Source organism: Thamnophis sirtalis, unplaced genomic scaffold, assembly GCF_051295495.1.
Source record: "Thamnophis sirtalis isolate CommonGarterSnake01/CBP01778 unplaced genomic scaffold, rThaSir2_p1.2 scaffold_5, whole genome shotgun sequence".
Classification (NCBI taxonomy): Eukaryota; Metazoa; Chordata; class Lepidosauria; order Squamata; family Natricidae; genus Thamnophis; species Thamnophis sirtalis.
The window spans coordinates 105,971,580-106,093,988 of NW_028261385.1; the positions used below are offsets into that span (position 1 = coordinate 105,971,580).

The window sequence follows — 122,409 nt, forward strand, 5'->3', positions numbered from 1 at the left end:
GTATTGATTGCTGTCTTGGAGGTGTTTTTGTCTTTTTGTTTCCTTTTTAGCTTTTTTATTGTCTCTTTGGTATGGTGTATTAATCTTGTTTTTCTCTGTGTGCCTGTTGATAGCTGATTTGTCTTGAGTGCCAAGCTTCCGACAATTCTCTAAAATGTTTGGATTTAGCTTGGTCTAGGACAGTGATGGCTAACCTTTTTTGGCTCCCATGCCAAAAGCAGGGGGAGCACAGGGGGGCCAAGTGCAGGCATGCCACACCCATAATTCTATGTGTGCAACACACACACCCCGCACACACATGCACGCACCAGCAACACCACCACCCGCTTTTGGCACTTTTTTTTCACCCTCCCCAGGTTCCTTCCTAGGGCAAAAACAGCCCCCTCTGCCCTCCCAAGAGGCCCTCCAGAGGCTTTAGGAGTTTCCCTGAAGCCTCCAGAGGGTGAAACATGGACCTATGAGGAACCCGGAAATTCAGGAATGGTAACTTCCAGTTTGACCGTAGGGGCGATTTTCAACCTCCTGAGCCTTCAGGAGGCTTCTCTGAAGGCTCTGGAGGGCGAAAAACGGCCCTACAGCCAAATCAGAAGTCCATTCCTGAACTTCCGGTTTGCCTGTAGGGCCAGGTTTTTTGTGCTCCACAGGCTTCAAGGAAGGCTCCAGAGGGTGAAAAAAGGCCTCAAACGAAGGCCGAAGTCAGCTGGCCAGCGCGCACATATGTGCTGGAGCTGACAAGGCAACGCCTCACGTGCCCTAACAAATGGTTCTACGTGCCCCCTGTGGCATGCGTGCTGTAGGTTCGCCATCACGGGTCTAAGATGTTCACAGTTTCCCAGTCAAAAGTATAAACATATTTTTGGTTATGTGTTATGACATTAAAGATCTTTCATCATGTCTTCTGATTATATTCCAACAGTCTCATTGGGTGCTTCCTGACAAATGCATAGAAGGATAATGAACAAGCAAGCCAGGAAAATTGTGGACATCGCTCTTTAGTGGCAATTTAATCCCACATAGAATCAGTTCTATATCTCCAGATCACAGTACTTCTCAGAATACTTCATTTTATTTTCCAAGCAGTGGAAATAATAAAACAATGGACATGGCTGTATGTATGCACAAATGAATAACATAATGCACATATCAATATTAAAAAGAATGTTCACATAAGATAGGCTTTGGTTCATTTTCTATGGACCAGAATATAATTTGGTCATTATTACTTTCAAAATGTGACTAAAATTACATTACAACTTGGAGAATGTTTTATTAACGATACCAAATATTCGGAGATCCAGAAACATGAATGGGGGAGGGGTGTTCCCCATTAATTTCACTTTAACTTCACTTTAATTTATTCACTAAAACAACTAGTTAAAATTGAATTATTTAAAAAATCCCTCTCACAAACTGGATTGGAATGGTTCTTAAAAAGTAATTCACTGGTTTCAACAAATTCCCATTATTCCAGGTTCTTGTTTAAATTGGTATATTGGTGACTGGATTATGATTTTTTCAAAAACATAGAATTTCTATCTGGCTTTTTCAGAAGTACTTTCAATTTGTATGCATATTGGGACAACTCAAATGAGCAGTCCACCATTTCTGGTAATAGTACTCTTAGCTAAATCCAGGAACATTACAACATTACACAAAACTTTATGGATAACAAATAGGCCTCCAGACAATCTGCTGACATTCTCGGATTGGAAAACACAGCCGATAACAAGACCAGAAACTGCAGTAGCTCAATACATCTCTGGTTCTGATAAAACTCTGGCATCTATAAGTAGATACTGGTAATTTGTATTGTAGAATGCAGCACAAATCATCCACAAGGTGGGTGGCCTCCTCTGGGATGGACTGTAAGTGAGAAGTGTGGTTCACGTTTCCAGATGATATGAAAGGAGTGGCAGTAGTTTATCAGGATATCTTTACCTAGCAGCTCTGAAATTTATAATACAGGAAGGCACCTGATTTCCATCCTAATCGTAGTATTTATTTGCTGTCTCTTTATATCATTTTTCAGTTAAATGCAATACTTTGCACAGTATTGAACAAATTAAGAAATTTACTCACAGGCAATCAACTAGTCTTAGAGGGACTGCTCTAAAGTATTGCAGCAAAATTAACAAGTCTTAGGACACATTCATTACAGCATAACTTGTAGAGCAAGAGAACCTACCTCATCTGAGGCAATGAAGTCTGAATGAACAAATCAGCACCAGCGAGACCAAGCCTCAGTAGTTTTCACTATATGGGGAGGGGATCTTTCCACTCTCATAGGCCAGCAAAAAAATTTTTTATTTATTTATGCCTGCCTGCCTGCCTTCTTTTTGGGTAACTCTGAAAGGAAATGTTGCAACTGTCCAATTAAATAGTTTACAGAGGAATGCAATGACAACATACAGTGGGAAAGAGCTCTCCCAGGTCAGCAAATACAATGAGTCTAAACCACAGTCAATGTAAACAATGAGCTGCAATGTTAAAGTGATTGGGATATTGGGATATTGAGTAAAAGCAGGGGCAACTTTAGATCAGGGGTGAAATCCTCCCGGTTTGGCCCGGTTCGGCCGAACCAGTAGGGACAATTGTCGTTGGTTCTATGAACCGGTAATAAAAAAAACCTTCCGAGGATCGCATGGTTCAGCTGTGAACTGCGCGATTGTCAATAGCTTTTTTCCCACTTTTTAAAGAATTTTTTTACTACCTATTCACCCAAACTGATAGTAAAAAAATGATTTAAAAATTGGGGAAAAAAAGGTTCCCACAATCGCACGGCACAGCTGAACCTTTTTTTCACTTCTTAAAGCATTTTTTACTATCGGTTCGAGTGAATAGGTAGTAATAAATGCTTCAAAAGTTTTTTAAAGTTGGCCACGCTCACCCAGTCACATGACCCCACCACCAAGCCACGCCCAGAGAAGCGGTGGCAAAAAAAAATTACATTTCACCACTGCTTTAGATCCTAGTTCAGCAGTGAGTTTCATATATGCACAGGTGCCAAAAAATGGGCTGAAGAAGGCATGCGACCATCCCCAATATTTCTGCAGCTGATCAGCACTGAACTCTGAATGGAGTTGGCAAGTGTAATCAAAGCCTCTTTTCACCTGGAGAGCATTATCTTACGAAGGTTAGCAGTCATGCAGATGAACTTAACTAAAATGTTGGACAGTTGCCAAGAATGAAAGCTGGAAGTCAAATGCGCCTCTACAGCAGGGGTTTCCCTGCTGTAATTGAATTCTGGGAGTTCAAGTCCAGGCATCTTAAAGTTGCCAAGATTGGGAAACCCTGAACAGAGACATTAGAATTGGGGCTTGGGTGCATGCTCTGACTTGTACATACTGTTAACCCTTATAAATCCAATCAATTGGGGCTAATGAAGCACAGCTATCACTCATAGATACATTAAACTTGTGCGTGTTCCTCTGAATTCCTTGAAGGAAGACTAGGTAGAAATTATCACAAGCAAATGGCATCATTGCGATTTATACTCCTTTCCTGGGTTTGCCACAGCACTGGGTTGACTCACCAATACACATTTTGGAGCATTCCCACATGACCTCATCACTTGGTGTCAATACAGTATTGTTGTGCCCCTGTTGTGTGAACCTTCAGAGAGACCTACACCATTCCAGGCTGTGGAATTTCTACAATCTTTATGTGTTAACAGAACTTATATATGTTTACTCCTTGTTCTTGGACCTGTTGTAGTATATTCTCTCCAATCACCTGCACATTGGTAGGGCTTGGCCAAGAGCTCCAGGTTCATTTTCTTAACATTTTGCATGTTTCAAAGTTCTTGGATACAGAAATGGATGAATGAATAGATATTTGGGAAAGGGGAGAAAATTCATGTCGTTCTCAAAGTCCTGTTTTCCCACAAACACTTGAAGACAGGAGGCCAATCAAACTGCATCAGCAAGGGGAAAAAATCATCCCTGTCATCTTTGTGCACAGAGTGATGCCTCTTTCCAACACATTAAAAGCTGCTGGTCAAAAAACTAGGAGCAGCTGCTCAGAGTCACTGCAGAGGAGGGGCATGGTTCACAAAGGGTTGAAGCAGTCAATATCACAATGTTGTGACAACATGGACAGTTTAGACTTCCTACTGTAGGAAGTTATCACCCAGCCCTCTCCCAGAAAAAATGAAATATTCTAGGAAATATTGAAAATGCAGAATATTTCTCTGGATGTGAAAAGGAGGAAACATGTTTTAAAAGACAGAATAGCTCCCTGTAGCTTCCTGCCCATCCCCACTTTGTCAATGGGCCATTAAGAAGGCCAAGCTAGTCCACTTTGCATAATAAATAGTTCTCCCCTTCAGCTCCAGGGGGATGAGATTAAGGCATAATAATATTGGCCCTTTACCCAACTCGCCACATGGCATCTGAGAACTCAACCAAACCTGGATTCAAAATGCAGCCTAGAGAGTTGCTCCTGCATGGCCCCATGGGAGTCTGACAACCAATCAGAATGCAAGCTCAAGATCGAAGGCCAGAGGGGGATAAAACCAGGGACTCAGCATCTCAGTCCTTCCTTCTCTTTTTTCCACCAACATTGAAGCATGTGATCACCTTTTCTGTTCAGGACTCAAGCCATGTGGTCCTGTCCACCAATAAACCATTTTTCCAAGCAGCCTCCATGTCTCCAGTGTCTTTTTCCCCACTTGGAGCCGAACCCAGAAGGACATTTCTTTCAACACTACCAAATCCAAAGTGCAAAAAAAGGAGGGTGGAACTGTCGTTGGGTTTGATTCCCGAGGATTGCATGGATACAGCCATGTATTTTTCTGGCTGCTTTGGACAATAATGGTTTGCCACTGCCTCATTCTGGGGTGGTTGTTTAACTTCCCAGTTTTCTCATCTCTCCAATCATGCCTGATCTTATTTAGCTTTCCAGCCCAGGCAAAGCCAGCCAGATCCTGTATATCTTCAGTGATTCCCCTCAAGGAGGAAGCATACTTTCAAAAAGAGGGCCAAAGAAAGATTGAATCTCTACATGATCTGCATATGCTAATGTGTTGCTGCCCTCCGTGAACATTGAGAAATGCAATATAAATAGAAACAGAATCAATCTCACTATAATGAGAAGTATATGGTTATCTGCAATATGTGCCTTCTCGTGTAGGTCTCCAATAGATAACTGTTTATGGGTGACATCAAATGATGAAGCCCTCTCCCTTGCTTCAAGAAAGGACTGTCCTCTGCATTGTAACTCTGAAGGGGAACACAGGCACTGCAAAGGGTATAACTCCTGAGCATGGACAGTAGACAAAAGAAAAATCATGCAATTGCCTAAAGTTTCCCCTTCTGTAAGGATTTGCCTCCAATGGTCTCCCTCCCTCTCTTCCTTCCCTCCTTCCTTCCCCCTCTCTCTCCCTTCCTTCAATCTTTCCTTCCTTCCCTCCTCCTCTCTCCCTTTCTCCTTCCTCTTTCCCTTCCTTCCTTCCCTCCCCCTTCCCTCCCTTCCTCCCTCCCTCCCTTCCTCACTTACTCTGAAGCAATAGCATTATTTACCTGCTACTCCCCCACCCCTGCCCCTGCCCTCACCCCCGCCCCCCTTTCTAGGAACATTGTGTTCTTTACTGCAGCTTGCAGTTATACCCTGGAGCAGAAAGTGTATTTCTTCCCATCCTCCCCTTTACAGGTGGCAGAAAAGGGCCAGGAGATTGCAATCACACCAGGCAAGACTGTCAAGCACGATATAGAACAAAACGGTCAACAGTTAAGATCACCATCGTTTGTTTACTAACCTAGCAGGGAATAAAATAGCCAGGGAAAATCTCACCTGTCTATCATAGAGCTGTTAGAGGTACAGAAAGTCTACCACTGCTATCAGTTGTGGTCAGAGGTCTGTTTGTCCTGCCAGGCTGATTGATGGGAATAAATTTGAACATTTCATTGTTCCGTAATTTCGCAAGGACTCAATAGGACTTGGGGGGAGAGCAGTTTATTCTGCCAAGGTGGTCTGAGTTTCTCTAGGCTACGTGGTTCATCCGGGTGATACATTTGCATTTAAAACCCAAGAAGTGGTTTTTAAAGAAAGTCCAGGACCAAAAAAATAATAATAATCCTGCAACCTCCAAGCACACTTTATTTATTGTTTCATTCTCCTCCAATGCCTTTGTAAAACAGCAAGTAGTACATCAATACTGTGAATAAAATAGATGATCAATAAAATTTATCACACAAATTCCTCAGTTTTAATGAAATAGGAAGAAAAACCCAGTAGAACTGGACCTGCAAGGAAAGTTAGAGCACAGCAATCTGAGTAACCAATTCCAATAAAAAAGTGAAATAAATAGGAATCCACCATGATCAATCCACAACTGTGAAGAACAATATGAACTAACAGTGGGTTTGTAATTAGTATTTGTTAATAGTATTTGTTTTAAAAAATAAGGAATTTGGTTAAATATAATTGGAATATAGTTCTCGTAGAAACATGGTCTTTGGTTTTTTTTTGTCACTGCTATGCAAGTTGTTCATGTCACCAGAGTTAAGAAATGTGATGCAATCATAACTTGTACTGAACAGCTATGGGAAAGCAGCTCTTTGACTTTTTACTTTGGTCTCTGCTGAATGAAAAGAGAAAAAAATTCAGCAGCAGTCAGGCTGCAACTTGGATTATTGAAATGAGAAGAAACATGAACAGTCAGAGACTCTTCTTTGAGGCAAGGCAGACATTTTTAAAATCAGTATATCCAAGGTTGTTTTTTCCCATCTCATTTTTTTGTTCTGTTATCATATGGAGGATATATATCCATAAATGAAGGTATTGTCTAAAACTATATGTATAATAATTTGTAGGTTTTTGTTGTCCAATTGTCCAGAAAAAAATTGAGGATCCATGAATGTTTATTTTTGAATGTTTATTTTATTTATATGCCGCTCTTTTCCCCCGAAGGGGACTCAGGGCGGCTCACAACTCTTCTCCCAGCCACCTGTTTCAACTTAATCCAAATATGAACAAATGGGAAACAGATATGCCCATCTTTGCTGTGCTTTGAGGTAAATCGTCTGAATCACACTATAGCATACAGTACTCAAAGCTGCTGCCCATTATAATTTTACTAGGGAAAAGTCAAGCCCCACCCTCTTTCCATATACAGATACTGCCTGGCTGGCCCATAGCCTTTATTTCAAGGTTCCCAGCTCTTTGATACCCATCACCTGAGGCAGCTGTTTCTTGCCCAGCAGTAGAGCAAATTCTCTGCCCAATTCCAGAAACATCCAGTTCACCGGATTGAAAGTTCTACCTCCTCAGTTTCATTATAGGTGTGAGGCCTGAAAACAGTCTGGGATTGGTTTTATATGTGCAAAGAACCCAGCTGGTCATAATCTAACAAAGGCAGAATATACTATAAAGACATAAAAATAGGACTCAAGTCCTTTCCAAGGAACTAATTTGAGAAAGCATCTCAGACAAGCCACTCCTCTAGATACACAAAGAGGGCACTTTTAGAGTTGCAAGATTCAGTTACAGAACAGTTAGCTGTTCCACTAGAAGTAGTTTTACACCTATATGGCAATGGTTTATTAGTCTGGTCTATCTTACACGCCTGATATTTATAGTATAGGGGCACATCAGGGGTAAAATCCAGCAGGTTCTGACAGGTTCTAGAGAACCAGTAGCGGAAATGTTGAGTAGTTCTGAGAACCAGCAAATATCACCTCTGGCTGGCCCCAGAGTGGGGTGGGAATGGAGATTTTGCAGTATCCTTCCCCTGCCATGCCCACCAAGCCACGCCCACCAAGCCACACACAGAGAACCGGTAGTAGAAATTTGAATTTCGCCACTGGGGCACATCTGATTACCTGGAGGTCAGAGACAGTCCCCCTGATCCCTTCAGATTATCTTCCTTTCCCTTCGACACACACACACACACTTGAGGCCACTTTTCTGGGCCTTGATTTGGCACCCCTATGCATAGAAGTCCGCAGTGTATGCGTGGGTATGTTTTTGCTCACATGCTTCTTTTCAAGTAATACTTGATTTATGACTGTTTAACAACAATTTGAAGTTCAGAACAAATTACTTAAGACTTATCCTCAAAGGTCTGACAATTGTACCACCCTATGGTCATGTGATCACAATCTGGGTGCTTGTCAAACAGCCTGCCTTTATGATGGTTGCAGTGTCTTGCATTCACATGATCATGGCTTGTGACCTTCCCAGTCAGCTTCCAAGCAAGGTCTATTGGGGAAATTGAATTTGCTTAAGGACTCTGGTATTTTGCTTAATGATCATGGTAAAATAGTGATAAAATCAGGTCCAGTTATGTGATGCTTTGCTTAATGATCCATTGCTTACCAATCGAATTTGATCTTATGGTTGTGGCTGCCATCTTGACATTTTTGACCTTAAAATTGACACCTCTGGCAGTCTGTATATTTGAGACTCAAGTATGTGCATATGCTCAAAATTAAACTGTCAACCAATAATTTTACGCAATCATATTTACAATTATTTAAAATAATTGTAAACAACGATTTGATTAAAATTGCCAATTCATGCACTAGTCATGTAGCCATGCTGCTTTTTGCGGTGCAACCTCCATAATTCCTTGAAAAGTTATTTTGACTTAATAAAAATTGTGCACCCCTGGCTAGAACCCAACCCATAATTATTCAATCCAGAGGGAGGGAGAGAGGCAGATTAGGATTAATTTGGTTAAGAAATCCAGAATTTCACTTAATTATCTATCAAATGGAGGGGAGGGACCTTGAGTGTGACTAAAAGTCAAGAGTTTGGAATGTTGTGCTTGGGAAGGATATATAATGTATGTCCTTGTGTACCTCATTCTGTCTGCTGTTTGTTCCTTTTTTGCGCTCTTATATTTGATATGGTTGTAATGAAGAAGTACATAACAAGCAACTTCCATGAGATTTTTTAAAAAGATAACTCCAGGCCAGGGTCAGGAAGCATCTTTAACTGCCAGAGTAATAAGATACTTTTTTATGAGTCAGTTCAGCATTGGGTGGCCCTGAAACTGAATCAAATAAATAAATAATGTGTGGGTTAAAGCAGGGGTGGGTTCCTGCCAGTTCTAACCTCTTCTATAGAAGAGGTTCCACAAATCTACAGTGCCATTTAGAACCAGTTCCAGATGCCTCCCCCCGCCCGTCTGCACATCATCAAGATGAAGAGCAAGAGGAGGAATTCTGGGAGTTGAAGTCCACAAGTCTTAAAGCTGTCAAGTTTGAACACCCTTGGGTTTTTCTTCCTAAAGGGTTAGGGGTGCAAGGGTCTTGTAACTTGACAGCTTTAAGACTTGCGTGCTTCAAATGCCAGAGTTTCTGAGCCAACATTTTGGTTGCTAAACAAGAGCATTGTTAAGTGAGTTTCATCACATTTTACAAGTTGGCCACGCCCACCCAGTCACATGGCCAGCAAGCCACTCCCACAAAGCAGGTCACACCTACAGAAGAAGTTCTAAAAAAATTTGAAACCCACCACTGGTTAAAGCCAAAACAGAACATGGCATTAGCCACATAAACACAATATCATTAAATTCTCTTTCCACCCATTCACAGACAGCAATGCACCCCATCAATGCTTGCCCATTCTCCTACATTTTATGCATTGTCTATCTTGCATCTCCCATTCATTTAGTCAGCACTCTCTATTTTCTTGTCCTCTTTTTCTCTCCTGATTAAGAAAGAAAGAAAGATCATTTCACAGATTTATTTCACAGCCAGTTGCTGCCCCAAAACTCATAGAAAAAAATGAGAAAACATCAGTGGCCATAAACTGGAGCTAAAGATGCACAGTTAGAACCCAAGTACTGTTTAAACTTAGGCACTGTAGTTTAGTAGCTTATAAATCCTCAGCTTTACCATAAGCAGAACATGTTGTTGAGCAATTGTCTCCTTGGTGTTTTCTCTTGGTTTTATCAATTGTTTCTATCCTCATCTACTAGCCAGTGAATTGAAACACTGCTGCTGCTTGCCACTGCAGCTCAAGAAACTTTTCTTTCATCCCAGCCCCTTGTATGGGCGGGGAGAGCCAGGGAGGGCGAGAGCAGGACAAGTTGCTAGATTGATCTGGAAAGGAACCAGTTTAATCCCAACGATCAGGAAAAGGCAGCTGCCAGCAAGCCAAGGCCAGTCTTCTCTGATCAGAGTGGAGAAGGAGGAGGAAGAAGAGTAGACCTCTCTCTTCTGGAGGAGACACATCACCCCTCCTTTCTCCCCCCACCAGATCACCTCCACTGGAGAAGCCACCAACACAAGAGCATCACCACAAGGAAAAGGCATGAGGTTGGTCTCTTTTTACTATAGCCCTGCAGGTACAGAGAGCGCAGCGGGAGAAAGAGGGAAGATCTTTGGGAGGTGATCAAGGACGTGAAGATGCACGCGAGAAGGAAGAGAGAAGGATGCCAATGATTTTCCAGTAGACTATTAAATTGTACCACTGTTTCAAATTCTATGTAGCTGAACAGGATTTTTAGGCAAAGAGTGGGGGGGAGAGGGGGGGAGAGAGAGTATCACGACAGGTAGATTGATCAGATAGGGGTTTTTGCCTTGGATCCAGACTTTAAGGGAACCTCAGAGCCAACTTTGTAAGCTCATCTCTGACGGAATGAGCCCATTGTTTCCTCTCATGAAGAGAAATATTTTCTCTTTAGGAACTGTGTGCCATGATGCTGAAGTAGTGAACTGCCGGTAGCCACCCGCTCTCATTTCCAGAGCAAACCTTTCCTCGCTTCCAGGCAATTATGGTATGTAGCACATTTAAGAACAGAATGTCTCTTTATTCCCCCCTGCCGCCACGATTCCTGTATCACATTGTTTGTCTAGCCGCTCCTTTTGTGGTTTACCTTGTGCCTTGTATCTCCTGAGATTTAATTACTGGGTTTTAAAAAATCAGTGCTTTTTCACATGCCACGATGATGAACTGTCAATGCTTTTTTTTAAAAAACATGGAAAAGTCATAGCAGGTTTGTTTTGATTTATTCTTAGAACAAGATATAGAGGACACTCAAAGTGGGTACATTAAAACTTCAATGACAGTAATAAGCATCTTTGGAGAGGCTGATCCACAAAGGAGAGTTGGGGGTGGGTAAACTTTCCTTTGCTTGCTGTCCCACTGCTCCTCATTTGTTTTGTCTTCTGCCGGGAATTCTCCCTTTTGGCTCGCGTGAAAATCAAAGATGCTGAGTTTGCGTATCTGGGGAAGAGGTTTTAAGTGCAGCATCAAGAGAGCTGAGGGCTAAGCGGTGATGAGCCCTCTCAACATTGTCTTCTTTTCTGGACTGGGGCCCAACTGGCAGAAAAAGGAGTTTTAAATGCCAAAATCCAGCCAATGGATGGGCAATGGAGAGAGAAACATGAGACAGGGAGCTAACAATACAGATTCATAATAAAAGTGGTGCACTGCAGAAGTACATTTTTGGCACTGCCCATTGACTAACTCTAGTGGATTAACTGTTTCTGGAAATAGGCAGTAGGATTTTCCCTTCTTTGCTAGCACTGGGCTTAAGTTAACTTTCAGCACAATGGCAAGTTATTTAACTTACGCTTTTAAAGTTTGGCAGGTGTTTTAGGGAAAACCCTCCTGTGATTTTCTTCCTGTTTAAAAAAATGGACTCAGAAGAAGAGGAATAAAATCCCCTTTTTCATTCATGGAAATTCTGCTGTAAGCTTCCACGGGTGTTAAAAGGTCATCATCAATACTATTTTACTATTGTGCTAGTATTCTACAATACTATAGCATTAATAGCTATCTAGTAAATAGTTAATACTATCAATCCTATAATACTATTCAATGCTATAAGAAGCTCTTGACTGAGATGGTTAACTTGAAGGGATATATATTTTAACTCAGAATTTGGGAACAGCTGTCTTTATCCTAGATATTAGTTGGGAAGAAGAGACAGACAGACAGACAGATAGAGAGATGGACAGACGGACAGAGTACTGATACTATATGGAATTTGCCTGCCGAGAGTGATATGTTTCAGTCAGTTTTAAAAGTCTTGCCCTAATTCTGTGTCTATCCTGGTTTCTGGTGGAAAGTGTCTTTTGCCATTTCAGTTCACTAGAAAGCTTGTCTATTTTCTCTCTACATCAGGAGAGAGCCATGCTGATAAATATTAATTAATATTAATTAATTAATTAATTGTTCTAAAATTTCCTGACAGTTAGAACAATTAATCAGTGGAACAGCTTACTGGAAATCTTTAAGAAGATGTTGGATAGCCATTTGTCTGAAACGGTATAGGGTTTCCTGTCTAGGCAGGGGGTTGGACTAGAAGACCTCCAAGGTCCCTTCCAACTATGCTATTGTATTTTATTAAATACTTTAAAGCTCCAGCTTCAATACCGCACCACTATTTTCATAGGGATGCACTTGAAGACAATCCAGAACTTTCAAGTCATGATGCAACTATTTGTTATCCACAATGTTCAAGCTGTGATCCTGCTGGGCCAAAGTGCTCACAAGTGTTTAATCAGCATGGACAATGATTGGAATGGAATGCCTGGCCTTTGCCAGAAGCCAATTTATATCTCTACGGGAATATGTAACTTCCTTAGGCAGAGTTTTATAACGGGCAGCGATTAGGAACAGAGTACATAGCCTTGCATGCAACCTAGGCTGTCATTGTGAAGATTAGTCACTGGCTTGAGGGTGACTATGTTGATTCCTCACCCCATTCCCTGCCATATATTGTGAAAAAAATGGCAGGGAAATATCAATTTGCATCTGATGCACAACTGCATCTTCAACCTGGGTATCAGAGGTGGCTTCCTACCAGTTCGGACAGGTTCAGCCAAACCAGTAGTAACTTGGCAGCCTGGATTGCTGGAACCAGCAGCGACCCAGGCTTGCCACGTCCCCAAACAGGTTCTCCTATGGCGGCACCATCTTGATTTTTGGTTCTGCGCATGGGCAGAACAATTTTCATTGCAGAAATTTCATTTTTTTTCATTTTTTTAATGTTTTGCACATGCACAGACTTATTTATGTGCGAATGTGTACACACACAATTTTTTGCGCATCCCACCCTTTTGGGTATGAACAGCCTGCCTCAATTTTCATTTCAGTTGTTCTACTGATATGACTTTAGTAGGAAAAGAAATCGAATGGTAGTGATATATTTGACCATTACATACCTGGAATGCTCAGTTAGCAAAAATCTTGTGACAATGCCCTATATTTCATGTTTATATCTGGCACTCCACTGATTTAGCATTTTATCAATGTCAGAGGAGAAAGAGAGAGATGTCAGTATATTTTTAGCTGGACGGTGCATCCCTAATGAACTAGTTTCAGACATTACACGTTTTTCAAAACAGCTTTTCAGATAAGGAACTTCACAAAACAGTTTATAGTAATAATAGAACACAAATTGCTACAGCCAGTCCAGAGATTAAATCAAAAGTTTAGACTAAAGAATGATAAGTACTTTTAAGTCTATGTAAAGAAATAACAAAGCTGGCAAGTTTTTATTTCTGATCCTTGTTTCTTTACGAGACAACCATAAAAAGATTTTCAGATTATATGAACCAACAATGCCTATTTTCTCATTTAATACCTATAATCCCAGATCTGCACTGATAATATGTTTAACAAATAACTGAGTGAAATTTTCTATAAACGGTAAGGAAGGACCATCATACAGCAAGGACAGCTGGTTTTTCACTTTTCTGAGTGAATGTATTGTTTCTTATGAGCAGATGCTATGTCTTTTCTCTGACGTCATTATTTTGGAATTTTTTTATTCATTGACAATGGAATTTCTTTCTTGGCCTGCTGCATTAGGTTTTTATTAATTATTTGTTTCATCACTTATTGATATACTTACTATAGGACTTTGCATAAAGAATGACCAAACATCCATGAGGCTCAAAGAGCTAAAGTTTAATAATAAAGGAGAGAAAAACAAACAGAGAAAACAGCATTAATGTTAAATGTCCACCAAAATCCATATTTTAAGTCCAGATATTTATGTTATAGTAGACAAGCTAATGTTTAAAATAATATTTCAATATTTTGCATAATTTTATACATTTTGAAAAATTACATGTGATGCCTGCCAACATCGTAATAATATATGGAAGATGTTTCTGGTTGCAATGTTACCTGGAAACCTAGTTGCATTGAATTCATTAGAATTTATCTTCAAGGAAGCAGGTATGGTGTGCATCTGTACTCCATTCAATTACAGATACCAAGACACAATGTCACATTCAGAATGCCAAGTCTTTTTTTCTGATATCGGGACTTTCATATATGAATGGTAAAATCAGGGGGAAAAAAATCACAGTACTATTGAATATTCCTTTTCAGCTTTCAACTATGAAGGTTGAAAATCAGTCAGAAGGCAAGAAGATGGAGCAGCCTAGACTGGAGGCAAAGCAACAAAATGTGAAGGTGGAAACTGAGATGGAAGAAGAGAATGAAGAAAGCGAAGGCCTCATTGAATTCTTCAGTTCCTACCAGGACCTTTTCCAATTTTTTTGCAACAATACAACCATCCATGGTGCCATCCGGCTGGTTTGTTCTAAGAAGAATAAGATGAAGACTGCCTTTTGGGCAGTTCTTTTTTTCCTGGCTTTTGGGCTCTTGTATTGGCAGTTTGGAATCATTTATAAAGACTATTTCAGCTTTCCAGTCAACTTGAATTTGAACCTGAACTCTGATAGGCTTACCTTTCCTGCTGTCACACTATGTACTCTCAATCCATATAGGTAAGACTGGTGGTCTTTCAGGTCTGTGTGTTGTGCTCTCTTGGCCTTGGTATTTGGGGAACTGTGATCCATCAGGGCATTTGATTTATAAAACAAAAGAAGCTATTGACTGTTAAAGTGCAGAGTTACCCTTCCCCTCAAAGCCTCAGTACAGGGCCCAGAACTCCCTTCAGTAAGGGGGGGTAATAGCAATCAACTGCACCTGAGCCATGCTCACACAAGCACACATTCTTTCTCTGGCCTCCTTCAATTTGTACCACACTGTGTGACACTCACCCCAATCTTGCCCATGAACTGCTCTAAGTCTCCACCACCTCCCTATGCCCTCCTTACCTAGCACTCCATCCTGCTTAAAAACTGTTTGTCTGGAATTACATCAACAACTGGATAGCTGCGATTGCCATCGCTAAGAGATGCGGTCATGTGATGTCACATTTTATGACTGCATCACTTAACAATATCGTAAATTGATGGGCTACCTGTGGCTGTAGAATTGGTAGATTTTAGCAATGTAGAATTAAAGGATTACTTATCAGGGTTCCTATAACAATTTTTACATTATTTTCCCAAGGCAGTGTTACTTGCTACAAATTTTTTCTGACAAATCATTAGCGCCCAAGCAAAAGTTCAGGATTTTCAGGAGAAATTTAAATCTTAAATGAAATTGCCCTTAATATTTGTGCTCATGCCCTTAATATTTCTGCTTATGTTCAGTTTATAGAGATTGAATTCCTGAATTCTTCTTCAAGGGTGCAACTTATATAAAGAGACATGTCTGCTATTATAGCAATAGCAGTAGACTTATATACCGCTTCATAGGCCTTTCAGGCCTCTCTAAGCGGTTTACAGAGAGTCAGCATATTGCCCCCAACAATCTGGGTCCTCATTTTACCCACCTCGGAAGGATGGAAGGCTGAGTCAACCCTGAGCCGGTGAGATTTGAACCGCTGACCTGCTGATCTAGCAGTAGCCTGCAGTGCTGCATTTAACCACTGCGCCACCTTGGCTATTGCAAAGTATCTTCCCAGTAGTATGGCATAACCACACCTTAATAATCTTGTTTATATTTATATTCCCTGATATTCCCTTCATTTCATCCCCAGTTTATGAATGAGACAGGCAGCAGCTTAAATTGTCTTTAGTTGCACTGGTGACAGTAATTTTCTCTGCATCCTTTCTCAAGGTGTGTAAAATCTGTTAGGCTTTGACACAAGTCATGTGATTTAGAGTGACTGGGACATAGATATCACTGAGACAGATAAGGGTCAGCAAAAAGGACAATAGATGTCATGATATCTTATTTTCTTCCAACACAAGAATGAATGAATGCCATTATTGTAGGGGAGACATGCTCTGAGAGTCAAGAATTCAGGAACTAATTTTAATTAAATGGTGCTTGGGCTAGAAAGCATAACAAAATGATGAAGTTATTAGGATTTAATTTAAAATTTAATTTAATTGAAAGAATGGTAAGAAAGAGAAAGATTAAGTCACTGGGTTGTTTTAAACACTATTCATAATGGTCACTGACTTTTAACAAAATACTATAATGGTTTATGAGAATGGATAAAAACAGAGAGTAATCTCAAAAATAGATGCACTTTCTTCAGTGTTCAGTACTGTAAAATAAATTATAATTGTTATAATAGGGATTAATTTAAGCATAAAATGATTTATTAAAAATGACTAAAGATAAATTGATAGGAATGCAACAACCAAGCCAAGGATTGGAAGAGTGGGGTGGGTGATCAAGTCTAAGATGAATGGACATACATTGCTATTGTATTGTTGTGTTTTGATGACCCCAATTGCTTTTCCACTGGCCCTGTCCATTTCTGGGAGTGTAACCCTTAACGTGATCCTCGACCTGAAATACTGTACTTAGATCTTCCCTGTTCTAGAAATGATACCTTCAGTCCAAGAATCTTGGTAAGGCTCCTAGCACAGCTGGATTCATCTTCTGTCTACTTCTGATATACTGTATTGTTAAAAGGAAGTTAACTTCAGTCTTCCTGAGCTTGTGCCTTGGGATATGTTGAATTTTGGCGATATTGACAGAGATTTCTGGAGTTTATAGTCTCACACATCTAAATGTCAGCAACTGATTAGCAATTGGACAGTGTATCCCTGAAGCCAATTCTTCCATCTTTTAGGTATAGTGCTTTTCGGAAAGAGATGGAAGAATTGGATCAAATGACCCGACAGACTCTTCTGGAGATGTACAAATGCAACATGTCTTTGGAGCATAAATCCTCTCAGAAACGCATCTCTAGGAGCCTATACAATCATATCCAACGCTACCCATTGCATCGACGCAAACGTGATATACGAGCCATGAAGGACAACAACGCTCACGTGGGCAAAAGTGATTCAAGCATTGGTTTCACCCTGGTAAGCATGATTTTAGATTCTTCTTGAACAACTGTGCCAAGACCCCTCAATCTCCTTCATGATCAAATACCTGGATCTGAAAAGTGTCCATAAATCTAAATCATGAATATGTTATCCTCCCAGTATCTATTATATTTGTGTGTGTGTGTGAGAGAGAGAGAGAGAGAGGAGTGGGGGAGAACAGAACAAAGGTATGTTTACCCTAACGAAGTTTTAAGGGGGACATGATATCAGTCATCCAATACTTGAGGGGCAGAGAAGAGGAGGTCAACTTAATCTTCAAAGCACTTGAGGACAAGGCAAGAAGTACGAGTGGAGGATTATTAGAGATCCAACCTAGAATTAAGGAGAAATTTCCAGACCTATGAGAACAATTAATCAATGGAATGGCTTGCCTCCCAATGTTGTTGGTGCTCCAACACTGAAGGTTTTCCATAAGAGATTGGGCAACCATTTGTCTGGAATGGTATAGCGTCTCTTGCTCAAGTAGAGAGATAGACCAGAAGATCTCCCAGGTCCCTTCCAACTTTTTTATTCTATGATTTCTATTACTTCTATGCAGTGCACTTAAAAGATTGTAAGTAGAGGAAGCCAGGCAAATTTCACAGAAATGAATGTCATGGTTTTGAAATACACATCTTTAAAATCAATTTATTCAAGTAACCTTGGTGTTTTCTCTTTTCTCCAAGGACATTAATCAGAAAGCTATATTGCTGTTTAAATGAATAACAGTGTGTTTCATAACAGTTATAGCATGAGGTTCCATAACAATTATAGCATAAGGTTTCAAATCAATTCCTTTAAATTCACCACAACAATGGGAAATTATCTGTAACAAATTTCACTAATGGACTAATAGCTTGATGGGTATTTGCACAATGGAAAGAGATGATAGCAAGGAATACGTCTGCCCCTTCTTAAATTCACTGTTAAATTCACTGTTAAGGGGACATGGAAAATACAACATCAACTCCTCATGATTTTTAAGACAAGATAGCTAATACAGCCACAAACATTTTGCTTTGGTGAAAGGGGAGGGAGGGGAAGAGATGGGAAGACCAGCACATAATTAACTAAACAATTATCACAGGATAGTTCATTTATTTACAAGTACTTTTATGCCACTCACAGAATTACAAAATATATATTAATAATGTTGCCTCAACTAAATCCAGATTAAAACATCATCTTCATTATACTGTAGTGTCATATACACCCCAGATATCTACTTATCACATCCTCATCCCATGAAAGAACATTTAAACTGACAGGTTTTCTAAATTCTAATAATGAGGATGCTTCTTTATTTCTAAGGAGTGACTGCTCAAGATATTTGTGTAGAGAATGTTGGGCTCCAAGCCCACTCCTGCCTCATCCTGCAAGGGGTAGAAACTCTTAGCGAATATGCTCTGTTGGAGAGGCAGTTTTTTCCCAGAGCATTAATATTAGGGATTAGTATTGTGAAATGAATCTGAAAACAAACTGGCAGCCAATGCAGTCTAGCAACCATGCAGAAGTGGTGTTCCTGGTGCTCCCGGAGCTTCATGGTTTGCTTGTAGATATTCCATGGCCCAACTAGGGAAAATCATCATATATGCAGCTGTATCAAGGCACAGCCTTCAAGATGAGAGCTGCTACATCCCTGTACCAGCTGTAGTTCTTAATGGTCTTTGGGGAAGTCCCATATAGAAAAAGTTATGGTATCTGTTCCATTCCCAGAGGACAGTCATTGAATTAAATAAAGCAGTCTTATTACACAAGTGATTAAGTTATTCAAGGGCAGTTCTATTGATTACTGACTTCAGTATATAGCATCATCACCATCATTCTTATATTGCTGAAATGTAAGCAAGTACAACACCAACAATACAGGATATAATTTTTAAAAGACTGTGTTGTTATTTAAAAAATTAGAAGGAAGAAAAATATGTATTTAAAAAAGATCCACATCATATTCTTTTACATCACTATGGGATTGATTCACTCCTAGACTAAATAGAAAAACATTCTTCATCTTCTGATTTTTGAGGACATAAAGAGTTTTCAGAAGATTTGCTGAATTCATTACATTAATATTGAGGGTTTTGCTGATTTGTGGATAAAAACATCATACAGAATCACTATACATCTGATTCTATAAATGGAGATGAGGTTTTCATAGGACCATATCAGTGGACCTTGTCCACTGATTCCTCTATAATTGGGAATGTTTTCTCTTCTTGCTGAGTTCATTCTTGTTCCAGAATGGATTTAATGTGATTGGTTTCTTTTTCAGTGTAATGAAAACAAGACAGATTGTTTCCAGCAAATGTTTTCTTCCGGTGTGGATGCTATACGGGAGTGGTACAGTTTTCATTACATCAACATTTTGGCAAAGTTCCCTGACACCAAGGCCCTGGAGGAATCCAACTTCACAAGCTTCATCTATGCCTGCCAATTCAACGAAGTGTCATGTAACAAAGCGTGAGTTCCAATATGATTGCTCCATAGATCAACTTAAGTCCCTACCACTCCAGTCTTAGTTCTCACCATTTCCTTTTACTGAAACTATCAACAACCCATGTTTTTTAATCAATAATTATAATTAAAATGATTGAATCAATAATTATGATTATAATGATTATTGATATTGACTGATTCACACTACCATTTTAATTCATTTCAAAAAAGCAAAGTGGTACCGTAGGTCTGGGCCATGAGCTTAATGAAAGGAAGTCCTGACATGACCCATGTAGCCAAGAGATAGTTGGATTATAGTCGGCAATATAGTCTACAGTAAAGTTAAGAGATCTGGTACTTCATCTATAAAACTAAGTTTCTAAAGGGAAACTCTAAATTTCCCAAGAAGGGACAGTTTTCATGATACCCAAAAACACATCTAATAGCTTTTCTTATGAGCAGGAATGGAAAACTGATCAGTAGATGTGAATACCTTCTTGGCTTCCTTCTTTGTCTGATCCTCAGAGGAATGTGATAAATCATGCCTTGAGCTATTTATGGTTAGATTATTACTACTATTGATGGGAGTAGCCAGCAGGTGTAGTCTATATCAACACATCACTCATTTATCACAAAGCCTGAATTTCATTGGCTTTAGTGGTGAGTACAGTGAATCTTTAAACAGGCTTAGACTCCTTAATAGCTTTCTAGTCTTATGGGGAAGATTGTATGTAGTGTTTCAAAATACATAGTTCATTTCAGGCCTTCCACTGAACACATAAACTGAGTTTGGGCTTGGAGGTGTAATTTTACTTCTAATTAATATCTCAAATCATCATACATATAGCAGGATCATATGGTAAAGCTAGATGATCCTCCGAATAACTTACTCTTCTGAATAAGAAAATGGAATTGAATATCACTCAGAGTTTGCTTTGGAATGGTTTATAAGCCTTGCAAAATAAATAAAAACTTTACTTATAATATGCTCCTTATTGAGCTAAGGATCCATCAGAAATGTTTTAAGAGTGTGTGTGTGTGTGTGTGTGTATTTGTTTTCATAGATTTTCACGGGTGTAGGTACATACATACATACATACATACATACATACATACATACAGTGTTTCCCTCAACTTGCTGCCATCTCTGCTCATACCTGAATAGTTTTCGACATGCCTGAAGATAGTTATGGGAGATTTTTCCTATGGTGCCAGAGCCTAAGCTAAGAAGACTTGCACTTATAGGTTGAAATGTGTCCACAATTTGTTAGCCCTTTTAACAAGTTAGGTTTCAATCACCAGTCCTGTTAAGCATCTTATGTATTTTGTACTAGTCTCATATCTACTTCCCTGACAGCACAGGGAGCTCCAATGGACTTACTTCACTGAACATAAAAAAATATAAAAATAGTTTCCAAGACATGCTGACATGTACCAATTGAAGTTGTGTAGTCAATAAATTATTGGAGCATAAATTTATTTAGGTCCTCATGCAATTACCCAATAGATCAGATTATGTAATAATATCATATACCCATAGCAGAGTAGAAGTGCTATATTTGTGACGTCCCTTTGAATAAAGTGAAAATTTTACTTAATTTCAAAGTTTATTTTTAAGAACTACAAGAAGAAGGGTGGGACTGATTTTGGGAGGGAAGGATAAGACATTTTCTCATAATATTTGCCCAATTTTCACTGTACTACCCATGTTTATGTTTTTTTTTTATGTTTAAGTTTATTTATAGGCCGCCCTTTTCCCTGAGGGGACTCAGGGCGGCTTACAACTTATACAGGAAGGGGAAACATACAATGACATATAGGACAATACATAATTAAAAGAATAGAGCAACATTCATCATTTGGGCGGGGATGGATTATAATCTTTAACCCCAGGCCTGACGGGATAGCCAGGTCTTGAGGGCTGTGCGGAAGGTCTGGAGGGTGGTGAGGGTACGAATCTCCACGGGGAGATCGTTCCAAAGGGTCGGAGCTGCTACTGAAAAGGCTCTCCTCCGCGTAGTTGCCAGTCGACACTGACTGGCAGATGGAACTTGGAGGAGGCCCAATCTATGCGATCTAATGGGTCGCGAGGAGGTAATTGGCAGGAGGCGGTCTCTCAAGTACCCAGATCCACTACCATGAAGGGCTTTGTAGGTGGTAAGTAGCACCTTGAAGCGCACCCGGAGATCAACAAGTAGCCAGCGCAGCTCGCGGAGGATAGGTGTTATGTGGGCGAACCGAGGTGCACCCACAATCACTCACGCGGCCGCATTCTGGACTAGCTGAAGTCGCCGGATGCTCTTCAAGGGCAGCCCCATGTAGAGCACATTGCAGTATTCCAGCCTAGAGATCACAAGGGCCTGAGTGACTGTTGTGAGAGCCTCCTGGTTCAGGTAGGGTCGCAACTGGCGCACCAGGCGAACCTGGGCAAATGCCCCCCTGGTCACAGCCGACAGGTGGTAGTCAAAGGTCAGCTGTGGATCCAGAAGGACTCCCAAGTTGCGAACCCTGTCTGAGGGGTGTAATATTTGACCCCCCAGCCTGAGTGATGGAACACTGGCCAAATTATTGGGAGGAAAACACAACAGCCACTCGGTCTTTTCCAGGTTGAGTGCAAGCTTGTTAGCCCTCATCCAGTCCCTAACGGCTTCAAGACCCCGGTTCATCACGTCCACCGCTTCATTGAGTTGGCATGGGGCGGACAGATACAACTGCATATCGTCCACGTATTGGTGATATCTTATCCCATGCCTCCGAATGATCTCACCCAGCGGTTTCATGTAGATGTTAAATAGTAGGGGGGACAGGACCGACCCCTGCGGCACCCCATATGTTAGGGGCCTAGGGGTCGATCTCTGCCCCCCGACCAACACCGACTGCGACCTGTCTGAGAGGTAGGAGGAGAACCACTGCAGAACAGTGCCTCCCACTCCCACCTCCCGCAGTCGTCGCAGAAGGATACCATGGTCAATGGTATCGAAAGCCACCGAGAGGTCAAGGAGAACTAAGATGGAGGCATGGCCTCCATCCCTGGCTCTCCAGAGATCATCGGTCAATGCGACCAAAGCGGTTTCTGTGCTGTAACCAGGCCTGAAGCCGGACTGGAATGGGTCTAGGTAACTGACCCCCCCTAAGCATTTCCTATTCCAGGAAAGTTTTTTTTTTTTTTTTTTTAAAGGAGTCCCTGCAGATTATACTTCGCTAGTCATTGCCAGCTATAGGGGACAGTGCTCATCTCCATTTCAAGGGCCACTGGTGTGTGTGGGGGACTGGGTGGACAAGTTGTGAAAGAAATTCAAGAGAAAGGAAACACAGCACTGTTTCCAGGGAAAAGAATGTTCTAAAATTAATAGCTTAGATGAGAACATGGAGATTAGCATTAACAAAAGTCATTTGGGTAAATGTTTTACAGATTTGTTTCCTCTCAATAACTGTCCAACAACTAGTTTCACTTTTTTTTATTTACCTTTCTTTTGAAAACGCTTCTGCTTACACACACACACACACACACACACACACACACATCTCCATGTATAGAGAGTGATGTGCGTAAGCATGCACACATTTCATAATCAAGACCTAAAGCAACTGAGCCATGGACAAAAGATAGGATACAGATGAAATAAGGGAAAAAAAATATTCCCAGTTAAGATAAGGTTTGTGAAGCCACTAACTCTGATGGGAGTCATCCCCACAAAGGGAAGACTGAAGTAGGCAAGATTGGAAGAAGAATGGCTTCAAAATACCATGAAGGAATTTTTTGGAGGGAACAGTGAAAGAGTCACAACTTGTGACTCATCAAACCCGACACAGTCCACTAGCCATGCTATTTGAGGCAAGAACTTATTTAACCACCCCCTCCTTTTCTCTGACTTTTCAGTGTCAAGAAAGCAGCAAAACCAGGAAGTTTATTAAATCCCTAGTGGATTCCATTTGTCACGGTGATGAAATAATGACTATGTGACCACACTTAAAACTGGAATTAGCCACTTTGGTTGGGTCTCTTATGGGGAACAATATGGCCTTTTTTTTCAGTGCAGTTGAACATTGGCTCTTTTGGATCCAGCTGGCACCTGGAAAGCTACCATTAGTTGCAGAAGTTGTTTGCAGACTTTGTTAGTTAACCTTTCTCTTGAATTTCTTTCACAACTTGTATACACTCCACCCACTCCCCCACACACACCTCAGCCAAGCTTACCTGCTGCTGGCACCAAGCTTCCTCCTACATATTTAAAACCATTGATAAATGCCAGCTGCACGGCTGATTGTATCTGATGCGGGGGTCATAAGCAGTGTGAAGAAGTTCACCCATCTCATTTGAGAAGCCAATCTTCTCTAGAGAAGCCAATTTATACATCTATCAGGATTTCCCACTAAAAACCACAAGTAGTTTGCACATCTTTCCATCAGTCAATTAAATAAGGTTTTAGTTCATTGAGTTTTTCCTTAAGAAAAAAATATGTTGCTGGGCTTGATTTTTTTTAAAAAGTATCTGCAATAGTCTTAACATGGAACAAAAGAGGTGTGATGTTATTAATTCTTTCTAGTTCAAAAAAGAATCTCAAGGTGCAGCATGGTAGAATTATTTGGTTGGGTTCACACAATACATTAAACCTAGACACAGATGAATAATGCATAACTACTGTGTGGAATAACGTATTATGCTCACAGCATGGTTTATGCACTGATCTGATTATCACAATAAGATGATACTGTGTTCTTACATGTTGAAACACAAACCACACTACCCCATTTCAACCTACCCTGGCACAATAGAGACAACCATCTTAACATAAAAGTTCTCTTAGTTGAAACTTTGCATGTTGTTTTTCCAGAACACAAAATTTCAAGTAAGAGAACTTTTATGCTAAGAGGATCCCAATAAAGATACTATTCTTTTTCCTCTAAGGGCAGCAAACTCAATTATTTGAATAAATTGTGCAGTTAGCAGTTAGCCTTAATCTTTATTTTTGTTCTTTCAGGAACTATACTCATTTTCATCACCCTATTTATGGGAACTGCTACACATTCAACGACAATAGCAGCACTTTGTGGATGTCCTCCATGCCTGGGATCAACAATGGTGAGCAAATGCCAAAAAATGGTAATGAATGTCTGGAAAGGTTCTTTGTTTGAATGTACAAATAATGCTATGGAGGCCAAAGAGAAAAAAAGATGTATGTATATTACTGTTCTAATTTCAGTATCCAGGCTTCTCTGGGCATAGGCTTAATTGCACTAAGGAGGTATTGTCCTTATTTCTTAAAACTATGGAGTAGGCAGAGGGCATACTTTGAGTGGTGAAGAATAGAGAAAAATTCTGCATGAAGAAAAATGGCCACACTAGAAATGAAGGCCAGAATTAAATTTTACATGGCCTGGCTTTCTCTACCTAATGACCATTACGGGCAAAAGAGAGTGAGAGTCAGTGGTGAAATTCAAATTTTTTTACTACCGGTTCTGTGGGCGTGGTTTGGTAGGCGTGGCAGGGGAAGGATACTACAAAATCCCCATTTCCTCCCCACTCCGGGGCCAGCCCCGCCCTCCCGATCAACTGGGACTCAGGAGGCAGAGAATAGATGGGGGAGGGGACAGTCAGAGGTGGTGTTTGCTGGTTCTCCGAACTACTCAAAATCTCCACTACCAGTTCTCCAGAACCTGTCAGAACCTACTGAATTTCACCTCTGGTGTGTGTTCACACTCACAGATGTTAAAAAAGGAGTCTGCACTGTTATCTTTCTTTTCTAAGTGATTTATCTTTTTTTGCATTACATCATAGGCATCATATTAGTTTGGTGATATTCTCAGAGTTGCCACCATGTAATTCCCTTCTCAATTCAGTTGTGTTTTTCTTCTAACTGGATTTTTGCATTTCAAGTTCTTACGACATTTCTCTTTTCCAAATGAAGGACAGCAAACTACAAGCTTTTAGTTCAGTGTTTCTCAACCTTGGCAACTTGAATATGTCTGGACTTCAAATCCCAGAATTCCCCAGCCAGCGAATGCCACGTTATGTTTTATATAAAGTTGATATTTGGATTATTTAACGCAAAGCAACAGCCTCAAGAATTTTTTTTTTTTTACAAAATATATACTCTTAACTTCAGTTTCAGATTGTGTACATAGTATTTCCATAGTACACAATGGCTAGGCTGCAACTCGTGTTAGATGGTTTTATTATCTATGCTGAGAACATTTTGTAAAAAGGTGTATCCAGCAATAGAACTTTCCCTGCCAGTTTGAAGTGATGTTTGCCTATTTATATAGCACAGACCTAGCCTCTATGACTCAATGACTAAAGGGACAAATTGTACCTTGACTTTACTCCAACCAGCATTTTTTCCCTCTTCAGGTTGTCTTACATCCTTTTTAAGATTAGCAAATTCTACTTAAGAAATCTTTTTTAAGGTCAGAACATTCAGGCGTAAGGCCACTGTATTACTACGTTAGAATTTCATCTCAGAAACATATTCAAAGCTTTGGAAGGCTACAATGGCTCAGCTCATGTGTTTCCAGCATTGTTTGGACTCCTTCAACATGGCAACACTTATTTTAAATTTTATATCTCCCTCCCTGAATCACTTGATCTCTTGAGATAATCACTCTTGGTTTCTATCTCCGCAGGCCTTTCTCTGGTCGTCCGCACAGAGCAAAACGACTTTATCCCACTATTGTCCACTGTGACAGGAGCTCGAGTAATGGTCCACAATCAGAATGAACCTGCCTTCATGGATGAAGGGGGTTTTAATGTGCGTCCTGGCATAGAAACATCCATCAGTATGAGAAAGGTGAGAAACGGGAGGAAGATAAGCCTTGCTTTGAGCATAGGGGTGGAATCGCTTCTCTTCCAAGGAAATGAAATATAAACACATGGCTAAAAAAAAACCAGGCTCAGTTCAGTTCAGTTTTATTCAGTTCAGACTTTATTAGAACTCATAGTTTTACCAAAAGAAAACATGAACATTATGGTGCTGTAAAACTAGAATCGGTCAACAAACCATCAATACAATGAATTGTTGTAAAGACAACCTACCATTTTCTTATCTAGAGGTGTGTATTTGTGTGTGTTAAAAGTTTAACAAGGCACAGAACAGAAAGAACTGGCTCTATTATTTAGTTTAACAGTATAGAACACTCTATGCCCACAATGTTAAGCTGTGAGAACATTCAATTCCCCAGAATTCTCCAACCAGCATTCTGGGAATTGAATCCACATAGGTTAACGTTACTGGGGTTAAAGTTACTGGAGAAAAACTGATCTAGTCTTAAAAGTGTTTACTTGCTTCTATCTCACAATGTAAGAAGCAACTATGAGCCTTTTCTTCATTACTTACAAAATATAGAAATCTATTCGGTGAAATTGCAAAATGTCAGAGTTCCCAATGAGCGTCCTCCCATAATGCTTGTTGATTTAAAAAATGAGCAAAGGTTTGTGTTTTAATCAAAAAATGTGACTGGCAATTGATGGTCAATTGTTTTATCAGAGATTAATATACAGCACTTCACCGAGTTCTTATCAGAATGAAATTGCGAAAATAATCCTTTACCTTTTGCATCTCTTGGTAAATACGAAAGATACAATCCCCCATCCTATGTTTGTGAAAAACAGTGCAATGCCTAGCTTCACACACTATATAATTCTCCTTTCCCCTTAGTGTGCCACTGCTATGTCAAGGAGATATTTAAATCTGGGATTTCACCATGGAATACATATCATCATTTTCACAGGCTCCCATCACTCAGCTATTAGGATTAGAAAAAGGACTGGCGCCAACCACAGGGACTTGAATGCTGTCAGAGGACACAGAGAAAGGCTCCTGGTTTAGCTTTTATGACTTAGTGTGTTATAATAACAAGAATATAGGTAGTCCTCAACTTATGACCACAACTGAGCTCAAAATGTCCATTGCTAAGCAAAATAGTTAAGTTTTGCACAATTTTACGACCTTTCTTGCCACAGTTGTTAAGTGAATCACTGCAATCGTTAAGTTAGTAGCACAGTTGTTAAGTGAATCTGGCTTCCTCATTGACTTTGCTCATCACAAAAGGTGATCACATGACCCCAGGACACTGAAACCATCATAAATACAGTACACGTTAGTTGCCAAGTGTCCAAATTTTGATCACATGACCATGGGGATGCTGCAACAGTCGTGTGAAAGCCAGTCATAAATCATCTTTTTCAGTGCCGTTGTAACTGAATTGAGGACTACCAGTATGGCAGTTATACTCACTGGCTGGGGAATTCTGGGAATTGAACTCCACACATCTCAAAATTGCCAAGGTTGAGAAACAATGACCTGGAATGGACCAGATGCTTTTGGAAAATCTTCAGATTAACAGCATTTCTAGTTTGAGTTCAAGTCAGGAAGTACCCTGTTCAGCCAGCAAAGAAAAGATCTGAAACCCAGATGCAAAATAGAAAAAACAAAAACTGTATTGATTTGACAAGTTGTAAATTGATTGACAGGAAACCACCGAGCGTCTTGGGGGAAGCTACAGTGACTGCACAGAAGATGGAAGTGATGTGCCAGTGAAGAATCTATTCCCATCCCATTACACTGAGCAGGTATCTTGCCTCGATAGAACCGCTCCCACACACAGTCTGGGCTCTGCCCAACCCTCTCCCTGTATTGGGATTATTCCCACCACCAAAAATTTCCCAGCATGAATGCACAACTTCATGTGAATTCAAAGAGCTCCTTTTGCGCTTCTAGGTCTGCATACGTTCCTGTTTCCAGGCCAGTATGGTAGAACGATGTGGCTGTGGCCATTACTTCTACCCTTTACCCAGTGGGGCAGAGTATTGTGACTCCACTAAGCATATAGCCTGGGGTAAGTACAGAGGGGGAGGAATCCATCCATATCACTTCTTTGTAACCCCCCACCCCTTCCTCAGCTCTTTCTGTTGATAAAAGATTGTTCAATTAATACATTTTTCTCTATTTTCTATTAGGTTACTGCTATTATAAACTCCAAGCTGAATTTAAAGCAAACCACCTGGGCTGCTTCACTAAATGCCGGAAACCTTGCAAGTGAGTAGACTTCAAAACTTGTGGAGTTGCATTCCTTGGTCTGGCCAAATTCCACAGAGCTTGCTTAGCAATAGAAGATATTCAGGGAAACTGAGAGAACAGATTTTATCCTTGATACATCCATACAGGCCAGCCAACCAATTCTAGCTGAAAGGAGCACTCAAGCAGGGGAATAAAAAGGAAAGAGATGGTGCGCCTAAATATTCTCATAGATTATTTGAGCTGCAGAGTAATAAACGCTTGTTGCTCAGATGCTGGCAGGAGGTTCATCTATGGGATTTCCCTCAATCATGCAAGTTCACTTTTAAATGAAGATGCTAATCAAGGAGCTTGTCTCAAGCGTGCTGGGTGACACATCTGATGGGTTTTTTTTAACTTTTCTATAGAGTGACAGGGTACCAGCTGTCAGCAGGATATTCACGATGGCCTTCATCTGTCTCTGAGGTAAGAAGCTGATTTTTGCTGTAGGGCAGTGTTTCTCAGAAGAGCCAGTTTTGTATAGTTGTTAAATCTCAAACTAGAAACCAGGAGACTGTGATTTCTAGTCCTGCCTTGGGCACGAAGCCAACTGGGTGACTTTGAGCCAGTCTTAGACCCAGGAAGGAGGCAACAGCAAACCACTTCCGAAAAACCTTGCCAAGAAAATTGTAAACTAGATCAGGCAGTCGGCAGGATTCAACCCTGACTCAAAGGCACCCAAAATAAGTATTTCTTAATTATAGCAACTGTAAGGTATGTGGACTACTTGATGCTGAGGAATTCTGGAGGTTGAAGTCCATACATCTTAAAAGTTGCAAGGATGAGAAATATCTGAAAGCTAGGAAGGACCAAATGAATGCTTCACATCAATGGATGCAATAGCATCTTCCCTTTAATGCCCATTTTATAAGTGAAATGCATGGGGTGGAGAGACAAATCTAAACCAGACCTAACTTATCACTTGGAGGAGAGAAATACTGAAAGCAAAAAGAACAAGAGCTCTTTTGCGCTCAAAATACCTTCCTTCCTTCCCCAAATTATTATTTTTTGAATAGCTATGTGTGTTTATGCATGAGCGGTTAATAGTCCTTGAACTGTTTGCGCTGATATTGCAAATCTATCATTTCAGTCCTGGGTGTTTCACATGCTGAACCAGCAGAATAAAAACAATGTCGTATCTAAGAGGTAAGAGCTCCCCCTATGGATGAAATAATATTAAGTTGGCGTTGGGGGGCGGGTGTTGGTTAAAATCAAACCAATGGAGTGAAACAGCAGTGCTGAGGTAAAATAATATAAGGGAAAAGGATTGAAAGTACAATATATTAACTGCTTCAAGATCAGCTGAAAGTATTGGAATGTAAAGTAACTATCTGCCTAGTCCACATTATGTCATTAGTAAATGGTTCAGGGTGCTATGAGCTAAGAAATTAGATTAAGTAAATCTTGAATAGTGCAGCTTTTCCTATGAACAGAACTTCAAGTGCAGAAAACTATTCATAAGTCCATTCTGCCACAAAATATTAGTTTATTTTAGACTGTCAACCACAAACTGCTAAGTGGTTCAGAGGAAGTTAAAGATCAGCAGCAATCCCAGCATCTGAACTGATGCTTGTTTTAATGACAAGTGCCTGAATCATTATATGATTTGCATATCACAACAGGAGTTTAAAGTAAAATTAGACATCTAATAAAGTAGCTATTAAAAACTGCACTAAAACTGATATAGATCTGAGGATTCTGCCTTGAATGTTTGGGTATTAGACTCTTATTGCAGATATAGTTGCCTAACAGCAAAGTTCACTAAAGGGCGTTTATTTATTTTAAGCAAATGCATCCTCAAAGATGACCTACTGAGATAAGATTTTTTCTAAATGAGGCTGGGTAGAATTGCCGTCTTAGCCAATGCACCTTTCTAACAAGACTGGACTCATTCCAACTCTCTTCTATTGCCAGGGATGGAATTGCCAAAGTGAATATTTTTTTCAACGAGTGGAATTATAAAAGGAACGGAGAATCTCCAGCTTTCACGGTATGTCCACACATTTGATTGCATGCTGCCAGCAGCCTAAAATATCACAGAGCTACCATCTTTAATGTCCTTCTAGTAGTTGGTCAAATTATTTTAGTTTCTTCTTCAGCATCTTCCTTTAAGCCATGTTTCCATTTTCAATAGTCTTATTTTCTGAATTTGGGTGTTATTTGGAACGTGATACGATAGAATGCAATGTTAGATGCTAATTAGAGCAATACTTATAGGCACATCCCAGCCTGGCAGAGCAACCTCTCTTCTACTAATCTCAGAATAATTGATGGATAAATTCTTAGTCTATGATTCAATCCTAGCAGGAAAATTTGAAATTATTTTCAATTAGTGTGAAATGTTACCCATACTAGGTTAACCAGGCAGAGGAAAACTTAACTATTTTCTTTTACCCTCAATCTACCCATTCATTTAAGCAAATGTTTATAATGCAAAATTCTCCTAATGTACTCTTGAATTGTATGCTCTGCAAACATTTCTCAGTAATTAACATTTGACTTCCAGTAATTTTACTGTAGGTATCAGTAATTGTACAGTTGATACACAGCAAAAGCCAAGAATCAGCAGTATATCACAGCTGATGTATAACAGTAAGCAATTAACATTTCATAGATAGTACAATGACAGTGAGTAACTTTACCTTGGTTTTATTCAATAAATCAAAACGATAGCCAAAGCTTGATGACCATTTATTTTTGCACTGTATCATTAAGCATTGGGTTAAATATCAATATGTAATTTCAACTTTGACAGGATTGATCCTGCTTTTGAGACAAAGGCAGCATGTTTATTCTTATGTATAAACAGAGTGATTTTCCAATTCCTAGAACCAACAACAAGCCCCTTAAAATCTAGGCAAGTCCAAAGCAAAATATGTTAGTTCTTCAACCTCTATGAATATATCAGCTAGACACAGAGACAGAGATCTTTTTAACCACTTTTAATTTTGTTTTGCGTTTTCCTTGTACAGGTGGTGACATTGCTTTCCCAGCTAGGGAACCAGTGGAGTCTTTGGTTTGGTTCATCAGTCCTTTCTGTGGTGGAACTGGCTGAGTTGGTTTTGGATTTTTTAATCCTCACAAGCATCCTGGTTTTCCGCCGGCTGTACTTATATCAATCTTCAGACCTTTATACACTAAGCAACTCAAATAACAATGTACCTTTGGCTCACAAAACTCCACAGGAAATACCTGCCGAGATTGGGATTGCTGCACTGCCATCTTATAACACCTTAGAAACATTAGACTTACACAGAGTTTCCTTCAGGAGAACAGAATAAAATCCAGACCAGGATGCTTTGGATATGACATCATTATGCACTTTAATTAATGTTGACGTATAGACTCAGCACTTGGAACTAACGTTAGCTGGATTCTCACATCCAGAGAAGACAGGCCTGAATTTCATCTAAAAGAATTCTGACGATACAGATCCAATGACATGAAAGCACCTTTCTTTCTCACTTTGTCCTTGGTGTGTGCAATTTCTCAAGTCTGTATTTGTCCACCACCAAACAAAATTAAAAAGATGGATGCTGGGTATTCTTTTCCCCGTATATTTTGAGAAATAACTTTCTACAAATTGATCTTGGTTGTTGCTTCCCGTTTCTTTTGGGGGGGGGGCATTTGCTGATCAAATTAAAGTCAAGTGGACAAAGACATCTAACCCTTTTCTTGTAGATTAAAAACAAACCCAAGCTTTTTGGTATTTATCCCATCCATTGAGATAGCTATAACTCTTTCCTGATTGCAGCCAAGTGTCAGTATGAAGACATGCACTGGAAACTGAAAAAAGCTCAACAGGATATGAAATCTTCATAGGATTAGAACAATCCTAATACATATACATGGATAAACTTCTATACTTTGAAAAATAAAAGATCTCTAATTCTGGGTCCATGAATTACCAAGGTACACTTCAATCAATGCTTCTTTAAGCAGGCTATAACAAGGATTTCCATCCACTTCTCTTCCTTTGAGCAGATCCAAGCTTTGAAGACTGTATACTTTATTATGCATTTAATATCGATGTTAAGTCTTGCTCCGCTACACAGAGACTTAATATTCAGCTTCTGTATTGTGTATCTCCCTGTGAATGACTTCAGTTAAACTAGGACCTAAGCTCTTTCTCACTTCCTTTGTTCTCCTGAGACCAAATGCTACAAAAACAGTATATTCTTAGTCTTGGGTTCATTCTGGATGTGGGTGGAAAGGCTTTATATTGTCACTTTCCCATTCAACAAATATAATACCCCTCCACAAGCAAAACATGGCTATGTGAACATCAGCATCCTTTTCTCCCTTTCAATAATATTGTATAAAAAAATCAAAGATGGGACTAGAAGGCCAGACTTTATAATTTATATCTTTAGAAAGTACTGTTGTTTTAATACAGGTAACTCGTCAGTATGCCAGAGGTTCTGCAGAAATCCACTTACCTACATAGGATGATAACTGTATGTTACACAAAGAAAAAATTAATTTATGAGGATTCCACTAGTGTTCCGTCAATCTAGGCTCACCTTCCATATTTCATCTCATCAACAAAAAAAGGAAACACATGGATCTTCAGCCCTTCTAATTTAAGAATTTTACCAAATTAGAACTTTAAAACTTCTCTCTACAAAGTATTTGCTATTTGCATATTGCAGCCTGTAAAAATGGAAAGTATTTTCAGCAGTGAAGATTTTCATATTGGTGATGAAGCAAGAATCTCATCAACATCAGTACTTTGCTCCCAGTGCTTCCCTCTGGATTCTCAAAGATGTCCTTGTTCCTCGACTGCATATGGATAGCCTAAACTACTTCTCCCTTCCCCAAAGTGGACATTCTCTGAATGTTTACTAATATATCAGATTAACCAGATAAAATGATTGTAGCTATCATATATAAGGGTCCTCTTTTGGCTTTTTTTTTTTTTACAAAAAAAAAACAGTTTTGGTTTTGTTCTGTATTTTTAGCATTAGGGAAATCAAATTTAAAATGTGTTTTCTGAAAATGAAAGAGGAAAAAAATCCTATGATTTTGATTGGGAAGTATAACTATGACCGAAACCCAGAGTACCAGTGCCATCGTACAATCATTCAGGTTTCATTTAAGATACCTTTGTTCTGTGGCCTTCTGGAGATGTCTTTTAAAAAGAGTATTATTTGTTCTTGCTTTTTGGAATCCTCTCCATATCTATAAGTTAAATCCGTGGTTCTCACTCGGTGGTCCATGGACCTCTGGGGGCTGTGATATTGTCACAGCTTGAAGAAATGTTATGATTTAAATCTTGAGTTAAGTCTTGGTGCTCCATGACCACAAAAAGGATTTAAAGGAGGTCCATGGTGAAGAAAAGGTTGAGAACCACCAAGTTAAACGTTTGAGCAATGATATGTCTCTTAGCACTTTTGCATATATTGTACACATGTACACATACATGGTCAGCGAGTTATAGCTTCCCATTCCATGCGCTACAGTTGGGAATGAAGATGAATTGTTTAATGTACAATAGGACTGTTAATTTTTTCCAATACATATGTATCAAATCCAATACTCTCTGCATTTAAATCAGCACATGATGGAGTGTAGAGAAAATGTATCTGGAATGCAGCAGATGAAGTAACATAATGGGACTTCAGGCAATGACTGAAGGTAGATACCCTATAAGTACACTAGAACCATCCTAATCCCGTGTGCCATATTAACAGTGCAAGACAGACAAGTATTGCTCTAATTTCAGTATGCTGTGTCTATATACTTGTCTTACTAGCAGCTGAGCAGGATCTTAATGCACCATTTCCATATCATCTACACAAAACAAAAGCAGTGCCATCTGAGAACTATGTTTCTTTTGGTTTTATACTCTGACTTGAACAGAAATAATAGAAAAGTAGACTGTGAATATGAGAGTACAAATTCTGCTACTTCTAATTTCTCTTGTATGCATAAACTGGGCACAAGTTGTTGTCAAACAGCACAAGACCTATCTTGACAACATTGTGCTGTGCCTTTCATCACTACTTTCTCATGCAGGGCCAGCAAGTTCATGAATCCCTTTTACAGATGCATGATGATCATCATACAACTCTTTTGCATAGCAGCTTTGTATTTAAACAGAAGGATCCAGATAAATTCTCATACGCTCTCGACCACTGTATCCAAGAGATTAGTTGTATACCGTTTATTTCCACACTAATTAGGAATATTACACTGTTAGCATTTTGTTCTCTTTGACATTTGTTTATTCTGCTTGTAACAGCTATTTTGCTAAATTGGTTTAGGCAAAAGAAATAGAAAATGCAATATGCCAGTATAATGGGGGATAAACGGGAGAGGCAGATTGGGGGGGGAAGGGGGGGTATTTTAAAGCCCTAGTCAAAGGCTGCCTTCGCGCAGGATTCTTCCAAAGATCTTGCCTTCCACTCCTGTTAATTGCAGCCAATTCTGTAAAAATTCTACAAGGCCATTTCAAGTCCAAGTTAAGAACGAATGCTGCTCATCTACTCGATGTTCAGTGCAACATCCTGTTGTGCAATTGTACATATGAACTACTGAGCCATAATGCAGCCTGTTTTATGCAGCAATGAACAAGAATCCACAGGGTTGAAGATCAAGTTTGCCAGATCTCCTGCATCTATCTATCAAGATGCTATGTTGGCCACTTGTGATCTATCTCACATCGGATTACACATATTCAGAAAATACTGATTTAGTACTCTTATTTCAGTCTACGTTCTTCTGCTTTACTACCTGCCAGTAGAATCCTGTTTCCTTCAGGACTCAGACAGATGAACCCTACTCATTTTAGTGGGTAAAGAAGTATTTGTTAGCGGAGGTTGTTAAAATGAGCTGGTAGTTACACATGCCAGGAGAACATTATGGCTGCATTCCTCACAAGAACAAACCACACGTGTGAGAAAGCGGCTGAAGTCCTGTGCATAGAGAAAGTAGTCCCTTGGTTTAGGCAAAGAGGGCCTAGGGAAATGGGGGTATTGTTTGCCCATGCATAAAGATGGAGAAATGGAGAGATAGAAAGGGAAGAGGCGTAACATACAACATCTATGAAAACAGACAAGAAAAGCAGAAGAAAGCAGCCTAAGTGGCCTTCTCTCAAAACAATACGGCAGCAGATTAAACCAAGATCTTGTCCAGAAGAAATCAAGAAGGGGCTGTACACCTTACTGTGTTTCCTCTCATACTGACAGCAGCATCACACCTTGTGCCCCGGCTCCTCTTCAGGTGTTGCACTTCCATCAATACAGTCCCACCGAAATAGGAAGAGAATTGTCCAAAGAAGATGGGAACTCCATTCCTGTTCTCCTCCATCATTCCTCCCCAAAGGGGAAAAAAGATGGGGATACGCAAACAGATGGATTCTGCAAATGAAATGCTGGTGCATGGCAGTGAACATGCAAAAAATCAGCACCTCTGCAGCATGCTATGGTGAGAGTAGGGTTACTCCTAGCACAGCCAGAACAAATGTTTAGGAGCCAGATAAAACTGGTCTGAGGTTAAAATAAATTAATCCCAGTGGCCACCAGTTGATAAGTCCTGTCAGAGCATTACAGCGTCTGAGACCCTGCAACAATGTCCTCTGGTCAACCACTGACACTACAACAAGGCCTCTTACCAAGCTAAGCCTCATCGTTTTATCACTCCTTAGACTGGAATCAGGAAAACTATTTTTCTTCTGCATGTTTAAACTCATATTCATCACTCTCTGAACTCCTTCCACCCTGGAGCCCAATACCTTATTCAACAGGGAAATAAATGAGCATGAGCACCCACACCTGTCACTGTATATTCTGACAACTATCACCAAGGGATGACCTGAAAGTAAATGTGGTGAGAAACAGCACATCAAAACAAATATTCATGCATTATTCCAGAATCCTTGGCATTCTTCATTGCTGTTTCCAAGTCACAAAACCGGAAAGGGTTTTGTAAATTTATAGCTCATTGCTTTTAGAAGGAAACACTTCTAAATATACTGCAGAGGTTTCCAGGGCATAACTCCTAAACATACTGTTCACTAAGGTACAAGCAGCATGGGACTTTCCAATTCAGTAGGACCCTCCCTTATCTGTTAATTCAGTCAGGTAAAACACCCAGCCTTTGAAAGCAAGGGGACAGAACTTCAGGCAGTACACTAGGATAATCCTAACCCCATGTGCAAAATAATTCATCTCACCCCTAATTCTGGCAGTATTGGGAATAAAGGCATACTTGTACTTGGAGCCAAGGTCAATGAATCAAACCAATAACTTTTCTACCAAATCCAAGATATGAAACAGTAAAGGATGGCTGGCAGTCATTATAAGATCAGAGTTTTGGTCACCAGAGCATTAACAGGAGTTTATATTAGAATCTAAGGGAAAACTCCATCAATTCTGGTTGCACAGCACAATACCAGTATCACTACTATAATGAGACCCAACTTTTCTTCTCTATATTCTGGTGAAGTTTTTAATAATACTGTTTGTAGCTAAAGAAAATGCTTTCCTATAGACTCACAGGAGAAAACATCTCAGAAGATTCAAGGATATCTTAGAGTGCAAGTGAAACCCCAGGTGTAATCAACACACTCCTTCAATCCTCCACAATTCCTCCCCTGAGGCCCACTACCACCCTCCAAAAACGAGCTGGTCCACTCAGAGGCTGCAGCAGCTGTGAAGGAGGTCAACTCAAATCTGGTAACACTGGAATGGAAGCAAACAAAACTAACAGAAAATTAATGACAAAGGAAAGAGAAAGAAGAATTGGATCTGGAAAGGGAAATGGGGTAAGGCGGCTATAGACTGGGTGGGGAAAAAAAGAAGGGACACATTCTCAGGTAAAAAAATAAACTAGGAACAGAAGCAACAGAAGGAAGAGAAAGGAGAAAACAAGAGGGCACGTTACACCGAGCATCCCACATTTACAAACACAGTTGAGCATCAGGAGAAGGAAAAAAACCCTCCCACCCACTCTGCCTGCCTCTCATGCAGCAACTGATAAATCTCATCATCTTGAAAGGCAGAACTGATCTGCTGGCCTTCAGCAGTGTTGAGAGACAAAAGCAGTACTATTTCCCACACCAGAGGGAAAGCAAACATTGCCGTTTAGCCAATGTTTGTGACTCACAAATTCAGCTACTGATTCCCCTTAGTACTTACGTGCAATTGCAATGACCACAATGGCACAGATCACTCCCAGCATGATCATCATCTAAAGAGAAGAATTACAATGAGCCCACAGAGAACCCTCATACAACATCTCCTTTGGCAAAATCAAAGTCTCCAACAAAGATGGACAATGGGCTACTTGAAACTGTTTATTCTAAGTCCATATTCATGATCATTGATCCAACTGTCCCAGTACTCATTATTCTGCCTGGCACTAATTTCCAGGTTTCCAACTATACTTTCCCAGACATGCCAGCATTTTTCTGGAAACATTCCAAATTGAACCTATAATTTTAAGCATGCAAAAGGTTGGCTTTATATCTGATCTATGGGTCTCTGTCCCCTGTTCAGGAAAAGCACTATGGTTTTATTTTAACAAAGAAGGATTGGCTCAGGAACAATTACTTATATAAAAAACTGAAATAGAATAGATTTTTGGCTGAAGTGGATAAAAATGAATTGGGGATTTATTTAAAAAGTTTGTTTATGGGAAGAAGGGAACCATGATATGTAACTTGGGGGAGATGGGTAGAAATGATAATTACTATGTAAGTGCTGAAAAGAAGATCAGACGTTGCTTCTTTCTTTTTTCTTTCTTTTGTTATCTTTCACTTTTCTTTTCTTCTTTTATATTTTTTTCTAAATGTCCTTATTTTCATATTTTTAATCTTATGTAACACTTTCTTACAATAAAAATATTTTTAAAAGTAAGATTGCCTCAGCAGCTATACATTCAGTAAGCTGCTCACTTCTTACTCACCTTACAATTCTTCCACCAATACTTCCTCTTGAGCGCTGCTGCGCTACTTTCAAATACTTGGGCACCAGCTTGGAGAGCATCCGCTCGTTCGTCTAATTCTGAGAGTTTCTGATCTCGCTCCAAAACTTTATCCACATTCACACGCATAATATCCACCACCTGAAGAGAAAGGGTAATTAGCTTCCTAGTAAGAGAGAAAGCAGATGTCAGGCATGAACAATCAGATCCACACGTGAATAATTCAATTAGCTATTTTGTAGTTCATGCCTATAACACAAGAATCTTCTCTGACTGCCAGTTTATACTTGGGCCAAACTAGATAAGGTTCAATGGCATTCAAGAGAAGTAGGCACAAGAGACCTAGCTCTCTTGTGCCTACAAAGAGATTCCAGACTAATTCCCCCTGGCTTGGCTAGTCTCTCACTGACAGCAGAGGACCACAAAGAATCATTTTAATCACTTACTTCAGGGGTTAAATTCAGCAGGTTCTGGAAAACCCGGTAGCGAAATTTGAGTAGTTTGGAGAACTGGCAAATACCACCTCTGGCTGGCCCCAGAGTGGAGAGGGAATGGGGATTTTGTAGTATCCTTCCCCGGTAATAAAAAAAAATGAATTTCATCAATGACTTACTTCTTCCACCTGTGCTTGAGTCTGCTGCAGGCGCCAATTACTGGTCATATTTGGAGGTGCACCAGGGCCCCCCGCATTTTCACCTCCTTCCTGTCCCGTTCCTGGGGCCCCTTGCTGAGCTGGATCAGACCTGTGGAGGCAGGTTAAGTACAAGAGATGATGCAAATGCCTATGTCCAATACTCAGCCAGAAACCAGCACATTAATATATACAACGGTAATTTAGCTGCAGGCTTATTATCAACACACAAGAAACACAAGCACTATAACATGGAAATGACAAGGAGAAATATATTCAAATTTTCCAAGGAAATAGGCCATTCAGATTCTTGAACTGTTCATCTTTAAAAGTAAAAGCACCTTAAGAGGAAGATGGAAGACTTAGGTCTAACATAAACAATGATGTTCTTTTATAATAATAGAATTCACACTATCTTACATTGTTGAACTGTTTATTAGTTGTTAATCCAGAGGATTTACATACAGTGGCTTTCTAGATCTAACAAATAAATGTCAAATGCCTGATAGTAATGCAAGAAGTAGTGAAAAATACTAGAGAATGTCAAATAGAATGGGTTCAGTACCTATTAAATCAAAAGAAGCAGCTATATTTCAGATGTAGTGTCTTTCTCTCTCCCAAAAGCAACTGTTTGTTTATTTAATTTATATGCCACCCATCTCACGACTAGAGCAGTTCAGGTATTACAATTCAGAAGTATTGTCAGGAGATATATTGGAGTGCTGCTCTGACTCATCTGAGCTCTTGAGGATATAAAGAATTGAAGCAGAGTCCACCACAAGCATCGTAGGCCAAATTTAATGGAAATCCAGTGCATGACAAGTGACGGTTCAATGGCACGGTTGTGATATCTCATTTTAGCTGCTAAATTCAGGTCATGACAATATCTCCTAACCGACAGAATGCAAGTAAGATGACACAGCCATGTTGAGGAAGTCACTCAACTCTCCTCTTACCTCAGTAGCAATTTTTAAAGAAAGATATGGGGCGGATTATTTAACCCTCTCATCTTCTTTTATAAAACATTATTATTTGACGCATTATCAGACACTGATTATGAAGTGTGCTGAATTCATAGAATGTACTACTTGAGTAATGTTAACAGATACAATTAGAACTTGAGCATATAAATGAAAAGCAATCTGCAAGCATAAAAGAACTGCTGTGTCATGTGGCAGAAACATTTACCAATAAGTAACATTGCTAGATATATTTGGTTTTACTGCAGCAGGAGGAATAGGTCAAAGAAACTATCAAATAAATCAGTTCAGAGATACAAGGATGCATTTTCCAACCCAGCAATGGAGACAGTGGCGAAAACTCATGAAGGTTACAGACTAATGACCAAGGCTGGCAAAAAATGCCATCAGAAGCTTCAGGCAATGTTTCCATAAGCAATTTTGCCATATAGAATAGAGGAAGGAGGAGACAGGAGAAATGCAATTATGGAAAAGCAAGGAGTCCCCAAGAAAGAGAACAAAACTTAAGACTTTCTGTTCTACTGGCCAAGCAAAGAAATATCTGCAGTCATTCGCACGCAAGCGCCCTGCGCATACAACAGCACTTGCTTCTCTTTAATCCTCCATCATCAAATTGCTCTTTCAGCAGTGTTATTATTAGAACTTTAATACCTCTGAAATGAACCAGCTATCTTATTACCCGGGTTCACACATGCACCTCCAACAGAAACCCATATCAAGTAGAGTTTGGTCACCCAAAACTCGTGCTGCGTTTTTATTTTTTCATATAGGGACAATCGCCTCCACTAATAGACCGGTACATAAACTTTTACGTCCCGGCTTGTACTCAAGGCAAAAAAAAAAGGCATTTTGGAAAGTGCCTTCTAGAGTTCTGTGGAAATGCCCCTCTCCTCCATTGCCAACTATATTACCACTCATGACACCGCTGGAGCCTCCGGCCCCGGGACAGCTCTCGCCTGAAACTATTCAGGGGCCAGGGGCAGGAATCGCAGCGAGGGGCCGGGGAGATGGCGAAGCACCCGCTGCAACAAGGAAAACTGTGGAGCCATCAGATGGGATGAGGCATCTGTCCCAGCTCCGTCTCCGGACAACCGAAAAAAGAGAACGGGAGAGGGGGGTGGCGGCGGTGCTGCAATGCGCAACTCGGCAAGCGCCGCAACCGTGCAGGGAAACCGGCCGCGCATCACAGGAAGGCAAAGCAACGACGAGAGCGTCCGTTCCGTTGCTACTCACATGGCCGGCCTCGGCTCTAGTAGCCCTTATGATCCTTTCGGGAGGAAATGCACGAAGCAGCGCAAGGGTCGACGGACGGCCGGTGGGAACGACCAGGCAAGCGGGGCTCCACCGGAGGCTATTGAAAATTACTGCAGCAGGAACCTCGCCCCCGCTCCCGGATTTTATACGGGGGGAGGGGCGGTCCTTTCGGCCCCGCCTCGTCACGCAGCGAGCCAATGAAGAGCCCGTTCCTATCCTCACACGCCCCCGATTGTTGCCGGCAAAACTCAGCCAGCCAATCGGCGTTGCCTGCCTTTAGCACGAAGTCCCCCGCGAACAAGGGGCTGCAGTTCGATAAGCAAATCGACGTTGGCCAAATTTGCATAGTCCTCTCTCTCTCTCTCTTCTCACTAACTCACTCACTCACTCTCTTCCAACCTTCTTTGAGATCCAGGGACTGCAAATGGGAACACGCGAGCGAGAATCCCGGTAACTTCAATCAGCAGTTTGCCGCTGTATAATACGCTCCTGCGCGGTTCCTAACTTTTAGATCAGCGTTTCTCAACCTTGGCGACTTTAGTCCTGTGGACTTTAACTCCCAGAATCCCCCAGCCGCCAAGGTTGAGAAACACTGTTTTAGATTCTTTAATTCTTCTCTGCCTGTGGAAGCAAGCACGGCCAACTGAACTGAAGCTGTGACTGGGACGACAGCAGTATATATTCTTTGAGGTGGGGTGTGGGGGAACATATAGAAATCCTGACCTTCCCTTTTGTTTACTGGTGAAGCCCCAGTCCTATTGGGGGAGGGGGGATTTTTAAACAGCAACGTGTTTGCCTAAGTCAGAGATGCGTTTGTGACAGTGAGAGAGATCGAGCGTGATTTTAAGGGACTGATATTTGCCGTAGAAGGATTGTGTGGGGAATTTCGGTTGGAAAATCCAAATCGGCTTCTATTCGTTTATATCGAAAATCGGAATGACAACGCTGCAGCCTGATTCTTCCAAGCAGAGCTGTACCAGCTTCCCTTCCTTCATTCTTTCTACATTTATATCGCCTTTTTCTCAGAGACCAGAGCGGAATCGTTGTTTCATACTGTACTTGTAAACCATCAGACCTAACCTAATACACTTTATCGGTAGAGCTGCATTTCCATTGGAGTTGCCACATCCAGAATTGGCTGGTGGAAGTTGGGAGTGGTTCATCCTTGATTTTAAAATAAGGTGTGTGCATACAGAAGCACCTTTGAATCAGTTAAAAAAAAAAAAACTCCAGGGCAAGTATGCAATTTTTTTGCCAAGTTCTTTGGAAATATATTGCCATTGCCTCTTTCCCAGGGTTAAGAGAGAGTGACTGGCCCAGAGTTACCCCAAGGGTTTTGTCTCAGGTCTCTTGATTGCCTGATGCCTTAACTGCTTCACCAAACTGGCTCTCTTAAAATATCAATTTTATTTACAGCCAAGAGTTACAAAGCAAGTAATGTACTCTAAACTTTGCATTAGATAAAGCAGGTTAACAAATGTAATATGTAATAAATACTACTTAAAACCCCAACTCATTTCTTTGTTACTAAGAACCTTGTTTTTATAGCTATAGTTAAAAATCTACACATTTTAGCTTGACTTCTTGAATTAATTCAATCACTGCACACTACTTATCAACTTTTTTCGTTTTTGATTTATTGGCTTAGTTAAATAGGTTTTCATTACTTCTTCCCAAATCTAGCTTGTTTTAGCTGTACTAAGACTATATTTTGTTTTAACACACGTTCAGCTGCAGTTTCTTTGAAATCATACAAGTATAAATCTAAGTAGTCTTCGACTTACTACTTGGTTTTTTTATTGTTTTTATTACACACGCAAAAAAGAAAAAAAGAATAATCTTTCGTTACATCTTGTAGAAAGCGTGTCCATTGGTTACAAATACATTTCGTGTGTTTCTTCCACAATCATTACATATACTTCATTCAAATTAAGTTGTACATTTTAGAATGTATTTTACTATCACTGTACCACAATTTTCATTTGATTACAGTTACTTAAACTAGTTTTTTTATCTAAAATCATTTATACTTGAAGACACAACCACCTACTGGCATACTTTCAGAATATCAATGAGTCTACCATAACTTTACATCTTTATAACATATTCTAAAAGAGAGTCAGTTAGTAGGATGTCTAACATTCCCTCCCCTTTCCCCCCAACTCACAAATTAACGCTTCTCTCCGATTTACTTTTACTAGTACAACACACCTGTATATATCATTAAATATTATCCATCAACATTTCCTTATTATTATTGTAGTTAACTAAAAATTATTTACTATTTATGTCACCTCTCCTCTGCTCAGGCCCAAAAGAGATTATACCTTTATAACCAGCTCTCAACAGAAATTTATTAATAAGATTTTTTTAGGTCTTTTCCCTAATCCTCAAATTACAATTTATATCCAGTTTATTTTACTAATCAAGGTTATCATTTCATTGTTATTATCATGATTGTGTTAACATTTAAAATCTAAGACTCTAAGAGATGTTAACATTTCTACTTAATAATCACCAAAAGTATCCATTAACATTTCCTTGTTATTATAGTTGAAAAAAAATGAATTGTTTACTATTTGTATCAAGTCTCCTCTCTTCTGACCCAGATTAATTATACCTTCATAACAAGATCTAGACAAGTTTGTTAATAAAATTTATAAGTCTTTTCGCCAGATCCCAATTTAGAATTTATAGCCCAATTATTTATCTTAATTAATTTAATTATTAATATCATACTAAATTATATGTTAATGAATAAACATTCAATGATAATCTAAAACAGTCTACAAAATACTAAAAATCCCTATTTATTAATCATCAAAAATTGGCTAATTTTTTATCATCAACTAGCATTATCAACCAGTATCTTTCCAGTAGCAGAATGGTCTTATCTCTCTCGCCAGCTGTTGTGTCAATTCTCTTTTCAGCTCCTTTCCAGAGTTTTGAAATTCTCTCCGCACTTTGTAGCTTAGAAGATCTCTCATGTGGTTTCGTTGCCCTAGAATTGTTATTAACATAAGCTTAACTTTGGTTATCAAACTTATTTCTGGATAGGTTTGTCTTCTTAACTCCATCCTTTTCGCTCTTTTTTTTTCTCCTGGGTCTTGAAGTTTGGGATAAAGCTCCAAATTGTCAAAATCACTTTTCCAGCTTCCCCTCTTTCCACTTTCACTCACATTTGCTCCATTAGTGAGTTCATCTATTATCCTATCTTTGTTTTCTGTAATTTCATTCTCTTAATTTTTGGGGCTCCAACCCCATCATCTTTACTGTGATACCCAATAGTCTATCCAATTTCTTGTCAAATCTCTCAAATCCTTCTAAAATATTTTGAAGTCCATCGAGGATGTTTTGAAGTTTTAAGTTTTCCTCATCTGAATATTGATCCATTTTTCCAAAAGAAAAGAGATGTAAAGAAAAAGAAAAAGAGGAATCTGATAATCTCTGCCACTCTAGCCTGTCAAAAAAGAAAAATTTCTTTTTTTTAATAATTTTTTTTATTAGTTTTATTACAGAAAAAACACAAAAAGAAAAGCATCATCTTTCATTACATCTTGTAGAAAGCGTATCCATTGGTCACAAGTACATTTCGTGCATTCTGTCCACAATCATATATATTCCATTCAGTTTAAATTGTATATGTTAAAAATTTATATATTTTACTATCACCATACCACAATTTTCATTTCAAAAACACAGCCACCTGCTGGCATTTTTTCCCCTTCCCCCAATTCCAGTCAATCTGCCATATCTTTATATCTTTATAATATATTCTAAGAAAAAAAAAGTCAATTAGTAGGACATCTAACATTTCCTCTCTCTAACATATCTTTATTATTATTATAGTTAACTAGGGGTTATTTACGTTTTTCTCTCCTCTTCTCTCCACAAACGCAAAAAGCAACAATCTCTAAACAACAATCTATTAATATGTGTTAACAAAATGACCATTTAAAATCTAAGACAATCTAAAGAGAAAAGGAAAAATGTTGACATTTCTAGTTAATAATCACCAAAGTATATGTTAACCTTCCCTTTTGTTTTTATAGTTGAAAGACAGAAAAAAAAGCAATTGTTTGCCATTTCTAATCCAAATTAAATTTTCTAGTTGATAATCTCCAAGATATGCATTAACATTCCCTTTTATTATTGTAATTAGAGAAAGACAGAAAAGAAAAGAAAACAATTGTTTGCTATTTACGTCACATCACCTCTTATTCTAATCCAAATTATTTATAACTTCATAATAAGGTCTGAAACATAAATGTATAGGCTTTATCATTCCACCAAATCTCAGTTGCAATTTGTGGCCTGGTTATTTATCCTAATTAAGGTTATCCTTTCCTTGTTAATATCATGATATATGTTAGCGACTAAACATTCAATGATAACCTATAAGAGTCTACAAAATACTAAAATCCCTACTTATTAACTATCAAAAATTAGCTAATTTTTATCATCAATTGGCATTATCAGCCAGTGTCTTTCCAGTAGCAAAATAATCCTTTCTCTCTCGCCAGCAGTTGTGTCATTTCTCTTATTAGAATCTTTTCAGAGTTTAACATTTCTCTCTGCACTCTGTAGCTTAAACGATCTCTCGTGTAGTTTCATTGCTCTTTAATTGTTATTAACGTAGGCTTAGCTTTAGTTATCAAACTTGTTTCTGAATATATTTGTCTTCTTAGTTCCATCTTTTTCACTCTTTTTTTTCCCCTCCTGCATCTTGAAGTTGAAAGGCTCCAAGTTGTCAAAAACATTTTTCCAGCTTCCCTTCTTTTCACTTTCGCTCATATTTAGTCCATTGATGGATTCATCTGACATTTTATCTTTATTTTCTATGTTTCCATTCTCTTCTTTAATCTCTGGGGCTCCAACTCTCTCCTCTTTAACTGTAGCACCCCATAAACTGTCCCATTTCTTGTCAAATCTCTTAAGTCCTTCTGCAATATTTTGAAGTCCAGCCAGGATGTTTTGGATTATTAGATTTTCTTCCTCTGAATATTGATCCATTTTTCAAAATGCAAAGAAATATAAAGGAAAACAATAGGAAAAGGAATCTCCACTCTAGCCTGTCAAATTTTTAGGAAATGTGTCTGTATTTATTTTGAATCTTAAACACCAGTTCTTTCAAAGTTTTTAAAATAGGAGGGTTTTTATTCTTGCTTGTCTTTTCCTTCTCTTGCCAAAATATTTACCAGAAGCACTAACAAAACAGGTTTCATGCTTTAAGTCTTATCAGGTATTATAAGTGAATTCCAAACCCTTCCATTGCAAGGTCAGTGAAACCAAGTGAAGCAGAACAATGGATACATTATATCCAAAACAGAAACAAAGTTCAGACTTTGGCTTCCAGGTGGCAGATTCAATAATTAGTCAATTGTTATTTTTTTTGCTTTCCCTTAAATATCTTTCATATAGTTTTAACCAATAGAAGGAAAAAAATGTTGAAGTAAGAGAAGTTTAATTTAGCCAACAAAAAAAATTAGGGTAGTAAAAAAGAAAAAATAGGGAAAAAAAGATCAGTCCATAGACTACAAGGAGGGAGACAGGAAATGTTGCAATTACTTCAATCCACAAAACATTGTTACTAACTATAGCAGGAAATCTTCTAGTAGCAGTCCAATAAATGGCAAAATCGATGCTTTATTCTTACTTTGGGGACTAGTTGTTATTATTTTTTTAAGAAAAAAAGTTTCTTAACACGGATCTTCTGAAAGTAAAAAAAGAAAAAAAAAAACCTCACCAGATGGAACGCTTTCGCTTTGTCTCTTCCTTCAGGAGCTGTCTCCAACTATGCCAGCCTGGGGGCTGCCTGTTTGTCCTCAGTTGGAAGCACTACCCTTGGGTCAAGCAGGGACTTTGCGATGTCCCTGTGACCAGCAAGACTTTGGCTTCCCTGCCACCGTCTCTTCGGGACGGTTTAGGTCGTACCGGATTGTCCAAAGAGAAAAGTTTCATCAACGGACCCGGACTGTCGGTTCCGTGTGATGTGTCGTTGCGACGTTGGCTCCCGCCTCCATCAAAAGAAAAATTTCTTGAAGAATATATCTATATTTATTTTAAATCTTAAGCACAAGTTCTTTTGTGGTTTTCAAAGTAGAAGGGTTCTTGCCTTTTTCTTTCCTTTTCCTTCTTTTGCCAAAATATTTTCCAAGCGCACCTGCAAAACACTGTTCATGCCCTTGAGTCTTTATCAGGTTTTATAAACAAGTTCCAAACCCTTCCTTTGCAGTCAGTGAAGTCAAATAGGAATGAACAAAGAATACATTGTTTCAAGAAAAAAAAACTTCAGGCTCAGGCTTCCGACTGGCAGATTCAACTTTTTTATATACTTTTTCTTCAAGTATCTTTAATATGATTTTATAACAAATAGAAGGAGGAATTTGTTAAAACAAAAAAAAAGTTTTGGTTTAAGCCAAAAGAATTAAACTAGTAAAAAATAAGGAAAAAAACCAGTCCATTCACTTCAAGCGGAGAAACAGGAAACGTTGCAATCACTTCAATCCACAAAACATCGTTACAAGCAAAAGCAAAGAACTTTCTAAGGCAGTCCAATAAGGATTAAATTCACCGCTTTATTCTTACTTAGAGGACTAACATCTTTAAAGAAAAAAGGTTTCTTAGGGCAATCTTCTGAATGTAAAAAAAAAACAGATGGAACACTTTCACTTCTTTCCTTCCGGAGCCGTCTCTGACTTTATCAGCCTGGGGGTTGCCTGTTTTGCCGCCGGTTGGAAGCACTTCCCTTGGGTCGATCAGGGACTTTGCGATGTCCATGCGACCAGCAAGGTTTTGTCTTCCTAGTCACCGTCTCTTCAGGACGGTTTAGGTCCTACCGGACCGTCCAGGAGCAAAAGTGTCATCGACGGACTCCTCCTCAACAATTTACTACCACTTGTTTAGTACTGTTCAAAGTTACAATGGCACTGAAAAAAGAGACTTATAAGCCAGTCCTTGCACTTACAACCTTTGCAGCAGCATCTAGTCATATGATCAAAATTTGGACATTTGGCAACCAGCATCTATTTACAATGGTTGCTGTGTCCCAAGGTCACATGATCTCCATTTGCGACCTTCCCACCTGACTTCTGACAAATAAAGTCAGTGGGACAAGCAGGATCATAAGTTTAGTTATGATTAACTGAATTTGTTGAACCAATTTTCTGGAGCCACAAGTCACATTATACAAACATGTAACCAGTATGTTGTTGCCAAGTGATGGTGAAGTAAAAACACTGATGGAAGCCAACATACATTTGAATATATTATCCAGAGATTCTTTGGAAGCAGTTCAAAAAATTGCAACGGACAGAAAACAGAGCTTAATTCTAAAGGCTATTTTTGTTACTTTTGAAACCATTTATATTTTGGGATTGGAATTCTTAGAGAACTCATGTTTCTTGTAATCCGTACATCTAACATTAAAAAAAAAATCAGATGCCACCTCCTTTTAACTGGCGAATACAAGGTGAAAATTCTACTTTTCTACCAAAAGGGTCTTGTATTAAAGACCGCTTATTTGTAATTTGATTCTAGAGAAATTGTGTTATCTTGTATTGAGCAATTATGCTTGGGCAAATCAAAGAGTTGCATTCTTGGTGAAATTCTGAATTGGTAAATTCTGAATAAAACATATTTCTTTTTTGAAAAGCTTTGCTTTAAAAATCAAGTATTTAGAATGTTTTATATTTAAATATAAACACAAAATACTATGTTAAGCAATAAAATCAACCATGTTACATACTAACTTAGCTAATAAAAGATGAGCCCATCACTTAATTTCAGATGCATTCCTAGACAATACAGCGAAAAATAGTGTGAATATAACAAAAAAATAATGAGAAATAACACTGGCATTTGAAATTCTGAGGTTATTGTTTTTCATACTGCAATCAACTGTATCCTTTTGGGAAGAATTTCAATTTCATGTATTACCTGTGTGTGGGTATATTAACTGTGGAAATAAGACATTGTTCCCAGGCAAAATACCGTTCTGAATCTTGAAGACATAGAGCAGCTCCTGCATGGCTTCTTTGAGGCTATCTTCTGGATGTATGTGCTGAAAAGACTTAGTCATTTAAAAAATACAGCCCATTACAGAACATTAGACAATCTTCAAGCTAAGCACTAGATTGTTTTAACAAACTCTTTTGACTAGATATATATTTATAAAATTTTACCATTTTCATTTGAAACAGAGTTTATGTCAAGGACAAGATCTTCTTGGTGGAACCACAGAGATTGTGTGCTCTTTTTGATGAAATACAAGCTGCCTCTTTCTAGTTTTAGAACATTAGCTCAAATGTTTCTTTTCTGTGTTTAAACTATATATACATCAATTTTTTTATGCCATCTCCAAAATGTATTATTTTTTTCCTACATTGATAGTTCATAATGTGGGAGTGGCCAATCTTAGGAGTCACAGACCTCACATTTACTTTTAAAATATTTTTGGGAGGGGACTGAAGACCATTGGAAATATAGTTAATTATATTGTAACTATAGTGAGTGAAGGCCAACTAGGGAATACAATTTTTTTGAACCGGGTAAGTTTTAAAGAAGAATATTAATATCTTAAGGATGAGGTACCCACTTTGATTCTTTTATTTCTCAAATCCAATGAAAAATTGATCTGATTTGATCAATCCTGCTTCTCCTAATCATTCTATTCAGCTCCTTGGAAGATTCTTCTATTGCCATCTCTCACTCACTTTGACTCTCTTTCTATTCTTTTTCCGCCCTGGAAAACTAAGCCAAACAAGTTTTAAGACCCAAATATTATCATAATATGACATAATATGTCATTTTGGTATTCAGCACACTAACATCTCATAACCAAGGCAGTGAAAATCTTTTTAAATAAAAAGCAGGAGAGACTGTGAAAAATATATACAAGGTATCTACTTGTATCGTATTGAGAACCATTTGTATTTCAATTTCACTGAAATAGACCCACAAAATTAGAAGTCAGTCTCGTAAGAAGAAACAAATACTATACTAAAACTATTAAAAATATGGGTTGTGGGCATTCTACATAAACCAGTATGGGGGAAAAAACAAATGGTTAGATACAATGAGGAGGGACTACAATATAAAAAGATGGAATTTATTATTTGCAATTATACATTAACCAGGTTGGCAAATAACCATATAATGTATCCCATCCTGATGTACATATGAAATCAAAATTGCTTGAATGATACTTCCAAGAAATGGCATATCAGAACATTGAAGTATTTCAATTAATGAAGTGAAAGAAAAATAACTGGAAATAGAAAATAATTCAAAAGACGGAACACAGTAACAAGGATGATGTTTGGATGGTTTCACCCAATCATCAATTTCTGCACACTAGCGCTACTAATAAATATCGTCCAGTAATGCACAATGTTTGCGGATAAATGTTGTTATGGAAAACTTCTTTTAGCGATTCATTCTATAGCGATTATATCGCTTGTACAAGAATTTAATCCTCTTATTCAGATTATGGTAATCGTCAACAAACATTCGGTCACCCTCCATCTTCTTTCTGCGAATGCATCTCTGCAGCTCATTTCCCCTCCATCCACGTAGCCATTCTGGCCCCACAATCAGGTTTTTGGGGTGGGCCTTGAAATCCCCTAAGAAGAAGAACACAATAGATACGCTTTAGAAGTCTATCACTTTGATTTTCAAAAAGGAAGTTTATTCATTAATTGGCCCTTTTTTTATCACAGACTACTACCAACTTCAATTGCAAAAGGCATTCCCTTCCTAAATAAAGTAGCAAATAAAAATGTCTTTCCCTTCAATTTATCAAAACCAGTCACGTGAACTTTTCTCAGATTAGGAACTTCCATGACAATTTCCTTCTTCCAAGATTGGGAGAGGGGGGAGAGAAAAAAAAGAAAGATCCATTTAAACACCTGCCAGAATCACTAGAAAAGTTTGCAGGGAGCTTGAGGGATGGTAGACTGTATGACTCTAAGGGCAGAAAGTGAACAGAAACTAAAGAGCCTCTTGATGCTAGTGAAGGAGGAGAGTACAAAAGTTGGCTTGAAATGGAACATTAAGAAAACTAAGATCATGGCATCCAGCCCTCTCAATTCCTGGCAAATAGATGGGGAAGGAATGGAGGTAGTGACAGATTTTATTTTCCTGGACTCCAGGAGATGGGGACTGCAGCCAAGAAATTAAGACGTTTGCGCTGGGGAGGAAAGCTATGGCAAATCTAGAGAGCATACTAAAAAGAAGAGACATCACCCTACCAACAAAAGTGTGTATAGTCAAGGCTATGGTTTTCCCAATTGTAATGTATGACTGTGAAAGTTGGACCATAAGAAAGGCTGAGCGCCAAATCATTGATGCCTTTGAACTATGGTGCTGGAGAAGATTCCTGCGAATCCCTTGGACTGCAAGGCGATCAAACCAGTCAATCCTAGAGGAGATCAACCCTGACTACTCTTTGAAGGCCAGATCCTGAAGATGAAACTCAAATACCTAATGAGAAGGAAGGACCCACTGGAGAAGAGCCTAATGCTGGGAAAGATTGGGGGCAAAAGAAGAAGGGTGACTGGATGGAGTCACTGAAGCAGTAGGCATGAGCTTAAATGGACTCCAGAGGATGGTGGAGAACAAGAAGGCCTGGAGGAACGTTGTCCATGGGGTCACAATGGGTTGGACATGACTTCACAACTAACAACAATAACAAGACTACATGTATCTCTCCTATATATGCTGTTATTGAAAGACAGGTAGGGACAATCAATTGTAAATTAATATTTACCCAGAATTCCAATATTATCATAGACACCGAAGAGTGCTCGTTTCTCATTCCATCTGTCAACCACTTTTGGAGGAGGAGGCTCTTTCACCAGAAATTTGGGGGGTTCTGATTTAAACAAAAAAGTTAAAAAAAATTCAAAATCAATATCTTTAAAGATTGCCTTTGAAGATCTTATGACGTCAAAAGTTGGAGCTTTTGTGCAGCATATTTACAGACCAACCTTTATATAAAATATAAAGTTAAATTGTTTCTTTTAAAGCCCTCTAATGGCACAATATCACTGGACAGCTTTACAAAATAAATTTACTGGTCCTTAAACAACTGTTTACTGTATTTATAAAGAATATCTAGTCAACCATCATAAGTGTAGTACAGGTAGTCCTCAGCTTATGACCAGAATTGGGATACAACTTCTTGCTCTCAGCAAGGCAGTTGTTAAGTGAGTCTCACCCAATTTCATGATCTCTTCATTCTGGTCATTAAGTGAATCACACCGTTCTAAGCAAATATGGCTTTCCCCATTGGAACTTGGCTAGAAAGGTTGCAAGTGACTCTGCATATGGTTCTGGAAGACAGCAAGTGTCATAAATACACACTGGTGGACAAGTGTCTGAATTTTCATATGTGACCATTCCGCAACAGTCATAAGTGCGATAACTAGTTGTAAAACACATTTTTCACTGCCGGTGTAATTTTAAATTTGAATGGTCGTAAATTGATGACAACCTGTACTGCAAGATTAGTTACAAATAAGACTGCAAATAAACAACTTCTGGACCAAATGGTCTCACACACAGCACAACAGGATTGCCCGTTCATGAACTAAGCTACTCTTATTCAGAACTCCTATATTAACTGAAGCTGGAAATAAGAACTGTTAGCCATTTGGGTCACTTGGATTTCAGTGTCAATTATTATTTTAAGTGCAATCTAATGGCTAAATATGGCCTTTTCAGGCTCGTGCCTCGGTGTGCATATTTTCCAATGAGACAAACAGAGACAGGAAGATCATTTTATTACCATTTATCAGTATATTCAGACAAAAGGGATTCCTCATTCAAAGAGGGAACCCCGATCTTTAGCTTACATCCCCTTTTATAGTTAACATAACCTGAAAGAAAAAAGTTGATTGTACAGGATAATAGCATACATGTTTATTAAAATGAGGTCTGAAGGGAAATAAATTTAGGGTTCACAAGAGATAAGCCAGACCCCAATTTGTACTAACAAACTTTTCTTATCTGGAGCTAGTCTCCAGCTTGTTTATCAGTTTAGGAATGTTAAAAGCTAATAAATCTTGAACATCACTTTAAAAGAAATAATATAAATCAGATTAAAATACGAACTAACTTTATTACTTAAGAAATAACAAAACCCATGTTATTTGCCCCTCAAATCTTAATATTCATGCCTATGGTTGTGTGTGTGTTTGTTTCTCACGGAATTCAATATTTAGAACAGACTCTGCAAGACCCATAGGAAATCCCATCTAACCCCCGCAAAAAGAACTCTCCTTCTACAGGTACCTCATCGCCTTCTCGCTTCCTCTGAAAAAAAGGGGGAAGGTGCTATAATTAATAAATGCTCGGGATAGTAAAGGAAAAGAAACGGGGGTCGATGTTTATCCAACAGCTGAAACGTCAAGGCAGGGTTGAGATCGATACCTGCCCCATAGGGCAGCCCCGGCTCTTCTACCCACCCACCTGTACTGAACAGCCGACGAGCTGTAGAGACGAGAAGGCTGCTGCTGCTGCCCGTCCATAAACGCGGCGGGGCCATCATCAGCCGCCACGCCGCTTCCATTGAGCTTCGGCTTCCCCCTGACTCTTCGGCTAGAGGACAGCGCAAAGACTACACGCAAGGAAGCCACTTCGGACGCTTCCCAGATCACCCCGCGCCTCGTAGCTTCCCATCCGCAACGGAGAGGAAGAGGGAAAGTTGCAACCATAGAGATAAAAACAATGAATGGTAGACGTGTCGATCAAGACCTCTTTTTTACACTGCTTTATTAAATATTATAGCCGATTCTTTTTAGCTATTCAGTTTAATTCTTTTTTTTTTTGTTTTTATCCATTCCTTCTCTACCTTCTCCCCCAACAAAAGTTAGTTTCTCAAGATTCTGCTCCACGGACAGGGGCTGCATCACTAAATTAGTGGTTTTTAAACTTGGGAACTTTAAAGACTGCGCTGCATGGCTGGCTAGGGAATGCTGGGAGTTGAAACGTACGCGTCTTGAAGTTGCCAAATTTCAAAAATACTGAACTAAATCTTCCATGTGAAACAAGATTCTTCACTGTTCTAATTAAATAGATTACCCGGTTTAAGATGAAATAATTTATTATTTCATCCTGTAAGAAGTTAAAACCCACCCCTCTCCTAGAAAAATGAAAAATTCTGGGAAATATTGAAAAGGCCCAATATATTTCCCTGGATAAGAAATGGAGAAACATGTTTTTAAGCAGGAAACAGACTCACTTTTAATAGCCCCCACCTTTGGCAATGGCCCATCAAAAGGCCTGAGCCAGTCTATTCTACATAACAAAGATCACCATTCAGCTCCAGGGTGATGGGATTAAGGAATGATAGTATTAGCCCTTTACCCATCTCACCACAGGGAACATGGGAAGAAGCAATACTCAACCAAACTTGGAATCAAAACACAGCCAGTGATGGCAAACTTTTTTTTGGCTCCTGTGCCAAAAGCGGGGGGAGTGCAAAGGGTCATGCACGGGTGTGCCACACCCATAATGCTATGTGCACAACATCCCCCCCCCTCCATTTTTGGCATGGTTTTTTTTTTTTTTGCCCTCCCTAGGCTCCAGAGGCTTTCTAAGAGTCTGGGGAGGGCAAAAACAGCCTTCCTGCCCCCCTAGGCCGCCTCCAGAGACCTCAGGAGCTTCCCTGAAGGCTCCGGAGGGCAAAAACTGGATGTACAGAAAAACCGGAAGACACTTTGCTCTGGAGGGCAAAAAGCGGACTATGTGGAAACTGGAAGTTCAGGAATTATGACTTCCAGTTTGTCCGTAGGTCCGTTATTTGCCCTCTGGAGCCTACAGGGGCCTTCAGGAGGCTTTCCTGAAAGCTACGGAGGGCAAAAACCAACCCTCCGAGCAAACAGGGACTGAAGGCTCCGGAGAGTGAAAAACGGCCTCAAAAGGCCAAAGTCAGCTGCCTCGCATACCCTGACAAATGGTCCACGTGCTACCTGTGGCACGCATGCCATAGGTTCGCCATCATGGGCCTACAGAGTTGCCCCTGCATGGCTCCTTGGGAGTCAGACAACCAATCAGAATACAAGCTCAGGTTCAAAGGCCAGAGAGGGCATAAAACCAGAGACTTTCAGCATCTCGGCCCTTTTTTTTCTTCACCCAACATCTGGAAGCATGTGATCCCCCTTTTCTGTTCAGGAGCTCAAGCCATATGATCCTGTCCACCATTAAACCATCTTTCCAAGCAGCCTCAATGTTTCCAGTGTTTTTTTCCCCACTTGGAACTGAACCCAGAAGGACACTTCTTGCAACATTCCAAGGCAGACATTGACTCCTGCCTGCAGAAATCAATGGAGAAAAATAAGGAGCTAAAATGATGCTTGTTCATTTAGAAGGAAAAGTTTATCTACCATGGAAGTTACCATGGTATAAAGTTTACTTTTAAAATGTATACAGATGTTTCACCCATTCAAATGCAACTGACTACTCCATGCACTGAGAATACAAATACTTAGAATTTGAAAATTACATTTCTGTCAAAAATGGTATACACAGTATCTTGATGTTGTTTTTTAAGATGGGAGCTTTCACTTTTTATTCAAAGAAATAAAAATAGAACTGTAAGAAACTTGGTCTTCAGGACAAATATAACTCTACACTTTTCATAACTCTTCGCCTTCCGAAGCGCGCCTGTCCTTGCGGGATTTGATTGCGGACCACGAAAGAACGATCGACCTTAAAAAACGATTGGCTGCCGAGCTATCAAAGAACAACCTGATTGGGCGAGCGGACATTATTCGAATTCCTGGCGCGTCATTTTCCTTCCCCTATTGGTCTGCCATTGGCGCGAGAGGTGTAGGGGAAGTTTGATTTTTTTCCGCCCCCTACTCGGTTCTGCCGCCAAGCCGACCTCACAAGAGGTTGGAGCCGCCGGTCCTGCGTTCCAAAATCTACGATGTTCTGAATTCTATCCGGCGCCGAGCTTAGGAGTGCGGATGTCTGAGGTTCGATCTGCCTCCCGTTAGGCTGCGGATCGGAAGGGATCATGGCTGATCCGACTTCGCTTTCGCCTCCCTCGTGGGAGTTCCACTTGCCTCTGTCTCCGACCGACTTGCTTCGCAGCGCGGGGTCTCTGCAGTACGTGGTGCAGGAAGTGCTGCCCCTCAAACAACTCCCGAGACAGCTGGCAGGTTAGTGGGAGAAGCGGGAAGGGGAAATGGTCAAAATACCGGGAAATGGGAAGGAGGAAAGCGGGTAATTAATGTGAGTCGTCCCTTTCCATCAAAGCAGCGCCCGAGGCAGCTCTGATTAACAGTGAGTTCTAGGCGGTGCTATGGAGTATCCCGAAGTTAACAGAATCGGGTAGATTGTATGATGAATTCAGAGTAAGATCAATGGTCTATCTTCATCCAATACCGGCTATTTAGATGGGGTGGCATTTAATGGTTAAATAATAAATAGCACACTTTTAGAATGTAAAAATTTTAACAGCATTTTATTACTCTGCTTAGGTAGTGCATCTGTATTCTGCTTCAGAATATATGGGATCTAAGCATAGACAAAACAGATCCATCTTAGCTTCAGCAAGTTATACTTTCCAGAAAATTGAAAAGACCAAAATCTAGGCAGGTTCCTTAAAGATAAACAGATTAAGGAGCAGTTCTAGTAAGTTTTTCTAAGTGAGAATTAGGCATACAAAATCTCAATTAATAAAATCATGGTTCACTAACTGCAGTTTGATATCTGTACTCAAGAATTCTGAGTACCAAAAATGTAATGCACACACAATCCATTCCAATTTCCGCCATGCTTTTTCACTTTGGCAACTTTATTTAAAGAATTACCCTGTTGTTGTTGTATCAATTATAATTATGATGTCCTTGCTTAAATCATCTAGAAGTCTGGAAATAGTTTCAAAGCTTTATTCTGCAGTTGATCTGGAGTTGGCATTTCTCACACATGGACTTTGTTTTTACAGTATTTCAGACAACATTCCGTACACAAGGAGCGCTTGCTATCCTGCAGCATTTTGATACTCTTTTCAGTATTCTACAGTGAGTCTGCACATTACTACTGATATTGTTGGAGGGAGCTTTAGTCTGAGGATTGAGAGTACATCATTAGAAGCCTTGTTCATAATTGTGGTAGCAGCAATGAAAGAAGTAAACATGTAAAGAACCGAAAATAACAGGATAATTCTTTGTGTCCGAATTAGTCATTTTGCTAAAGAAGCCATTTAATTTCCTGTACCCACATTGTTAAATGGCAGAGAGAGGAGGTGGAGACTGAAAAGAATTATATATAATGTAAACAATTTGTAGCTAAGCTTTGGACATTGTAGATGTGCTATGGGAAATTTCTGAAATGTTCCCAGAAGTTCTTTTTCCAAAATTAATGCAAACTGAAGGTACAATGGTAACTTTAGATGAATACTAATACATGGAATGCTTTGAAAGAAATGTTTATGTTTTAACTTAATATTCATGCTTTACAGCTACTTCAGGACTGTAGATACTGCTGTTAAGGAAGATGCCCTAGAACTGATGATGAAAGGTGAATACGTTCTCTTAATACTATAGAAAATACAAGTTCTTACTGCAGCTAAATGATGAAAACAAGGCAAACGTGACCTCATTGGCAGGTTGCTCCCACAGCCTGTTCCTTGCATAATGGTCTGTAATCTTGGTGGTCAATACAGAGTAATGTGTGTTCACTGTAAGGGCAGACCAACAGAAACACCCCATTCCTTCTGTCTTCCATCTTTTTGGAATGAGAGATCCATCATTTGCGTAGTATTGCAAGAGGTGGTCAGGGGAGTGGATACAGGATAAACATAGTGTGCCTGGGTAATGGGTTGCTGGGTGCTCCTGAGTTATGCTGATAGGATACCATGAGCACAAGTCTTTGGTAATCTGAAAGCTGTCCTGAATTCACATTTAGAACAAATATCTGTTGAGAGCATGTCTGAAGATGGTACCTTCTCCTTTTAGTTGTGACCAGCCAATCCAATGCCCTGACAGCCATCCTGAATGATTCAGACCTCACATCCTCTCTTCGGGTTTGCCATCTTAATGCTCTAAAGATGAATTGTTATATACTGGTACGGCTAGTGGAGGCATTTGAAATAGAATCTGGCAAGACCAATCTAGTGGGATTGGATTCCAAGGGGAAGGTAGGTGGCTTGTATCTGTTTGCTAGATGTTTACTTCTGGGCAGCTTTTTCCTCTTTAACCTGTTGCCCTGAAATCTGATTAATTTTAGTTTTACTGTCCTCTTGTGTGACTCCAGCAATGCCAGTTAGAGGATATGTTATGTACCATGTTGAAATTTATGTGATCTTTTAAAATATAATTTTATATTCCTAAAATAAAAGATAATCAGAAGCTCCTGTTTTTCTTTCTTTCTGCACTTTCTTTCTTTTCTCCTACTCTATTAGTTCGTGTTAGTTTTTATGTTCTTAGTAAATCTTCTAGTAAATATTTTGAAAACTTGTATTAAATTGTGGGAGTGGAGGTGTCAAATATTCCATTCTTATTTTTGCTATCCCAAATATATTGGCAGCTCAAGTCTCAGACCTTTGAATATGCTGTGCCTTACAGGAAGGATCTACAGGCAATCAGTTGAGAATATGTAAATATTTAACATAAGCCAATCTGGATATATCCAGAGCTGAAATCACCAGAGGCAACTAATGTAATTTCTGAACACGACCTCCACATACATAAGCTTTTGATGCACGTCTTTTCTTGAATTGATGTTTTGGATTTGTTTTACAGAACAAGAAAAGCCAGGCTAAAGGCTTTGCTTGGGAGGAAGAAAGGCAGTCAATTATACAACTGCTCACACAATTACTTCAGTTGGATCTTCATCAGCTGTGGAGTGGCTTGGTAGTGGAAGAAGAGTTTGTAAGGTACAGAAATGGAAAAGGTTTAATGGAAAACTGTTTTTAGACAAAGTTTCATTGGGCTGGGGGAAAGTGAAGGGTCAGTCAGATGGGAAGAGAAGAAAATGATATGATTCTGTGAGCCAGGAGGAAAACATAGTTTGCTTTTAAAGTGCTAAGTACATCTTCATAGGACTGTAAAAGGTGAAGGAGTATTTTACTCCGCTAGTCGTAGCCAATTTTAGGGGGCAGTGCTCATCTCCATTTCTAGGCCATTGAGCCAACATTGTCCAAAGACATATCTGTTTATCTACTTGCATTTACATGCTTTCAAGCTTCTAGGTTGGCAGCAGCTGAGGTGAGTGACAGGAGCTCACTCCATCATGTGATAATAGGACTCAAATCACTGGGACACAGACCTTCTCTGGTGTCTTTTAAGCCACTTAGCCAACTGCACCTCTCTGATAAGATTGTAGTACATAAAATATTGCATTGCAATCTCCTCCTGCTCTAACTCCTGTTTTGACTTTCTTTTCAGTTTGGTAACTAGCTGTTGCTACCGTATCCTGGAAAATCCTAGTATTAGCCACCAGAAGCATCGGCCCACAAGAGACACAGTGATTCATCTGCTAGGTGTTGCTTTATTTCGATATGACCACATGCTCAGTAAGTCTATTCTTTTAGCACGGGCAGGCCAAATACTGAAATAGGTCTATTTCTGAGCCATAAATGGCTAATCTGAACCATCGTCATTTATACTGTGACTGAAGAAAGTCTTCTCTTACCACAGTTCTCTTTGATAGGTGCCACTCTGAAAGTCACACAGATGCTTCAGCACTTTGAACATGTAGCTTCAGTATTTGTGGAGGCTGTAACTGTGTGGATCAAGGAATATGGTATGAAGAGTATTGTGGGGGAAATACTAAGGTGAGAGAGATTTCTTCTGTCTTTCTTACAATTCTCAGCAGCATCAATCACTGACTTTTCGTTCATTGCTCAGGGAAATTGGACAGAAATGCCCTCAAGAACTGGCTCGAGAGGCTTCTGGGATGAAGGGCTATGCTGCCTTCTTGACAGAACTCACTGAACGAACACCAGCTATTGTTCTGGCCAACATGAGTGTCCTGTTGCATCACCTGGATGGAGAGGTTGTTTCACAGAGATTGTGTTTTCCATATAGAAAGTATATGAGCATGAAATAAATCACTTCCTATTTTTATTGGCTGAAGATCTTGAAAAAAGTTTAATGAACTAATGGCTGAGCCTGGTGCTTTCCCTTTTAAGAAAACTGAATCCTCCATTTGTTTGTTAACTCAAGCTTTTACATTTATTTTTGTCTCTGCTGTGGGCTCTGTATCTTAATAGGTTCAGAACCATCACTTGTCCTTTCTTCCAAGTTGAATAAACACTTGGATATCTGTTTTTTTCCCTTGTAATCCTGCTTGGCTTTTCAGGTGGATAATTCTACCTGAAACTTGCAAGAAAATGCCTGAAAGTTTCAATGATATTTATTTGATTGCAAGTCTCTTGCTTGCAATGTCAAACTCTAGTACCTTTTTTTGAGTAAACATAACTTAAATCAAGATACAAGCCTATTGAAGTGATGCTGCAATGTGGAACAACAATGGCACTAAAGTGTGCCAGGCCCAGAAGGGATTTTCCTCAACAATTATTGCAAGTATATATTTGTCCCACCAAAAACTCAGCATCAGCAAATTTTCACTTTCCGTTGCCTTTTCTCTGTAGCATTTGGCAATTCGTTATCAGTAAGTCCAGTCTAACGGAGAGCTACTATTGTAAAGAGCTTTTGGCCTGAGATTCTTGCATAGATAAATCAATTTAGTTTGTTTCAAATTTAAATCTTCTTTGGGATTTTTGCTTTCTGAGCATATCTTCTACTTTGCAAGTTTTGGAAATGGCCAGCCCAGATGTCATTCTGAACCATGTTCTAATTCTGCAGAGTTATGGAATGCGTAATGCCATTTTGGCTGCTATGGCAGAGATGCTGTTGCAAGTGCTGAATGGAGAGCAACTGGAGGAAGCTGCCAGAAATACAAGGGATCAGTTCTTGGATGCTTTGCAGGCGCACACATGTGATATCAATAGCTTTGTGCGCAGTCGTGTGCTTCAGCTCTTTACCCGAATTGTGCAACAGAAAGTGAGTTTTGAAGAAAATACCATCAGGAGCCAATAACCAGACCCACACTTGTAGAGTTCAAACTAGCTACTTTATTCTTCTCTTCGTATAGTTACAAGAATCTCCCCAGACTGGTAGCTTTTCCCTGGGAAAGACAAGAAAGGCTGGGCGGGGGGGGGGGGGGGGTCAGACCTAACCTCTTCTATTTACATAGGGAGGCAAGGCTGATTCCTCCCTTAAGAGGGTGTGGTTTTTTTTTTATTGTTTTTCACCCCAATACCAGTGATGGCGAACCTTTTTGGCACCAAGTGTCCAAACCAGCATGCACATGCAAACCCAAAGCTGGCCGGTGCACGCATACCTGTTTTTTTGGCTGTTTTGGAGACCTTTTTTGGCCTGAAAATAGCCCCAAAACAATAAAAATGGTCTGTTTTTGGCTATTTTCCAGGCCATTTTTGGCGCCCGCGAAGACCACCTGCGTGGTGCACGTGCCAGACCCCCAAAGACCAGCTGTCTGGCTAACTGGAAACCAGAAGAGCTGCTGAGGATGACATGCATGCCCACAGAGAGGGCTCTGTGTGCCACCACTGGCATGTGTGCCACAAGTTCGCCATCACGACCCATACTGTTTATTGCTTAAAGGCCACCTAGAGTTGCTGTGAAGCGAGTAGAGGCTGTATAAATTTTCTAAATAAATAATAAATAAGCCCTCCTCCCGTTTGGGATAGTTGTTCTCCAACCAATACTTTTTGAACTTAATTTAGGGTAACTAATATGGTACTAATGTCTTTCAAATGCAAAACAGTTTGCCACAAAAAATACACCATCAGCCTAAAACATAAATGAAGAACACAATGCAGTATCTGAAGAACAATAGTAACATTTAAGAACTAAAAGGAGTAGTGGTGAAAGCAAAAAGCTATATATATATATACTCCTGCTTTGATTATTACAATGTGCAATATTGGGCTACCATTGAATAATATTTGGAAGCTACAATTAGTCCAGTGGCATTGGCAGTTTTGGAGGCCCCTAGGGTGGCACATGTAACATCTTTGTTATGCAAGTAAGGTGTAAGCAATTCATATAAGGCTAACAGGCTAATTTTAGGTGGGAACTTACTACTTGCTGCCTAGCAGTTATTGTTTAGCAGTGAAAATATATTACAACTGTTCCTTCCATATATTCCTCTAGCAAAACCATTCTAGGGAAAATGAACTTTTGCACTATATACCCTGTCTCCCTGAAAATAAGACCTCCCCAGATAATAAGCCCAATCGAGCTTTTGAGCGCATGCGCTAAAATAAGCCCTCCCTGAAAATATTGCAACAAAGCAGGAGCCATGAGGTGACCACGCTCGGCACTTTCTGCACCTCAAAAATAATAAGACCTCCCGGAAAATGCAGAGAAAATGGAAGGCAAGCAGTCCCAAGAAAACTATAAAAAACATTTCAATATCACATTGTTATAATTTATATATATATAAGCGCTTATTTCGGGGGTCAAAAGAAAATAAGACCCTGTCTTATTTTTGGGGAAAACACAATATCTCAGTCTTCTGTGTATCTCCAGATGGCAGAAAATATTTAGCATAGCAAATGTCTTGAGTAGAGTTGAGAACTTGTTAGACGGGAATACTAGTTGTGCAGAAGAAATACATACAACAACATCAGTTGTATCAAATATCTTCTCTTTTTACTTTAGGCTCTGCCCTTAACTAGATTCCAAGCAGTTGTGTGCCTTGCTGTTGGTCGGCTACAGGACAAAGCTGTAACAGTGGTTAAGAATGCTATTCAACTACTCTCTGCTTTCCTTTCCAGCAATCCTTTCTCCTGTAAGGTAAGCTTTATAACCTATTTATTGGCAAATATTTACTGCAGTATTTTTCATTAGTCTCACCAGGCTGCTTGCCTTCCCTTGAGAGTAATCAGGTAAGGCTTCATGAATTCTGGGGGAGGTCCTGTTTATGCTGTTTATGGCAGCGTAACAATTCCAAGCTCAGCCTTGCTTGACCCCCTCCCTCCAGCCCAGCTGGCAGTTCCCCCACAGTCATCATGCCATCAATCAAGCCATTTTTTCTACCATAATACAGGTAACCCAACTTTTCCTTTTCTAAGCAAGGTAATTAAGTCACGCCTGAGTTTTATGACCTTTTGCATCGCAGTTGTTAAGTGAATTGTGTGGTTGTTAAGCGAGTCAGGCTTTCCCCATTGACTTTTGCTTGACAGAAGCCAAGAGGGAAGATCTCAAATGATGACTGTGTGCTTAAATACATGCCAGTTGCCAAGTGTCTGTATTTTGGGCACATGACATGGGGGTGCTGCAAAGGTTGTAAGTATGAGAAGTGGTCATAAGTCGCTATTTCAGTACCATTGTAGCGTTGAATGGTCATTAAACAGATGGTTGTAAGTCGAGGACTACCTGCACCTCTTTTTTTTCTCTCTCTTATAAATAAGGCTCTTTTTCGTTCTAAGCAGCTGATAAAAAAGAGGAGCTTGGCTCAGATGGTGCCTTAATTTTCCCTTCAACTGCATTCAGTATAGGGCTCAGGATGAGCTGCTCTGGAATAGGCAGCTATCAGGTTTTCTTCTAAAATGGGTTTTTAAAAGTTGACTGTTTTCCTTGAATTTGCTATCAGTCACCGCATAACATTAGTATATTTGGTGATAAAAGAAATACTGTATTTTTCGGAGTATAAGACATACCTTTTTCCCTCAAAAAAGAGGCTGAAAATCTGGGTGCGTCTTATACACTGAATACAGCATTTTTTTGCCTCCCAAACCCCCGCCCCCTTTCCCAAATTGGCCGTGCAGAGCTTTTAGGTGGCTTTCAGAGAGCTCCTGGGGGCTGGGGAGGGCAGAAATGAGCAAAAAATGGGCCGTTTTTTGCTCAATTTTGCCCCACCCCCAGGAACATTGTATAAGCCTCCGAAAAGCTATCCATGCCCTCCCCTTTTTTTGACAAAAATGGGTCATTTTTTGCTCATTTTTGGCCCCCACTTCCCTCAGGAGCACTCTACAAGCCGCCTAAAGGCTATTCATGCCCTTTGGGGGGCGGGGGGCGTTTTTGAGAGGTTTGCAGAGTGCAAACACTTTTTTTTTAAAAAAAATGCCTCTTCAAAACCTTGGTGCATCTTATATTCCATTGCGTCTTATACTCCGAAAATACTGTAAGCTCTCATGAGAATATGAAAATAGAATTATTAACAAAGCTAATATAAACCTCTCATATTTACAGTTGAGTTGCGCTGACTTAACTGAACTTCTTGAAAAAGAGAAGCAAAAACTCCAAGAAATGAAGAAAAGCAGAATCCCAATTGGTAATGTGCTTCCATCTTTGTCATAGCTCTAGGGAAGACAGATAAGAATAGACGTTGTTTTAAAAGGGAGGGGGAAGAAGAATTGCGAAGTTAAAATGAGTTGTAGCAGGAAACAGGAAAGGCAGAATCCTACTCTGGTACTAATAGGATTCATGATAGCGCAACCTCCTGTCGTTCTATCTCCAAAAGCTGCTTTATCTAAAAGGATGCCTCACAGGCATATTTGGACCGCCAGCCCTTATGGCCTTACTATCTTAAGTCCCTCTTCTTCCTCTTCGTTCCCTCAGGATTGCTTGGCACCTATATTTCATGGTAATCAGTTTGTCTCCGTGAGAGCAAAGTCCACAGTCACTTTGAACAGATAGCTTTAGAAACCAGATATTTTAGCCTGGAAGCAGTGAAATAGAGATTGCTTCAACACTGTCCCTGATCCTCCAGCATTCATTCTCTAAATACTAATGGTCACAGTAGGAATGGAAAACTATAGCTGATTCTTTCATTCACCTCACAGAGGCCGTGATCTCCCCTGAGGAGGAATGGGAAGCGATGCAACCGGAGCTCCAGGCAACCCTGAAGAATTGCCTAGACTCAGAGAAGGAACATGATCTTGAGACAAATGACCCAGCACAGCTAATCAAAGATATTGTCCAGCTGCTGAGGAAATCCAATTACAAGTGAGTAAAGTGCCGGGATATGGATCCTTCTGCTCTGAATGTAACACAGAACATTTGGAGCTTGTTGCAGGTACTTCTCGACTTACCCCACTGCAACTAAGGCTGGAGTTTGAGTCGTAAGCCGTTGCGGTCATTACATGAGTTGCCAAGTGTCCTGAATTGGTTTTTACGTTTTTGTGACAGTCATTAAGTGAGTCGCTAGCCGTTAAGTGAACTGCATGGCTGTTAAGCAAGTCCAGCATATCCAATGGGTGTTTTTCCCCCATTTTCTGCTGGAAAACAGCGAAAACGAGTTGCAAATCATGGTCACATGACCACGGAATGATGCAATTGGTCATAATGCGAGCCAAGTGCCCAAAATGCAATAACATGACTGCAGGAGGGCTTAGCCAACCATACATTTGAGCAGGGGTCTCCAACCTTGGCAACTTTACGACTTGTGAGCTTCAATTCCCAGAATTCCTCAGCCAGCACATACGCTGGCTGAGGAATTCTGGGAGTAAAGTTGCCAAGGTTGGAGACTCCTGCATTTGAGGACAGGTTGTAAGTAACTTGAGTCCATTGTAACTTTGAATAGTTGCTAAACAACGAGTCATTAAGTGAGGGCTACCTGTATAGTTATTAGGTGAATACTTTTGAGGTACACTACAGGTTTCAAAGGTTAGATAAATATGTAAGAAATAGCTAAATGAAATTTGGCTTTACTGTGTTTATTTCCTAATGTAGGAATGCCATCTATCTGACACGAGAAGGTGTGCGCCAATTCCAAGGATTGGAGCCCTTCTCCGGCAGTCCAGGAACCAAGGATGATGAGGAAAACGTTATTCTGGATGTGTTGAGAACATTATATCTTGGTAACCATCTAATGCTGCTCCAGTTAATTTACTCTTTGGTTGATTCTAGAAGATTCCAGTTATACTGGTAATAATGATTGTTAGTTTGATAGCCTCTTCTCTTTATGTACAAAGTGAATAGGGAAATTAACTTTTTTTTAAAAAAAAGATGCACTGATGTTTGCAGAGCTAAATTGTCCCTCTTTCTCTTCTCTTCTCTATTGGACCCAAGCATTATATCTGGAATGCCTCCTATACCGTATTTTTCGGGTTACAAGATGCACCTCCCCCCAAAAAGAGGATAAAATTTGGGTGCATCTTATATACCGAATGTAGTCCCACCCACTTACCCCTGAGACCAAAAACGTGAGGCATGGAGGCAGGGATGGTTTGTGGCAATCCCTGCAGCCTGGAACAGCTGATTGGGGGTATTCCGGCAGTCCAATCCACCTGTCAATCAGCTGTACTGAATCAGGCTGCAATAAGTGCTGAAGCTGTCCTGGCTGGTTAGAGTTTGCAGCAGCAATCACATTCAGAAAGCACAGTAACTGATTCAGCAGGATTCAAAATAATAATAATATACAATACATTACCAAAAGCAGGTTTTCCAAGGTGGCAGTAAATACAAGCAAAACAGAAGCCGTTTCACTTTCAGTTCTCGGCTTAGGCAGCAAATTTCAAAGTCTAAATAGCCCTCACTGGCTGACTTAGTTGCTATGCCTATTCATTGACTGACCTTGTAACCATGTGTCAACTGAATACCATGGATGCTGGTAGGCAGAGACAGAATATTTTTCTTGTTATTTTCCTCCCCAAAAACTAAAGTGCGTCTTATACTCCGAAAAATACAGTATGTCTTGTTTAAAATATTTACCATGGAAACTTCCAATACTGAAAGAAAAGAGCATTCCTAGACTGATAAATTTTGCACAGCCCTTCCATTCCATTCTTCTCTAAAGATGCTCCTTTAGAGAAACAAGTTTATTTCGTCTATTTTTATTGTAAGAATAGAAGAGAAGATACCCAGATGAGGCTTAAACTGCGAAGTCTTTGGTGCTCTTAGCTTGATTCTTTGCTTACAGATAGTTCATTACCCAACTAGGTCAGATTATCAGTGCATCTTGATGATCTTACCGAGTTGGGTAATGAAATGTCTGCAAGCAAACAGCCAAGTTCAGAGAACACTAAGAACTTCATATTTTATCGCAATAGGAGAGTGAAAGTTCACCTATAGCAATATAGACTTTTATGTCACACCTTGAGTTTGGGATTTCATGTATTCAGTCCTTGTTTCTGCTGTGCAGATACCAAAATTAGAGTTGGTGTCCAAGAATCCACAGATGATGTTAACAATACAGGGAATGAAAAGCAAACCGAGGAAGAACCTCTGCCAGCAGCATTAGTAAAGCAAGAGATGCTGGTGCAATACTTACAGGATGCCTACAACTTTTCTGCAAAAATCACTGAAGCCTTAAGCATGGTCTCCAAGCTCATGTATGAAAGATCAGTATCTGGTAGGTATAATTATGCTTCTCTTCTTTTGTTTTATGTTTACCATGTGGTCATGTGCCATATAGTTTGAGTTAAGGCTTCTGTTCTCACCTAGGCTTCCCAAGAGCATGAAGCAACTCCTTGTCCCAAAAAAAAAAACCTTTTATTAATTTACTGTGAATTCTGCTAATTCACATCCAGCAAAGTCTTTCAAGGGAGCATTTACAGACACAGACCTTATCTGGCTTGGAGAGCTGACAGGTTGATATCTGCAAAACTTGGCAAGGAGTCTCAGACAGTCACGAACCAATTAAGCGAACCGGTTGTCTCCTGCAAACTCCACTCCCTTTTCGCTCTTCTTTTATTTCCTCCAGGAGGGCCATTCATCATCCACTGTGGCCTTACTCCCAAGTCGACCCCTGTTCTTTAGCTGTTCCCTTCATCTGGCGACTCTGTGCATGCGCAGACTGGGAACAGCTGTTCATCTGCCTCATTGATGTCTGACTCTGAAGGCAGCTGATAACTGGCATATGGCTCTGGCCCCCTCTCTGCCTCCGACACAGAGCCCTCATCAGAGCCTTCCCCAGACTCCAGGACTGGCCCATGTTTCTCCCCAACCTCCTCACTGTCCGAATATGCTGCCAGACACAACAGCTTCATGTCTGGAATAATCAAGGTCTGAAAACTTGGAGTATTTGTTATTTGGAACATTTCTGAAAGAATTTTAGAAATCTAGAGGGAGCCCTAGTTCCCCAGCTCATGACACAGGAAAAAATACTTCTACTCACCAGAATTTAGTTACACAATTCCCAACCATATATCTGACCAACATGGTAGATTAAGTCTATCCTAACTTTAGATTAGTGGCCTGACATCTGAATTGAAACTACAATAATGTCTTCTCTTTCCTATTCTTTCTTTTCAGTGGCCCAAGAAGCTATTGAGTTCTTTGTTATAGTTTCTCAGTTTGGCGTACCTCAAGCTGTGTTTGGAGTCCGTCGCATGCTCCCCCTGATATGGTCTAAGGAACCTGGAGTCAGAGAATCCGTGTTGGATGCCTATAGGAGACTCTATCTGAACCAGAATGGGGACTCTGAAAGGTTTGGCTTGACTCATTTCTCTCCATCGCAGCAGAAAGGCAGGACACAAATTTTATATGGATAGTCCTCGACTTACGACCACAATTGAGCCCAAAATTTCATATTGGCCCATTTTATTACTTTTCTTGCCACAGGTGTTGAATGGATCACTGGATGTTAAGTTAGTAACATGGTTGTTAAATGAAACTGACTTCCCCGTTGACTTTGCTTGTCAGATGGTCGCATGACCACAGGACATTGCAACCATGATAGATATGAATCAGTTAAATTTTGATCACACGACCCTGGGGATGCTGCAATGGTCATAAGTATGAAAAATAGTCATAAGTCACTTTTTCCAGCGGTGTAACTTTGAACTGTCGCTAAATGAACTGTTGTAAATTGAGGACTACCTATACAGAATCTTAACTACAAAGCTTACTATTTAGCATAGTCAAATCTAAGCTTTATCTCGGTTGATTTTCTCATTTGAAATATGTTGCACAGAAATAGACTGTGAAACCAAGGCATTCAAAGCAAATGCCTTACACCTAGGAATGGCCCTGGTAACTTTTGGGTAGAATGCCATGATGACAGAATTAATGGAACTCACTCTATTCCTGTTTATTTTCTACACAGGACTCAAGCCCAGAATTTGATTCAATCACTCTCTCTTCTAATAGTTGATGCATCATTGGGGACTATTAAGTGCCTTGAAGAAATTGTGAGTGTGTATTCTCTTATAAAAAGCCATCTAGTTGCATTTGATGGATATTCTTCATTTGAAGAATATTGTAGGAATAATCTCTTCCCCCAAACTGCCATCAGGATTATCTAGCTAAATGTTTATTTTATCACCTTAATCTTTATATTTTTGCAATGCCTGAGGTACTTAACACAAATGCAGATGGGCCTTTCTAATAAGTTTCCAGAATTAATTAAATCAGGAAATTGCTACTTTAATTGATGCTGGTAAGTAGAATGTTTTAAGGAAACATGAGTGAAATATAAAATATTATTAGACTGTATTAGCGATTTTTTGGATCAGGATGATAAGATAGATAAGAGCCAAGGTGGCGCAGTGGTTAAAAGCAGCACTGCAGGCTACTGCTAGATCAGCAGTTCAGCGGTTCAAATCTCACCGGCTCAGGGTTGACTCAGCCTTCCATCCTTCCGAGGTGGGTAAAATGAGGACCCAGATTGTTGGGGGCAATATGCTGACTCTCTGTAAACCGCTTAGAGAGGCCTGAAAGGCCTATGAAGCGGTATATAAGTCTATTGCTATTGCTATAGAGAAATCTTTATTTGATCTGGGATTTCCATCTCCTGTTCTAATTTCATTTGTGTTAGAATGAAGGGATCATCCTCAATCCCATTACTACATTAACATTTAAAAGAGAGAGCAAACATTTGCTTCTCTGGTAAACCCTTGATATGTTCTTATCAATATACACCTATCTCTTCATCTCCTGAATGGATGAATTTATCCTACATATGAATGAAGTTCTCCATACGCTCTGTGTAAATATCTACAAAGGGGGAGAAAGTCAAATTTCTGCTTGGTCCTACTAATTCTGGTGCAATACCTTTTATGGCCACCTGCTTGCTACCTTGAAAAAAGAGTGCCAGAGATAGCTTAGGCTTTGAGCTTGGGGATGGGGGTTGAGTGTTATACTAGCTTTAAAAACTGCCTGGTTTCATTTCCTGACTACCTTTGTTGTTTCTTAGATATCAGAGTTTGTGCAAAAGGATGAAATAAAACCTATTGTGATTCAACTGCTCTGGGAACAATTTACTGAGAAATTGCAGTGTTCAAAATTGGAACGCCATGCTGCTATTATACTTCTTGGAATGATGGCACAGTAAGTTGTTAGCTATTTCTATATATTGTTGCTATATATTTAGAAGATTCAGTATAATTGTATTTGCATGCGACATTCTAAAGAACCTAGATCCTGCTTCTCCCTGGGAAGCTTCAAGAAAGTTTTCTTACTTGGTAGCTACCGTGTTTCCCCCAAAATAAGATGGTCTTATTTTCTTTTGACCCCTGAAATAAGCACTTGACCTTATTTTCGGGGAGGTCTTATTATTTTTGAGATGCAGGAGGCGGTGAGCATGGTCACCTCATGGCTGCTGCTGTGTTGCAATATTTTCGGGAAAGGCTTATTTTAGCACATGCGCTCAAAAGCCCAATTGGGCTTATTATCCAGAGAGGTCTTATTTTCTATGAAGTAGTTGTTTACAGTGATTTACAACCTGGTGATATATATGTGAGAAGAGAAAGTCACAAGGCAATTAGATCATTGGTATTTTTTGAAAAATAAATACGATAAAAGGTGAATGTCTCTTAGTAAATAAAAAGATTCTTTTGGATGTAGTAAAATCTTAGTATTCTGCTGTCAAGTACTTAATGAGTTCTGATCCTGTGCAATCTGCCCCTTCCTTCTGAAGCTCAACCTGCCAGTTTTTCTGGAGGCAGGGCAGGCACAAAATTAACACCCCCCCCCCCTTTCAAAAATGTGGGAATAGTGCTTAGGTGCCTATCACAGTTATTTTATTTCAACAATATGATATGTTTTGAAAAAGACTCCTTCCTCAAGAGCATTCCATGTATATTAATCAGTCACTGAGTATTTTCCAAAATATATTAGCCCAACAATCAAATAATGTTGACTGGTACTTGGCTATCCCTTCTTTTTGCTTTTATTTTTGAAGGAGAAATATTTTCCTCTCCCTTTTGGTTTTTACAATTCCCCAAGAAAGGATAGTAAATTCTCAATATTATTTGTTGCATGTTGTGGCCCTGTGATGAAGACATTTGTTCTTAGATACTTTGTTCCCTAATTTTTTTTTCTGTTTTCTAAAGATTTAAAGTTTCAGTGATTTACTCTGTGCTTAATTTGTCAAGTTTTAGTCTCAGACTAAATGGCTTTGATACCTTCTAGCCTCACCCCCAGCCACAAAGGTCTAGCTTATTGAACATTTCTTGAGAACTTTACAGGATATTATTAGCCTAATAATAATAATGTGCTAATATAATGTTACCATTTTTCGTGTCAGTTACCTTATGTTGTATTCTTAATTTCAGCAACTCAGTGAAATCCTTGATTTACATTATCTGTAAATAATTGATGTATAATTCATTATAATTGTGCACAATTCATTATAAGAAATTAGTATTGGTCCATTGTTTCGCTTAAGACAAATACTATAGGTTTTTGCTTTGGTCTTTCTTAAGGTCACTGGAGATTTCTAGTATATTGTTTGGATCTAATCAGGGATTTTTCTGCCCTCAACAGAGGGAAGCCGGAGATTGTGGGAAGTAACCTGGATCTATTAATCTCTGTGGGATTGGATGAGAGAGTCCAGAAAGATTATCATTTTGCCCAAGAAGTGTGCTGTGCTATCTCCAAAATTGCCAATAGTCAGAAGGTCAGAGTGATAAGAATATTTTAGTTCATTTATTTATCTCATGGACTGATAATTGTAACTGACAACACAAATACCAGTTTTTCAACCTGAGAATAACTTCAAGGGCAGAGTCTTTGTTCAGTAGGATTCACTGATATCTGCCTTGAACATTGCTGTGACTATAGTTTGTAATCCTATGCTGTAAATGCAGGGCCAGTTTTATACAAGGTTATATTAACTAATTACGTAGTTTTATGGGCTGTTTCAGTGCACCAGTTTTCACTATATGCTTATCCTTCTTTGGAGCTGTTAAATGTGTTGCGAACATTCTTTTGAACAAATCCGTTCTTTTGAACAAAAAAGAGCTGCAAAATACCCCGATTCCTCGGAATTACAGTTTGCCCTCCAACGCATTCCCAGAAGCCGTGAGGTCTGTCAGTCCTGGAGTTCTTCACTGCTAACCACCATTCATTTCTTATTTTATTCTCTTCCTTTGGCCTTCAAGCTCAACCCAGATGTGAAATCTTGGATGGTCCCAATGCACCCTGAGCTTTCCCCTGCTTTTGTCTGAAAACATTGTAGGAGGAGAGAAGTGTTAGACTGTGGTGGAAAAAAATATCAGGCATCTGGGAATATTTTCCCCCAACTAAAAAGGATATATTAAAAGGCATAAGCTTTTTGTGAGCTGCATCATCAGATGGAAAAAAAAAACGGCAGCTCATAAGAGCCGAGGTGGCACAGTGGTTAGGGTGCAGTACTGCAGGCCACTTCAGCTGACTGTTATCTGCAGTTCAGCGGTTCAAATCTCACCGGCTCAAGGTTGACTCAGCCTTCCGAGGTGGGTGAAATGAGGACCCAGACTGTGGGGGCAATTTGCTGACTCAATTTGCTAAAAATCTGTAAACCGCTTAGAGAGGGCTGAAAGCCCTATGAAGCGGTATATAAGTCTAATTAATTAATTAAATAAATAAATAAATTACAATACATTTCCACATTCAGGGTAAAGAATCCCATAGTACTGTAAAGAAAATTTAATGTCCCTAAAAAAACAGACAAAAGAACAATACTATACTTCCATGTTGGAAGCATCAAAGCGCTTGGTGAAAGGGTCAGCCGGAACCATCATGGGACATCCAGTTGGGAGCTCCTTTCATGACCCCTTTAAGTTGCCCACCTAAGTGGTCTCCATCTATCTACTTGTGGACGCCTGCTTTCAAACTGCTAGGTCAGCAGGATGTGGAGCATGTGACAGGAGATCACCCTGTCCTGCAGCAGCAACTGGATCTCGAATGTGAGCTTGTCAATCGTCAGCCCAATGTCCTAGCCTCATGAGCTGCCACACTCCTATGACAAAAACCTAAAGCAAGTTCAGTGTGTGTGTGTGAGAGAGAGAGCGAGAGAGAAGTAAAAAGCCAACCAATTTAATTATGAAGAGAAAATAAAAGTATGCATGAAATGCAATAAGTATATAAAATACAGGAGTGCTGCAGGATTCCCTGAATAATAATTTATATTTAGGAATTATATAAATAATAATTTATATTTAGATCTAGGATTGTGCCTAGAAAATTGCCTTCTTTTATTAAAGGGGAACCTAGCAGAGTAGAGGAAAGCTTTTTTATTGGTATATTTTATGCCAAAAGTGTTGTTATTCATTTTGGGATAGCTGACTGGATTTGAGAACATACTTTAATGAGTTAGAAAGACTTCTCTTTCACATTTTTAGTAAGGCAGGGGGGAATAAAACATTTGATAGAATGGAATCATTTGGGGCAGAATGTTTAAGGAAGACATTTAGGGATTTTGTTTGAAAAGAAGGTTAGATGACTCTGGGATTATCCTAAGCAAAGAGCTTTTGAGGATGACCAGACTTCATATTAGCAGGATAGCCTGAACTTTGAAATGGCAGGCTTTCCTATTTATTGTCCTTCCCAATTCAAATTTGAAGAAAATTTTAAGAAGACAAGAATGTGGGCACATACAATCTAAAACTTACTCATAATTTCCCCTTTCTTTTGATTTAATGAAAATGATAAGATCAGCACAAGATATTACTTCAGGCTACGTTTATAGTACTTGCCTTCAGGCTTGGTCTGTAGTTTTACATTTGTCAACAAGGAAATCAGTTTTTAAAAATGGGATAATATATATTCTTCCAAAAGTTCATGTATATATGGAAGAACTATGAGTTCTAAAATAGGATCTTCTCTAATTAGTGACAGAGCGTCTTTCAATATATAGGAACTTCAAAATGAACTAATAAAGCACAAATTAGCTTTGATTTCAGTAAAGAAAACCCAAAATGTTCTGCTAGTTATGACAAATATTTTTCTCTTTTCTAACAGTCTGACCTTGGGAAAAGCACTCCTCCCTTCCGATTTCCCCAGTCACACTTACTTTTCAAGCGTCTGCATGAGGCCATAACTGTGGGTGAGTTGGTGAAACTGAGAGGAAGGTAGGCTACACGCATGTTATTTGGTCTGATTGTAGGCCTTTCCCCCTAGGTTTTACTCATTCAAGTGCACATTGGATTCCCTTCACTGAGAGAGCAGTTGCCCTTATCTACCTGTTGGCAGAAGGACCTGAGGAAATATGTGCTCAGATCTTGCAGTGTTGTAGCCAACAAGCCTTGGAAAAGTTGCAGGAATTTACTACAGCAGCTGAGGCAGGTGAGTTGAAGACAAGCCCGGTCTCTGCTTTTACAGTCTGCTTGGGATACTTGAAGCAGGTGACTTGGCGTGGCTAGAGAGGACAGCAAGAAAAGAAAAGAGTATAAATGTACCATTAAAAAGAATTGTCTGCTCTCCAGAGTCTGGATCTTCTTCTGATGAAGCAGCTGGTGATCCAAGCATGATTGAAACCATTATGTTAACGCATTTGGTCTCCCTTGCGGGAGATGTGGCCTTGCAGCAGCTTGTATACCTGGAGTTGTCTGTAAGCAATGAGCTACGCAGACGCCGTGTCCTTGGGGAAGAACGAGAGGCAAAGCAACAGGCTTCCAGCACTGTAAAAGTCCAGAATAGCAAGGTGAGGGCTGGAATTCTTCTTGTCTCAATGTCTATTTGCATTCGGTTATTTCAAGGGCTTGCCATCAGAACATGTTACTCATCTGTTTATTAAATGCTACACATTTCCATAATTTGGGATGGGGACCTCTGCTGAGCGTATCCTTCTGCAGAGGTTCCCAACTGATTGCGAGGAGTAGTGGTATAGCAATAGCACTTAGACTTATATACTGCTTCTTAGTGCTTTACAGCCCTCTCTAAGCTGTTTGCAGAGTCAGACTATTGCCCCCAACAATCTGGGGGGTCCTCGTTTTACCCACCTTGGAAGAATGGAAGGCTGATTCAATCTTGAGCCTGGTGAGATTCGAACTGCCAAATTGCAAGCAGTCGGCAGTCAGCAGAAGTGGCGTGCAGTACTGCATACTAACCACTGTGCCAGTTTTGCTCTTTTTTTCAATGGTATACATTGGAAAAAAATCATGAGTGCCTTCAACCTTTTCTTACTCTTAAGGCTGTCCCTGCTTCACTGAGGGACAGAACACTGCTAGCTTTCAGTGATTTCTTCCTTCTGCACAGTGTACTGGAAATGACACCAACCTGGAGGAGGACCTGGGCTTGGTTGGGGCTTCTGCTGAAGATACAGAAATGGAGCTCATCCGTTCCATTTGTGAGACAGAACTCTTGGATGGTAAATATGGAAGCTGAGTAGATCCCCCCCCCCAATTGATGAATTTTGTAATTGTTTTTTGTGGCCTACTGGGTAAGAAATTGAACTACCCACATATACAGAAAACCCTAGCTTTCAGTTAGTTTGCACCATGAACTCAGCCAGGTAACCAGCCTCAATTAGGAGAATATGGAATGCTATATTATACTGAAATAATGTTTAAAAACTTCAGAGGCAGAGTGTACTGAATATTTCTCTCCTGCTATGCATGTTTGTCAGTGGCTGAAGCATGTCCTATCATGGGCCACTTTAAATGAATTATCTTATGACAATTGTTTCTTTATGCTTGCCTAAAGCATATATACTTTGCATGCCTGTGGATTTTTACTTGTACTCTATACAAGTTTAACATTCCCTGCAATGATCCGTTTTCTTGCCTTTATAGGAAAACAGCTGCTTTCAGCCTTTGTTCCTCTGATACTCAAGATTTGCAACAACCCAGGACTTTATAATGATCCAGCACTCTCAGCAGCTGCCGCATTGGCCCTGGGAAAATTCTGTATGATCAGGTAGGATCTGTGAAGAAGTTTTCTTCCAAATCCTTTTTTGCTGATGTACCGTTTTATGTTTCTTCCTACAGCTGGGAAGTCTTCTAACTAATGAACTGAAGTTTATTCACTTTTTATTCCCATGCAGCACAGAATTTTGTGACTCGCATTTGCGTCTCTTCTTCACAATGATGGAGAAAGCCACACTCTCCAGTGTACGTGCAAACCTCATCATTGCAGCTGGAGACCTGGCCATCCGCTTTCCCAACTTGGTGGAACCCTGGACACCCCACCTCTATGCCAGGTAATTCTTTGGTGGCAAGGTCTCTTGTCTGGAAGGTGTGAAAAATATGCTACCCTGTTTCCCTGAAAATAAAACATCCCCGGATGATAAGCCCAATCAGGCTTTTGAGCGCATGCGCTAAAATAAGCCCTCCCCGAAAATATTGCAACCCAGCAGCAGCCATGAGGTGACCATGCTCACCGGCTCCTGGCCCTCAAAAATAATAAGACCTCCCCAAAAATAAGGCCAAGTGCTTATTTTGGGGGTAAAAAAAATAAGACCCTGTTTTATTTTAAGGGAAACACTATAGCTGGCTGGCTGTAGTATAAAAACGTCTCCAGCAACTGAAGCCTTCAAAAGGTCTGATGGTGTACCTCATGATGTCCCTTGATTTTGCTTCTTAGGTTGCGGGACCCTTGTCAACAAGTCAGGCGGACAGCTGCTATGGTGATGACTCACCTGATCCTAAAAGACATGGTGAAAGTGAAGGGGCAAGTGAGTGAGATGGCTGCTCTTCTCATTGACCCTGAAGAGGAGATTGTTCATCTGGCTCGGAATTTTTTCACTGAACTCTCTAACAAAGTAAGGAAAGAAGCCTCGTGCTAAACTCTCAGAAATATAAAACCTACGTTTCTCATTTCTGTGTTGCTAAATTTCAAATAATGTTTTGTAAACTACATACCTGAAGCATGATTGCCACTTAAATGTCCAAAATAGAAGCTTAAGATGCTCTCAATACTTATGGAGCAGGCTGTAGCTGTTTGAGAGGAGTCAACCAGATAAGCAAGTCAGAATACAAAAGGAATGTAATCACAAGAGGATACTGTGTCAAATGTGGAACTTTTATGTTCATTTAAGTCACAGTCTTGACTTAATTTAAATAGCCCTATTTGGTTTAACAAATTTTAGAGAAGTATAAGCATAGTTTTCACTAAGTAGAAAAATGTGTGGTTTTATAACCACATTTGTGCACCTCTTACTAACGATACATATGCCTATATTCCCATCATTCTGTCCTCTTTTAGGATATGATGACTGAGGAATTCTGGGAGATGCCAAAGTTAAGAAACATTGGTTAGTTATTTAGTTATTAGATTTGTTTGGCATCCATCTCACTTTGAGGCAACTCTGAGTGGCTTACAACAATAAAAGCCAGTAAAACCAAGAATAAATATTTCTAATAACAATAAAGATTAAAATTTAAAACAATGGCATTCTTTTAATCCTCAGACACATATATTAAATTAGAGCTTCTCCCTTACCAAACTACATACGTATTATAACATTTCTCCAATTATGTATCTATACCTGTGATTTTCAACATTAATATTACTTCATAACTTCCTTTTTCATCATTTTAACATTAGTAGCATGCACTACAGTCCCCCCCCCTTTAACATAATACAATCATCCTAAAGATCTCTAAAATATTCTCTATCATTCCCTCCTTTCAATTTCATCCCAACTAATTTCATTGCTTTTATTTTTAATTGTTTATACTTTGCTGGAAGCCTTTAAGTAGTAAACTTCTTTTTTATGAAAATAATTCAAGCCATCCTTTATTTTTTTCTTTTAAACTTTTCTCATCTCTGACTATATTATTTGCAAATTAGAAGTTACCATTTTTTTATCCTCTTAATTCTCTTGCGCCTCGTAAACAGTAAAAATCCATTGTGCCTTTTGATTAATTCCTTTCCTATATGTAGCCATGGAGAAATTTATGCTTGCACTACATATTCAGAACTTTTCCCTAAGCAGATGCTCACCAATCATTCATTTTTGAATGGCCCAATAGTGTCCCTTTTCATCTGTCTTTCATCTAACAAAATGGTTTACTTACACAAATGATACACAGATACACACACACACACACACACACACACACACACACACACACACACACACACACACACACACACATATATATATATATATATATATATATATATATATATATATACACACACACATACACTCACAACAACTTATGTGAAACCTGTTCCTATTTTCTGACCTAATTTGCACCCTTTTATTCACAATTAAATCTATACCATCATTTCCCTGTGTGTATCTTTCAATTTTACACAATAGTCAGACCCCTTCATTCAGATCAATTATATCCTTCCCTTTCAGTTTCCAAAACACATTTTCCTTTTGTTAATTTTATCCAATTTCATGTTCCATACCACTGTATTCTCTTCAATTTTTACACACCCTCTTTTCACATGGCACAGTCATTAGCAGATTCGTAGATAGTGACTTCAAATACGCCTCATGGATTTGTTCCGTCAAGGCTTCCAAATAATGCCTTTCCGTGAGATACAGAAGACATAAACAAGGGTACCATCGGTAATCCCACTCATGTCATCCACATGACTATATGCCCTATATATAACCTGCTTAAGAGCGAGGAGGTGCCACTCAGTTTCAGCATGTTTGAGGCAACATATCCCAAGCATAGTCATTCACTTTTGCCTTAGGCAGCCTCATTCTGTTCTGTGCAAGCTAGGATCTCAACTCAGGAGATACCTTCTAATCCAATCCTGTTGCTTGCCTTTCCCCAAAAATAGCATGAAACACTAATCTCCATTCTGGGGAGATATGTTCAGATTGAAAGAGATAGGTCTGCATTCTTCCACTAGCAAAATGGGGCTGATACTCAAGTAATTTCAAACATTAGAAAGGTCTCCTTTTTTTTCTTTATTCAACCCTAGTATGCAGGCAACCTGCTTAAAATAAGCACCATTCAGTGCTTAAACCCTGATCCTTTCCACCTTGCTAATCTGGAGAATACCATGAATCTCTTTGCTCATAACCAAACAAAGCCTTCTTTCCTGCCCCCCAAAAAACAAACATGAATTAGAACCAAACTGCCATCCAATGTATTTTGATGTACATACCACGAACCTCTTACTGAGCAGAAAGCCGTGTAATATATGTTTCATTAATGGGGATAACAGCATCCTGTTATGATCATATTAATAAAAGAACAAAATGTTCCGAATGAAAGCTCTGTTGGCTAACAGTTTGATTTCCACTCTCAAAATAGCCTTTTCCAGTTTTTTCTGTAGATAGCATGGGCTTTTTCCCAAGGTAGAATGGAACCTCTTTCCAGGTCTGACTTTGGGATAAATGTGTCTGGCTAGTCGTGATCTGAGCATCTGTCTTTTATCCAGTACTATCTCATATAGGTCCATCCCTGTCTCCAAGGCTGGATGGGTTCAAGAGTTTAAGAAGTTCCACTCTTTCTTTGCAATGCAGGATAATGCTGTTTATAACCTGCTCCCTGATATCATCAGCCGCCTCTCAGATGCAGACTCTGGCATAGAGGAACAGTCTTTCCATACCATTATGAGGTAGCCTTTTCATTTTAGATTTTTTTTCTCCTTTATATGTCACATCTAAGGCACCGAACATCCTTAATGCCTAGAATGACTGGGCATATAAAATGGGAGACAGAACGGTATGTTGGATTATGGAGTGCAAGTTTATTAGGTATTGCCTATGGAGATTCTCAATCATCCAAATCATGTGCTAAAGGTTGTTTTAAAAGGCAACTGGACTCTCTTAGGTTTTTTCCTTGAAAATGCTTCTTAACCAAGATGCTTCTTCAATTCACTGAAGTTGGATGAAAAATGAAACTTTTTCAAGGAGGAAAAAAACTAAGAAAGTCCAGCTGCCTTTTGAAAACTTTTGTTTTGGATTATGTTGAATGCCTGGAATTCTTGAGAAGGAAACAATAAAAGAAGCATTATTGCCTTTGGATATTGCTAGCAATGAATTTCTTGAGCTAACCAAACAATAAATGAGATCTAGAAATCCACTTTGAAGAAATTCCTTAACTTGTCTCCTGTTTCAAGTAATACTGAGAAGAACAGAAAACTGAAATTTCAGAAAACCTCACAATCTTGTAATTGTAATCCAACAGTAAAATACTGAACATTAATACTCGAAACCTTTTTTTATTCCTTTTTTCTCTACACTCTACCCCTCAGGCAACTTTTTTCTTTTATCACTAAGGATAAGCAAACAGAGAGCCTGGTGGAGAAACTATGCCAACGATTTCGAACTGCTCGGTGAGTAAGGAATTGCTAAAGGAAGGCGCATTCCGTATGAGAAGATCAGTCAATCTTTTTGAACTTGAAATGAGAAGGTTTGGCCTCTGGAATGAGAATCCCAGCAGAACAAGTTTAGAGAGAAGGGATACATTCTCCTCACAGTGTAAAATTATATAGAGCCACAAAGACCAAAAATTACCCTGTGGCTGTCTAGCAGGATGCAAATAGTGTGTCACCAATTGTAGTTGGATAGTGGCCGTGGCTTCGTGTTAGGCTTAGAATGAAGTCCTACCAGATGACAACATTTAAGAAAGGGGACCTGGAGCACTCCCACACGTTGCAGTCAATTAGATTAGCAGATATCCTCAGGGAGAGGCAGTTTCTCAAATCATCTGGCCCTAAGTCACGAAATGGATTCAGTGGCTAAGACACTGAGCTTGTCGATCAGAATGTGCGGTGGTTGAATCCCTAGTGCCGCGTAATGGAGTGAGCTCCCCTTACTTGTCCCAGCTTCTCCCAACCTATCAGTTTGAAAGCACGTAAAAATACAAGTAGAAAAATAGGAACCATCTTTGATGGGAAGGTAACTGCGTTCCGTGTGCCTTCGGCATTTAGTCATGCTACTATATGACCACAGAGATGTCGTCAGACAGCGCTGGCTCTTTGGCTTTGAAACTGAGATGAGCAGCACTCTCTAGAGTCAGAAAAAACTAGAACATAGGTGTGAAGGGAATCTTTACCCTTATCTTACATGAAAAGCTTTAGATGTAAAGCTGATAACCAGCATCTTGGATTGCACCCGGAAGGCAACTGGGCACTAGTGCAGCTCACACAGCAGTGGTGTCCATCCTGGATCCTTCTGTGGTTTTTGCTACCTTTGATCATGATATCCGGGCTCCAGGGATTAGAAGCACTTTTTCCCTCCTTTCTCTGTGGCCAATATCCAAAGAGGTTCACTGTGTTGGGTGGCTGGGGCTTCCTGGGGAAATGTCATGCCATGCCACCGGGCTGGGATAGTTGAGGCCACGACTTCTTTGCTCCACTGTGGCTCAGCAGATTTTGCAGCCACCAAATAGCTTCTGAACTGTGGTGTGACAAGCAGCCTCTTGCGGTTGTGTGGCTATTTGCTGCCTAACAAGGCATTGCACAATGTAGCCCAAAGGGCAGGGAGGATCGGTGGTTTGGGAAGTTGAAGGGGAGGAAGTGCCTGGCTTTGGAAGAATAGATGCTCAGGGCAGGGAGGAACCAAGCCAGGAATGGCTTGGATCAGGTCCTCAGTTAAAAACAAGTGGGATTTGGTTAACAACAGCAACACTAAGTGCCAGGTTTACCATTGCTAGTGATGGGGTTATGTGACATAGAACTAAATTCATAATTGCACTGCTTAGTAATGGGAACTCCAGTCCTAATTACCATCATGATATGAGGACTATCTGTATATGCTTAGCATAGACTTGGGGCATTCTTCCCCCCACAGTCCTAGTGAAGCAATTAGTAAATGGGGAGCGGGATGAGGGGCAGAGGCTATATGACAATTCTAGCCTATAAGTAACCCTCATTAATTGTGATTGGGACAAGCAACTCTGACAAGCTAAGTTAAGGACAACATACAGCAATTATATTGAGAAAGGTGGTAGTCTGAGGAATGGTCCAGAATCACCATTGGATTCTAGCATATTATGGTTTTGGGCTACATTTGCCTTTGAATGCAGATGTTAGGAGCTTTTGTTTGCCTTCAACCAGATGTTGCCTCTCATTACCACCAAACGTTTTGACTTTTGTTTTTGTCATGTGGGGGGGGGAAATAAAAATGGGGACATAGAAGGGACCAGACTTTCCAGAATCTAACCATAAATAATTCCAAAAGTTTGGATGGGAGCTTTTCAGGAAGCTTGATCCTACATGTACTTCTGGTGATTCTTAAATTTCCACATTTTCTTGTACATGCTCTTGAATGATGACTGTAAAGGTGGTGCCAGACAATTGTACAGATATATATGCACACACGTACATGTGTACACACAATGTACATTTCAATAATCACAATAATCCTTGGTTTACTGCAGCAGATTAAAAAGTTATAGAACTCAGGGATCTCATTGGGCTGTTGATAGCAAGAGCACTTAGACTTGAAACAAAAGTTTGGATGTTCCATTTTTTTCACACCACCCCAATGAACTTGCTCTTCATATCACATGTACATAGAATCCATGATAAATAAGAATGTAACAGGTCATTCATGCTGACATTGCATTATTCATACAATCTGCACAACCTGTCCTTATGGCAAATACTTCTTTCTTATACTGGAGCATATTAGTGATTTAGGAATTAAAGGAGTGAGATCTGGGCCTTCCTTCTAAAAGGCCTACTAGATAATGTTCTAGAAGGTTAATTTGCACAGGTTCAACCTCCCATGTGTGTGCATACATAGAGAAACCCATTTGAATAACCACTATTCAACAGCTTATTCCCTTGAATAAATTAAGCCTGAATTGCCTTGGTTTCAAAATTCACTCTGAGGTCTGTTTTAGTTCTGGGTTAGTTATTGTAAAGCTCAATATGTCTCTTCCTCATGCCAACTTCCAGGCCAGAGAGAATTGGTACATAGGTAGAATACATTTCCTTTAACCCAGAATAGGACACCACCTCCCTTGTTACCGTGTTTCCCAGAAAATACAGCATGTCCTCATAATACCACATTTTTCTGGTGGGCAAAAATATAAGCCCCGCCCCGCATATAACCACTCTGGACAACCCCCCACCTCCGGCCAGGCAGAGCGCTGCTCACCAACCTAGCAATATCCTGAAAGTGCAAAGCCACGGGAACCTGGGGGAGGCAAAGGTGATCGCGCTGCTTGGTTCCTTCGGGATACCGCTAGGTTGGTGAGCAGCGCTATGCCCAGCTGAAGAGGGGGGTTGCCGGGTGGCGGCTCCTCTATTGCAAGCGGGCTCCCAAAGAGCCGGGCACAGCCTCATGGGCAAATGGCTGTGTTGCGCTATCGCCAGCTGCCTGCAGAGTGTACAACCATAGAGCATGCGGCCACTGCCGAAACACTCGAGTTGGAAGCCATGAAAAAAGCCAGGCTGGGATGGTAGCGGAGGTGCCCTGGCTCCATAATGAGAGCTGGGCCATGCATTGTGAGGCTGGGAGGTGGGTGAGCGAGAGTGGAGCAGCCGCTCGCGCAACCCCCTTCTCCAGCCATGCAGAGCACCATTCACTGGCATTTGGAAGGCGCCAAGCTGGGGGGGGGCGGGCAGCGGCTCACGCAGCTTGGCAATACCCCTAGGTCAGTGAATGGCACTGTGCCCGGCTGCAAAGGAGGTTTGCTGGGGGGCTGCTCGTGAGCGTGGTCATTTCATGGCTGTTGTGTTGCGCTGCTACCACAGCGCAACACAGCCATTCACCCATGAGACTGTGCCTGGCTCTTTGGGAGCCTGCTCACAAGAGAGCAGCTGCCCGACAACCCCAAAACAATAAACCTTTCCCCTTTAATAAAGCCCAAGCCATATTTTGTAGGTAAAAAGAAAATAAGACCCTGTAGTATTTTCGGGGAAACATGGTAGTTCCAAGCTTGGAACTGGAAATTTCCTGAGCCTCACAGAGCAATTCAGAAGTGAAGTACATATTCATGATCAGAGATCTCCCTTGTTTCCTTGGCAACCATTCCTTTTTCTTTGTCATCTAATCTTTGTCAACACTCTATTTGAATTCCAGTAGTCATAATCAAATATTTTGCAACATTGTTACTTGCCTCTTTCACTGTCCTTTTTCTTTCCTTCCTCTTAAACAAGCTGTCAGAGTACCTTACTTATCTTATTCACGAGGGAAGGAGCAGCTACATTGCTTATCTTGTAGATTATTTATAATTCTGAGGTTCCTTGGTTTCCTTCTGGGTGATTTTCAGTGATTTGCTTTGAACTCTGCAGAGAGGCCCATCAATGATAGTGTTAAATATGTAATCCCAGAATCAAGGGATCTAAATTGAGCCAAGGATGAAGTGGAGATCAGCAGAATCCAAGTGCAACAAACCTGGCTACTTACTCTGTACAGATAAAATGTATTAATTGTGGGCTCTAGAATAACACATCAAAATGAAACAGTTTTCTACAGGAACTTTAAAAACGATGACATCTATAGCTGTGGCCATTGTGTTGGTATCTTCCTATGAATATCTGATTGGGCTATGCAGGAGACAAAATGTTAAGCTATATAGCATTTATAAAATAATAATTATTTAGTGTTATTTAGCAAGGTTCTTTTGTTCTTAATTAATTTACTTATCGCAGCTTAGGACACTTCTTGGGTATTTTCTGGTATGTTTGGTATGTGATCATAGGCATACTTTCTGTTCCAGTTCATTTTGGGAGCAAGGCTTCTCCATATCCTGTAATTTAATGTGCTGTTTATCTTTATGTTTGATTGAGAAATCAGGGCTTCACCACTGAAGCTACATTATTTTTCTTCCTCTTTTTTAGAACAGAGCGCCAGCACCATGATCTGGCATACTGCCTTACCTTACTTCCTCTCACAGAACGAGGGCTCCGTAAGATGCAAGACAACTTTGACTGCTTTGCTGATAAACTCCAGGATCTGACAGTCTACAACCACTTCCAGGCTGTGTTAGGACGGGTTCGTAGGGTGGCCACTAAGCCAGAGATGAAGGTGAGGGTCATCTTTTTTCCCAAGATAGCATGATAGCATATGCCATCTCTCTGTGAAGGGAAGAAAAAATAAAAATAGCTCATTGCTAGATCATGGACATATAATAATTAATTCTATGATATACAATTTATATTTCTGTTCTGTATCATTCCTCAGGCTCTTACTGAAGAATTTGAACAGAAGCTCCAGAAGTGCCACAACAAGGGTCTGGATTCCTTTACTGAAGCTCCACAGGAGACCACAAACCAAGAAGGCAGTAATATATCTGTGCTACAATCAACAAAGAAAGTAGTGCCAAGTATGTCTGCACTTTATACTAGCACTTCCTAATTCACATATTAAAAAAATAATATATGTAGCCAAAATATTATATTTGACCACTAAATTAAGCAGTAATTTTCACTATTGACTTAGTGTTTTGCAACATTCCAGAACGTACTCTAATCTTTTATGGGATGAGGAAAAATTGTACCCAAGTTAAATGTTGAACAAAAGATGTAAGGAAGGTCCAGTAACATATACAGAGAATTCATGAAAGTGGCTTTTCAATTGCTATACAGCACTGTCTAGCACCGTGATGGCAAACCTATGACACGTGTGCTATCGTCAGCTGCTCTTCTGGTTTCCAGCGTGCCGACCAGTCGGTCACATGTGTGCCAGCCAGCTGGTCTTCACGGGTGCCGGAGCAATGGAGAACGGTCCAGAAAATGGTCCAAAATGTCAAAAAACAGGCATGTGCGTGCCGGCCAGCTGGTCTTCGGGCTTCCAGTGCTCCAGCGCACACACGTGCATTCCAGTTTGGGCACTCTGTGCCGAAAAGGTTCACCATCACTGATCTAGCACATCCATCCTCTCATCTAATTTTGCAGATTTGCAGAAAAATGTCTAGCTTTCCTATGAAGGAATAAGAGAATAACTTATTAAGTCTTTTTACTTAAAGATGGGAGATTTTACTTCACAATGGTTTGATAGGAATGACTACTGCAAATTGCTACGTATATCTCCCCAGTGTTATGCTTATCAGCTTTACTTACTTGTTCTACTTCCTGTACAGAGGGGACAAAAGCTGGTTGAAATACATCTTTTACATTTAATTCTGTATTCAACACTTCAAATCATCCGGAGACAGTATTATCTTGCTCCCTTTACAAAGAACACAAAATTTAAGCATGTCTTCTGACTCGGGTCTTTGGAACAATATGAGATGTGACTTGCAATTATTTGAATGTTCAGTTATTAAAGAAAAAAATTAAATGTCTTGTTTCCTTTCTTAGGATCCTGTAGGCGACCTCTTCGGGCAGCCAACAAAAAAACTGACTCTGCCTTCATCACTCCTGAGCCCCGCATTACTCGATCGAAGAGGAAGACTTCCAAACACAAAGTTAACATTGTTTTCTCCAGTGATGAAGAGAACAGCTTAGATGAAGGTGAAAATATTTTCTGTCTGAATTTAAGATATTGAACTAGTCAAAATGTATTTGTGAGCTTATCTTTTTGGGGAGACCAGAATACAAGAATAATTTTTGTGTTAAATTTCATCAACCCTATTTAAGCTCTGGGTTGTTTGTTACGTTAGAGAGATGATTATATTTTCAGAAAATTAATATGAACTGGTTGAATATGCGACCTGTCCCCATAAGTCTTCTGTCTGTGCCAGTTCCCTGAAGGCCATCTAACATTTCCTGCTTCTTTCAGAGCTTGATGCTGAATTGATAGTGGAGGAGACCCCCAGCAAAACAACTCCTATTTCTCGTTCGTCTCGCCGGTCTCGATGATTACCTGCCTTTTTATGGATTCTGTTGGTTAATGGGAACAAACTTTTGCAAGATTTCAGAATGAATTGGGTCCCTTCCTTTTTTATATTTAATAACGTTACATGAGAGGGTTATTTTAGATTTCAAGGTTTGGCATTGTAATGATTGCTTACTCACATTGTTGATAGATTAAAATGTGCCTTTCGGTAAATACATGCTCTGAGTATTATTACTTTTGTATTTTGATTTAGGAGTGTGACTGAAATTCCTATATGTGCATATTATCTAGGAGATGTTTCAGAACTATAAAAATATATTTTGATATAATGTAAGCCAGTTTCCATGCATACATTAATTAAAGAGATGCATTAGCATACATAAAGGACAGAGAATCAGAATATTCTTTTAGGGGGTACAGTAACCAAAATGCTTTTTTTTAATGGAACTAAGTAGTCAAATTTGGAAACAAAATAGAGCAAAATGCAAGTTAAATAAGACACAAAACTAATTGTAACCAATGTAAAATGCAATGTACAAGAGAGGTTTTTTTTTTAAGTTCGTGGCATCTTGGCTAGATTCAAATGAATTTGAAGTGATCCATGTAGCCATCACATAGGAATCAGTCAACAAAACAGTAATGGAAAATAAATATATTTGGTATTTTATTATTTGTATGCCGCCCTTCTCCGGGAGGACTCAGAGCAGCGAACAATTCAAAGGGGAAAAAAAGGGGGAACATAAAAGACAAAATACAAATAATAAAAGTAGACAACAGTCGCACAACCATACATGTCGAGAGGGGAGGGAACTCATCACCCCCAGGCCTGCCGGCAAAGCCAGGTTTTGACGGCTTTTCGGAAGGCCTGGAGAGAGGTGAGGGTCCGAATCCCTGCGGGGAGTTCATTCCAAAGGGCCGGAGCTGCCACAGAGAAGGCCCTCCCCCAGGTAATAGCCAGGTGGCATTGGCTGGTAGATGGGACCCCACAGGGAGGCCAACCCTGTGAGATCTAATGGGCCTGTGGGAGGTAATTGGCAGCAGGCGGTCTCTCAAGTACCCAGATCCAATACCAATACAAATAAAAACAATACAAATTTAGAACTCTTGATTTCATCTGAGGGTTGTTGGGGTTTTTTTTTGAAAAAAAGGAGAAATGTTATCTCACAAACACAGCACAGATACTTTTGAATAGGAGTGGCATTCAACCTGTAGAATAGATCCAGTTTCTAGATTAAAGGCTCCCTAAACCAGTGTTTCTCAACCTTGGCAACTTGAAGATGTCTGGACTTCAACTCCCAGAATTCCTCAGCCAGCATTCGCTGGCTGGGGAATTCTGGGAGTTGAAGTCCAGACATCTTCAAGTTGCCAAGGTTGAGAAACACTGCCCTAAACAACCTGCACTGGAGAAGCAAAGGATGGCTATTTGAGTTGCCTGGTTGGCTTTGCCTGTCTAAAACGGGGTTTCCCAACCATGGCAACTTGAAGATGTATGGACTTCAAATCCCCAGCTGACTGGGGAATTCTGGGAGTTGAAGTCCACACATCTTAAAAGTTGCCAAGATTGGGAAACCCTAATCTATAAATTGGGGAGCAGTAGAGAATACAATAAAAATTTGATTTTTGCAGGCTAACTGAGGAGAAAGAGTGTCTTACAGATGAATTTACATCATTTTCATAAATTCCTGCAAATTACAATAAATGTGTCAATTGTCCAGACTTTGTCCATTATTTGAGCATGACATCTGAACTAAATGTTGCCCATTGTATTCAAAATTCACTAAAAGAGTCCAAAAATGGATGTGTCAGCACACAGCCACAAAACAATAACACAAATTTAAAATCAGGTGATAGAAAATAGCACCAAGAATTTTTTTCCCTTATTCTTCTGTGGTTCATATTATGGAAACTTCATTAACAATATAAATTTGCTCTGTACTGCTTAGAAACTTCCAGTTTGAATGACCACAGGTGTTATGGTTTGGTTATCTGGACTTATTTCTCCTTGTTCCTTTCTTCCGATTCCACAATTTTACATCGTTGTTTTGTTTTAAAGATTTCTCAGAATTGAATTTATCCAAAATAAGGCTATCACAAGAGGCCTGTTTTATTCAGAAAATATATTTTTCTGCTTTTTATAAACATTTATAAGTGAAAGTGCCAAATTGTATCTAGTCCAATATTTCCATGTTTACCGTATGTTACTTCATGAAGTGCAGCTACAGAAAATTGTTCCTGCACAAATATGGATTAGAACAGTGTTCTATAATAATTCAGACCAAGCCAAAAGACAAGCTGCATTTTGAAGTTCCTTTATTCTAAAGTTAAAATAAATGCCCAAAGGTATGGAAAATTTTCCTATTAAGTAAATAATTTGTGCAATAAAAGTTTTGCGAGATTCTTTTGCCAAGTATTTATTTAATATTATTTAATAATTAAATATTTAATATTATTTAATAATTTATTTAATATCCTATACTTTCATGTGGAATATGACATTAAAATAGGAAGATCTCTTAAAATGTTAATCAATTTTACATTCATGTTTATCATAATTATTTAGAAGGAATTACTCCTATAATCCAGAGATATTATGATTCGCTGCAATTTATACTACAGAAAATACCTAACTCACAGTAATAAAAATCAGATTAGAAAAATACAAAACATATTCACTGCAATTCAATAATTTCAGAATTTAGAACCAAATAATATTACAAGTGATTTTAAAACTAGATTAAAAATAGGGGGAAAGCCCACCTTTGCACAATCCCTTGTGATTTAAGGATTGAATAAATTGTTTCATTCTGAAATATGGAAATCCGAAATAATACAAAACATTTACTCAAAGATTGGTAAGAAATCAAAGTCAAAACAAATATTCTTGTTTATCAAACCGCTAAATCGGCTAAGAACCTTCCCTAGTTTCATAGGTTTAATTTTAGTGATCGTTTCTTAAAGTTACAGATTAGTTGCACATTCTCTAAAAACAAATTAGCTGTTTTTAAATCGGAATTACACAGTTTAGAATAAATTTCAAAAAGCTACAGAATGCACTTAAGGTTTTTATTCCATTCACATATTAATAGTCTTAAGTACACAAAATAGGTACTGAACTAAATCCAGAATTAGCCTTGATACTGCTGATAATAAGCAACTGTACAATATTTAACTTTGCAAATTTAAACAAATTTTTAAAACTGAAAATTAAAAGTTAAAATGATGCGGAAAACAAATTCCAATCAAAACATCAGATTTGTTGCAATTACTTTAAGATGGATTTAGCAAGTGGGTTCCTAAATGCGTGACCCGACAAAAGGACGAACGATAAAACCGCGCCCGACTAAACCGCGTCACTGACGTCATCAACGCGGCGACAACAGCCAGCGCGGAGAAAGAAGGGCGCTTTAAATAGCGCGTCGAAAGAAAGCCGATTTAACTTAAGGTTAGGGTTAGGGTTAAGTTTAGGGTTAGGTTTAGGGTTAGGAGTTAAGTTTAGGGTTAGGGTTTACAGCGTACTTCTGTCTCCGCACTGTTGTCGCCCTGTTTATGACGTCAGCGACGCGGTTTAGTCGGGCGCGGTTTTGTCGTTCACCCTTTTGTCGGTGAACCCCTAAATGAAAATACAGTTAAATATTTATTTTACTCTGACAAAATAAAGCAAGAATATTTTGGCCTGAAAGTGCCAACCATTTGAGATAGATATTTGTTCATCTCAAATTATTTCCTAACCATGGGAAATCTATTATTTCCAAAAAGAAAGAATTTGTATTATTTCCCTCAGAAGAATCAAAGCAACTATCAACCAAAGTAAGTCAAAAAGAGAAGTCAGAGTATGTGGAAGGAAAGTGCTTTGCCTTGGGGAAAGGATTGTCACAGGAAGAAGGTGTTTCAAGCACTATAAAGCACTTAGCAGCATTCAGCTAACAACAACAAAAAAAAAACAAAGGAAAAGGAAATCTAGGGAAAGGAGCCTGGATTTAATAGATAGACAAAAAGGGGAGGGGGAAGCTTCCAGATTAGTTTCCAACTGTTTTTTCCCCTCCTTGGTTCATTTGTACCACAAAATTACAAGATAGCTATTTGTTTTGTTTGTTAGATATATTCAACTTTTGCTCATGATTTCAAGGCAGCTTTCATAGGGATTTCCCTGCACTTTATTTATACAACGACCTGTGATGTAGTAGACTGAAATGATAAATCACCTAATCTGTGAATGGAGTTACCTGCATCTCCCTAATCCTAACTCTAGTCTAAACTCTACCCACTGTGTACTAAACAATTCTGAGAATAACCTTCAAAAGTATTTATACCAGCAAAGCCACATAAAAATACCCTCTCTGGCTTTGCTGGGACAAAGGTTACAATTTTTTTTTTTTTTAATCTGCTTTCCCAGAACAGCAGCTTGTGTCCTTTTATTACATACTTGAGGTGAAGAGAACACTAAAGAATCTTTTGAGTTTTCAGAATTTGGTGGCAGGACTTCAAGATTCTTCCCCAATCTATGTAGATGTGACTAACTTGACATCAACAACTGGGAGTAATGAAATAATGAAATCGGTCTACTATTTATTTGGGGACTTTACATTTTTTAATAATGATATACAAACATACAACCAACAGGGAAACCAAGATAAAAGTGACTGCATCGTGAAAGGGGGGAAAAACTAGATATATTGTGATGATTACTAAATGTGTGACCCCCCCCCCAAAAAAAGCTTATTAACAAAAAGAAAAGGTGGTAAAAGATACAGCCCTTTGAAACATCTTGCCCCATGAAGAGAGACTGGCTTCTCCTAAATTTATAATATAAAACAACGCTATAGAGCATTGCACACCAGAACTAGACACAAGAACAGGTTTTTCCCCAAACGTCATCACTCTGCTAAGCAAACAATTCCCTCAACATTCAAATTATTCACTAAGTCTGCATTACTATTAGTCTTCTCATTGTTCCTATCACCCATCTCCTCCCACTTATGACTGCATCTGTAACTTTGTTGCTTGTATCCTTACGATTTATATTGATTGATTGCTAGTATGATTTGACTGCTTATTTGTACCCTATGACTATCATTACGTGTTGTACCTTATGATTCTTGACAAATGTATCTTTTCTTTTTATGTACACTGAGAGCATATACACCAAAGACAAATTCCTTGTGTGCCAATCACACTTGGCCAATAAAGAATTCTATTCTACTCTGTATGCTTATTGTGATAACACACACACACACACACACAGAGTTTTATTTTAATGCCAGAGTCACCTTGTGGCAAAATGGACTGCAAACAAATTTAATAAATAATTAAAATAAATAAAAAGCTCTGTAATTTAACCCATAAACGTGTCAGTGGTGAGGATGACTTTAAATTACACTAAAAAGGCTCAAAACCTCACAGACACATTTGGCTTTATATTAATAAAGGTATACAAATGTTAAAGTACACCTTGCTATAAGAACTAAATTGCAACATATTTACATGTGGCTTATTTATTTCTAATTTTCTGGATGATATTAAAAATGTATATTCTGTTTTGCATTTTCCTCACATCAAGCATTCTCAAAGTATGTGTTTTCCTAAGAGTCATTAGCAAATCTGGGGGTCGGGCACATGTAAATGAGGATGGAAGCCAGAACTTGCTCTCCTTGTGCAAACTGGCTATGAGCCTCTCCAAGCTGGGCTCCAGCTTTGTAGCTACAACTCCTAATGGCGTATGCACCCAAAGCTAAAGTCCCATCAGAATGTGGTCCCTTTTTGCCTAGACAAAGTCAAGATTTTATACAGTTGCCAGCAAATATCAATTCTTTTAAAAAATGGAATGAAAAACTAGAACAGCTAACAGTATAACTTCTGAAAAACAAGCAATATGATTTAGAATCAGATTGATTTGATATAATTTAAACTGTGATAGAATCCCTCAACTTTTTTACATAAAGCATTTTATTTAGAAATAAGCAATACAGATGGTTAAATTTTAATTATTACAAGTAAATAGTCTATTTTACTTTTTGCTGAGCTTCAAAATCAACACCATCATTTTTATTTATCGAAGTCGCACAAATTCAATTATCATTTTAGTTCATCCTACCACAAACTAAATTACTTTAAAAGCTATTAGATCTGACATGCAGCAGATGGCAGCAAAATCAACCACATCTTAGTATCTAAAAATTACGAATTCACTTTCCTACGGTTGCCAAAGAACTAGGTGTCTGTGACCATATATTCACCAGGAATTTATGTTGACACAAATTGTTTTTGTTGCTAGTTATCTCTGGGCTCCCAAAGAAGCATCTGTAGCATTATAAAAGTAGGAATACCACCTCGTTTCCCATTGCTTTTTAGTAGGCTTACAGGCAACAGTCTACAATAAGATGTAACCAGCTCCAATTCTGCTCACTTTTAAGAACATAGAATCATAGATTTGGAAGAAACATTGGAGATCTTCAAGTACAGGGATCCCCAACCCCCAGTCTGGCACTGGGTTGCAGCATGCTAAAAACCAGACCATGCAAAAAAAAAAAAGCCCCATCCATGGGATGCAGGCAGCACACAAAACCACGTTCCCTCCTGTCCGTGGAAAAACCTCTCTCCATGAAACCAGTCCCTGGTGCTCCAAAAGGTTGGTGGGTGCTATTCTAGTCCAATCCCATGCTCAAGGCAAGACCCTTTTATCATCCCAGTCAAATGGTTGTCTGGTCTATTTAAAAAAAATCTCTAATAGTGGAGCACCAACAACCTCGAAAGATTAATTGATCTCACCGTCAGAAAATTTCTCTCTTTAACAAGCCTCCACCCATTATTTCTTTTTTAAAAAAACATATTTTTATTTCCATTTCATAACATGCAATCACATGTATACTATACATAGCCAATATCATATAGTATTAAATAATGATTACATCAGTTCCTCTTGTCCTCAACGCCCCAAAAAGATTAACACCCATTATTAGCTCTTCTACTCTCCATACCTCTCTCTTATTTCCTATCTTCCCTCCCTCTTCCTTTCCTACTCTATTTCCCCTTCCTTTCTCCTTCTCCTCTCTCTACATTCCACTCCACCTTATCCTCATCCTCCTCATCTTCCCCCCTTGCCCTCTCTCCTATCCCTCCCTTCCCACTTTTCTTCTCCCTTCTGCTTCCCACTTTTCCTTTCGTTGGTGTATTTCCGCTTCCATACTACTCTATTTCCTCTTCCTTTCTCTTTCTACTCTCTCCCCTTATCACTCCTCCTTATACACCTCATCTTCCCCCTTCACCCTCTCTCCTATCCCTCTCTTCCTATCTTCTCTCCTCTACTTCCAACTCTTCTATATCCTGACCTCCCTCCATCATTTTCTACTCTACTTCCCCTTCCTTTCTCCTTCTCCTCTCTCCCTTTACCACTCCTCCTTATACATCTCATCTTCCCCCTTCACCCTCCCTCCTATCCCTCTCTTCCTATCTTTCTTCTCTCCTCTACTTCCAACTCTTCCTCTGAATCACTTAATGTGTTTCGGCATCTGAGCAAAATCCCTTTTGTGTTGATGGTATTTATAATTCCTCCACCCATTATTTCTTGTCCTGCCCTCTGGTGCTTTGGAGAATAAATCAATCCCCTCTTCTCTGTGACAGTACTGGAAGACAGTGAACAGGTCCTCCCCAATCCTTCTCTCCAACACACTATTCATACTTAGCTCCCTCAGCCAGTCATCATATGATTTGATCACCAGAACCTTTATCATCTTTGTTGCTCTTCTTTGCAACTTTCCAGGGTCTCAATATCTGCTAAACTAGGGTTTTGTTTTTTTTTATGTCTCCCTCAATTAATAGGGAATTATCGGACAAGATGAAGGAACACATTTATTTCAATGCCTCACATCCATGGTTGTGCCTTACGAGCAGATAGTCCATGGAAGCCCTATTTTCCAAGGTGGCTTTAGAAACTTGTCTGAGTTCGTGGTTCAGGCCACCCAGTCAAGGCTTGTGAGATGACATTTAGCCTCTTGGCAATGATGCAAGCCAGGCTCCTAACATTGGGGGTGTTGAGAGTGGCTACTCCTTGGACACTTACCAGAGAGATGGCAAGAGAGACATATTCTTCTTTGCTTACTAGAACGATGCAGTAGTTGCAGTCAAGAGCTAGGGATTGGAGGTTCCTTTTCTTCTGGTTTTGAATGTTATTTGATCTTTCTTGTAGCCAAACTTAGTCTCTCCAGTATTCAATAAGCCTTCATGAGGTACTAGTTTCAGTGAAACTTATTCACCATCCTTCAGATATTCTTCCAATGTTCTTTTTTCCTCCCACTATGTAGTATACATGCCACATTCCACGCCCACCTATTTTCGTCAGCAAGTATAGTTTGTCAATGTCAGTGCATGAATGAAGGACATGAATCAATTTCATTATTTTTCTGGTCTTCCTATCCAGAATTGTTAGTTCTGCTTGAATCCAGCCCACATTCCAGCTATATATCTAAAGGCAGAAGTATATATCTAATTAGTAGTTATTATTAACACCTTAATTATTATGGTTGGTCACACAATAAACCATACATCTAGACTGGATTGGACATTTTTATCCATCTATCAAATCAGTTGGCCAGCCATATAAATGTTTGTAAATAAATAAACTTCAGATCTCATTTAATTACTATTTTTGTTATGTATTAGATTTGTAACAGGGGAATTACTGAAGGAAAGCAAATGGCCAGACACAGTATATGGCACAGGGCCATGTTATAGGATCATAGAATCATAGGGCTGAAAGGAACCTTGGAGGTCTTCTAGTCTTTATCTGTGAAATTGCTTTTCCCCAAGGACATCTACCCATCCTACCAGGTCAGATAGAGTGGACACACACTCTTAGTCCCTTCCCTAAATATTGTTGTCTGGCAGCCTGTCCTATGGAACACTCCCTGAAGTTCAGCAGGCCTCCATCTTCTTGGTCTTTTGTAAAACTTTGAAGAACTGGCTTTCTCCCACAAGATTAGATAATTGGGTTCCACCACAAAAGCGCGTAGGACAAAATCGCGCTCGACAAAAGCGCGCTGTGACGTCATCACAGCGCGACAAAAGTTCGAAAAATGTAAAAATAAAGCGAAAACCTTACCCTAAGCCCCCCAAACCTAACCCTAAACCTAACCCTAAACCTAACCCTTAACCTAACCCTAAACCTAACCCTAAACCTAACCGTTAAAGTAACGAAAAACCTAACGCTAACCCTTAACCTAACCCTAACGCTAACGCTAACGCTCTAAAGCTAACCCTAACCCTTAACCTAACCCTAAACCTAAACCTAACCCTTACCTTTATGTGAATCGGCTTGCTTTAATTTAATTTTTATTAATTTTTATTTGAATTTTTCTATCTTTTTCGTCGCGCTGTGATGACGTCAAAGGCGCGATTTTGTCGATCGCGCTTTTGTCGTCAGCGCTTTTGACGGGTAACGGATAATTGCACATTAGAAAGTTGACTTGGCTTTGTTGCTTTTAAGATTTAAATCTGTTTAATTTTATAGTTTTAGTATGATTTTATATGTTGTTTTAATTCTTGAGTGGGAGTCACTCAGAACTGGTTAGAAAATGGACAGCTATATACTTCAAACAAACAAACAAGTAAACAAATTTGCACTTTCAGATAAATTGTTTAGCTTTATCTTTCAGGCCAGAAAAGTATGTACTTATACAATTTTGGCATGTAAAATTGCAGACTCAAAGCGGCATATTTGCCAAGCCTTGGGAAGCATCTGCCAAACCCTTAGGGAAATCCACTGCCTGTCTTTCAGATCACTTAGGATCCAGTGATCAATGAACTGACCAATCGTTTGATTCTGTATAAAGCTTCTTTTCATCATATTTTTCATCAATAGGTGCAATTCAAATCAAATGAGCTTTTATCCTTTTTTTAGATTCACTTTCTGATAGTTCTATCACAAAATGATAGGTTAGTTTTCTAATGCTAGCGACAGCGTAAACAATGGAATACTAAGATTTGATGGTCCCCTGTTATTTGTCCTCTGCCCCTGCACAGAGTCCTGACTGGCAACTGTTTGCTCATCAAACAAAATGCAGTGATTGTGTAAATGCTCCAAAAGCTTCAGAGTGAATTCTTCATGCCCTTTCTATAATAGAAGGCTGAATGTGCAATGTAGAAAAGTTCCTTTGGTGCCCAGTTGAGAAAAAAAGTTAAGTGCTTGTAGGACACACAGTACATTTTGTACAGTACCAGGCTCTGGTGGACTGGTGCAATAAAAGTAAACTGGTTCTAAATGTTAATAAAACAAAGGAGATCATTGTAGATTTTAGAAAGAGCCAACATGGTCATACTCCACTCAGTCTCAAGAATGCAACTGTAGAGGTGGTCAATAGTATTAAGTATCTAGGGGTGCAGATAACTAACAATCTGGTCTCTTCACACATCATCCTTAGGGAAACGTGCAAACCAGTGTATGCATTCCCTGCATCAGATGCAGAGAGCACATCTTTCTACTTCTGTCTGGCCACTTTTTACAGGCGCAAAATTGAGAGCATTTTAACATACTGCATCTGTTTGCTTTGGGGGCTGCAGTGTCTCAGAGAGAAAGTCCATTCAGAGAGTGGTAAGGACAGCCAAGAAGATTATAGGAAGCTTGCTTCCTGCCATTCAGGATAGTGTTTATAAGCGCTACGTGCTTAGAGCTCAAAGCATTGTTAAGAGACTCCACACACCCACTTCACAGTCTGTTCCTGTTGCTTCTCTCTGGGAGGAGGTTTCAAAGTATTTCTAGCAGGACTACCAGATTCTGAACAGCTTGGTTCCCTATGCCATCCATCTGGTAAACTTGCAAAATCAGTTTTTCTCGTCATGTACATTTGTAATCCGGACTAGTCTGTGCTGTTTCTCTGTGTCATCTAATATATGTGGGTATATGCATAATTTTGTATTTATTATTTTTTTATTTTACCATGTTTATGTAGTGTATATTGGAGGTGGGGACCCTTTGAGAGCTGTATGCAGTGAAATTTCATTTCAATGTATGCCGATTAGTGTACATTCAAAGTGACAATAAAGTTATTCTTATAACTTTATTGTCACTTTGAATAACTGGTAGGTGACAAGTTGTGCTTCTTGGTTACTTAAACAGCAATTTCCAATCCAATAAATTATCCTATGCAGATTATGGTAATGGGCCCACCAACCCCTTGGCTTGTGAGCATCAAATTATAAACTAGCCATTTGACCTTTTGATAAAGGTTATAAACTCAGCCAGGGCTAAACTTAGTCCCTTGGTTGTTCTGTAATACAGGGAATACTGGTTGGGTGATAGGAATCAACTTACATCCTGAGACAGATAAACTTTCTCCAGAATCCCTTGGAATCTACCCTCCACCTGCGAGGAGACCTCAGCAGCTCTTCAGCTGTTTTCTCTCTATTTTCCATATAGCACAAGAAATAATTGGGTTTCCATTATTATGGCTAAAATATTCAAGTAATCATTTTTAAAAAGACCTTTCATCTTATTCACCCATTGCTCAGAATCCTACTTGAAAGTATAAGCACATAAGTAAGAAATTGACTGGATATTATGTGACTGGAAAATTTAAAAATTAAGGCCTTAATTCCTGCTATCAGCTATTGCTGATTTATTTTTAATGATAAATTTGATGGTTTAGAATTCTCAAAAGACAACACTGAGCATAATCATTGCTACATAATAATTTTCAAGTGAAGTACTCTTTTAGTCTTTAAAGAGAGGTTATAAATACCTATGATTCAGATATATGAACACAGGCCTCACTGCATCCACACAAAATATATAAACACAGAACAACATTATTTCTGTATCTTAAAGGTCCCAGGTCCAAAGTGTACCATTTCATATTTTGCCAATGCTGATTGGCCTTGATAAGTATCAAATAGCTTAATCCTTATACAGTTAAGATGATATCTGATCTGCAGTGCAGACATTTATTGGAGTACCCAGAGGGTAAGTAAATAGTCCAGTTGGAGATGAATCACATTCTATTTTTTTCCTGAGAACTAAGAAATACAATTTTGAAATCAAAGCTATAATATGGCCCAAAAAGGTCATATATAGGTCACAGAGGTGATTTACTTTCTCCTATCTCTAATCTGAAAACCCATTTATAGTCATGCAGATTTCACAACAGCAATGTATCACTATTTTTTAAATTAAACATTACATAAGTAATTTTGAATTATTAGTAATATTTAATTAAACATTACAAATATTGAATTAAATATTTTGGACTAGTGTTGCATATGGCAACAGCTTCCAGGATACTGTATGCATACAACTTGATCTGAGGAAGAATGGCAAATGAAATTGTAGAAAGTACAACTCGGCGTCCAAAATAATTTTGTATTTCAAAAGTAAACCTGACAATTTACGCTATATATGATCTTGCACCATATATGAAATATGGATTTCTCTTAACATAAATCTTAACATTCTTGCAGTAAACATTTGTTGAATCATAGTATATCTTTAATAGCTTGAATATAATTTGTTGTAACTTTTTAATCATTTTAAGGTTTATAATATTACTGTAGATATTTATATATTGTTTGGCTGTTAACAACAACCTGGAGTTTTCAAAATATATTTGGTTAAAACTAATGAAATATTTAAAATTGTAACCTAATTCTATAGTGCTTCTAAATTCCCCGTTTATTTGCTACGTGTATTTTCCTTTCCTTTTCTCATTTTTTAAAAATTAAAATGTAATAAAAAGTAATGTATTACCAGGAGAAACTTTGGCTTCTACTCATTTTGCTTTTTTGCTTTGAGGCATAATTTCTGGTGATTTGCTAGAGTGATACTCCTACCACTTACTCCCGCTTAACATAAAACATGCCTGCATCCCCGCATCTCATGATTTCTATCACAGCAATATACCTTCTTGGGCTGTGGCCTACCAGAGGCTGCTAAGGCAATATCCACTGCCTTTGTAGCCAGCTCCAATTGTGTTGTGCAAAGGGGGCAAAATTGCAGATTCAATTGATCCGTGCAGCTCAATGTAATGAGAAGGCGGGATTTCCGCCCTCACGTTCGTCCAGTAGAATTCTAGGAGTTTTTTCTCCTTATTAGACATGCTGCTCGCGCTCAAGTAAAGAAAAGGCAGGAGAAGGGAGGGACATTATTGGGTCAATGAGCAATCCAAGCAGCCTTTGCCGGAGGAATGCAGAAAACTAGTGAGAAAAGGCCTCAGTTGGGGGGAGGGAGAGTTGTCCTGAATAAACACGAGTAAAAAGTACATTGCAATGTCCGGAATTAATCTGCAACTCATAAATATATCTAGGATTTATATGGGTTGAGCTATTCTCCAAAAGGCTCTTTCAAATACACACATTTGCTTCTAAACACACAAACTTTGTATTTCATGATTGAGTGGTACTTAGGCATGTGAGGAAACAAATGAAACAAAATGTAACAGATGGTCTGATACCAGTTGTTACACTGATTTGCCTAATAGTGCAACCCTCATGCAGTTACATGGGATACTTAACCCAATGCTTCTGCACTGGACTGCTTTTTAAGAGTGCTTTGAGCAGAAGTAATTTTTAGCACAGTTATAAATATATCTCCTCTTGTGAGATGTACCGAAATGTAGCCTGGAGATATAATAGTCTCCCTCTGATAACAGATTATGCCTTGACTTGTAAAGCCAGGCTGATTCTTTTGTTTGGGACGGGGGAAAGAGTTGGAGGGAAGGCTATTCTTTTCAACTTATAATGGGTCTGTCTTGGAAGGCTATGCTTCACCTCTAACTCTGTTACTATTTCAATTATGGCAACATATTTCCTCTTTGGGCTGGGCGGAGAAAAAGGAAAAGAGCTGCAACTGAAGTAATTTTGTGGTTTTCCTACTTTTCTCAGTGCAAATATTTTTCACAGAATTGTACAGGGTTACAAGGCAGGTTCATGCAATAATGAGCTAAATTATGGTGAAATTACAGAATCAGAATTTTGACATCCTTCATGATTTTTCTGCACAGAATACTCAGGTCTAGAGCAATCAAATGATCGTCAGGTTTATACAGTATAAGCAATCAGCCAAAATGTACATGATTTATCTTAAGCCTATCCTTTGAACGTAGACATTAACACTTCACTAAAAAATGGTTTATGGCTTAGTTATGGGTTGTGTGAATTTAGCCATTCTGTGTTTTGAGATATTGTCCTTATACTTAAAAAAATAGGTCTTGACTCATCCATTCCCAATGCAACTCATCTTTCAAGTTGTCTAAACTTTCAGCAATTTTGGAAGAAGCTCCAACATTCTGGCTGCTAAAGATTTCAAGCTAGAATTGATTCATAGTATTTTGATCTATAGGACTTATTTCATTGCTTGTTTTATTTCATGAATCATGAAATAAATGGGGAAATGATACATATGAAACCATGTTCCATAAAAGCGACTCTAGTTATTACTGCAATGAGTTGTAGATTGTAGGGGGGATAGCTTCTGATTCCTGCATTAAACTGCTTCTGAATGTGTGGGTTTTGTTTTATGATCACAACTAATACAGGGATTGGAATTATTACATGAGAATAATGTTTTTTTCTAATTCCAGCATTTTCTCAACAGTGGTTAACTGAGTATCTTTGAACAAGCAAAGCATGAAGGAATGCAATGTATTTAATGCTAGTTTTCCCTAAACCATACTCACAGGATGTAATGCCTTTGGCTTACTATATCGTGTTAACCCAATCAATAGTGGGTTGCAGTACCTGCAACGTAGTTAAACTCAAACCACGACTTAACATGTTGCATGAACCTGGTGAGAACAAGATTCGTACTTTGAGCCTGGCAAACACACAAGGTTTAGGAAACGGCTTTGATTCCAAAGTACTTGTCGAGATTACAAAATGCAGCAGGCGCCAAACTCGGGAGTAACTGATTGATCAATCACCTGCCGCCATAGCAAAAGTGATCCATTTGGCATGGCGATTCGGGTCAAACAAAGCGTTTTTAGGAGTTGGGGAGGCCACCGAGCGAAGGCTTGTGGCGGGGGAGAACAAAGAGTCTTTCTCTGAGCCGGACGGAAAGCAGGGCGGGCGGGAAATGGCGCTGGGCTTGGGGATCTCCATTTGCCTCCCCTCCGCCGCCCCTTCGCGCTCTGATTCGGCGTTGGCGCCGGAGGTCGGGCCTCGTCATTACCATACCGGGCTGTATAAAGGGCAGAGCCGAGGGGGCCTCCCTTCTCACCTCCTCACTGCACTGCAGAGCTGAGCAAAGTCTGGACCTCTCAGGTAAGCGCTCCCTTTGAACGGGGGGAGCAACAGGCATTGCAACTTTGGCGGGCGGTGGGCAGTGGCGAGACGCAAGCCAAGAGCGCAGTGGTGAGGGGGGAGGGCGGCCGGGTACCGTCCCATGCAAAAGACCCGGCTTGGGCCTCGTTGCTGTAGGCCGGCTAGGAAGGGGGGCGTTTATAGAGCTTAGTCGGTGCCTGACGAGACTGAACTGGAAGCGGCATCTTGCATTATGGAGAGGTGGGAGCCGCAGCCGCGGAACCAGGATGCGCGACTCCGGGGCCGAGTTTTCGGCTCCGTTAAACGGGGAGGGCGGGAACAAAAGTTTTGAGGAAGCTTACAGGTGTGTGTGTTTGGGGGGGGGGAGAGGAATATTCCAGAAAGGCAACTGCGACCCCCCCCCCGCCCCAAAGTCTCGCAGGTGTGGAAGGCGTCGCAGGCCGCCCGTCCCAGTCGGCGGTCTCCTTCCTTCCTTTCCCTTCCGCGAGGCTTCTTACTTCGCCTCCCCGTCTGCCGGCCGTGAGGCGGCGCGTCTCTCTCAGAAGGGGGAAAAGTTTTCGCAGGCGAGAAACGGGTTTTTAGGACGGAGGTCCATCGGCTCCGCCATAGTTGAAAGCTTGTATGAATCTGGAGGCGGGAGGAGAGGGGAAGGTTTGGAGTTTCTGGAAGCGGCTGATGAAGTTTGGCGTCCTTTTTCCCCAGGAACGGTTTTTCCAGCGGAGAAGATGGTGAAAGTTGGTATCAACGGGTGAGTCGGAAGGGACGGACGTGCAGCGAGCCTGCCAATGCATGGCAGGGAGCGAGGGAGGGGCAAGCGTCGCCTGGGAGCTTGAATAACTTTTCCAGCCAATAGGGGGACACTGGTGTGGGGATGGGCCAGTATTGCTGTCCAGCCTGAACTTCTTGCAGACCTTGGGAGGCTGCAAGGGGAGCTTCCAGCCCCAGCATTCCTTTCCTTTCCAAGGACATCTAGAAGTCATCCCGACACACACACCCTTTCCAGCAGCTGTTTCTCTACTCCAACAGGATCTGATTGTGTCTTTCTTGGCACTCTCTCTCACTCGAGTGGCACCCTGTATAAATTTTTAAGACTGCCATCTTTGGCCTTTTTATTTCGACATGCTCTGGGGCAGCCAAAGCACATGGAGCAGGCTTGTGGCCACCATGGGTACAGGAAACCCCGGACTGACTCATTTTCCTAAACGTTAATTGCTGAGTCATTCCCACCAGGAAGCTACAATAGTTCTCTGATCTTCTCTCTATTGCTTTTAATTCTACATATGTTTCCCCCTGATACCTTTACATGCTGCAAACACAGAGCATCTCACAATATCTGCAGGGAGGATTATATATCCTTCCGTCTGAAGGGCCTATTAAGAATGTGACCTTCTTGCTCTTCTTAGCAGCCAAAAACTGTAACCAGATAACTCCAGCTGAGTATCAGAGAGGACTGGCTCTAAAGTTAGTGTTTGACCTTTCAGTAGCAGGATGAGGGGGGGGTGTAAAGAAGGGAGTTTCAAGTAGCATTCCCCAAGAAAGAGCAAATGGGAAGATGCAACTCAAGTTCTGCCTAAGATACTTGTGTATAAAGACTGATAATGAAATAACAGGAACTGATTTTCAGAGGTTGATAGGATAACATTTCTTGGCAGTTTGGGTCTTTTCCCTGAAAACCCTCTTAGTCTTGAATTTCTGAGATAAGAAACCTTGAAGCATAACTCTTACAGGCTTTCCATAAGGCAGCCTTGTACAGCTGTAAAACTGTAAAAGCTTCAGTTCCCCTTTATTCTTTTGGTAGTCATAAAAATCTGAAATTTTGAAAGCACACTGACTCAGCAAACATTTTAAATTTTGCTGATTTAAGAGAGAAATCCTTTCCAAACTTCAACCTGTATGGTAATTTCAACGTGTTAATGCTGCATTATTTTGCAGAGGAAAAAATGTGGATTTTGAAGGAGAATGGCCACAGGTTTGGGGGAGGGAGAGGAGTTATTCAGTTTCCTGCTCTTTGTTTCAAGTACAAAGTGGTCACATGATCCTCTAAAGCCACATACTGTTTAAGGATCACATCCCTGCCTTCCCATCCTCCATTTTCTCATTCGCCCCTTACCTCTGCAAAGAAATTGAGAAAAACTTTCTGAGCTGTATCTAAGTCTTTATTCTGGTACTGGTAGGTGATTGCTCTATAAGCCTGGTGAGTGTCTCCTTTGGAATTCTGTAATTGGCTAAGAGTAGAACAAATCAAACATGGAACTTAGGCTGTGTATTTCAATGACAGTTGCACAGTATGTCTCTGTAGGGAAGTTTTGCTGCAATTTAAAATATCAGAAGGCTCAAATAAACATTCGGTGTTAAAGCAGAAAGTCTACCCTGAATAAAGGCCCTTTACTCAGAACTAGATCAAAGTTTATGGAATAAACCAGAAATAGTTAAAGGGTATCTTAAGTGTTTTGTAATACAAATTTCATCCTTATTTTGCATAGCCACTGCTAATAAACTATGTTAATGGTTCAGATCTTCTGCAGGACACCATGTTAATTTGTCTTAATATTTACTACTCAGTATTTATAGGCCACCTGATCAGGTAGTTATTTCAGTCTGTTTCTTTTCCTATTCAAAAAGGTGGTCCTTGATGCTTCCTCAAACTGCTTTTATGCTCTTCCCTACATGTTGAACTGAATTAGTTATCTTAACCCAGGGGTGTCAAACTGGCGGTCCAAGGGCTGGATGCAGGCCACGCCCACCCCAGCTCTGTGAAGGAAAAAAAACATTGTGATACATCATGTGATGGCAACGTGACACTGCGAGTTTGACACCCATGTCTTCACCCATTCTGGAGATAACAGTTGCTTATTATATTTTTCTTCCTTTAGTTTTGGTCGCATTGGCCGTCTGGTCACCAGAGCAGCCCTCCAGTCTGGCAAGGTCCAAGTTGTTGCCATCAATGACCCATTCATTGACCTGAGCTACATGGTAATAATCCTGAGTTTGTCTGCTTTTTAAAGCGAAGCAATTTACACTCAATCATAGAAACATTCATATGTCAACAAATAACACTCCTCCGATGTTCTAGAAGATAGTCCCAGTAAGCTACATTGAGTTAATGTTGTGTGTCTTAATTTCAGGTGTACATGTTTAAATATGACTCTACTCATGGCCGTTTCAGTGGCAGTGTCCAGGCTGAGAATGGAAAACTTGTCGTCAATGGACATGCCATCACTGTTTTCCAAGAGTGAGTAACATCCCCTCCATTCAGGCTTTCTTTACTTGTCTAGTTTATTTCTTGCTTGCAGAGTCTAAACTGGTCCTTCTCTCTTCTTGCCAGGCGTGATCCTGCAAACATTAAGTGGGGTGAGGCTGGTGCCGAGTATGTTGTGGAATCAACTGGTGTTTTCACCACCACAGAGAAAGCTAGTGTAAGTATCTGTTACAGGAGGAAGGAGCATTGTATAAATTTTTGCTATAAAGAGAGGTATACAGTTCTGATACTGATGGAAAATCTGGATGCTATCTGGATTCATAAGTGTTTTGTATTTTTTATGCAAGGAGTGGGACACGATTTTGCAACCGAACAGCAAAATTCCATTTTATTTTTTTAGAATTTAATGTGTTATGTACATATGTTCAAATTTCCTATTTCCTGGGAGGAAGTAGATCCATTGATGAAGTGCTATGGTGAAACACGTATTTTTGGCATTTGGACATGGCCGCTTTAAATTATTTATCTGCTTAGCGGCCTGAACTGTGAGATGGGTGGCAAATAAATTCTATAGATAAAAAATGATAAAACATTTCCATCATACTATATGGGAAAAGAATTTACATAGCAATGTGTGGCTGGGTTCGTCTTAAGACTGTTGCTTGCTGTCCAGTCTTGGATTATTGGTATTTTTTAAAATATGAGGTAAAATGTTGTTCTTTTCCCTTATAGGCTCACTTGAAGGGTGGTGCTAAACGTGTTATAATATCTGCCCCATCAGCTGATGCTCCCATGTTTGTGATGGGTGTCAATCATGAGAAATACGACAAATCTTTGAAAGTTGTCAGGTGACTATAGGGGAAAGCAAGGGGGAGGGAAGCGAGGCTGTATTGCCAGAATAACATGGGTCTTCTAAAATGGTGCATGTCGATCCATTGAGTGCTTCTTCCCTTTTTTTTTCCAGCAATGCTTCTTGTACTACCAACTGCCTGGCACCACTAGCCAAAGTCATCCATGACAACTATGGCATTGTGGAAGGTCTTATGGTATGTGAATTGCATAAGCCCTAGGTAGTTCCTCTGTTTCTCCCAACACTTAAAATAATTCAGAATTGTGTTGCATACTGGTGAAATGTTAATAGCAATAGCAATAGCAGTTAGACTTATATACCGCTTTATAGGGCTTTCAGCCCTCTCTAAGCGGTTTTACAGAGTCAGCATATCGCCCCCACACAGTCTGGGTCCTCATTTCACCCACCTCGGAAGGATGGAAGGCTGAGTCAACCTTGAGCCAGTGAGATTAGAACCGCTGAACTGCAGATAACAGTCAGCTGTAGTGGCCTTCAGTACTGCACCCTAACCACTGCACCACCTTGGCCTCGGTTAAACAGGAATGGTGATCGTATGTGCAAATTCTTCCTGTGGTACTTGGAATAAATATTCAACTTCAGGTGGTATAAATGGTCTATCCTGCTCCTCCTATTCCAGACAACAGTTCATGCTGTCACAGCCACACAGAAGACTGTGGATGGCCCCTCTGGGAAGCAGTGGAGAGATGGCAGAGGAGCAGCTCAGAATATCATCCCAGCATCCACAGGTGCAGCCAAGGCTGTAGGCAAAGTCATTCCTGATCTGAATGGGTAAGCCTTCCTGAGCACAAAGTGCAAATGTTTGCTTCATAGGCCAAAACAAGGACTATGTATATCTTAACCTGAATCTTTTCCTACCTTCACAGGAAGCTCACAGGGATGGCTTTCCGTGTTCCAACTCCAAATGTTTCTGTTGTGGACTTAACATGCCGCTTAGAGAAACCAGTGAGTATTCCCATAGTAGTTCTGCGCCTGCTTTACTGCTTGTACAAGAGTAAGATTCAAAAATCTAGATCAGCAAAGATTCAGAAAGCTCATGTAATGGTTAATCAATGCTTAGCAGTCCAAATCTGATGGTCCTTACTTTTCTAGGTTTTGGGGAATTTGTTCAAACCCAGTTATTGGGAAATGCTGCTCTTAATGTATTCGCAATCAATTTCTTTGTAACTTAAGTTAGGAGTGGGGAATTTGTGATTCTCGCGATTTTGAACATGCTGTTTGAATGATAAGCAGATATTGGCAAGAATGAATTGACCATCAGCTTGCTACACAATAGGAAATTGGCAGAATTCAATTATTTAATACTTCTGTCTCCTTCACTTGCTTTCTTAGGCGAAGTATGATGATATTAAGAAAGTTGTGAAGGCAGCTTCTGAAGGCCCAATGAAGGGTTTTCTGGGATACACAGAGGATCAGGTAAACTGAACATTTTTGATGATACAAAAATAACTATCAGGTCCATTAGAGTGCTTTGTAACAATTGTAAACATAACTGTAGGTAATAATAAAATATGCTTTTTCTACTCTGCCTTCAAAAAGTAAAATGTGGCCATCTAGTACAGCCAACCATTCCATCTAGGTTCATTTGATTTGGCTCATAAATATACATGGAGGCTGTATTTCGAGACTCTGCTCTTCAATGCTTATCTTCATGGGTTATAACATCTACTTCTCCCCCAGGTGGTCTCTTCTGACTTCAATGGTGATACCCGCTCTTCCATCTTTGATGCAGCTGCTGGCATTGCTCTCAATGATCATTTTGTCAAGCTGATCTCCTGGTAAGTGATGGAAGAGGGTAGATGATGGCTGTTAGTTGGCTTATTGGGTTTCAGAAGAGGTGGAGGTGCAACTTTTAATATTCTACAGAACAGCAGAGGTGGGAGTATGTGGTGGTAAGCAATGGCCTCATGCCGCTGTTTTTGCTGCTGCTATTTTTCTCAAAACTAAAAGAAACCTCTTTTTTTAGGTATGATAATGAATTTGGATACAGCAATCGTGTGGTAGACCTGATGGTTTATATGGCATCTAAGGAGTAAAGATTGTACAGTTTTCTTTTTCTTACAACTTGGCTCTGTATTTTGCAGTTAGAGGCACTTTGTTCCATCTGCCTCTGAGGAAGTAGAGAGGCTGGAAGAAACGTGAATGTTTCAGTAACATCTCCCCTCTTAATAAAGTCATCACTGTCTCAAACAATTTCTTCTCTTGTGTGATAATATTGGGACTGAGGTTGTAAATAAAAAAGGAGGCTTTCCTAAAGTTGAGATCTACATTTTGCAGTACACCCACAACACATTTGCAGGCTCCAGGGTGCAGCTGCCATGTGAAAATGCCTTACTTTACCTAGTATTTCAATAATGAAGAATCCTTTTTTAATCCTGGAGATTGGCCTCATTAGAAGCACAGACCTTTATTTTATCCCTTCTAGAATCCATTTAAAACATTGCTTTTCAACTTGCATAAATTTAAGAAATATTTTTATGTTATGTACCTGTAAAATATGTGAAAGTTATGATCTCCCACTTTGGGAATAGGCTGCTGATTCTCAGCTAAAGTATTAAAATAGCTGAAACTTGTGCAGGCTTGCTCCCTTCCACAATCCTGAATAGCTATGCACGAGTAAACAGTTTTATTGCACTACCTGTAGCTCAGACTTGTCAATTTTAAATTTTCCCTAGTTCCTTCCCACTGTGGACTGAACTAAGGACATATGAGTTGACTAATGCATTCTCTTCCTGCAGAACTGTATGGAATTAGGAAATGCAAATGCTACTCAAATTACATGAACCTGGGCAAGCTGAAACAGCTATACACTTCCTGTAGCAGTGGATTTAATGATATATACATTTTCATATGCAAATGAGTGACACATTTTGTGGAGAAAAATCCTTGTGGGGGAAATTTTATATTCTGAGATCCCTTTGACCTGCAATACTGGTGGGTTGTGAGAAGGGCCTTGAACTTCCTAGCTGTAGCCCCGGCCCTGTTTCCTGCCCAGATTTATAACAAAGCTGCTGGTTATCGATTATTTCTGCTGTTGTCATCTGTTCTGGAAGAATGAACATACTTTGAGTTGGTTTCCCTGCTACCCTCATCTACTCATGTGAGATGGGCTCCCCTAGTCTGCACAACCTACAAACCTGAATATGATATTGATGGCAATGAAGATGAAGGAAGAAGAAAAATATGCCTGCCTATCCGGAGTCCCTTCATTTACCTGAAAGGGATTACAAAGTGAGCATTTGGAATCTGGAAGTAAAAACACAAGATTTGTGTTTTTCATGAATAATAAATATCAATTTGATAACAGTTTGCTGACATTGTAAAACCACGAGAAAGTTTTAAAATTCCATGTGTCCAGTTATAAATATTGGGGAGGGGGACTAAATCATTGACAACGTAGAATGCATTACGTGCAGAATTTAATTGCCTTGGAGGTCATTTGTGCCAAAAAGAAAAAAAGGGAAGAATAACTTTAGCATTTTTTCCCCATCATGCCTGGTATCTTGCTTTGAGTCAGTGTTGTGTTGACGCCTAGTGACAGCCTGGACATGATCCTGCAGTTTTCTTTCCTATTTCTTTTTAAAACATTTTTTATTAAATAAGAATTCTATAGAATAAAATCAATTTAAATTTAGAAGTGAAGTATAGAAAAAAAAAGAGACAGAAAATAAAAAATAATAAAGTGACTTCCGATCTTAACAGCAGTTATATTTTATCCTCTAAGTTAACAATGTAATATTCTTTCCATGATGTCCCCTTTCTAATATTCAAATCCATAAATCTCCAATACATTTTTTTATTTTTTCGGCAAAAATATCCATATGAGGTTTCCAGTCACAAATAACTAAATGATCTTTAAGAAAACGTAATTTTTCCATCTCTGGTAGTTTCATTTTCACCAATTCCTCTGTTGTATTTCTGGGTTTTTTCTACCGTATTTCTAATCCTAGTAAAGAGTTGTGTCATGATTAAGAAGACCTTTTTTTAAAAATGAAGAATTATATTTTTATTTATTCCTACCTTTATTATTTTTACAAATAACTCAAGGTAGCAAATATATTGGACAGCCTTCTTTGCAATCATACTTGACCTACATGTGTGAGTAACCTGTTCATAAGTTTCAAGTAATGCCAGGCCTTCATTACAATTTCTGTTTTAAAGGAATATATGCAATTACCGAACATAACTACTTTAGGATGTCTGAAGATTTTAGCTATGACTCTGATGTAGCTACTACCATGGAGGTTAACTTTAAAAAAAAAAAATGTTGCTCTTGCCCTTTTTTCTCAGCCCTTCTGCTCTCTTGTGAGCTGGTATTTTATGTAGCTTGTGATTTGTTGAAGGTTAAACCAATTTCTATGAGCCAAAAAAATTAAAATGGTAAATTCTATGCCTTATCACCCTTCCCTCCTCTCTTAGGCAGTTCTATTGAACTCTTGAGAATGCAAGAAATGTTATGTAAATAGCAATAAGGGGCATCTGCCCCCTTGGAAAAGGGACATAATAAAGCACTGTAAAAATACAGATATTAAATTAACTGGTTAGGAATAACTGGCTACCCATTTGGGAGAGAGTAAAGTTATCATCACTGAGCTCCAAACCTTGAAGGCAATCACAAACCAGCACATCTCTACTCCATTTAACAATTTTTTATTGAAATGTAAGCACCAAACTCCACCAAGTTCCTTTAACTCCTTTAGCTTCAACTGAGAATCCTCTAGATGGCTCTCCAGGGCAATAAAATGTGATTTAATATGCTGGCAGTGATTACAAGAATGGTGGATCCAGTGTTCCTGGAGTTTTCTGTTTTCTGCACCCCACCCTGTAAAGGGAAAGGCACATCATTTATGCCTCCAAACCAGGTTTGCCTCTAGCAATAGGTTTTCCCAACCCAGCATATGCTGCAGCAGCATGTTGAATGTGTGAAGTTCTGTGTGAGTTTTGGCTGGAAGAGGGAGAAACGTGGAGCAGAGAGGGCTGCAAAGAAAGGACATGCAGGCTCATCTTAGAACATTTTTTTAAAATCAGCATTTATACCCTGAAGTGAATCCTTCCGTTCTGTCAAAGTTGAAGAAGCTTCTTGGTTGAGGAGCGAAACATGTTCAAAGAAAAAACAAGAACGTCCAATTGTCTCTTGAAAAAAAGCACCTTTGGGACACTCTGAAGTGACAGGACACTATTTGTGGGGTTGCAGCACACTTGTTATTGCAAGGTAAAGATTGGTAATAGCACTGTGATGGCGAACCTATGGCACATGTGCCCACACAGAGCCCTCTCTGTGGGCACATGCACCATCACCAGCTGCTCTTCTGGATTATCTTTGCACAATATTGTAAAGATGAAGAAACACTGCAAGGTGAAGAGATAATTAAGAAGTTACTAGACTAGTGATGGCACACACACTGGAGTCCTGGAAACTCGAAGACCAGCTGGCCGGTGTGCATGTCTACACCAAAAACCAGCAGACCAGCTGGCTGGTGTACGCATGTGGACTGGCCAGCTGGTCTTAAGAGTTTCCAGGGCTCTGGCGCACATGCACACATGCACGCACATTCCAGTTTGGGCACTCGGTGCCAAAAAGGTTTGCCATCACCGTACAATTGCAGATTCTATTGCTTTTAAGAACTACTACAAGAGCTTGTGGTTAGATGCATTAGAATATTTTAAATAAACTCCTTAGATGTATGAAATGAACGAGTTTCTCTTTTTTAAATTATTGAACAGGCCAAAGAAGAGCAATGATTCTCAGTGAAGATTAACTATTGTGAACAATATTTTAAACATGATTCGGGGTAAGGGGTGGACCTAAGTAAAATCAAGTTAACAATTTTAGATGTAGCTGTGCTTTCTGGCACAGGGCACCACAAGTAACAGTTGACATTTGGGCACTTGAACAAAGCTAGCTCATGAAATACGGAGACCAGGGAAGTCTCCCAGTAGCAAACGGGATTAGTATAAAAATCTGGCAAAAAGCTCTTAGCTGCTTCAGCAAATGCAAATCTGTATCTGCAACATGGCTTCCAATCTGTTCAAAAGGAAGTTCTGCTAAGGGAAAATTGAAAACAGAAAATAAAGACATTCCAACCTGTCTGATAGCGGATGAGAGCTGAAAGTGAAAAGATGTTTCAACACTTCAGAGATGTGAAAAGAGCCACTTAGACAGCCCAACTTTTATTCGAACCCATCTAGAGAAGAGTTACTACTTCATTGGGTATTGGATACACTGTCAACATGCCCTTGCTCTGACAATGTTCTTCCTCTCAGTGTTCATCTTGAAACACAAGGCTTAATTTTGTGCTTTATGCTCTGCAGCCCTGGAAATTTTAAAACTCTCTTCAGGCTTTGTTTGTTTCATTTCGTTTATTGGTTTTGTATGCCGCCCACTCCTGAAGGACTCCAGGCGGCTCACAATGAAATGGGGGAGGGGATAAATAAGACAATACAAACAATATTAAAATACACAACAGTCACAAATGAAGTGGGGCTGGATACTTCAACAGCCCCCAGCCTGCCGGAACAGCCAGAACTTGGTAGCTTTACAGAAGGCCGGGAGGGTAGTAAGGGTCTGGATCTCCACAGGGAGTTCGTTCCAGAGGGCCGGAGCAGCAACAGAGAAAGCTCTCCCCCAGGGGGTCGCCAGCCGACATTGGCTGGCAGATGGGACCCGGAGAAGGCCAAGCCTGTGTGATCGAATCGGTCTTTGGGAGGTAATTGGCAGGAGGCGGTCTCTCAGGTACCCAGGTCCGATGCCATGCAGGGCTTTATAAGTAATAACTAGCACCTTGAAGCAAGTCCAGAGACCAATGGGCAGCCAGTGCAGCTCGCGGAGGATAGGTGTAACATGGGTGTACCTAGGTGCACCCACAATCACTCGCACGGCTGCATTCTGGACTAGCTGGTCTTCAAACACTTTTCAAGGGCAGCCCCATGTAGACCGCATTACAGTAGTCCAGTCTTGAGGTAACGAGGGCGTGAGTGACTATCTGAAGTGCCTCCCGATCCAGGTAGGGTCGTAATTGGTGCACCAGGCGAACCTGGGCAAAGACCCCTCTGGTCACAGAGGACAAATGGTGATCTAAAGTCAGCTGTGGGTCCAGGAGGACTCCCAAATTGCGAACCCTGTCTGAGGGGTGTATAATTTCACCCCCCAGACTGAGAGATGGAGTAATTAGCCAATCTTTGGGAGGAAACATCAATAGCCATTCAGTCTTGTCGGGATTGAGAGCGAGCTTGTTCATTCCCATCCAGACCCTAACAGCCTCCAGGCACTGGCACATCACTTCTACCGCTTCACTGAGTTGGCACGGGATGGACAGATACAATTGTGTATCGTCCACATATTGGTGATATTTAATCCCGTGCCGCCGTATGATCTCACCCAGCGGCTTCATGTAGATGTTAAATAGGAGGGGGGACAGGACCGATCTCTGCGGCACCCCATAATTGAGGGGCCTAAGGGTCGACCTCTGCCCTCCGACCAACACCAACTGCGACCTGTCCGAGAGGTATGAGGAGAACCAATGAAGAACGGTGCCTCCCACTCCCACCTCTCGCAGCCGTTGCAGAAGGATATCATGGTCAATGGTATCGAAGGCCGCTGAGAGGTCAAGGAGCACTAGGATAGAGGACTGACCCCTATCCCTGGCTCACCAGAGATCATCGATCAGCGCGACCAAAGCAGTTTCCATGCTGTAGCCAGGCCTGAAACCGGACTGAAAGGAATCCAGATAATCGGTTTCATCCAAGGACCGTCGGAGTTGAGAGGCCACCACTTTCTCGACAACCTTCCCTACAAAGGGGAGATTGGAGACCGGATGATAGTTGCTCAAGATGGCTGGGTCCAGAGACGGTTTCTTCAGGAGGGGTCTCACCACCGCATCCTTTAGGAGGAGCGGGAAGGATCCCTCCCGTAGAGAGGGGTTAATTATCATCTGGATCCAGCCACGTGTCACCTCCCTGCTGGTTGAAACCAGCCAGGAAGGGCACGGGTCCAATATACAAGTGGAGGCACTCACCGCTCCCATGGCCTTGTCCACTTCCTCAGGCGCGACAAGTTGAAACTCATTCCATAAACTCTGCTCAAGACCTTCCCCCGGTACCTCGGCTGGTACCGTGCAATTGGAGTCCAGGTCTGTCCGAATCCGAGTGACTTTATCCGTTAAATATTGGACAAATTCCTCAGCTCTACCTTGCAAAGATTCATCTGTGTCCCTCCCTTTCAGGAGGGAGCGGGTTATCCTAAACAAGGTGGCTGGGCGCAATTCAGTGGACGCAATAAGAGCGGCAAAATGCGAACATTTCGCCGCCCGTATTGCCACAAGATAGGCTCTGATATAGGCTCTCATCAGTGCTCGGTCTGACTCAGATTTACTGGCCCTCCAGCGGCGCTCTAAGCATCTCTTTTGGCGCTTCATCTCCCGGAGTTCCTCGGTGAACCAAGGAGCTCTCCTGGATCCGCTACCTCGAAGAGGCCGCAAAGGCCCAATCCGGTTTAGAGCCCTCATTGCCGCTACATTCCAAGCAGCGACTAAGGACTCGACCGGACTGTGGACAAGAGTGTCAGGTATCACTCCAAGCGCCGTCTGAAATCCCATAGGGTCCATCAGGCATCTGGGGCAGAACCGCCTAATTGGTTCTTCCTCCCTACAGTGGGGGATTGGTTTCCGAAAGTCAAGCCTCAGTAGGAAGTGATCCGACCATGACAAAGGCAAGATCTTAATACCCCTCAATTCTAGATCACGCCTCCACTGCTACGAGCTCAAGTGTGTGACCCGCTGAGTGAGTCGGATCCCGGATTACTTGAGTCAAGTCCATGGCTGTCATGGAAGCCATGAACTCCTGCGCCCCATCAGAGCGTTCACCGAGCATAGGCAGGTTGAAGTCCCCCAGCTGGGGAACTCCACTGCCAGCTCGGCTACTGACTCGAGGAGCGAGGGGAGGGCTGTTGCAACGCTGTTGGGAGGTAGCTACGTTAACAGCATGCAAGCAAGTAGGTTTGTCTCCCTACTCTTATTGTTTTGGACCAAACACACCTAGATCACTTAGTCTTTTCTCCTCGGGTTTAGCTTCCATTCCTTGAATTAACTTCCAATCCTTCTGCATCTCAAAATATTTCTTAAAGTTTAATGCTCAGAATTAGAAACAGTACTCCAGGTGAAGACTGACCAATTAATGTAGTGGAATTAATGCTGCCCTTACGGAGTTTCCTGCACCTTTAAAACAATGGACTACTACAGAAAATAGATGCAGCATGAGTTAGCAGAAGCACTCTGCACCATTCCTGCAGGAGGAGGAATGGCAGAACCTGGGGGCAGAGTTAAAAGAGAAATCAGCCTGGAATGTCTACATAGCCACAACAGAACTAAATCCAACCCTCCTTGATTCTATTGACCATTATCTAGCACCAAAATAGTGCTGACCATTAGTTGAGACTATTCCAGGGGTGGGTTCCCGACGGCTTTACTGCCAGTTCATTTGTGTGCACACTGGATGTGTGCTTGTGCGCATGTACAGTTCAATTAAAATTGTTCTGCACATGCGCAGAACTTAAAAACAAGATGGTGCCGATGGCGGCAGTGACCGGGGAACCAGTTCGGGGGCGTGGCAGGTTCCGGCGACCCAGGCCGCCATACCACTACCGGTTCGGCCAAACTGGGTCAAACTGGTAGGAACCCACCTCTGGACTATTCCTATGCATAGGCATGGATGGCAATAAATCAGTTTAATTGGACTTTCATGTGTGGACCTGATCTTTCTTGCCTGACAATTCCTGGCCTTTTGCATGTTTCCATGTAATATGTCTTCAGTTGGTTAGTTGAAGCTCTCGGGACTTTCACGCCTTATCTCCTCTTACACAGTTCCTTTTTTCCCCTTGTCTTACATTCACTTTTGGGGTTCAGATTCTTACCTGACTTGCTCTCTCTTCATAAAGGAGGAGGGCACAGTTCTTAGCTTTGGAGAAGCTTAGGTAACTCAGCCTACAAAATACTTTCTTACGAAAATTTGGAAACTATATTTCTACTGATGCTGCTTAAAACTGTATTTGCCCTTTTAGCTGCCAAAGTCTTTATCATGCATATTGATACTGAGCTAGGCATTCCTCATCCTGTCTCTGCATTTGATTTATTTTTTTCTCCTAAGTAAAGAGCTTTGCATTTCTCGCTAATGTTATGTTATTTTGGGCCCATTTATCTAACCTATAAATAGTTTGAATGTTTCTATTTTTAGATTGCTTGCTACTTCTACTGAATTCTATCATCTGCAAATTTTGATAAGCATTGTGTCATCCTCATCTACTCCATTAATTAATATTATAAGAAGTACCAGGCCAGAGGCAGAACTCTGTAACTGTACAGTTAGTTCTTGACTTACAACAGTTTATTCAGAGACCAATCAAAGTTACAAAGGCGCTGAAAAAAGTGACTTATGACTGTTTTTCACGCTTACAACTTTTGTAGCATCCCCTTGTCTGTGTGATCCAAAATTCAGATGCCTGGCAACTGCCTTATATTTATGATGGCTGCTGTGTCCCAAGATCATGTGATCGCCTTTTGCAACCTTCTGACAAGCAAAGTCAATGGGGAAGCCATATTCACTTAACAACCATGTTAATAACTTATCAACTGTGATGATTCACTTAACAACTGTGGCATGAAAGGTCGTAAAATGGGACAAAACTCACTTAACAAATGCCTCACTTAACAGGGTTCAATTGTGATGGAGGACTACCTGTATGCCTTACTCCAGTTTGATGAGGAATCACTCATAAGAATACTTTAAATATAGTCTTCTAGTGAGTTCTAGCTCCACTTAGTTAGATGTGCCATTTAACTATAAATAACTTACTAATAAAAATATGATGGACACAGTCAAATCTCTTGCTAGAATCAAATATACTAGGGTATCCTTACAAACTACCCAGGAATTTATTCAATCAAATACTAAGACAATATTGATATGGCAAAACGTGTTCCTGACACATAAGTTGATGTCTAATAATTTCAGGCTACCATCATCTCTTATGATCCAGCCAATGTCAGTTCTGCTTCCAGTCTTCTTTTTTAAAGACAAAACCAAAACTTGTCCTTTTCTGGGGGATTGTCTGGGATGCTTATTCACCTTACATTCTTACCCTGGGCTCAGCCCTCTGACTGTTGCTATGGTAGTTGCTCCCCCCGCCGTCCCTCAGGGGCCTTTCCTCTGCCTTCTAGAATAACACAGCTAGATCAGCCAGATCATCTGCAGGTTTCTTCATGCAGGATTTTTCACGTTAACGTGACCTGCAGATTTAAAGTTTAAGCCGTTGTTTTTTTAAAAAAATACCTATTTGTTTTAGCATTGAATCCCTATTCTCAGTATTGAGCATCAGCCTTGTCCATTCTTACTGCGGTCCACAGTTGTCTGGTAAAAGTCACACCCTTTGGAATAAGACTGAGCCAAAATAAGGGGTTTTTTTGTTACTTGTCACTCCATTAAATATCTTCACTAAATATTGATGTACTCTGTCCTATTTCAGGAGAAGCCATATTTGTTCTTGGCATCTGGCCCAAACTCTACCTTTATTAACACTTTATAAATCTAGGTCACTCTGTAACTTGGGGTTTGAAGCTGTTTTTTTTTTCCACAAGTACACATTGGTACTTCCAGATGTGTATCTGGATGTGTGCCTTGTGTCCGCATGCGGGCTCATGCAACTTCAGCCTTTTTCTGCCGTTTCCCTTTTTTTCTGTGAATATACTTATAGTTTTTCTTTTATTTAAGAAACTCATTTATTCTGAACTATTTTCAATTCTTAATGAAATCCTGCTTTTTTATATTTATTAAAGTCATATTTACTTTCTCTCTCTATCAATAATGTCAGCATCACCACTAATTTTATTTTATTTTTATTGTGCTTGGGTAGTTATAATATTACGTTGCCCCAAGTATTGTCTTTTTGGTGAATGATGGGCTATAATTCATTTTTTAAAGTATACTTAAACATGCCCCAAGGAAAAAATTAAAATAAATTTATAATACAAACATATTAAAGAAATAAATAATAACACAGAAGTTCATATTTAAAAAATACATTGGGGGCATAGGAATAAATGCATGAGCAACTTTAAGAAAAAAATAAATCATGAGATTGGATTTATAATAATTATATAATTATTACGTACAAATAATTATGGACAAATGAAACATTTTTGCCATGTACAAAACTGAGGAAGAGACAAGGGAATTAGAAATGTTTGAAGCAAAAACAGAAAAATAATAACTGCATCTAGCAACAATAACAAAAAAATGTGCCATGGCTTTTTTCTTTTCTTTTTTTTACAGAAAAGTATGATTTAATTGATGTGAACCCTTGTCATAAGTACCCCAAATATCTGGAGAAGTATGAAGTCCAATAACCTTAATGTCATTTGTGTCTCTCCCCACTAATTTTGATTAGTTTAGCACAAACAATGAGGTTTGAGGGGACACTTGGCACAATATTCTGCTTCAGACTTCCTTGGTTGAGGACCAGTCCTGGCAATGTTGTTGTTACTGCAGTTGTATCTCTCAGAGTGCTGATACAAGGAGAGAGAAGAACACTTTTTACAAGGTCTTGTACAACACTTTGCACTAAGTGAGCATCAAAGATGTGGATCCTTGAGGAAAACTATCCAAAGTGATCCCAGAGGGACCCAGGCAGAATAGACACTTAAGCCCACGGTCCAAGCCAGGATTTGGTGGCTACAGGCTTATGCTGGGCATGACATACCTGAATTAAATTTTTCTGAAATGCTTACCTGTATTTTTCAGAGTATAAGAGGCACCTTTCCCCCCCCAAAAAAGAGGGTGAAAATTTAGGTGCGTCTTATACACCGAATGTAGCCCTATCCATCCACCAGCCCCTGCCATTTGGTCTCTGCTCCCAGAAATTTACCTCTTTGCAGCAAACCGGGGCTTGAGGAGGCTTCAATAAACTATAGCAATTCCTGCAGCCTCTAGTTGATGATGGGAGAAATTGAAAGTGAAACTTGCTGTTTACTCCACCTGGCAAATTGCTGGGAGGCAGGTTTTTTTTTTCTTGTGCTAATCAGGCTGTTTGCTGCAAGGAGGTACCGTATATACTCGAGTATAGGCCGACCCGAATATAAGCCGAGGCACCTAATTTTACCACAAAAAACTGGAAAAGTTATTGACTCGAGTATAAGCCTAGGGTGGGAAATGCAGCAGCTACCGATAAATTTCAAAAATAAAAATAGATACCAATAATGCCATTGCCCATTGAATAACATATACAGCCTGCCTGTGCCCATTAAATATACAGTAGCCATTGTAAAAATTTGCTCTGCATAACAAATTATTATCACACAATACCGGTGTATTCAATGAAATACTTCACTCACCTCATGATGCTGATGTCCCGCTGTGATGATGATGTCCCGCCTCCTATGACACACGGCACAGTGATTCCTATCATTGGATCACTGTACCAGAGGAGGTGGGACATCGCTATGTGGCTGCTTGCCATAACAAGGAGGAGGTGGGACATCGTTGCAGAGCGGCAGGAGGGGGAGGAAGGAGAATCGTAAGACAGCCCTGCATTACATTAGAACGTGAGGAGGGGGGATGGTGCGGTGCACGCTGCGCGGCAAACTGACACAGAGGGAGGGGAAACTCAGGGTCGCTGGGCCATTCACGAGCGTCACCCAGCGGCATGGCCCCGCCCCTTTTTCTCCTCCATTCCGGGCAAATTTTTCACTGACTCGAGTATAAGCCGAGGCGGCTTTTTTCAGCTCAAAAAGTGGGCTGAAAAACTAGGCTTATACTTGAGTATATACAGTAAGTCAACAACTATAAATGCCTATATAATATTCAAATTATTAGACTTATTTTTTAAAGACTGCTTTATTATTGTTCTAGATGACATAACAAATTGAAGATCTGAAGAGGCCAAGTGCTATTGTTTTTAAAAGTGCTATTCTTTTAAATAGCAGAGAATAACTATACTTCCAGAAAGCACATTTTAACAGCATCTGTACAAGTATAGTTTGAAATGTAACACTACAAACAGTGTATATTGTCAATATTGTTTGTTGCAAGGAGGCAAATTGCTGGGAGGCAGAGGCAGATATTTTCCCCTTGTTTTCCTCCCCAAAATCTAGGTGCGTCTTATACTCCGAGCGCCCTATACTCCGAAAAATACAGTACCTCTTCTATTGCAGAAATGGGAAGAATACTTGACTTCTTCCCTTATTTCTGGTGTTGGAAAAAGCAAGGAAATGCAGGATGGGTGAGCCAGCAATGTTAAATATGTAGGAGCCCCACTCATGAGATTGAAGGGCTATTTAATCCAGCAGGAAGTAACAGGCCAGAAGATACCCCTGAGAAGCCAAGTCAGACTTAAAGGCCACTTCCCCCCACCCTTCTTGATCCCAGAAGATCCAAGTATTGAGACTTACTTTCATTGAAATGTGAAGCTGAATAGTTATAGCAGAGGCCAAGGACATCTCGTAGCTGAGAACTCCATCAATTAAGGACTGTACATTTTTATGTGTCCTAAATCTCTTATTAACTTTCACTGGATTGCCTTAAATTATTATTGCTCTGTGTAATGTTTCGCTACCATTCAAGTTTTACTACCTTTATGATGTCACATTCTCTGTCTTTCAATCTTAGAAAGCCCAAAGAACCGTTCATTCCCCTCTTAAGAGATACACTATATTGCCAAAAGTATTTGTTCACCCATCCAAATAATCAGAATCAGGTGTTCCAATCACTTCCATGGCCATAGGTGTATAAAATCAAGTACCTAGGCATGCTGACTGTTTTTACAAACATTTGTGAAAGAATGGGTCACTCTCAGGAGCTCAGTGAATTTCAGCGTGGAACTGTGATAGGATGCCACCTGTGCAACAAATCCAGTCATGAAATTTCCTCGCTCCTAAATATTCCACAGTCAACTGTCAACTGTATTATAAGAATGTGGAAGTGTTTGGGAATGACAGCAACTCAGCCATGAAGTGGTAGGCCACGTAAACCCATCCAACATCAGTGTGTGACCTCACAAATGCCTTTCTGGAAGAATGGTCAAAAATTCCCATAAACACACTCCTAAACCTTGTGGACAGCCTTCCCAGAAGAGTTGAAGCTGTTATAGCTGCAAAGGATGGACTGACATATTGAACCTTATGAATTAGGAATGGGATGTCACTTACAGTAAGTTCATATGTGAGTAAAGGCAGGTGGGCGAATACTTTTGGCAATATAGTGTATTTCCCAGTTTGTATCATGGATTTAAATTTAGGAGGTTTTGCATTATTGCCTCATTTACACTTCTCCCATCTGGAATTTTATTGCTCATCCACCATGTCTGTTTGTGGTTTGTATATACCCTTGTGAGTAATTTGGGATCATCTCGCCCGCAGTCCGGCGGAGACTCTGGTTGCTGCTTGGAATTCAGCAGCGGCAGGGGCTCTTAACCGGATTGCGCCTTTACGGCCGATCCGAGGCAGTGGATCCAGGAGGGCTCCTTGGTTTATTGAGGAACTCCGGGAGATGAAGCGCTGAAAGAGACGCCTAGAGCAACGATGGAGATCCAGTAAGTCCGAGTCAGACCGAGCGCTTTTAACATCCAGCATCAGAGCTTATCTCCGGGCAATTAGGACGACTAAAAGAACACACATTGCCTCTCTGATTGCTTCCACTGAGTCGTGCCCAGCCACCTTGTTCAGGATAACCCATTCCCTCCTTAATAGGAGGGATACGAGCGATCCTTTGCAAGGCAGAGCTGAGGATTACGTCTAGTTCCTCGCGGATAAAGTTGCTCGGCTTCGGACGGACCTGGACTCCAATTGCGCAGAGCCAGCTGAGGCACCAGGGGAGAATCTGGCAGGACATCACTGGATTGATTTTCAAGCTGTTACCCCTGAGGACGTGGACAAGGCCATGGGAGCCGCAAGTGCCTCCACA

At 40.1% G+C, this 122,409-nt stretch overlaps 5 protein-coding genes and 1 non-coding gene across 8 annotated transcripts; 4 read left to right on the forward strand and 2 right to left on the reverse strand.

Moving 5' to 3' along the window:
• Window positions 1-10,094: 10,094 nt before the first annotated feature.
• On the forward strand, window positions 10,095-32,167 carry SCNN1A (sodium channel epithelial 1 subunit alpha). Of its 3 annotated transcripts, XM_087716418.1 has the most exons (15): window positions 10,095-10,265; window positions 10,634-10,726; window positions 10,968-11,063; window positions 14,299-14,699; window positions 16,853-17,090; window positions 19,366-19,553; window positions 24,512-24,612; window positions 26,154-26,317; window positions 28,000-28,098; window positions 28,247-28,364; window positions 28,486-28,564; window positions 28,951-29,008; window positions 29,673-29,728; window positions 30,497-30,572; window positions 31,555-32,167. In XM_087716418.1, the coding sequence occupies exons 4-15, from the start codon at window positions 14,308-14,310 to the stop codon at window positions 31,861-31,863; spliced, it is 1,878 nt and encodes a 625-aa protein (XP_087572544.1). In that variant the 5' UTR covers window positions 10,095-10,265; window positions 10,634-10,726; window positions 10,968-11,063; window positions 14,299-14,307; the 3' UTR covers window positions 31,864-32,167. The 3 variants fall into 3 exon arrangements, with proteins under 3 accessions (XP_087572544.1, XP_087572543.1, XP_013923066.2); XM_087716417.1 differs by lacking the exon at window positions 10,968-11,063; XM_014067591.2 differs by lacking the exons at window positions 10,634-10,726; window positions 10,968-11,063.
• Window positions 32,168-34,733: 2,566 nt separating this feature from the next.
• On the reverse strand, window positions 34,734-41,508 carry VAMP1 (vesicle associated membrane protein 1). Its single transcript, XM_014067592.2, has 5 exons — window positions 41,354-41,508; window positions 39,123-39,252; window positions 38,492-38,650; window positions 37,723-37,774; window positions 34,734-37,413 (listed from the first exon to the last, which is right to left on the reverse strand). Coding segments are annotated over exons 1-5 (360 nt in total). The 5' UTR covers window positions 41,356-41,508; the 3' UTR covers window positions 34,734-37,396.
• Window positions 41,509-50,469: 8,961 nt separating this feature from the next.
• On the reverse strand, window positions 50,470-54,045 carry MRPL51 (mitochondrial ribosomal protein L51). The gene is made up of 3 exons (XM_087716419.1): window positions 53,846-54,045; window positions 52,143-52,247; window positions 50,470-50,997 (listed from the first exon to the last, which is right to left on the reverse strand). Exons 1-3 carry the CDS (start codon window positions 53,943-53,945, stop codon window positions 50,801-50,803), a joined length of 402 nt encoding a protein of 133 aa, XP_087572545.1. The 5' UTR covers window positions 53,946-54,045; the 3' UTR covers window positions 50,470-50,800.
• A 2,140-nt stretch (window positions 54,046-56,185) lies between these two features.
• On the forward strand, window positions 56,186-87,374 carry NCAPD2 (non-SMC condensin I complex subunit D2). The gene is made up of 31 exons (XM_014067598.2): window positions 56,186-56,541; window positions 57,330-57,405; window positions 57,846-57,904; window positions 58,342-58,523; window positions 59,128-59,261; window positions 59,773-59,900; window positions 60,038-60,161; window positions 60,235-60,382; window positions 61,195-61,392; window positions 63,076-63,210; window positions 64,609-64,690; window positions 65,202-65,364; window positions 66,091-66,218; window positions 67,502-67,711; window positions 68,614-68,788; window positions 69,407-69,491; window positions 70,496-70,629; window positions 72,067-72,199; window positions 74,524-74,608; window positions 74,683-74,847; window positions 74,988-75,205; window positions 75,760-75,871; window positions 76,296-76,419; window positions 76,547-76,702; window positions 77,086-77,263; window positions 79,943-80,037; window positions 80,677-80,757; window positions 85,219-85,405; window positions 85,562-85,703; window positions 86,680-86,832; window positions 87,101-87,374. The coding sequence occupies exons 1-31, from the start codon at window positions 56,397-56,399 to the stop codon at window positions 87,178-87,180; spliced, it is 4,215 nt and encodes a 1,404-aa protein (XP_013923073.2). The 5' UTR covers window positions 56,186-56,396; the 3' UTR covers window positions 87,181-87,374.
• On the forward strand, window positions 57,952-58,272 carry LOC148045527 (small nucleolar RNA U85). The gene has a single exon (XR_015696822.1). It is a non-coding gene; the product is annotated as a small nucleolar RNA U85 (small nucleolar RNA).
• A 14,916-nt stretch (window positions 87,375-102,290) lies between the features above and the next one.
• On the forward strand, window positions 102,291-108,657 carry GAPDH (glyceraldehyde-3-phosphate dehydrogenase). Its single transcript, XM_087716421.1, has 12 exons — window positions 102,291-102,397; window positions 103,100-103,145; window positions 105,271-105,370; window positions 105,523-105,629; window positions 105,723-105,813; window positions 106,329-106,444; window positions 106,561-106,642; window positions 107,084-107,235; window positions 107,331-107,409; window positions 107,797-107,880; window positions 108,145-108,242; window positions 108,431-108,657. Exons 2-12 carry the CDS (start codon window positions 103,123-103,125, stop codon window positions 108,498-108,500), a joined length of 1,002 nt encoding a protein of 333 aa, XP_087572547.1. The 5' UTR covers window positions 102,291-102,397; window positions 103,100-103,122; the 3' UTR covers window positions 108,501-108,657.
• The last annotated feature ends 13,752 nt before the right edge of the window (window positions 108,658-122,409 follow it).

Excerpts from the sequence above, each read along its gene's own strand:
- SCNN1A (XM_087716417.1), top strand. Across the intron at positions 28,365-28,485 it reads CACTAAGCATATAGCCTGGG|GTTACTGCTATTATAAACTC; the intron begins GTAAGTACAGAG and ends ATTTTCTATTAG. Across the intron at positions 30,573-31,554 it reads GAGAATCTCCAGCTTTCACG|GTGGTGACATTGCTTTCCCA; the intron begins GTATGTCCACAC and ends TTCCTTGTACAG.
- MRPL51 (XM_087716419.1), bottom strand. The coding sequence starts at position 53,945 with ATGGAAGCGGCGTGGCGGCTGATGATGGCCCCGCCGCGTTTATGGACG. Across the intron at positions 52,248-53,845 it reads TCGTCGGCTGTTCAGTACAG|AACCCCCCAAATTTCTGGTG; the intron begins GTGGGTGGGTAG and ends TGTTTAAATCAG. Across the intron at positions 50,998-52,142 it reads TGATAATATTGGAATTCTGG|GGGATTTCAAGGCCCACCCC; the intron begins GTAAATATTAAT and ends TCTTCTTCTTAG.
- NCAPD2 (XM_014067598.2), top strand. The coding sequence starts at position 56,397 with ATGGCTGATCCGACTTCGCTTTCGCCTCCCTCGTGGGAGTTCCACTTG. Across the intron at positions 59,901-60,037 it reads TCGATATGACCACATGCTCA|GTGCCACTCTGAAAGTCACA; the intron begins GTAAGTCTATTC and ends TCTCTTTGATAG. Across the intron at positions 68,789-69,406 it reads CAGAATGGGGACTCTGAAAG|GACTCAAGCCCAGAATTTGA; the intron begins GTTTGGCTTGAC and ends TTTTCTACACAG.
- GAPDH (XM_087716421.1), top strand. The coding sequence starts at position 103,123 with ATGGTGAAAGTTGGTATCAACGG. Across the intron at positions 105,371-105,522 it reads TCATTGACCTGAGCTACATG|GTGTACATGTTTAAATATGA; the intron begins GTAATAATCCTG and ends TCTTAATTTCAG. Across the intron at positions 105,630-105,722 it reads GCCATCACTGTTTTCCAAGA|GCGTGATCCTGCAAACATTA; the intron begins GTGAGTAACATC and ends TCTTCTTGCCAG.
- VAMP1 (XM_014067592.2), bottom strand. Across the intron at positions 38,651-39,122 it reads CTCAAGCACAGGTGGAAGAA|GTGGTGGATATTATGCGTGT; the intron begins GTAAGTCATTGA and ends CTTTCTCTTCAG. Across the intron at positions 37,775-38,491 it reads ATTGGTGGAAGAATTGTAAG|ATGATGATCATGCTGGGAGT; the intron begins GTGAGTAAGAAG and ends TCTTCTCTTTAG.